This window comes from Pogonomyrmex barbatus, unplaced genomic scaffold (assembly GCF_055798465.1).
Source record: "Pogonomyrmex barbatus isolate J1 unplaced genomic scaffold, ASM5579846v1 scaffold1, whole genome shotgun sequence".
In the NCBI taxonomy this organism is placed as follows: Eukaryota; Metazoa; Arthropoda; class Insecta; order Hymenoptera; family Formicidae; genus Pogonomyrmex; species Pogonomyrmex barbatus.
In genome coordinates, this window is record NW_028297098.1 from 22,746,490 (window position 1) to 22,890,668 (window position 144,179).

Sequence of the window (144,179 nt, forward strand, 5' to 3'; positions counted from 1 at the left end):
TTCGTGGACCGTCAAGACCGCTACTCAGCTCGAGAATACTCAGCGCGATACGTCATCTTCGTTCTGCAAAGAAAGGCCGAAAGAATGTCATGACCGAGGACACGAGCCGATTCGACGACTGCAACTTGACCAACGTGAAACTCTATCTGAATGTTATACGTACGACGATATGAATCTCGATTTCGACAAAAACCGTGTTGTACGAAACGTACGCGCGTTTCTACAAGGGTTACTATGGACACGAATATCTCGAGCCGAGTCTCACCGTAATGTCTTTTCTACATAACGGTCCATTCGTAATCGATTGTTCTCGACAAACGAATCGGTCAAAAGCGCAACTGACTTGAGATTGGAATTTGAAACTAAGGAGAACGTATCGATGAATACCACCGCGTACTGTCTCATTATACATGATTGCGTGGTTTAGTACAATCCGTTGACCAATGTTGTACGCAAGATTACCTAAGAGCATCGTTGGCATATGAGAGAGACAATAAAATCTACGATACATCGAAATCGATGGCAGTCTCGAAAAATTGCTCGTCGTGGTCGTGCCAACGTTCGTAGACCTGCAAGGTTGGAGGACAGTTTGTCGTAAAGGAGTTTGCTGTTCTCAGAGAACGTACTCTCTCACTACATTTTTGCAAGCCCTATATCCGTAGCATTTCCTCACAAGTGCCGACAAGTCTCGCGCACGTCATCACCATAGACTGCGATGGGACGATGGAACGATTCCATGTAGCAAAGCTAAGAGTTTGATTTCAAAGGCTGTGCACATAACGAAAGAAGAAGACAACGATGCTGTTGTATATGTCAAGAGACACGAAAAATGACAATGGTTGTAGAATTTACTTCTAGACGATGAGCGAGAGCGCGTGTAGATCGAGACTCTGGATGCGAATAACGTAGATTCTTTGAACAATCTGGACGCTGATAATATTATGCGATGTGGATATCACTATACTAATTGCGCTTTACAAAATGTATTTAAATTGTTTAATTGGTCGGATAACCATGAATAAAATAAATATAATATACGAATTATGTTTTTTTTTCATTCTTTTTCATTGCATTGATAATATTTTTTTATTTATTTAACGATCGACGTATCGCTTCTTATCATATAACGTCGCGAAAAGTTTATCTTGTCGGGGTGACTCATCGCGCGTTGGGCAGGAATGTAGGTCAGTGTGTCAATCATGCAAATGTCAAAGAAATTGTATCATTTTAAACGTGAAACTTTTTTTATTCATATTTTTTTTACATGATACTTTACATTCTTTCATTCTACATTCTCGAAAAATCTGTACGCGAAAAATTGCCCGATGTATTAGACAATAATGAAGTATCCATAATACTTCCCGACGAGGATAATGGCGATGATGACGATAGTGATTTTGAAGAATTTTTTAACAATTTTGCGATCCAGGAACCTTTTGATTTTATACATATATGGATAAATATTATCCACACTGATTATAATGATGGTACTATAGCGGTTGTAGTGTGGGTGTTCCACTAGTATAGTAGTTGAGTATCTGTTGGGTGTTGACAATATTGCGGTGGTCGTTGCCAACATGGGTTGTTGTGAAGTAGTCGTGCTGTCGATTGGATTGGGTGAAACCAGCTCGCTGTCTGGTTCACGCTCAAGCAAAGCGGAAAGGGCGACAGGCGCGAGAGGGAAGGGAAGGTTTTCGTGCAGGTTCCCAGAATAAGGCAATCTTAAAAGTACATTATATATTTTTCATGGTACAAAAGACGACGAAAGTATCAAGAGCGTGGCGCGGGGGTTTGCGTTCCCCGCGTGTTCGGTGTGCGTCCGGTGGCTAGATCGTGAGGTTCCTCGCGGAAGCGCTGTGCTCGCCTCTCGCGAGCACCAGCCTCGCCGTGATGAGCGGTCCTGGCGCGGTTCGTCAGCACGTTTCCAGCGGGTGGAGAGGCCTCAGTCTGAGAAGCGGCGTGATAAGAAGCCTGTCGGTGGTCTCGACGGGGCGTTCCTCTGACGATGCTCCCTAAGTCTAGCGGAATGAGACGCCACGGATTTCTGGTGGGCTCAGGATGTTGTCCGGTAAAGCCTTGAGCAGGCGGGCAGTGATGCGCCGCAATCTGCGATGCGATCCTTGTCCGTTGCGGAGTAGATGGCTCGCTGCGTGGGCCCCTACGGGCCTGGAAGCTGATGTTACGGCCTGGCGTAGGCGGGCAAGTCCGAGGAGTTGCACTCGAGCGCAGTGGTGTCCGCGACGCTGGCCCGGACGCGTGGCTGTCAGCCGATGATGATGATGTCGAGAGGGCGCCGAACAACTCGACTAGCTGTTCTTGTCTGGAGGCCGTGGGGCGATGGTCGCCCCTTGTCGCGGGCGGCGCGGGCCCTGGCTCCCGCTCCCCCGCTCAGTGCTGGTCCTGGCGGCAGGGGTAGGCCTTCCCGCGGTGATGACTGCCAGCAGGCTGCTCGGGCACGGGCGGATGCGGCTGCGAGGTCGGCGGCGGTGAAGAGGCGGCTGCGACGTGGTGGCGGAGTTTAGGTCCCTGGGTGGCGTACTCCTGGTGTCGTTTCCGCGGCGTGGCTTTCCTCCGGTGTCGGAGGCAGTGGCTCGTTCGGTTGCCTCTCGGCAGGGGTGCCGGGAGTCTCGCTCAACGGCGTGTACGGCCGCTGAGGAGAACTCAGGCGAGAGGAAGCACGGCGTGCACGGCCGCGTCGGAGGGTTGAGGAGATCCTCTATGGCGTGAGCGGCCACTGACGGGGGAGTACGATCTATGAGTGGTCGGTAACGCCAGCCGCAAAAAAGGGCTGTATAATGACCGCAAGCGGTCAGACCTCAGCGCTACTTAAGCCGTGTGCGGGCCCCAGTGCGCACTGAGGGGTAGTGTCGATCGGTGGTGCTGGCCGCTCTTATATAGCGGTGATGTTGCTTTCCGCGCACGAGTAGATGATTGACCGGTTGGCCATCTCGTGGCGAGCGCGTGAATCACTCTCGTGCGCGGGCGGGCCCACGGTGTCGGAAATGCTTTCTGCGCACGAGTGGATGGTCGAACGGCTGGCCATCTCGTAGCGAGCGTGTGAGTCACTCCTGTGCGCAGACCCACGGTGTCGGCGCGTGGCAGCGCGGCGGCGCGCGCCGACGCGCTCGTCGCTGGGCCAGAGTGGCGGTGACCGTCACAGTACTTTCATGATAGATGCGGAGGAACAGTATATTTATTACGTTTCCTTACGTCGATATTGTGCAACTTGGTCATTAGAATTGTATGAACTTATCAGTTGACTTCGGCGGAGAATGAGGAGGAGGAAAATTATCTAGAAGATGAAGTTCCAACGGATAGTTTCGAAGATATGAATGAAGTCCTCCCTGCAGGATGTGGATGAAGTCCTCCTCCTGCGGGTAATCCGGAGGGGGATATAAAATTATTTTTTTTTCTTTTGTATTTTAAGTGATTTTTTTGGATTGTTAAACATTGTGTGTGTGTGTGTGTGTGTGTGCGTGCGTACGTGCGTGCGTGCGTGCGTGCGTGCGTGCGTGCGTGCGTGCGTGCGTGCGTGCGTGCGTGCGTGCGTGCGTGCGTGCGTGCGTGCGTGCGTGCGTGCGTGCGTGCGTGCGTGCGTGCGTGCGTGCGTGCGTGCGTGCGTGCGTGCGTGCGTGCGTGCGTGCGTGCGTGTTTTAAGTGACATTTTCTTGAATTATTGATATTTCTTTTGTATGCGTGTATTTTTAAATAACATTTTCTTGGATTATTCTTCTATAATCTCAACTAATGAGTCTTTTTTTATTTTTTTATTTTTTACTCGGCAAACGCGACGGCGGCGGACCCGGGCCACCCTTTGATGTCATGTCCACGCGCCTTGTCCATGCGCAATTTGCTTATCTTCAATTTGCTTATCATATATTTTCTTCGCCACCTTTATCTGTTTATCTATTTGTTTATATTACCTTGCTATTATCTTATCTACACCCCCCCCCCTTTCCCCGTAACGTCATGTCCTTTGAGATTTTCTACTTGTTTATCTATTTTGTTTATATCATCTTCATCGAATCCTACTATCTTATCTACCCTCCCCCCTCCCCGCGGCTCATTTCAAAGGACCGCTGCCCCTGACTTCCCCCTCCCCTCCTCCGCGCCCATCGTTCCCCCCCCGCACCCCCTTCGAAGCTCCTGCGTTAGAATCGATGTAGTATGCCTACTGATATCATAAATCAATATGCGGTGAGACAATCGAACCTTTTTAAGCACTTTTAAAAAATTGTTTTACGATATTATACATGATAAAATTTGAATAAATTTTTTTTATATATATTTATATATATATTTTATATATATTTATATATATATATTTTTATAATATATATATATATTTTTTATATATATTTATATATATATATTTTTTTATATATTTTTATATATATATATATATATACATAATATATATTATTTAGATAACAGGAGTTGGTTAGTGAGTATGTTAAAAAACGGATGTATGAGTGAGAAGCGTGTAGAATATCGACAGTTTTCTAAAAGATTAAAGCGAGTGGAAGAGAATGAATAGGGTACTTAGGTGATACAGGTGTACGAGGAAGCGATAGGAGTGTAGGAAAAGGTAGACGTAGTAGATTAGGAAATATAATGGGAATTTTACGGAGGAAGGATTATAGAGGTTATGGCGAGTAAGGACTCAGGAGGAAAAGATTAGAATATCTTTCAGTGAACAGGTGGAGATAGATGCGATTCAGAAAAAAATGTTAGAGGAAATAAAAAAGGAGATGAACTTATTAAGAGAAGAAATAAGAAAGGAACTAGATCTGTTGAGAGAAGAAAAGAGGAAAAATATGTTTAGAAGAGTTAAAAAGGAAAGAAGGAGAATGGACAGATAAGATAGAAAACATGGAAGAATGTGTGTTAGATTTGGATAAAAGATTAAAAGAGAAAGAGCAGAAGAAGATATAAGACTGAAATGGGAGCGAGGAAAACGGGCATTGGGAGGTAAAAAATAAGAATAGAAGCGTTAGAAGTGGAAGAAGCAATAGGTCGGGTAGCGTAAGAAGCATAGGATTAGGAATGAATGAGGGTGGATTAAGTGAAGGAATTAGGGGATTAGGGGAGGTGATAAGGATGAGACTGGTGAATGTAATGGACAGAGAGGAAAGAAAAAAACAACATTATTATTAGGGGAGTGATGATTCCGAGAGAAAAAGAGAGAGATAAGAATGGGTGCGCGGAGTAAGCAAAGAACTTGCTTAAGGAAAAGATTGGAGTGGATGGAGAGATAGTATCTCCCCATCCACTCCAGTAGAACGAATGGTACAGTATTAATGGTTAAACTAAGCAGCGAGGAATGTAAAAAAGAAGTCAAACAAATACAAATACAAATTAAGAGATGAGATGATATATATAAAAAATGATCTTAGCTGGGAAGAAAGGAGAATTCAAAAAAAAATAATGAATGAATATCGCGCATTCACACATTTGTTAAGCATATTGAAAACAACATCAGATTGTTGCGTATTGCCAAAATTCACTTGCTTACTCTTTGACAGATGAGTCCCTGATAAGGAGCCTTCGTTGATATACATATAGACTTGAATCGCACGACGTTAGTCGTGCTAGAGAAGGTCGATCTGACCTTGAGCCACGAAGGGCTCTCGATGTATGAAAGTTCTGCCAAAGGCATGAGCGTTCTAAAGCTCCTGATAGAATTTGGTGGACCCTACCTTGTGTCGCCCGCTACCTCGTTAGCGCTCTCGCTGTGACGAGCTAAACAGGACTCAGAGGTATTCTCTAATCCTGTTTAGCTCGTCACTTTCCTTCCTTCGGATTTTATCGGGCAAGATGAAAGGGCAATTGAAAGAAACTTAACTTGGTGCACTTACGCCGAAATGAGAGAGAATCCCAGAAACATGTCCTCACACGCTCGCCGCAGAATCGCAAAAGAGCCAACTCACCGTCGAGGGCACTACAACTCACTATTAACAATCGACGCGGGGTCAGTGCCGGTATCCTTAGCAACCGCGGAACTCGCGCTTTCCGAACACAAATTAAAAATTCTAAATGCCTGTACATTTAGAAACAGAGTGTTTCTCTTGCTAGCCGGTTTGAGCAACGCGGTCAAACAGAATGATATAATAGATACCACTTTATAGTGGTATCTATAATATCATGTTTGAGTAATACCAAAGCCTTCATCAAAAATAATCTAGAAGTGCTCTTCATACAACATGACAAGAGCAACACGATTGTTGCAATGCAAAAAATAGACTATATACAAAAAATGGCATATATGTTGAATGACAGTGAGACTCACACTCTGTTAAAACAAACTCCCACTAACAACTTAATATCAAAATTAAAACCTATGTTGAAGAGATAGAAAACAGCAGGATTTAATTTCGGAAGCAATATATAAAAAATTGAATGCAACAAATCTAATTTTATCGCGTGCATATGGTTTACTGAAAATTCACAAAGCGGGGAACCCGCTACGCATTATTATTATTTCGTCAATCGGCAGTCCGTTGCATAACTTAGCCGCATTTTTACATAAAATTATTCATTCCAACTTACCATCACCAGACAGATCTGTTAAAAGATTTCACTTAGTCTGTTAAAAGATTTCACTTGGTCAAGAATAAATCTGAGTTAAGAATTCAGGATGATTCTATCTTTGTCTTCCTGGATAATCTCACTATTTACAAATTCCGGTAGAGCTCGTCATTGAGAGTATTAAATGTTGATGGAATATGAAACAAAAACTCCATTGCCAAAATCTGAATTTATAGATGCAGTTAAACTCGTATTAAATTCTACCCTTTTTTATCTTTAACAACAAATATTATAAACAAACGTTTGGCGTTCCATGGGATCCCCTCTATCATCCACAGTAGCTGATTTGGTCTTGCAAGATCTAAAATCACATTCACTTCGTGAACGACGTTCTGCCATTTTCTTTGAATTTCTATTATAGATATGGACGACATAGTACTCTCCACCCTAAGATCAAGAATTGATAATATTAAATACTTTTAATGCATATCATCCGAAATTAAAATTTATTGTTGAGGTGGGAAGAGACAAGATAAATTTTCTAGATATCACTTTGATTAAAAAGTGAAACTATCTCATTTATAATCAGTACCAAAATCCTTTTTCAACGAAGTACTTGAATTATTATTCATGCCATTCTCATTGCCAAAAAATTGGCACAATAATTGATCTGATTAATAGAGTTCTATTATTATCTTATTCTGTTTTTCATTAGGAAAGTTTCAATAAAATTATTAACATACTTTTGGCCAATGGATATCCTTCGAAATTAATCTTTGATAATATAAAAAAAAAGATTGAAGCATAAATTCCGCAATATCAACCTTTTTAACAAATGACATTGATGAACAGAATAATGATAAATGATAAACCTTTATTTTTCACCACTCCGTTCTCCAAAAAAAAAGTCTCCAAGAAATTTAAGAAACTTTTTATATTAAAATAATCATGTAGTTAGAATGGCATACAAGGGTTTAAACAAGTTGAATAAATTCAGAGCTCAAAAAGACAAATTATCGTTAAGTTTATATTCTGATGTCGTTTATAAAATTAAATTGCGAGGCCTCGTCAGACAAACGGGGAGACTTCTAAAAATCAGGGTGTTGGAACATAAAAACCATATTAATAGAAATATCACACAACATTCGGTTATTACGGACTACAGGTTAACATGTCTCATGATTTTGATTGGGATGGTATAAAGGTATAAAGGTATTGGACACGGAAAATAATTTACAAAAAAGATTGATATGAAATGATTTTCATACACAAACAAAAACAGGCTTCGAATTTGCAAACGGACACCTACCTTCTCGATGCCCTCTATAGATTATTTACGAATTCTTGATGTTTCTATCTCTAGTTTTATTACATATTTGTTTCATCAGAAGTTCATTATACTGCGTACTATCTATGCGGTTTCTTTGTGTTGGTGCATCTATAAGTAAAATATCACCTTGTCATAATTTTACGTTAAAGCTTTATTAATCGACTTATACAATTCATTCTGCACGACATGGATTTATTTTAATTTTTCTAGTAATTTTAGCTGATACTCTTATTAATCTTAGACTATTATTTATTTATGTTTATTTATGTTTATTGTTATCCTTTATTAAATTATTTTTTAAATTATTTACATTATTTTCAGTTAACTTTTATATACTATGACGAATTTCTCTTATCTGACTATCTGGTTATTACTTTAGACTACTTTGCAACATCAATGGTTTATCTATTTAATTCATAACGACTTGGCGATGCAGGATGGACATACGTGATCCCGTTTCCTCTCGTAATTTTTATATTGCACTGAGGATGATCCTAAACAGAGGATCGAAACGTCTGTAAATTTATGTTTCATGTAATTATTTTTAACATTATTTTTAACATTTAATTTTTAACATTATTTTTAAACACGAAGACCCTGTGTTGACTTTGATTGGCATTTTCTTATACCTTTTCATGATAAATGAATGGATTAAAGTTTAAAAAGATAAAGGAATGGAAGTAAAAATGGGAGGGTAAGGGTATCTGAAGAGCTTGGACAGAAATTGAAAAAGAAGAAGAGTTAAAGAAGACTTAGAAGAAAAGTTAGTTAGAAAAGAGGGGTAGAAAAAGGGAGAGAAATAAACGAGGAAGATAAAGGAATGGAAGAGAGAGGAAAGAAGAAAGGAGAAGAGGAAAGGGAGAAGAAAGAAAGAATAGAGAAAAATTTTGGCTAAGCCAAAGAAGATTTAGAGATGGGACGAAGTTAAAGTATGGAGAGAGGGAGGGAAGAGGGAAGGGAGAATGGAAAGGGATAAGGAAATTTAGAAGTAAAGCGAGGAAAGGAGGGGATAAAAAGGATAAGATAGGATTGCTAAATAAGAAGAAAGATATAAAATGCAGTGGAATTAGGACTATGATTTTTTGGAATACAACAGGCATATATAATAAAGGTATAGATTTCTGAGACTACATAAAAGGGTTTAATTTCAGTTTGTGTGAGACATGATTAGAAGAAAAAAGCTGGGACAAAATTAAAGGAAAGTTACCGAGCTCGCACGAATGGGTAGCTATGCAGAAAAAGTGAAAGGAAAAGAGAGGGCAAAGAGTGGTTTGCTTTTTAATAGGTAAAAGGAAAGGCAGAAGGATTGAAACAAATGAAAAAGGAATAATTAGGTCAGTAATAGGGGAAAGAAAGGAAAAATAGAACATATATTCGATGTATGGGGGATTGGAAAAAAAAGAAGTGAATTTGAATAAAATAGATTAACTGAGGAGGAAGATGAATTAATGATAATAGAAGATTTTAATTTAAAGTTAGAGAAATAAGTTAGAAAAAAAGAGTATAGATAAAACTATAAGTAATGGAGGTGGAAAATTTGTAAAGTGGATACAAGAAAAAGAGTGGTATATATTGAATGGTATGTCTAAAAACGATTGGAAAGGTGAGTACACGTACGTAGGTGCTAGAAGTAATACAGTCAGATTATGCAATCGTGAATGAAAAAGCGAAAGATAAAATTGTAAAATTTAAAGTAGGTGACAGAGTAGACTTAGATCACCTGCCGTTGATCTTGGAGATAGAACTGGAAAGAAGAGAAGAAAGAAAGAAAAAGTACAGAATGAGGAAAGAGAGCTGGAGGTTATTATATGAAATAAGAAGGTTTCCCGAGCACCAAGAACGCAATTGCGCCCACCGCTGACGAAGCGGATTGCGGCAAGCGATACTTTATTATCCGACTATTATTACGTTTGTTAACCAATAGTGATTGCTAAATATAACTGTTTTGTATTTATTTTGTAACCGCCCCACTTAATCTTATGCTCTGAATAAATTAATTGTCAATCGGGTTGCGCAATCTTTACGCGAAAAGCTGCCGCGCGACCCAGAAATATACCGCGAACGCCGAACAATCATTTTGATTACGCCGCAAGGACCGGCCGCCTGAAACAGGATAAAAACGGGAGACCGATGCCAGGAGCGGGACTCATTGAGATTCTGTATTGCCGTCACATCTGTCGCGGTCTGAATTAATTAATGCAAAAGAATACAATTTAATAAATTTTATTGACAAAAACGACAAGTGTTCGTGTTTCCACAATTCTGAAGCCGACTTCCTAGCTGATCTTTCTCCGAAATGACCCATACAACAAAGGAAACGGAAGAGAGGTATAGATTGAAAAAAAAAAAGATAGGGGAGAATGCGGAAGAAAAGTGGATGATTTTAAAAGGTATTATTCAAGAGTCTATGGTGAAAAGGAAAATAAAGAGGAGAAGAAGAAAGATAGGTTTTAAGAACTGATGAGATGGGAATTGTACAATACAGAAAAGGAAAGAAAATATAAAAGCTGGAAGAAAAGAAATGGAAGTAAGAAAGATATTATATAAAGGAGAAGAGAAAATGGAGAGTTGTAGGAAAAGAAAAAGAAAAAAGAGAGGAAAAAGAGGTTGAACTAAAAAAAATAAGAAGAGAAAGGGAAGTATAGAAGTATATAAATAGGAAAAGAGAAAAAAACAATGGATAGATAATAATATTGATGGGGTAAATGGAGAATGCACTTCATGCAATTATTAGGAGGAAAAGAAGAGATGCTGGAAGAAGGGAAGGAGGAGAAGAGGATAAAGAAGTAGGAAAGGAGGAAGAAATAAGTGAAGAGGAAATAAGGAGGACAATTAGAAAAATGAAATAAAAAAAAAGCAGTAGAAGTAGACGGAATCCACATGGAAGCGTGGAAATTTGCAAGTAGGATGTTATAAGAAAAGATGAAGGAGTTGTTGAAATAGATATGCAAAAAAAAGACTACACCATATGATTGGAAGAGAAGTATATTAGTACCCCTATATAAGAGAGAGGAAATAAAAGAGATAGGAAATTATAGAGGAATTTTGTTGCTGTGCTTAGCGTACAAGATATGCAGAGATATTAAGGAATAGATTGGAAGAGAAAATAGAAGAAAAGAAGATAATATCAGAAAGTCAGGCAGGATTTTTAAAAAGGAAGATCAATTATAGACAATATATTTGTGTTAAATCATTTGATTCAGAGGAAAGGAGAAAAAGTCTATACATTTTTTGCGGAAAGGTATTTGATAATGTAGAGAGGTACTATGGGATATTATGAGAAAGAAGAATATAAAGGAAGGTCTGATCGAAAGAATAGAGAGATTTATGAAGAAACAGAGATGATAATAAGGATAGATACACGGAGGACTTCTGGACAAGAGAGATAAGAGTGCGATAGGAATGTGTTATGAGTCCACTTTTATTTAATGTATATATGGCAGAGATAGAAAAAATTTATAAGAATAGGAACATTGGAGGATTGAGGATATGTAACTTAAGAATGTAGAATCTCGCGTATACGGATATAATTTTAGTAGCAAAAAATAGGGAAGCGTTATTAGATATGATTCTTTTAAGAAGTTTTTGGAAAAAAGAAAATTGAAAAAAATAATGTACAGAAAAAGCAAAAGTGTTAGTTTTTAATAGGAAGAAAAGAGAAGGTAATGAAATTTGAAACTGGAAAGATAAAAAGATCGAAGAAGTACAGGAATTTAAATATTTAGGTTTCATTTTTAATAGGAAAGGCAATTATATAGACTACATTAAGGAATTGATTACGAAAAAAAGAATGGATAGCGAGAAAGGTATAGAGGAAAGAATTTGCAAAAACGATTTTATAAGAAGGTGGATATTATTTAGATATTTAGTGCAAAGTGTGATAGAATAGGGGGCGAGGTGGAAATATGGGGCTGGGAGGAAAAGATTGATTTAGAGAAAATTATGTTTTATTATGTTAGATGGATCTTTACGTTAGACTTTTACACGCCGAGATATGCGATTTCAAAGAAATTAAGGATAAATTGAGGATAGAATAGGGTTTAAGGGCAATGAAGTTCGAGGAGGAAATTCTAGGTTTGAGGGATGGTAATACATTAAAAGAAAAGGAGCTAAATAGATGGAATGATGGGTATGGAATGGAAAGAGAGAAATACTATAATAGAAATGGATTGGGGATAGGAGGGATAGTAATGAAAGGAGGAAACGGAAATGACATAGTAGGAATGCTTATAAATACAGAAAAAGATATACAGAATCAAGTAGAGGAGGAAAGGATAAGACAAGCGAAATATAACAAAAAGTACAAGGAGTTAAAGATTGAGTTAGAAGGCCCGATTTATTTAAGGAAAAGTCTGGAGAAAATAAGGAGTGGAGAAGGTATTAGAGCGTTAATAAAGTTGAGATGTAGAATTTAGAGAAAAACAAATATAGAGAAAAAGAAAAGGAGATGCGTATTTTGTAAGGAGAAAAATTATGTGGAGTATTATATCAAAAGATGTGAAGAAATAAAAGAATGGTTTGTAGGATTAGGATATAACGAGGGAGAGTTAAAAAAATTTATAATGATTATGAGGCTTTATAATGATCTGTTAGACGAGAAAAAAGAGAAAGTATTAAAAAAATTTGGAAAGCAAGAAATAAAAAGATGAAGGAGTTAAAAAATGATAGAAAGGATGGAGAAGAAGAAGTGGAAGGTGTTCAAAGAAGGAAAGAGATTGAAGTGGCAGAAGTGGTAGAATTCTAAAGTTAGAAGAAATTGAAAAGTGAATGAAAATTGATTAAGGCCTGAGAGATATAGAAATAGAACGTTTACAAAATAGATATATTGTATAAATGTGTTATATAGTTTGTACGTTTTGTAAATATTTATGTACATAAGTATTAACCTAAGAGAAGTGGATATAATATATAATATTTCTGTATATGTTCTGTATATAAACAGTAAAAGATAAAGAAATGAATATATAACAAAACGCTGAAGAAATTGTAAGGAGAAGTTGTGAAGAGAAATGTCATTTAAAGTGAAGGATAAGATAGAAAGTATATTATAGATAGGAGGTTAAAGAATATAAATACAACAGGTAGCAAAAAGAAGGGATGGATGAATACGGTTAAGATAAATTTTGTAAACCAAGTCCCTTCTTGGCTTCTGTATATGCTGAAGAATAAATATTCTATTTTAAATATTCTATTATTTAGATAACAAAGATAAATATTGTGACAAAAATATTTTTATTCATCGGCATACTTTCAATCCAGTGTTTCTTTTATTATTGTATATTCATTATTATGTATTCATCAATTATAACATAACATTTTTCTTCCAAATACTTGAAATTTTAAACATTAAAAACTATTATTTACAAGACGCATTGTACAAAAAATTTGAATGTGGATCTATTTATTTTTTATTTAAAATTTCTGACTAATCGCTGCGGCCATATTGGAATTATAACATAAGCAAGAAAAAACATCGAAATTTACTGCGTACTATTTGCAAATAAAGAGATATTTGGATATTTGGATAAGTAACTTTAATTGTCATCCATTTTTAGTAAATACGAGACAAATCACATGTGCACGATTAAGCACATAATAACAAAATAATGTACAATAAAAAATTTCATTATTAACACATCACTTTTTACACCTATTAATTCATACTTTTATTGTAGTAAAGAGTTGTAATATAATTTCTGCTTATTTCTGTTTCAACACATTTTCACAAGTGTCTTAAAGCAATCTCAAATTATTTTATTCAAATATCTTTTTATTTGCAAATAAACGCAAGAAATCTTTATATGCCTTCTCTCATTTATGACGTCATGATTCAATATGACTACGTGACTAATTAGAAGTCTTAAGTTCATAAAGAGATTAAAGTCAGAGACTTACTATATCTTTTCCTCGTAATGAGAATAGGGAATATAAAGACAAAATTTTGCCTTCTAATTTCAAATTGCAACTTCTATTTAATTTATTATTTGCTCAGTATATATAATATAATATATAGTATAATAGTTAAAACTATAAGTCAGAAGCCTTAAAAGATTTTATCTTTTATAATTTAATTTTATTATTTAATTATTCAAAATGTTTTATAAGTCATGAAACATTTAGAACTTTCACACTGTGAAAAGGATTTGAGTCCCGAATAAATTTATATCTTAAACACATGTATCTTTAAATAAGATAAAACTTTTTAGAACAATATTTTTGTATATTGTAAACATTTGATATATTTAATATTGCTTAGCGAAAGTTTACTAAGTTGTTGCAATAGTAGACATATATTCACTCTACACACACGTGCGCGCGCGGTAATTCAGAACAACCATTTGTCCTTAAAATGTCGTATTCCTGAATCGATTCTAAGACGATTTTTCCTCTATTACATTTTTGTCACAAGTTTACATTTTTATTATTATAAAGGAAAAGGGAATTGTAAGGGATAACAGTTTGCGAATTACGAGCCGCGTACAGAAGATAGGCTGCGACAACTGAGTACTAGAAAAATTGTCTTAGAATCAATTTAGGAATTAATTTTAAGCACAAATGATTATTTTGAATCACTCTGTATGTACACATAAATATTAATATATTTATATATTTATACTATATTCTCATAATGAAATACAGGGCAAGAAGATTTGGAAACTCTTTCTCTGGTGGGCAAAACTTACATGCATGGCATATCTTGGTGTACCTTTCCAATTACTGCGCTTCCAGGAAATTATACATTTTTACAAAAGTCTATTCTTCTCTGGACATATTCTTGGATTTGTAGCCTATCTGGTACTATGGATCTTAAAAGTCAATTTTCTTAAACAATCTCAAACGGAACACAAGAAAAAATGACTAATTCTTCCCTTAATTTTAAAACAGGAAATTCTATGTAAGATAACAAATGTCCTGATTTAGATATTTTTTTAAATCGTCGACTCATTGAATTGTGGACCAGAAAATAAATTTTCAATTATTTGATTTTATAATTGTTATATATTTTTCTTGTATAATCACTTACAAGAGGAACATCAGGTGACTGAGTATTTTGGTGCGTTTTATACAGGCTGTTCTTGGGCGAAAAAAAAAAAAAATGATACGTGTCCGGCCATTTTTGCCAATGGCCCACCATTTCGAAAAAATTGATTTTTAAAAAATGAGTTCAGTCGACCGAGATATAACGTCTGGGCGGGACACTTTATACGTTTGATCGTCGCTATTAAGCAAGAGCAGCGGTAGTATAGTTGGTAAGACATTGACTTTGTACGAGGTTGCGTGTTCAAATCCTGTCGCGTACACTTTTTTTATATTAAAAATGTGTTTGTATCTGTAATTATTTATATTATTGTACATGTTCGAAAAAAATTATTTAATTATATCTATATTTTTTTGTAAATAAAAATTTTAAGTAGTTATTGCAATTTGAAAAATCTGTATAAAGAAATATTACGATCTGTATAAGTTATACAGTTATACAGTTATACGAAATATTAATATCTGTATAAGTTTTAATTTCATGTTATTAATTTTTAATTTCATGTTATTAATTTTAATTACTTTCTGATAGAAATAAAATTTCATAAATTTATAAATAAATAATTAAATATTCATGTACGGAATAATTACTATTACCATCTTCAAAAAAGTTAATATTGTTACAGGTATTATCCGTGTCATTATACATTGTTGAATGCCAACGTTTTGAACATTGCAGTTCACTTCAGGGCGAGAAGCAGCCTGATACTACACAGTATCAGGCTACTCCTATCGACCAAAGACTTAGTTTTTCAAAATAAATTTCTTCGAAACTGTGGGCAAAAATGGCCGGACATGTATCGTTTTCTTTTCGCCCAAGAAAGCCTATATAAAGCGCATCAACATGCCTCGACCACCTGGTGTTCCCTTTGTTAGTAATTTTCGATTTTATAATTTTATGTAAAAATTTTAAAATGTAAAGTTATGTAACATCTAAAATTAAATTAATCTTTCTATGTGTTATACAAAAACTATATTTTGGAAATTGATATTTAAATATTTGATATTAAATCATAAAATTGCCAAGTCTGTTATATATAAACTTTTATATATACATATATATATATATATATATATATGTGTATAACCAATTATAATTGTGCATTCATAGATGCAGCAAGCACTAATATGAGATAATAATTATTATTAAATATATGAACATACATTGTGTGTGTATGCGCGCGCGCACAATGTTTTAATTAATGACTGATTAAGATTACTTTTGATGATTGAGACTACTTTTTATTTTTCTCACTTTCTGTTGCACAATTTTATAGAAACATGATTCTATACATTAGAATTGATGTTTTTCTTTATGAATCCGTTACTTAGATATACTATTTTCATCATGTAGAATATTCGAAATAAAAATTATAAAAATATTAAATAAAAAAATAATTTATATTGGAAAATTTTATATGAGAATGTTTTAAATAAAATACAGGGATCTCTATTTTAGAGTTTTGCAAGAATTGTTTTCAATTGGAAACGAATTTATTATTTTTCACATGCAAAGCTTTTATAAAGTGAAATCAAAATAGCAGTCATTAATACTTAATACTTTTTTACGTAATATGGATATCAATTATTGAAAGATATAAAGAAATTTAAGAGCCAATTGCTAATTGATATTCCACCACATCTCTCACATAAAATTTTCATATAGAAAGAAGAAAACATCATACACACACACACACACACACACACACACACACACACACACACACACACACACACACACACACACACACACACACACACACACATATATATAATTAGAATGTAAAAGAATTGAGAACAGTACTTGTAAATTATTGAAAAAAGCAATAAAAACTCTGTTTATTTGTAAATAAAATTTTATTGAATACTTCGTGTACATTCTTCCATATCTCCATAATCCACCATTGTATATGTATATCTCTATAAAATAAAACTTTGTCAGTTTTAAAAAAATTTTATGTAAAAATACTTACATTAATTTGTAACCTACTTATAGAGAGGTTACGTTTACATCTGAAAGAAATATTAGAGACGGAAATTCTCCAAGAATCTCCATTTTTTTCATTATTTTTGGCTGTGGCATTGCGGATATTAAACCTTTTAATTAAACGATACTGATTGTTCGAGACTGAAATAACAAATGCCTCGCTAATAAGGTTTTAAAATTATATAATTTGAACCAAATTAAACATTTTGAAAGTGTGTATGCTTATGCTTATGCGCGCGCGCGCGCGTGCGTGTGTGTATGTGTGCGTGCGTGCGTGCGTGTGTGCGTGTGTGTGTGTGCGCGCGCGCGCGCGCGCGCGTGCGTGCGTGCGTGCGCGCGCGCGCGTTAAATCTTTCTATTTAATATATACTTTTCTGTAATATATAAATTCAATGAGAAAAATTTAGTAATTGAAAGATTAGGAAATGTAAAACGAGACTTCTATAAGATATATGAAATAATGTATTTATTCTTAATCATTTGCAATTTTGTATTTATCGATACTATTTCAAAATATTTATTTCAAATAAAAGTTACTTAGTGCTAAACGAGATATACAATAAAAAAAATATGTAGAGTGAACGATATAAAATGTTACAAGCTATTTTTTCAGAATCTCTATTAATAAATAACAATAAAATATTTTTTGGATCTTTTAAAACTTACTAGCACCTTTTACTAATCTACATATACAGTAGAAGAAAACACTTCATTTTTTATTAAATACATTTCTATAAAAAATATAGTAAGTTGATATTCGCATCTCTCAGAGTTTATTATTGCTCCTTTTTTGATACCGATAGATTTTGTCACGTTTATTTCGTAAGCGACTATCGTTTATATCATCGCGAAGATAATTTAACAGTTGCATACACTGTATCAAAGATCAATAATGCAACATATTTATTTCTGCTGCTTCTATTTAAAGAAATAGATAATCCACGCGTCGAGCGCATTTATGTCTTTAATTAAAAAAAAAAAGATATATTGCATATGGCAAAACATATACTTTTTTAAAACTATGCGTTTTCTCCACATCCATGAATTTATTTCATTATTCTGTTTATAAAAGTATGAAAATTAAGGAAGAAAGTAAAACATGAATATTTTACAAGATATTTAAAAGTGAATTGCAAAATATAGCAGAATAAAATATAAAATAACTTCTAAATAATTTCTAAATATAATTTTGAATTCCTTTAAAAGGATATATATGTGCACTATAGTGCATTCCTTTAAAAAATTGCGTCGATTAATGTATTCAAAAACATATTTTGTTCAAAAACCAAAAATTAATCCTTTTCAAAAGGCAAATCCGATAATGATACTACAAATATTACATAAAAAATTCAATAAATCGTAAGATCTAAAAAAATTTTGTCATTTATTTATCTTTATATTCCGAGAAAATAGCTTGTAATACTTTTTGCATTGTATGGGACATCCGCACGCACGCACATATAATTTTATATATATATAATTATATATATATATATATATATATATATATATAATTATACGTTAAACAATATATCGAAATAAAATACAATACGTATTTTAAAATAAGATATAATACGTATTTTATTAGGAACTAAACTTATAGAAAGTAATCAATAAACTTGATTAGTCAATAAATCAACTAATCTGTAAATTTTACTGTCTTTTTCTATGGGCAAGCGTCGCAGTAAAAGAAAAAGAAAATTTTAAATGAATGAGAAATATATTTGACAATGTATGAGAAATACATAATTGGCAAATTGAATAAAAATTATTTTAAATGATTAGAATAAATGAAGCACTGCTTAAATAAGCTTTGTTTTCTTTGATAAATATGCCTAGATAATAAAATATTTGCTGATGGATTGAATTCAATTAGATTCCTACTGCAAATTTATAGCAATCAGTTCAGGATCCATTGACGAGTTTACTGCTGTGTCAGCAGATTAATAGCAGAAATCGAACAGAACCTTTTGACATGATCTGTTAGCAGATTAGCGAAACTGAGAATTGCTGGCAGAATCTGTTCCCAGAACTTGCCGAGATAGATGTCAGATAGACCGGCAGCAGAAATCGAGTAAATTCTCTTTAAATTAACTATTTAAATTGTGACATTAATACTAAGTCTTCGAAAAAGTCTTCGAAAATAATGCCTTTACTAATTTCTTTATTTTTTATTTTAAAAAATAATTTATTATTTTATTAATTATTTTATTAAGAAGAATTAATATTCTTTATAGAACAAATAAATTACGAAGCATTTTAAAATATAAAATATATTGTGGCCCTTGATTTTTATATACAGGATTATTCGAAACAACCTTTTGTCCTGACTTAATTCTAAGACAATTTTTCTTTTCTTAAAATTTTGTTCGAAGTTTAGTTTTTGAATTATTAAAAGATAAAATTATTGTATCACGGATCAGATGTAAAAAATGAACAAGGGGACACAACTCCAGTGCCGTGCGGGCGCTTATGCAGGACTCTTGCTATCAATCAATGACTATACATAATAGCAAATGCGCATACATTAGTATGCTTTTTGAGGAGGAAAATTCGTCTAAAAATTTGTTGAAACGCTTCGCATAAACACTCACATGGATGGTAAATTGCGCCCTTGCCATCTTTCATATCTGATCCGTGATACAATTTTATCTTTCAATAATTCAAAACCTAAGCTTCGAACAAAATTTTAAAAAAGAGAAAATCGTCTCAGAATTATCAGAAATATAATATTTTAAGGACAAGAGCTTATTTTGAATCACCTTACATACTAATAACTATTTTCCACATATTATAATCACATATTATAAATTAACTCTCCTGCAAAACACAATTATGTTTAGCACCAAGTGCATACATAAAAGATATACAAATAGCATTGTAATAGCATTTCTGAATTTTGATGTAATAAGTGTGATTGTATAGAGTCCAACAATTTTATATGTTATAGTCTTGCAATTATTGTATTTTGCTTGGTTTCTACTATCAATTTCTCGAACTGCATTATATATATCTTACTTGATTTCTGTCATTATGTTATGGCAGCAAACATTTTGTTCAGTTACTAATCTGCTAATGTAGCAAGTTTCATCATATCTCTAGCAGCAGTTTGCTGACATCATCAAATATTACAGATTCTGTAAAATTTGTCACCTTTCTGCCAGCAAATTAGTGATATACTTTGTTCAAAATCTATTTCTACAAATTCGGCTAACTAGAAAATAAAATGGAAGAGGAAAATGGATTACGAGTGATACGCGAATGAAGGCAACTTTATGACGAGGAAATTATATTAAAAATCAGTTACAGACAAATTTGCGGAAGTTTTACAAAATATTTTACTGGGATTTATATTTAGCAATATAGAGTAAAGCTCAGTAATTTTTCTTTCTATTGATGATGCTGTTATATTTAAGATATAATTCTAAGATAATGAAAAATTGATATATATTCTATTAAAAAGATGTATCGTAAAAAAAATTCAACAAAGGTTTCAAATACAGGGTATACAGAAATCGTCAAATATTGTTTAAAGACAGACATCTCCAATCTCCCGCTTTTTTTAAATAAAAATTTCAATTTCAGACAAAGCAATTAATAAAAAATATTTTTTGCGAAATAATCTTGAGGAATTTAAATAAATTATGGAAATATTTATCAATTAATATATTTTTCAATTAATGTCAAATCAGTTTCAAGAAATATTTAAAACTTTGTTATAAAAATATATTATACAAAAAATTAAAAAATTATAAGTATTGAATTATCTGGGAAATTTTATCAAAGAAAAATCGATACTAAAAAGCTATCATCCATTTCATATTGAATTTTAGACATTCTGCTTAATGCTTTGTAAGGATTCTGGAGCTAAAATATGGGATATAAATTATATGAATATAAATAGATATGTGGATATAAACTACAGAGTTCTCGATCATTCAAGTTATATCAGGATAGGCAAAATATTCTTCTTTAATTTTATTCGTTTCAGAATTGCTATACTTCAAACATAATATTATGTTCAACAGAAAAGTAACTTTGCAACTGTAAGATTTTTTAATATGATTGGTATATATATTTAGATCCAATAAAGAACTAGGGGCAAGATATATTCATCATATCAAAGAATCTCACAACAGTTATAAAATTTCTTTTTCTGTTGAATAATGTGTATTGTGATCTACTATAATTTAAGTAAGTATCATGACTCTGTTTACCAATGATTGATCGATGAATATGATGTTCTATGAATCAGTTGCCTCTTTCAGTTCGCGAAATCTGGTGATGGTCTGTCGCGCAATCTTAGAGTGTGATATTGCCTGATGACACCCGAGGAAATCAACAGTAGATTCGCGATGACTCTTGTAGATGAACTTTTTCTATTTCTATCACTCGATATCACTACCTTTCTCTCTTTCATCCTGATCTTTTACAAACTCGTCTTGAATAAATCACCAGACCATCGCATCGGCACCGGCATCGGCACCGTACCGTACCGTACCGCACCACACCACACCGCACCGCATCGCATCGTATGGCATCGCACCGTACCGTACCGTACCGTACCGTACCGTACCGTATCGTACCGTACCGTACCGTACCATACCGTACCGTACCGTACCGTACCGTACCGTACCGTACCGTACCGTACCGTACCGTATCGTACCGTACCGTACCGTACCGTACCGTACCGTATCGTACCGTACCGTACCGTACCGTACCGTACCGTGCCGTACCGTACCGTACCGTACCGTACCGTACCGTACCGTACCGTACCGTACCGTACTGCACCGTACCGCACCGCACCGCACCGCACCGCACCGGATCGCACCGCATCGTACCGCACCGCCAATACCGCTTTCTCTCGCTACTGCAAACTGCTTACAGCCCCCTGCTACTCCGCTCACGGCTTACTCTCAGCTACCCCATCATCGGCTACACCCGCGCCACTCCTTTCCACCGCCTGTGGCACCATAAAATCACAACTTAGTTATCATAAAAGAAGGATATTATATCCATATGTGAGAGTAATTTTCCCTACTTTTTATGAGGCTGCAATGATACAAGTGCAAATAGTTCGATAGGAAGAAGAGGGACATGTTACAATCAAAATGGATTAACATATTTAATTGTAATAGACATTTGATAGATAATTAGGTAGGTTTCATTGTTAATGTTTTATGTATTAATTTATAGTATGATATATTCACGCAGGCAAATCTATAGAACATAAATATTTCATGCATATGTGTATCCTGGCGAAAATAAAAATTGGAAAATAAGTCAAATGTAAAAAAACAAGAATAACAGAAGCTTAAATGACAGGAAGTATAGATTGAAACATGGAAAAGATGTTAAAAGAAGCGTTTTAAGAAATAAACACTTCTCTTACTTTGCTGTTCCAATTTATGCTTTATAGAATTTTCATTTATGTTCCTTTTACTTTCTTCTTACATCCGATTCATGTTCTAATCTTTATTTTCGCCTTATGTCTAATTTATGTTCTGGTCTTTATTTTCGCTAAGGCATATAATCCCTATATCAAATTTTCACTCCATAATAGTGCTTAGATATATAAATTATTTTTGTATATAAACTTTATCTTTTGCATTCAAAAATATTTTACATTTATATTTATTTAACATAAATATTAATTTAAATGTTACAAGTATTCATAACAGATTAAAGAAATACCAAATATGATAGCACTTTGCTTTCTATGTCGAAGAGTCAAACAACATGATTGTTTGTATGATTTTATTCATTATAAGAACATTACTCCAAAGATTATGAAAACAAGTTTTAATTTAATAAAATCGCTTTGAATTATAATGATGCACTTGTAATAAATCCGAGCATATTGTCAATTAAGTCTACTGAATTCTTGTAGTGATACTGAGTGTTATGATTCAAACAATAAAAACAGCACAATCGTGCTGCATAACAGTTAAACAGTTAATATTCAATATGTAAACTATTTCGTAAAATAATGTCTAACTATAGATTGTAAAACAATATCGTTTTGATTGCAACAATTATATAAAATACATATGATTAAATTCGTCGCGAATAATGAATTTAATACCTCACAGTAAACCATCTCTATCATCCAAGGAACAAGCTTCGTGTCTCCTAAATTTCCAAAAAGATATAATTTCAAGAGCTAGCTAATCACCAGTAGTATATAGGTTTATGTTTTTATTCTTACATTTAAAAGAAACTTAATGTAAACTAATATATTTTGTTATATATTTGTATGTATGCGTCATTGATTTTCTCGAGATGATTAGATAGAAGATGGCATAGAAAAAATTTCAATAAATTCTCTCTACAGGAAAAAAAAGTTCTACTATTGTTAGCAGAACTTTTTCTGCTATTATAACCTTATAACCTGTTGCAATGGATACAAAAAAAAATAACTGCATTTTTAATAGATAAAAATAAAAAGAAATAAATTAATTATCAAAATTAAAGGGATTTTACTTATAATATTTTAGTTTATTTTTAATTTCATTAAAAATGCAGTTACTGTCTTTTGCATTCATTGCAACAAAGTTTAACAACAATAGAAGTTTTTTCCCTTCTATAGAAAATGTTCATTGAAATTTTTATTTATAATAAAACCCCTCTAATTTTTTTTTAAATATACGTACAATCTGTCCAATTCATAGTTTAAGAAATTTTATAGAAAATTAACATTATTACATCATTCAAATTTCTACCGAACCATTTTTCTTTAATCATTCTTAAGAAAGTTTATGACTGCTTTAGAACATGATTCCTCTATTCCTATCTCCCTTCCCTCTTTTTCTCTTTCTCTCTTGGATAGTATAGATATAGTATACATATATATACACATTATATATATATATATATATATATATATATATATATATATATATATGTATATTATCCATATAGGAAAAAGTTGCAGAATTTTGCGCACACAATGTTCAACAGCTTTTTCCTAAATATCATCTCTTGCAGCCTTACAGTAGTACATATTAGATTATTAAACGTACTAAAGAAAAAAAAGTATTTTTCCTTTTCCTTTATCGTTTGATAAATTGTATCTAATATACAAAAAAATTATATTTATTTATTAAAAATATTTTATAACTAATTATAAAGACTAATAAAATAAAAATTTATCATTAAATTTATCATTATTTTCTTCCTTGCTAATAAAGCTAAATAAATAATGACTATTTCAATGTACACACGCACGCACGCAACACGTACGCAACGTCTGGAAAAGATTTACATTCTAGTAAAACCTACTGTATAGCACAATTTTGTTTATAATTATATTTTAATAAAGATATTATTTTGATGGAATTTAGATATTGAGCATTTATATATTAAAATCACAAAGAGGAAAAACAAGGGATACGTAGACAGTTCCATCTTCTCAGCAATTCACTGCGCTTTATTACAAATGAATCTACGATGTGCAGACTTACATGAACGATTGCCTATCAACGCAAAACTTACTTCTAGAAATGTATTATCGTATGAAAACAACCTAAAACTTTAAATTCATTCTTAGGTATTAAAAAGTTTCTTTGAATCTAGTACACATAATTAAAGATTATTTTTGACAAACATGATTTGCAAGATAGTTATCAAATGAGACAATTATAAAAATATTTTCCTAAATTTTTGATAATTTTGATGAAATTTTGACTTTAAAATTTTTAAAATATTTTAAAAATATATATATTATATCTTACAAGAAAATGTTATCTTATTTTTCATTGTATCAATTTCATATTAATGTCTTTTTATTTTTTTCTTACAATATACTGCAAAAGAAAATTATTACAAGAGCTATTATAAATACTTATTAAAAATTGTATTTGAAATTAACTGATATCTAGTTAAAGTAATGACAATTTTATGAACATTAAATTAGTGAAAATGTAAAATATTATTTTCATTGAATGTCAATTGTAAATTATGTAATATAAGTCTTAGGGCGATATTCATAGTCAACTCTTATATTTAAAATCGTTTTAAGATTACATCTCAATCAATAAGGTAATCGTATAAGTTTACTTAAGACGATCTTAAATATAAGAACAGACTATAAATCTGGCCTTACATTCATTTCTTAAGTTTTAAGCCTTATTTAGAAAGATTTGTTTATAAAATGTGTCTGTGTTATTTGTAGTGTTATAAGAATTTTCAAATAAATCTTATCTGCAAACAATGCTTGTCAATATTATCTAAAAGTGTATGTTACTAAGTTTTACCAGTGTAACACTGTAATATATTAGTGAAGAATAGTAATTTAGAAAATATTTAGAAGTATAAAATATTGTAAAGAGTTTTTTGCTATTATCTTGTAATATTGATCTTCGCCGATGAAAACTATAACGAATAATATATGTAGCTTTATAATTTTATGAAACATAATACATAATGTCTTATATCATAAAATTTACCAACTAAATTCCTTATTGAAATATGAAGAACAATCCAGAACTTGATCGTCACGCGAGCACAAATCTAATTAATCGATTTAGTTATGAACTGAAAGCGATGCTAAACGTTACACAACAAAACCGTGTATACAGCACGAATAAAGAAGCACATATAAGAAAAAAAAATATGTTATATAGAGAAACTAACCGCGTTTCCAAATTGATGAAATTACGTAATATCGATTCAAATAGATATATAACTGTTTAACATGTATATATTTAAATGATAGAAGAACATGAAGAAGCGTGCGAGTGTTGCTATAGAGGGTAATGGAATACCTTTTTCAATCTCAACATAGATTATTCGGCACTCGTTGGATAGGCGCATTCATTCTTATCCTTTCGCACACTTTTCGATTAGCTCAGTCCCTGAAAACATGCATAAAAAGCGATTAAAGAAAAATAACATAATTATTCAATATCATTAGAAATTTCATAGTTCTGTTGCCTGATAATAATTAGGATAATTCTAACCTGGATTTGGAACGACTATCTTTTTGTCTGTCTTGAGATTTGCTGCGCGAGCGTGATTTGCCGCGCGAGCTCTTACTGTCGGAACGAGAGCGGCTACGACTGCGGCTGTAGGAACGCCTACGATCTCTGTCGCGGCTACGCGATCTACTACGGGATCGAGATCGTGAACGCCTGCGATCTCTGCTTCTACTTCGTGATCTGTGAATATGTTCAGATAATAAAATTTTTCTTGTACATATGTACAACAGAAAATTGTAATTTATTCATTCCTTTCATTTATTTTTTAATTTTGTAATTTAAAATGAAAACAACGAAAATGCACCTTCCACGACGGCGACTTCCACGACTACGATGCGGAGATGTTGGACGTCCATATCGTGCCATTTGAACTCTAAGTTCCCTACCATCCAATAGTCTTCCATCCATAGCATCTAATGCATCTTCTGCATCACGCTTATCATAAAATCTGACAAGAAATATATATATATATATATATATATATATATGTGCTTAAAAGATATTTATGTTTCAATATTTCCAGCTTTTAATTAATAAATTATATATAAATATATAAATTATATATAAATTATATATTTTTTTATATCTACTATATTTTTCTGGTATAATTAATTATAGTCTAATATTTATCATCTAAAAATTTTTTAAACATGTTGGTTGATTATAGAAGTTTTCAAATTTTAAAGTTCAAAAATTTAATTTATAATCAATCAATATGTTGAGAAAATGTATCATATAACAAATGAAATATTAGCCTAATTTGTTAATTAATGCTTATATTCCATACAAGATAGGAACTGTCATATTAAACAAAATTTAAAATTGCTGAGTTTATATTAAAGGCTCGGCTCTCTTGCTGCAGCCATATTGAATTATGATGTCAGAAGCAAGAAATGACACGTAAAAAGTTTCTTGCCATATAACTTTATTTTGTACTTTATTTTGTTTCAAAAACACGATATTTTTATATTCTTAAAACTTGTAAAAAATACCAGAAAATAAGATATCTATCCAATAAAAGTATAAAAGTGTAAAATAATTTTTGAAATAATGGTACACTGCTTAGCTATCAGAAATCATTAGACTAGATTTAATTGTTTCTGATAGTTGAGCAGTAACAATTATTTCAAGAATTATTTTATACTTTTACATGATTTATTGGATACTTTACTGTCTGATATTTTTTATAAGTTTTAAGAAATATGAAAATGAAATATGAATATGAAAATATCTATATTATATTTTTAAGAGAAAAATACAAAATGAAGATATACAATGCAAGAAACTTTTTGCATGTCATTTTTCACCTCTGACATCAAACAACCCATGTCGTGTTGCGAGAGACTTAATGACTTTCTTATTTTATTAAAGTTTTAGCACTAATATAAATAAAAATCAAATAATAAATTAATAATATTTTTTACTATATATACATGAATATGCATATACCTATAATTTTCATTATTAATATAAATTAACATTTGCAGATTATTCTGACAGATCAATTATGATTATCTAACATAATTATTTTAATAAAATTCATTCATTTTTACATTTAAAAGCATAGAAATTAAATACAAATTATTATCTTTTCATTAGCTTATATAATTTAGCTTAATAAAGTTAATAATTTTATTTAAACAATATATAGTAATAAAATCTAAATATAATTATATATTATGATATATATATATATTGACACATGATATATATACACATTTTATAGCTTTAGATAAAAATAAAATCTATTTGAAAAAAACTATTGTTCTTCTTCAGAATCCTATTATTTTTATGACTGTATTTGGAAATAGTCATCTTGTTTTACTATTTACAAAATATTACTGAATAATATTATATTATTATATACAAATTATCACTGATTTTTGAGAATATGTATAAAATAATCTTTCTATTTCTTTTTATTTAAGAAAGTATCATATATTAAATTGTAGATTTCAAAGCAAGTTCTTTGTTACATGTTTATCAATGCTTATATAGAAGAGAATTTTTAATGTTAATTCTCGCTTTCTAATAGGGTTTTATAAAAACACAAGATAAGAAAGATTATCTTTTTTATACTAATTCCTATGTCTGATAATATGTAAATTTGTCAATATCATTTGTCAATGACTGTATATTAAATTTTTTTTTATCGTACATTAAATGTTTGAAGATGTATCAGGATAAGAAATATGTATCATTCAGCAGTTCAGCAAAAAAAATATTTGTAAATATATATAAATATATCGTATATGTGTGTGTATGGTATATGGTTGGTGTGTGTGTGTGTGTGTGTGTGTGTGTGTCCACACTTGCGAATTGGCGCATTCGAATCGTGACAGCATTGTTATTTATGTCGAATTAAGTTCGCTTGCAAGAGTGGTTAATTAAACCGTATTGCTGAGTGTGATTTATGATGCATCTTATGATAAAATACAATGGCTATCTAATTCATGTTTAATTGTAGCACTTACCTGACAAACGCAAAACCGCGACTCTCGCGCGTGAAGCGATCTCGGGGGATGTAAATATCGCCGACTTCACCGCATCGCTCGAACACGCGCCTCAGATCTTCTGGCGTCGTCCTGTATGTGAGATTATCAACTTTCAGGGAAACCATCCCGTCGATACGGGGCGGCGGTCTACCATAACTCATTTTTCTTCTTCGTATGTCACGTTCTCGAATCTTGTTTCCTGATAACACACGCGAAGTGATAAATTATCACCAAGCAAATCGATCTCTGTACAATTCAATCTATACGAAAACTTCGAAAGTGAATGAAAAAGGGAAAATGGCGGACAAGCTGAGTAACGGCAATGACAGAAAAGAAAATCCGGTCTACGTGACCAATATTAGAAGAGATTGTTAAGGATCGGCAGCAAATATCGTAGAGACCTCTCGTGACTGATCTACGCTGCAAACTACAGATCCGTTATTCCATTGGCTGCGTTCAGCAGAAAAGGTAACTTTACGACCGATATTCATAGGCTGCATTTCGATCACAGAACATATACTAAGAGAAATGAACGCTCTGTATATAAGATGGACAACAAAGATGAGACTGCCATCTGGTGGTGGAGTGCGAACTAAAATAAATTGTAGAGTTTCGTCTCATATATACATGTAATCTTTTCAATAGTTTGAAATTCACTTCTTTGAAATAGATATTAAATGATTAATTAGATGATTAAGTAGATATGTAAAATTAATAAAGACAAAGATAAACATTATATACAAAATAAACATATTTATTACAAAATAAACCGCACAAATACACTATGAAAATATTTATAAAGTATATCGAATATATCAATATATAAATATATTTTGTCAATATAAAATTCTATAACAATATATATATTACAACATGTATAAAATATCATACGCCTTTATAACGTTATGCTTTTGACAAGTACAAATATATGTAATTAATGTTTTATTTTATTTTTAATTTTTTAAACTAAAAATAAAATGAGAGACTAATTATGTTCGTTTTTTAACTAAAAATAAAATAATACAAAAAATAAAATAAAAAATAAAAATTAAATTAAAAGAGAACAAAAAATAAAATGAAAATAAAATTAAAAAATTTAAAAATAAAATAAAAATAGAAATAAAAATAAAATAAAAAGTAAGAAGTAAAAATAAAGAGCTGATATGACATTACATAAGAATATTATAATGACTTTGATTTACGTTTTTTATTTCATAGCAGACCATTTTTTTATTTTATTTAAATGTCCTTGTGAAATTGCTTTTCCTGGTTTATTATCTTTATTTATAAATAAAAAATGGCATACTTATTTAAGATCATGCATTCGCAATTATGCAATGAACATAACTGAATAAATATGTCAGAGTTTTCAAAATAAGTTTTAAAACGATCTTTTAAGAGAGAAGTATGCCTGTATTTCCAAAAATTCATACATACATTCATGTTTTTTATAAATTGTATCACATTCTCACTTGAATACGTTAATCGAGTAATATTATCATGCTCTTTGAAAGAAAGAAATACTTATTTTTCTGTAATTTCTAAAAATAAGCTATGTTAACAGGTCTCACAATTCTGTGGAATGTTTATTTTTTTTAATATATATCCTGCAAACATATGCCAATGCCTGACTATTTTCTATGAGTAATTCATCCTCATTATTTATTATTATATCATTTAGCATTAATGAAATATCATTCTCTTCTAAAGAGCAATCATTATTATTATTATCAGTATCAGTATCAGTTGTTGTCAATAACGTACATAAATTGTCTAATGGCAAACAGTTATCATCTTCGCAATTGCCATTATTTATCGATAAAACGAGATTATTTAATATAGATTATTTAATATAGACGTTTTTAAAGCTGCAATAAATTGATGGCACGTCGGGTTTGCATTTGATATACCATGTTGCCTGATCATGCAAAAAAGATTTTCTACAGAATCTTGGTTTAATGCTCGCAAAGAGAGGAAGTTAAACCCCAAATCGTATAAGAATTTCTATAGTTCTTTTATGGATTGGATTGTGATAATCCATTCATTAATAAATGAATATTGCTGTGTGACATCTTTACTGTTATGTTTGTCAATCAAACGTCAAATCATAGTTGCGATAGTTCTTCGAGTAGCATTGAATTCTATAAGGTGAAATGTGGAGAATTTTCAGATAAAGCACACGCGTATTTTTTATTCCGAGGTTTCAAACATGAACTGTTTAATGAATCGAACAAATCGTCAATTTTTTTGGACAAATTTGGCAGTGTATAAAGAAGCAGCTGGCATAGTTCCTGCCGAACAAAACTTTCGATTGCTGCAGCAACAGAACTGCTAAGATTCTAGTAGCTATCTTAACTTTCATTTTTACATATGAATCTTCAAATTTGAACTGTTCACTTTTAAATTTTGGTAATATCTTGAACATTCTTTTTTAGTCTAAATTAAAAGCAGTTTTTATGTAATCAAAATCAGCCTCTTTCAGAAAATTTACCCCGATAGCCAAACCTGAAAAGACAGATTATGCGCAAAGTCTGTTATAAATTTCTGCTGTTAGAAAGCCAACAGATTGCTAACAGATTCTGTAATATCTGACAATGTTAGCAAACTGCTGCCAGAAACCTGACAGAATCTGTTGATTTTGTGCCGGCAAATTGACAGCAGAAATCGAGCAGACCCTGCTGTAGTCTGCCGTCAGATTGGCAGCAGAAAGCGAGTAGGACGCGATACAATTTGATGGCAGGATCTGCTCAATTTCTGCTGCTAGTCTGCTGATACAGAACGTCAACAGGTTCTGTCAACAGAATGTAAGTAGAATGAGACTCAGATGAAGTCAGTTTGCTAACATTTTCTGATTAAATCTGTTGTCAGTTTGCCGACATTCTGCTAACATTTTGTTAATTAGATTACGAAGCATGGCATTTTTAGTGTTTTTTCAAAGATGACGAACATCAAAAATAATGAATATTTACTTCTTATTTACTAAAAAATAATTAGTGTTATATTGTTATATTAGTGGGGTATTCTCTCGATATTCTCACAATATAATTGAACTAATGCTGCTCGATTCGTGACACTTTGATTACAAATCATTGCCATTACATTAAATCTCTCTGTTTGTAAACGTTGATATTATTGTAACAATTATATCTTTCAAGACTATGATAGAGATTATACTTGCTGTAAAGTAATAGGCTATGACCTGTTTCCAAGACTTACGAATGTTCCTCAGCATTAGAACTAGTGCATGATTTGCTGTTTTAATTGTACGACCTAAGTGTCTTAAATCTTCAATTCCAGAAATATCTTGTTTATTAGTTTCGTGAAATCCACTACTTAATGACATCTCATCAAACATCAATACACAATAACGATTTAATGGGTGCTTTTTTTGTATCCTTATTCTTAAATTGTCTAAAATTGTTTCATTTAAATCAGTCTTAAAAGAGATCTTTGAAAGTATTTGTTTCAACAATCTGGTCAGAAGACAATTGAAAATGAATTGTTAAATATTTATATAACCGAGGACTGCGTTTATAAATAGAAAATGCTAAAATTTTATCTTGAATTGTCCATCTTCCAGCAGGCTTCCTATTAACGCATTTCTAGTTTGAGATTCTATGAAATGTTTTGTAACTGTGTTTAAAGAATCTTCAATAAATTGAAATTTCTTTCTGTCATACAAATCCTTTAAAGTTGCGACATACTGTCTTTCATTTTTTAAAAGTTTTTGTAATTTAGATATTTTACTAATTGTGAAACGATATATTTTATACATTTTTAGTTTTTCAGGCGACAATTGTTTTTGCGTAAACCGATGTCTTTCAAATATCCCTTCGGAGTCACAGTTTTATGCATTTCATTATTGAAATTGTACATTTTATCTGAAACAAGCATTTCTACATCATTTTTATGATAAGTTAAATGTATATTTTGTATAACTGAAGAAGAAGCAAAGTCAGAAATAAGTGCTGGATAACTATTAGATGATGCTTGAGAAGTATCAAGAAGTATCAGTATAAATTGTTGAAAGAGTAGTTTCATTGTAATTTATGTTATCAACACTCATCGGAGGGACCTCGCATTCAGTATTTTTATTTATATTCATCAAAGGAGTCATGAATCGAGTAGATTCATGTTCACTGGTTAAAGGAATTTCAGACTGTACATTTGGAGGTATACAACTTGCACTTTCAAGAAGAATTGCATTCCAATTCAATTTATGCTTTAATATATTCATAAAATGCTTAGGCTCGAAATGTTTTTCGCAGATGCAAAAATAAGATTTCACATCTTGATTAACATTGCAAATTCTTCTCGATTTATTTTTAAATTCAATATTTTTAAGAAATTTATAGAAATGCTTGTTTCGATAAGAATTATTTACTATGTCAGTGTAATATGCATTTGTACATTCTGGATATTTGCACCGATATTTACACGTACCTAATAGAGATGCCATGCTTCGTATGCTTATCACAAGAATATCACAGAAATTATTTTACATATATTATATTATATGTAGCATATCACTTGTTTAATATTATGTAGTTGAGTCTCTTATATTGAATGTTCCATATAAGTTCCATAGTGCATGTTCTGGAAAAATAAAATATAAAAAGTTATAACACAAGATTCGTCGATTAGAATATACAAATTTATAAATTTGTTTACTTTTTGCTTGTGTTTGCAAACATACGTTCTGTGTCCAATAATTTAGTATTGTTGGATCAGCGAAATCTGAAATAAATCTGAAATAAAATTTACATTAATATAGCTTTTTTTCTTTAAACTTTTGTTTAAAAAAATTAAAATTTAAAATTTTAAATTAAAATTTTAAAAAAATTAAAATTAAATAAAAAATTAATAATTTCTTTCGTCTTGACGATTAAAGAATAAAAAATGCAAATTTACGTTGAGATTATATTGCCACAAAGGCTTGAAAATTTGAATACAAATTAATAATAATATTAATATATAAATATAATAATATAATATAATAAATATAATAATTAGAATAAATTAGATCTAATTAGAAAAATATGTAATTAGATAAATTAGATCAGTTTATTGTATCTCTTATTTATTAAATTAATTAATTACTTAATTAATTATTGCGTTGATTATTGATTGATTAACTATTTAAATAATTATTACTTACATAAAATATTTAAAAGTTACCGAAACGATCGGAACTTCCGTAGTGGAGATCATGCTAGTGCCATAGCGTTTTCTAAGTGGTTATGTTAATCCCCACTTTCGAGTGCCCTCGTTTTTTCTATGTTACAGGAAACCATGACATAAGGTTCACTCTTATGGTGCCGATATTTACTGGCAGTATTGAATAATATAAATATAGTTCATAATATATATAGTTTAGGTCACATATGATCAGTACAGATAGTCAGTTCTTATATTTAAACGATATATATATATATACATATTATAGCGAATTCGATTGGGCGCACCATTGCGCGCTGAGTGTTGTCGGTCTCACTTTTATCAAGTCGATAGAAGTGAGAGAGAGAGAGAGAGAGAGAAAGAGAATGAGAGCGAGCGCACTCAGGCCGGTATTCATAGGCTCCGTTTCAATATTCACTGCCAGTACTGAAAATATATAGGCTGCATTCCGATATTCACTGCAAATACTGAAAATCTATAATACGTGACTTGAATTATATATTTTCAGTACTGACAGTGAATATCGGAACGCAGTCATAGTTCAGGTCACGTATACTATAGATTTTCAGTACTGACAGTGAATTTCGAAACGCAACCATTGTCAATTCTTATAATTGAGATTGTCTTAAGATAACATTTCAACCAATAGGATAACTGTATGAGCTTACTTAAGACAATCTTAAATATAAGAACGAACTATGAGTCTGCTCTTTTTAGTTGAACTGGCTGCACTAGTCCAAAGTTTATCCTTCTTCTTTCAGTGTAAGAAAGAAAGCTAAACTGTACAAGTTCAGTCAAAAATAACAGGCCTTATATTACTATCTATTATTAGTTTTCAAATTCGAGCACTTTTCGCATGAGTATGTGGTCACGGAGCATATGCATGTGACCACAGAGCATGCATATGCGGTCACAAAGCATAATGGATGCTTTCCATTTAGTGACACAAGTATCATTTTGTCCTTATTAATCATTGAAAGCCAAGAAAGATAGAACGATATTTGTGTCGACTTGTTTTATTAAATGGAAAGCACCCCATGTCGTTACACCTCGCATGCTAGCAAATCCACGATTGTAGCCACGCTGTTGCCATGGAGAGGATAGGCTGGCACATACACACTAACATACACTCTCGTCCGTGTTTGCTTCGCGCTTCGAGCGGTAAAGGAGGACAGAGATAACTGTCTGTCCTTTTCTTTTTCAAGTCGCTATACTCGCTATCAATATGATTTCAGATTTCGAGTTGATGCGACACGCAATATGAATTTATTTTTTATCAGTTTTCACACATTAATAATCGTATACAATTATTACAATATATATTTATTATATGTAAATAATATAAAAAGAAAATTTGCAAATATAATCCACTCCTGGCCAATATAGACGCTTCTTATTTACAAGATATCTCATGTTAAAAATAATTAATATTATTTTTAATGATATTTAAATATTAACTATTAAAAATATTATTCATTAATATTCTTTGTATTCCCATTAAATTTATTTTTCATTAATGTAAAACGTATATATTGTTATTCAACGGAATTCATTTTATTATCTTAATAATTATATTTGGTGATCTTAGTTTTATAAAAAGAGGATAAGAAGAGAGAGCGTGTGCCACGACGAGGCCTGATCACGAATCAGTCGTAAAAATCCGTAATTATTTTTGCGAAAAATACGTCAGCCAGGAATCGAACTTGGATCTCTTGCTTACCGGGCATCTTATTCTTTTGACTACAGAGGCATAATGATATTTATCGCAAAATAACGTGTTTAGAATAACACAATTCAATCAACAATTCAATAATACATTTATACATACTACAATATACATATATACAGATGAAATCGCGAGAAAGTGATGGTTTCTTCCGTCAAGAGGAAAATATCAAAAATTATTATTAATACATTTAAATTATTACACTAATAAATACAAAATAATTTAAATATTTAATTTATTGCAATATTAAAGAATCAATTTTTTAATCTTGCAAAAGATTAATTTTTTACATTTGATGTGTGTGTGTGTGTGTGTGTGTGTGTGTGTGTGTGTGTGTGTGTGTGTGTGTGTGTGTGTGTGTGTAGTCACACACATAGATATTATGAGCAACTTCTTTTATATTCTTATATCTTTTTTAAGTAAAATGCCATTTATAAAATTTATTATACGCTTGCTTATTCTCTGCAAGCGTGATGTCTTCTAAGGATAAGATTTTTTACATGCTTATTCTCTGTAAGAAGAAGTATTTTTATAATAAAGTTATTATGTTTATTGTACTCACATATCGTCTGACTGTCTTTGACTGGCACACTTGTTAAAATTTATTTGCGTTTTTTAAAATTTAATTGACGATTTAACTATTGGAACTTACACGTTGTCACCATGTACAGCTTAACTCTACTGTGAGAAGTTTAAAATGTTTCCCTCATACGACATGGCAATCGGAGTCGGTGACACATAATTTACCTTGCTATGTTAGAGTTCGGCTTCGATTAATTATTATCTTTACTAAAGATGACTCAATATTAGAGCCAAAACGTTTAAATAATGGATTTCTAATAAAGAAGAATTACAAATCTAATTGTGCACTGCTTACTGTGCGTTTCTTTTTGTCCTTTGCTTATCAAAATTAATAATAACATTATTAATTTATACATTTATATTTTTAACTTAATTTATAACTTTATTAATTTAACATTAATAACATAAACTTAAACTAATAATAATAATAATAATAATAATAATAATAATAATAATAATAATAATAACTTAAACTTTAATTTAACTTTATTAATTTAAATTATTTAAAATTATAATTTTTTTAATAATAACGCCTCTTTGATCTCTTCTCTACCCTACTCCTTGATCTCTGCCTCTTCTTCGGTTCTCTCCATTGGAATTTAGTAAGCCCTCCTCTCCCCCCCCCCCAGCTTGACTGGGAGCGCCTATCTCCATTTTTTCTATTAGAATTATAAAGAACTGAAAATAAAATATACAAAAATAAATAAATGTCAAAATATTTATATGTTTTATATATTAGGTGTACAAAAAAGTTCTGAGCTTTTTTTTGTAAAATTCAATCTTTATTCAAAAACAAACAAAAAAATATTAATCAACGAAATATTCCCCGTTTGCAACGACCTTTTGCCATCTTTCGGGTAGCTTGCGAATTCATTGACGATAGAAGCTCACCGGCTTCGAAGCGATAAAGTCATCAATGCATTTTCGTATCTCTTCAAATCTCACGAAATGTGTATCAGTCAAATGATGCTGCAGCGACCGGAATAGGTAGTAATCAGAAGGCGCCATGTCTGGGCTATACGCCGCGTGCGGGAGAAGTTCCCAGCCTAACGCAAAGATATGGTCCTGAGTCGCTTTCGCAATATGTGGTCGAGCATTGTCATGAAGCAAGATCACTTTACGACGTCCTTGGCCAGTAAATGGCCTCTTTTCTTCTAATGCATCACTCAAATTGGTCAATTATTGTTGGTAGCGGTCTGCCGTGATTGTTTCAATCCCGGTTGTAACTCGTAATACAACACACCTTTCCAATCCCACCAGATACAGAGCAAAACCTTCTTGGCGTGGATATTAGGCTTTGGCGTCGATGTCGAGGTTGACCAGGGTCAACCCATAATTTTCTACGTTTAGGGTTATCATAAAGAATCCACTTTTCATCGCCTGTAATGATTTTGTGCAGACAATCTTATTTCCGGAACTTTGAAAGCAAAATGAGTGCAGTGTCACGTCGACGATTTCTGTTGTCTTCGGACAATTCATGCGGAACTCATCTGCCTTCCTTCTGAATCTTTCCCATCGTATGTAAACGTACGGAAATGGTTTGCTGCGTAACGCCAAGCTGTTCTGCAAGCTCCTTTTCAGTTTGCGCAGAGTTTATATCCAGCAGTGCTTGCAATTCGTCCGTTTCAATCTTTTGAGGGCGTCCAGCATATGGTTCATCTTCAAGACTGAAATCTTGGCGAAATTTTTGATACCATCTTTTACATGTAGTATGACTTACAGCGTTCTCTCCATATGCAGCACAAATCATTGCAGTGGCTTCAGCAGCATTTTTCTTCAGATGAAACGCGAAGTGGAAAATCGAATATGCTCTTTTGTTATTGCCATCGTGAACACTACTGATTTTTGAGGTTATGTGCATCAAATGCCAAACCGTATGGCATTTTAGAAGGCCAAATGTCAACGCTTTAAAACCGCAAAAGGGCGGGAAGATATATAAAATTTAAATTGTTATTTCGGTTGTATGAAATCTAAAGCTCAGAACTTTTTTGTACATCTAATATAAATATGTATGTGTCAGTAGATAAACAAGGAGAGCCCTAAGCCTCCCGAGGCAAGAGGGGGAGTGGATGGGAGAGGGGGATCATAGGATGGGGGTGCACATCTAGGGGGAGAAGGTGGATTCCTTTAGCGGTCGCCGGAGTAAGTTTTTCCTCCTCGGTCGGTAAGGATGGTTTTCTTCTTTGGCGGTCGCGAGGTGATTTCCCCCCAGCGCTCGCGAGGAACGTCACGCGTCCCGTTGCCGCGGTTAGACGCACTTCCTGTGTCTAGACGTCTTCCGCGAGGTCTAGCGCGTCCTGTTTTGTTCGCGGGGACGGAAAGGCGCGCGTCCTATTTTTTTAGGATGCCGTGTGTTCTGTTTTTTGAGGATGTCGGTTAAATGGCGTCTTTTGCGAAGCTGGAAACGATGCCGTCTTTTCAGGAGGATGCCGCGGTTTGGTGCGTCTTCGACGCTACCTCGGAGTATATATTTAGTCACGAGAGACATTTTTTTCATTGTTAAGAACGTAGTATATAGAAGAAGTCGCGCTTAATTTTTAAGGTGGTTCGTCTTCGAGCGAGAGCACGTTCGATCATAACGTAACGCATCGATATCTCGATGGCGATATATCAATGGCGACGATCGTTGCGAGTCGGTTACCGAGAGTGACGATAGTTTAGAATGTCACGAGACTATCGCGTCTAGCAACGACGAGAAGTGGATCGCGATGAGAGAAGACGTTCGCTGGAACGTGATCACGTATCATCTGCGACGAGAAAACGATACGGAGAACCCGCGAGAGAAACTGTAGATCGAAACGTTGCTCGCTCTGAGCGACAGAGCGGTGATCTACGAGACAATAGCGAGATAGAGAGAATTTCGAGACATCAAATTCGTCGTTCCTACGGACGATAACTCCGTGTGGGAGTCGCAATATGGAGAAGAGTCGCGATCTTCTCGAGCGCGTGGCAGGAGTTGAAGGAATGTGCGCCTATCGCGTTTGGGAACGGGAGTGCGTCGAGTGTCTCGAGGTTTTGAGAGACAGGTGCGAGAATAGAGCCGACCCTACGATTACCGGAACGATAACTTCTCTGGTCTCTCGAGTAGCGCAGTTGGAGGGTGCGAGACTTGCTTTGAATCGACGTTCGGTTACTGGGGTACAGAGTACGAAGGGTTTCGAGTGGGTGGATATCGGCCTTCGCGAATCACGTACAAATGAGCGATGGTAAACATCGAGTATGTTGAACCCCGACAATTTCTCGAGGACGCGAGAGACATGTTCGAGCGAATGCGCGTTGATCTCGATACGCACGCGTGTTTGAAGGTCAACACCACGTTTCAGGGGAAGTTCGTTGCGAATAATAAGAGCGCTGCAATTAAGAGCATTCACACGAGGAATCGTCAGCTATTTGGTATGTCCGATCTACGAGAATGATATGACGGAGACGTTATGAATGTTATCCTGATGTCGCTGGAGGAATTTCAGGAACGCGAGCAGTTGGGCATTACTTCGGATATTAAATTTGATGATCAATGTGAACAAGTGTAATCCTATGCACGCTGGATGTTGGACATCACTTCCTCTGAAGATAAGATATAAGAGAGCCGTGATTAACGTATGTTCAAACGACAACGCGTGCTTCGCGTGGGCGGTGATGGCCGCTCTGTATCCCATCGATCTACACTCGGACAGATCTTCGTCGTATCCTCACTATTCGTTGGTGTTGAAGTTCGACAGTATCGACTTTCCTATGACGCTACGAAATATCGCTAGATTCGAAGATCTTAATGAGTTGTCTATCAACGTATTTGTCATTCGAGAGAAAAGGAAGAGGAACGGTATCATCAACGATCGTTCCCTTGTCGCTCACGGGGAACAAGAAGTCTACACGCCGCCTTCATTACCGAGTACGTTGAGTAGTGACGTATATCGTACCTGTCCGTAATCGCTTTTACGAGACATTGTAGAACTCCTTGCCCTTGTCCGTTTGTAGATTTCGCAGATGTCGAGCGTCGTCGCGAAATATCTTGGACAACGCCGCGGCTACCTCGCTTCCGCTCTCACTCTTCAGCGGTACCGCCCATGCGTACTTGCTCAACACGTCGATAATCGTCACGTAGTTGTCCTTTGTTTCGTCGCGCGTACGGACATATCTCGACGACATCGACCTGCCACAGATCGTCGTAACCACGACGCGACGGTATAGGAAGTTTTTTCGCGCGGGCGCGTGAAGCTCCTCGACGAATCTCCTCTTCTCGACGCTCATCGCTGATTTACGACGAGGCGCAATTCGCGCTAGTTTTATTCATGTTTGTCGCTTCGCGCGTTCGCTCTTGTCCCTCGTTCCAAACGTTAATCGCGTGTTTCGTGGTATTCGGAATATCCGTTTTTAGCGCGACTAGTATTCGTCTATCGTTTCTCATTATTTTATCCACGTTCAACGAGGCCAGCGTCTCTCTCGTTACCGCTTTGTCCGTCAGTTCTCTCGCGATCCTCGTCAAATCTATCATGCTATGCGCGAGATTCTCCACGTCCGTAGAGATCCTCTCGTAGCTCGTCGACGATGCGTCGAGCTCATTTCGCAGGAATGTCTCTAGATTTCGCAAGGATTCCTCTAGAGTTCGTAGTGATTCCTCTAGGTTTTGCGTTCGTTCCTGAGTATCACTGAGCGTCTCGACGATCCTTCAGATCTCGCTCGAGTCTCTAGCTTGCAGTTCGTTCTATTTCCAGAGCGCTCGTTCTATCGCACTGTGGATTCTGATCAGGTCTCTAACTCGTTGGTCGTCCCGTTTCTTGAGCTCTTGTTCCGTCGCGTCTCTTATCTCCCCTATTCGTTTATCGAGATCGATGATCAAAGTCTCCCTCTTCTTTTCGAAGTGTCGTAGAACGTTCACTTCGGTTCTTACATTGTAATACTGTAAAAAAATATTTCGAATCCGCTTGTTCATATCTTTCAGCTGTTTTCGTAGCTTGTTCGTTAGAGCTTTCGACTCCTCGCTCCTTACGCGAAGCGCGTCATCGACTTAACCCTTGATCGTCACATCGGCGTCATCGGCGCGTCCAGATGCCGTATCTTGCATCTGTTGACGTCGTAGTCGTCCGGATTCAGGCAGAGCGCGACGCACGTACGCTCGCAGGGATGCGATCGTCGAACGATCGTCGACAATTCGTCGCTGCCTCTTTAGAGACTTCCCGAATTTGTTCACGGACATCAAGCCTTCGCGGGTGACGAATCCACACACGACAATCTGCTCGTAATCTCGGCGATCTGCGTATCGTATTTTAGAAACAATCTGGCTACGCGCGCCATAAATTCCTCCAATACGCCGATCGATCTGGCCGTGCTCTCGTTCCTCTCTGACAGCAATGCTCGCCGAGAGTTCGCTCTCGGAGATCCGCGTCTCGAAACGCGCTGTCCACATAACTCTTCCTCGCGGCGGTATCAGTTCGGTATCAGTTCTCGATGCGGCTAAATGCCGTATGATTCTGTCTCTCACGTCCTAGTAATCGTCGTTCAGACAGAGCGCAGTGTTACGCACGTAGCGACGCAGGGACTCGATCGACGGTCGCGAGCGTGCCCTGTCACCTCCGTCGAACGATTCCAACGATCTTCCGAATTTGTTCACTAACATAACGGAAATACCGGTCGCCGCGAGCGTGCGCCGCTTTTTACTCGATCGCGTCGATCTCGCGAAGCTCTTCGATTATCGACAGAATCTCGTTGTCATGAGCGTCATTGCCCGCTCGTCGAGAGGCGTCGAGCAATCGAAGACGGTCGACTAGCTCGTTGGGATCGTCCCAGTGAACGTACTCGATTCTTTTGTCTCTCACTCGCGTAGCGGATGGAACAGAGTCGATCCCTCTTTTTCTCGCCTTACCAATACCAGTGCCAATTTTGTCTCTATCGGGCAATAGCGGCGCGATGATGTGCTTGTATTTGAAACCTTTGTTCCCTAGAATGGGCATAAGCGCGTTGTGATCACGCCGATGGGCGTTCGTAGTTAACAGTATATTCTTGTACGTTTGCTTGTCGTTCTCCGTATACGATGTCGTCGGGGAATCTCTTGAAGATCAACTCGTATAAGCCCGGGGTATTCGGATATCGCGCGTCGCCCACGATCACGTTGTCGGCGGCCAAGTCGAATCGCTTGTCGCCGAGCATCGAGCCGCCCACATCGAAGTACACCCCGTAAACGTAATCGATCTCGCTCTGTCTATCCCCGCTTTTGGTATTACGATGTAAGAAGCGTGCCCATATATTTGCGACCTAACGGTCTCCATTGCGCGATTGAGATCAATTCCTCCGATTCGTCTCTAATCGCGAGACTAGCCGTCGCGATCGAGGGCGATCTCGTCGAGAGGCATTTCTTCATCGGTCTCGACGGCGGCTCGTCGTCGAGAGGCGTCTCTTCGTCGGTCTCGTGTTTCCTCTTAGCGCCGACGAATGCGATCGGGTCGATTTCCTCGGTCGACTCGTCTCGCGCGGTGTTCTCGGCAATTCGTTTCAACGGCTGAACGATCGGTTTAAGTCGCTTCTCCAGCGCGATTTCCTCCTCTATCTTACTGATCTTTAACGTTCTGTGCTTTTTACGTATAGAATCCTGAGTCTTCGCGATCTCTCATGCCGTTTTTTCCCGTCGAGCGACCATACTCGCAGCAGCGTCGACGTTCATTCTCATCGCACAACTGATAACTCTACACCACGGCGAAATCGTTAAATCCTCGTTTGTATCTACCGTTCCTTAACGCGCTGTCCTTATCAATGATTACGAAACCGTACTTGCGTTTCCAACACGCGTGATACAAGGCGCAAAAATCCTCGTACATATCCGTGTTCACGTGCTCGTTGTAAACGTGCTTTAGGTTAGTGTCATCCTGCTTAAACAAAATCAAGAGATTCGCGTTGTCGCGTATCAGGTGTTTCGGAATTTTAGCGTATGTCTGACAGAGATAGAAACAATCGATATTCGAGTGTCGACCCATGGTGAAATATTCCCTGATCGCGTTCTGCTTGTCACAGGCCACGTCGAACACGAATATCGAATCGGGAAGCGCCTCACTCGGTGACTCGACATCGCTATTGTTCGAAAACGCCGATCTCGTCCATCGACTCGAGCAACTTCGCCAGGTATCGATACTTCGGTTGTTGCAGGGATTTCGAGTAGATGTACACGTTCTCGAAGCACGTGCCATGCGAGCTTTCGAGCATGCTTATCAACGTTCGTTTTACCACAGTTGAAGGGGCCGTAAATGATGCAATGTATCATGTTCGGTAATAGAGGGCCGTATCTGCGCCCTCCCGACCGCGTCGCCCGAGGTTCGTCGAGCCTTACGGTCGAGATTGGACACTCCTATAGCTGGCGACCGTCGAACGAATCGCATTTACGCGCGTGCGCTCGCTTCGAGAAGACGCGACCAATAACCGCTTATACTCCACTTATACTCGATTCGATCGCGCACAGTGATCGATATGTTTCCCCTATTGACGGACAAACGCGATTCTCAATCTATCCGCCGAACAGTTGCGAACTTATCCCGAAGATCGTTCTCGTGCGCGATTTCGACAGATACGTGGAGCTACTGTGGAACAGCCTACCCGAGACATCTGAGAGCGAATCCCGAGGTGCAACGTTGTCACGTGTGTCTGGAACATTACAATTGTCCCTGGCAATGATCGCACATAGACGATCCTGCGCCTCTTATCAAGAACTGTAGCGAATGCTCAGCGGCGCGGGATTACTCGATACAGCGATAAACGCGCTTCCCTTCGAACTATATATTCCCGGGTATCAATTTTGCGGGCCCGGCTCGCGAAGCGATTGGCGCGCGGCAATCGAGGCGTCACCCGTTGGACGCGACATGCCGCGAGCATGACATCACGAAACAAGGAACTCGCCGAGCGCCACGTTGCCGATCGAGCTCTCGCCGAGAAGACGCGCGAACGTATAACGGCCGGAGATTCCACCTTCGGCGAGAGGGCCGCCACGACCGCCGCATGGGCGGCTATGAAAGCAAAAACAAAGCTGGGCATGGGTTTGAGAAAGAAGAAGAGGAAGATGACGAGGAGGATATTTCCGACGGCGAAACGCGGAGGCTTGTTGCCCATTTTTCCGATACTAGGCGCGCTCGGTTGTTTGATCAGTGGCGCGGCGTCGCGAAAGCGGTGAACGCCAGTAAGGCCGCTCGCGTCAACTAGAGGAGTTGCAACGTCACAATCGGGCGATGGAGGGTCACGGATTGCACCTAGCGCCTTACAAACATGGTAGCGATGTGACGAGAAGAACGAAAAAAAAAAATCGTGGAAGGAAACATTAAGATCGCTCGAGTTATCGCTCTCCGGCATTACGACGAACGAGCAGCTGAGCTGCTCGGCGCATCGTCTGCGAGTACCCTTCTTCAGAGGAGTGTTTATGCGTAACGCATTACCGTCGAAAGCGCGACGCAACGAGAGCGGCATCGTGAATCTCGATGACTCGACGGGTACTCTACTAGGTCGCCGACGGATACTCTACTAGGTCGCCTACGCGAAGAGGGGCAACGACGCGGTTTACTTCGACGGTTTCGGCAATCTTCGACCGCCGAGGGAACTCGAGAGATATCTCGGCGGCGACGTAAATATAACGTACAATCGCGGATCAGACGTACGATCAGAACATCTGCGATCAGTTGTGCCTGCGATTTCTCTTGAGGATCGATGTCGCTGAGTCTTTCGTTCAACAGTAAGAGTAGCGTCCTTATGTGCTATTTTTCCGCCTTAGATCTGAACGACGACGATTACGAATTAGGTCTCACGAATTTTGAGATGTACAACACTATACCGAACGTCGATTCCACGAATAATAAGTTTTATTATGACGACGAAACGATTCTCGAGGGTTCGTACGAGTTGAACGCGATAGAGATATTTGATATTTGAACGCCGCTATCTCTAAGAGGCGAAGGATCGACGAGAATAAAAGGACGAGTGACGATGATGAGAGCGACGATGTCATCTATGATGAGAGCGACGAGGGCGAGAGGGACGTGCGGCCTCTGATCATCGTACCAACGAGAACACCATGAGAAGCGAAATCACGTGCGAGCATCGAGTCGACTTCGCGAAATCGAACAACATCGGTTCGTTCCTGGGATTCTCGTCGTCGCGCGTGTATGACCGCGCGTGTACGAACAAATGGCACATGTCCGACGGACCCGTGAATATCATGAGCGTGAACATTCATTCGGGTGGAGTGCAATATCACTGCGGGTGCGTACAGCAACGACGAACCTGTTCACACGATACACGAGTTTTCTCCGAACGTTCCTCCGGGATATAAACTGTCAAACGCTCCGACGTCGATCATTTACTTCCCGATCATCGCGCGAAACGTCCGATATTATGCTTCAAGTCGTGGATCAGGGGGTCGATCATGTAACTTTTCCCCTAAGGCGGAAACGTGAAAATGTGAAAATTTTCACGTGAACTTTTTCGCCATATACCTTAGTGGCGGAAAGGCGGAAATCTAGGGAATTAATAAATATGCTTCGGAATTAGAGAAGATTAGGGCTGCGTTAGGATTAAGTGTACGTAATACATATACAATTAATTATTAAAAGTGTATATAATACTGTACCAATAAAATAATTTTCATTAGCTATAAAACCTATGAAACTATGTTTCATAATTTCACTTTCCACGCATCCAAGCTATATATATAATTGCTATACGTGGAAAGTTTCACGTGAAATGTCAAGGTGTGAAAAATGAAAAATGAAAAGTAAAAAGTGAAAAATGAAAAGTGAAAAATTTTACGTAAAGTTACATGATTGACCCCCAGAAACGGGCGACCGATCAACTTTCACGGAGAGGAGATAACGGTGTGACTTCATGTGTGACGACGAAGGCAGTAGAGAGATACGCGAGAGCGAAAGATGCTCGTGCTGAACGAGTGGTACGTGAGAGGAAGAGACGCAAACGTTACATCCGCGATCCTACCGCAAAACGACGCGACGAGGAAGGTGCGCGAGGGAAGGGCGAACGAGTTGAACGCCGCGTTCTACCGCAAACGTCGTGTTCTTAAGATCTTTAGGTTTCGTCATGAGGAATCGATATGGCGAGCGACATTTTAAGTATCGGAGGTGACGATCTTTGACGATCGGATCGTGAGAATAGAGACCCACATTTACAATCCGTACGCTAACACCACGTTCGGATACAGCGAGATACGAATACCTATACAATAGCAGGATCTGTACACATTGCCGTGCGAAAATTTTCTGTATATCGAGGGAAAGTTCGCGACGAGAGAGAGCGCGAAAGAAGGCATGGCGAAGGAAGATACGGCGAAGAAAGTTACGAGAGCGAAGCTAATCAACAATTGCGTCGCATTTATGTTCAACGAGATTCAATACGAGCTCAATGGCATGGAGATCGATAAGAGCAGAAACGTCGGGATAATGACCTTGATGAAAAACTATGTATCGTTGAACTACGAGAGAGATAGAGCTTTACAGAACACCGGATGGAAGATACCGCCTATAGCGTTGGATGATTTCAACTTTTGCGTACCTCTCAACATACTCCTCGGTTTCTGCAAGGATTACAAGCGCATAGTGGTAAACGCGCGGCACGAACTCATTCTGATACGCGTTCGCAACGATAACAATTGCGTGGCGCATCCGGATCAGAGACCAAAAATCACGCTGCTGAAGATACAGTGGCGAATGCCGCACGTGATACTGAATGACGTCAACAAACTGTCGCTTCTGCGAACGTTGGACAACGGACGATATCTAAGCATCTGGGCTTTCGTTCGTGGGATCTGTACGAATTTCCGCTGTTGCAAAATATGACCAAGCATTCGTGGGCGGTAAAAGCGGCGACGCAATTGGAGAAACCGCGATACATAATCTTCGCACTACAGACCGGAAGGAAAAACATACCGTCGGAAGACGTTTCTAAATTCGACGATTGCAAGCTGACTAATGTAAAATTCTATTCGAATTCCGAGTTCTATCCCTACGACGATATGAATCTAGATTTCGAGCGTAACAAGTTCGCCATGCTGTACGATGTATCTGAAATTTCGAAAGATGTATTACGGGTGCGTGATCTGCGAATCGTTCATGACTATCACCAGATTTCTGCGGTCCGCTCGTGGTCATCGATCGCGTGCTCTTTGCGTCTCACAGCGTGATCTTTGGTCTCTGATCCGGATGCGCCACGCAATTGTTATCGTTGCGAACGCATATCAGAATGAGTTCGTGCCGCGCGTTTAATCACTATGCGCTTGTAATCCTCGCAGAAACCGAGGAGTACGTTGAGAGGTACGCTCCCGCCAAAACGAATCGATCAAGAGCGCCATCGTCGACGTTCGCGTAGAATTCGAATGCAAAGAGAACGTTCCGGCTAACACAACGGCTTATTGTCTCATCATTCACGATAGAGTGATAAAGTATAACCCGTTGACGAACGTCGTACGTAAACTCACATAAAAAACAAGAAACCGCGGTTTTCTCTATGCGATAACGAACGTATAAAGAAAAAGAGCGAAGCGCGAAAATCGAGTTTCCCCGTCTCGCGACGATGTCGAACGTACCGATCTTCGTCGATCTGCAAGGTTTTACCGTTCGAGAGAAATTTACGGTTAAAGAGGTGGCGATATTAAGAAACGGAAAGGAGCTGACTCATCGAGTGTTTCGAGAAGCGATACTCTGGAATCTTCTTACAAAGGAGAAATCTAGAGCGTGCTAGGTAACCGCCAATCATCACGGCCTGCAGTGGAGCGACGGTGACGTCGCCTACAGATTCTCGAAACTCGTGATTCGAAGCGGCGTGTGTGACCGATCGCGAGATGCGCCTAGACGAGTGTATGTCAAAGGCTTGGAGAAGCAGAAATAGTTGGAGGAGATTCTCGGCGGCGACGTCATCGCGGACCACGACGTGATCGTCGAGACTATCGACGCGGATTTTGAGGATATAAAGCGCCTGAACACCCTGGACGACGTTTGCGCCTTCCACTGCGAGCGTCATGCGAAGAATTGATCCATGGAGAACGTGTGCAAGCTGTACGACTGGTGGTCGAAATGACAGGAATGTATCACCGAACTGTAATGTCGCGTTAACGATTTATATCATATATCAAATTGTTTTAAACTATTATATCATATTATATTAGATGTACAAAAAAGTTCTGAGCTTTAAATTTCATACAACCGAAATAACAATTTAAATTTGATATATCTTCCCGCCCTTCTGCGGTTTTAAAGCGTTGACATTTGGCCTTCTAAAATGCCATGGTTTGGCGTTTGATGCACATAACCTCAAAAATCAGTAATGTTCACATAGCAATAACAAAAGAGCATATTCGATTTTCCATCCACTTCGCGTTTCATCTGAAGAAAAATGCTGCTGAAGTCACTGCAATGATTTGTGCTGCATATGGAGAGAACGCTGTAAGTCATACTACATGTAAAAGATGGTATAAAAATTTCGCCAAGGAGATTTCAATCTTGAAGGTGAACCGCACTGGATGCCCTCAAAAGATTGAAACGGACGAATTGCAAGCACTGCTAGATATAAACTTTGCGCAAACTGAAAAGGAGCTTGCAGAACAGTTTGGCGTTACGCAGCAAACCATTTCCGTACGTTTACATACGATGGGAAAGGTTCAGGAGGAAGACAGATGGGTTCCGCATCAATTGTCCGAAGACAACAAAAATTCTCGGCGTGATACTGCACTCACTTTGCTTTCAAAGTTCCGGAAAAAAGATTTTCTGCACAAAATCATTACAGGCGATGAAAAATGGATTCTTTGATAACCTAAACGTAGAAAATCATGGGTTGACCCTGGTCAACCTCGACATCGACGCCAAAGCCTAATATCCACGCCAAGAAGATTTTGCTCTGTATCTGGGATTGGAAAGGTGTGTTGTATTACGAGTTGTTACAACCGGGTGAAACAATCACGGCAGACCAACAATAATTGACCAATTTGAATGATGCATTAGAAGAAAAGAGGCCATTTACTGGCCAAGGACGTCGTAAAGTGATCTTGCTTCATGACAATGCTCGATCACATGTTGTGAAAGCGACTCAGGACCATATCTTTGCGTTAAGCTGGGAACTTCTCCCGCACGCGGCGTATAGCCCAGACATGGCACCTTCTGATTACTACCTCTCCGGTCGCTGCAGCATTATTTGACTGATACACATTTCGTGAGATTTGAAGAGATACGAAAATGCATTGATGACTTTATCGCTTCGAAGCCGGTGAGCTTCATCAAGGAATTCGCAAGCTATCTGAAAAATGGCAAAAGATCGTTGATGCAAACGGGGAATATTTCGCTGATTAATATTTTTTTGTTTGTTTTTGAATAAAGATTGAACTTTACAAAAAAAAGTTCAGAACTTTTTTGTACACCTAATATATCAAATTCATTACTTATATCATATTATAATCAGATTTTTTTAACTATTACTTATATCATATTATAATCAAATTCTTTTGTAATATTCTATCGCTTGTATTACTTACATAAATGCTTGGGAAAATACAAATAAAAAAACATTTTTTACGATCTCTCTCTCATTTTATTTCATCTCAATCTTACATCCCAAAGAACAGAGCTTCAAGTTCGTAATCAATAATGTCGTTACGATCGAAGGCATCGCCGAAAATTCCGTACTTCCTCCTCCGTCTTCTCTAAATCGTCCTCGATCGAAAATACGTTTCTCATCTGAGCGAGTCTTTTCAGAAGAGCGCGCAATTGTTTTAACAGTTCGTCCCTTGGACACACGATACCAAAAATCTCCACGTCGAATTTACCGGCCATAGTCACTTCTAGTAAACTCATTGTGCTTGAAGAATTGTCGTTTAATGATAAAGTACCGATGACAGATTATCGTTGATGTATCAAACGGCGGACGTTACGGCGGGTGGAATCTCCGGAAATATCGCGCGCAACGAGTTATGTCTGACAGTTATCATCGAGCAGTCGTTGATCTCGGTCACGATTTCGTCATTGTAAATCGCGAACGTTCGTTCCGCATTAGTATTAACTACAGTTAATTTTCGCGTTAGGAGGCAGATTCCTTAGTTTCCTAGATATCCTTCAGTTTCTTCGGCCAATCTGGTACCAACTCGAAACTCGGATATTCTGCCATGTAAACTGTATCGTCTACGAACGATATGAGTTGACCTGAAAGTCGTCGATACGCGCCCGCCAAACACGCAAAATTATCAGGAAGGAAATGCAGATAGTCCGTCATCCAACAACGATCTGCCGTAAGATTTTCCGTTTACATCGACCGACCATAAGTGGCGTCGATACGCCATTCTGTCTTTTAACACCAATACCGCATCGACGCGTCGCAATGTGCACAGATCCACGGAGTGGATCGTGGTCGTCGCTGGCATCGATCTCGAGACTTTGCTCTTATTTTTTAAACCATATAAATTCTGAATGGCAAGAAAATCCGCCTCGCGCACGGGAAAAGTCTTAGAGGGAACGAAGGCGTACATTATCGAATTCTTCTGAAGACTGTGATGTAATCCTAACGTATGACCGATCTCGTGCATCAACATATGTACATGAACCATATCGTTAGGATTAGCGGTCAGCTCGATGTGCCACTTCTCCGCGTTATCTACGTGCACACTCCGACACTTCGGACGATGATAAAAAAGCGTAAGCTAGCACGTTACCTAGTCCATCCAGCAACGACATATTCGATTACCGTGATGTCGAGGATTTACGAACATGTGAAAGCCCTCCCGAAACGATAGCACGATATCGGGATTCATCGAATCGCGCTTGAACGTCAACGACGAATTCGCCGCCTACATCTCGAACGCGATCTCGGTGACTCGTAGAACGCTCTCGCTCGCCAGGTGAAAGTTCCAAGCGAGGTGCGTCTTTGCCCATTTCTTCGGAAACTTGTCCAAGACAAAACTCATTATATCTTTGATGCCATATCGCGGTTTACGCATCTGTTCCAACATAGCGTCATTAAGAATCCCATTATCAAGTATACGGTAATATTTCTGGAAAAGCGCGATTGCGTGTCTCAGAGCCAACGTCGCGTTATCGGATGATCGTTTGCATGTTATCGCCGTCCAGGTATCCGTAGATTTGCAAAAACCGAATCACTTCTTCGTCGTTATCGGCGGCAGAGTCGCGAATCGCCACGATAACGGCTATCGCGCACGCGACTACGGCAATCCCGCGCGCAGCGGAAGTCGAATCGACACTGCGTGTCGCCGACCGAAATACGCGCAAGCCGCTCGATCGATGTCGCTATCGATTGTGAGGGGTGGAGGTCGACGCGAACCGCAATGAACTACTCTAACTTTTCATTGATCGTTTAAACATCTTATTTTTAGTTTTCATTTTTTGATCGCGCCTAACTCTACGCGAAGTCTTATTTTTTAGCTTTCGTTTAATCGCGAACGACTCATCGGAAATACAACCGCAACTTCGACAATACGATCTTTTCTCGCGCTTTGTTCTCGTTATCGAAAGACGAGACACATCCGTTGTCGCGACGAAACTTTACTCGCAAGCGAACCGGAAATTGTTAACCGCGAATGAGATAAAGTTTTAGCTTCTATTTTTTAATTTCTATTTTTCTTTTAGATTCTATTCCTTATTTGTTTTATCTATCGAGACCGTTTCTATTTGAAGAAAGATTGCTATTAAACATTAACACAAATATCGTTTTCACATTTGTTATTCTTTTCTTCGAATATAATAAAACTCACCTGAATACATCGGATATCATCTTTTTCGGGATCGTTCGACGAGAACGATCTTTCGCTATCGCGTACGTTTTCTCGTATTCGACGATTCGAAAGAACTGTCGAGGAAAAAAATCTTTCCTCGGGGATCGCGCGTTTTTCTAACCGCATCTAATACGCGCGATAAGAGCGTTTGTTATCATTTATGTGTCTCTCATATTAACATATTTAGAAAAAAAACATTGCTCGTCAGTATATCCTTAGACACATCCTTAAACCCAACGCCACGATGAATAAATACTCGTGCTGAAAGATGTTCTCCAAAATAAGAAGGTCAAAATGGTGGAGTTTACGGTGGAGTACCCGTTGTAACGGGTAAATATCGAATTACTTTTTTTATTTAAACGCATTGACTATACATTTCAGCGCGCTTTGCGATCATTTTTTATAAATTCAAGTTTTTATACAATCGAGACCGCGGAGCCAATGCGATGTTTTTTAATAATTAAATATTTTATAATGGATGACTATAGCAAACAGACGACATCGTGCAGGATGTTATAATCAAGATATCGTTTTATTTATCGATACGCGATAACAAAGTGCAAATAAGTATATGTTACGTCGTGACGACTGCACGATTCTTCTTTTTCGGGTATCAGTTATTAGAATTTAATTAAGCGAATAAACGGGTGACACATGTTTTGTTACGCTGTTAGATCGCGACGATTATGCAACTGATTTCTTCCGGGGATCGGTTACTAGAATTCGGATAATCCCTATTATTCTAATCGCGGAAGAACAACATGTGTACAGATGTTTTCCTCAACGAAATCACATATATAACACCCTTAAAGGCACGAAGGCACTACTGCTACTTCTTTTTTTCACTCGGCCAGAACAGTTTTCAGTCAATTTGTTAGTAATTCTATCAGTCGAAATATATTTTTTTTCACCATAAGTACAAGTGATCAAGTTTCCTGGTGACACCGCTTCCACCTTCATCACCTCGCAAGTCCCAAGTCTCCGGCATTCCAGCTAGAATAACAGTAAGTTTAACTACACATAGTTCTCTAATAATAACTCTTGGGTCTCTTCTCCTTATATTTTCTCATTTCTCCCTTACGTCCTTTTTATCCTCTGTCCTTTCTCCTTACATTTCTATTCCTCTTTTTTCTCTCTTTTTCTCTTTGTTTTGGCCGTCGGACCTCTCGAGCTCCCTATGCGTTGCGGAGTATTCAGCAGGTTCATGACCACCGAATAATTCGGAGAATCTACTCTTTCACAATTCTCACTTTCTCTTTTTCTCTTTGCTTTGGCCGTCGAACTTCTCGGGCTTCCTATGCGAGCACTCAGCAGGTTCATGGCCGCCGAATAATTCGGTAAAATCTGCTTTTTCTCTGTTTGCTTTGGCTGTCGGATTTCTCTGGCTCCCTATGCATTGTGAAGCACTCAGCAGATTTATAGCCACCGAATAATTCGATAAAATCTGCTTCTTCTCTCTCTGTTTGCTTCAGCCGTCGAATTTCTCTGGCTTCCTATGCGTTGTGGAGCATTCAGCAGGTTCATGACCGAATAATTCGGGAAATCTACTCTTTTACAATTTTCTCTTTCCCTTTTTCATTTCTCTCCTCCGTCGGACCTCTCGGCTTCTCGACATATTTCAGAGATAGCCTTAAGGTTTACGGCCAATGATATTTCTCTCATACTCCAACAATTACTCTCACTAATCCATTTCTTCCAGTGAAATTTACATCATCCTCTCTTTCCGACGCTCAGAGACGGAGACGAGCTCTGAAGAGGCTCCATTATCGTCGCAATAAGCGAGCTCGTCGACTAGCCAATTATCCCTCGGCAAGAACATCCAAGGTTTCTACACGAACTGACGAAACCACGAGTTGCTCCGGCATAAGACTTTATTCACCGGGTATTTCCTCTCCGTCCTACTCCCCGATTAGACTATCTGAGGCTGGGTCACACCCAGATTTCAGCGCACTCTTCCCGGAGCGTCATGATCCGGATTTCCAACATCCAAATTTCCTCACTAAGGAATCTTTGGACGAGTTCTGCAAACTCCAAACTCCTTCCCCTCCCCCTCTAGACCTCATCACCAGAAATCTGACTTTCTCCCCGAAACAACCACGCACACACAGATACCAAAATATAAATTTAAATATATAAAAAATCCAATAGTAGGATAAAAATAATTATAAAATGTGAACAAATATACAAATATAATTGAATTCTTACAAAAATCGAATAATGCATCCGTAAATTTTTTAGAATATTCAATCGTATGTATATTATATAAATCTCCGTTCCTTTACTCATCTCGAACACAAAAAAACATTTGTAACATTTTTTTTATCGATCAAATGTAAATATACCTTAAGCAAATGTACTTGAAAACAAGAAATAATGACGTAGGTCTTGTAGTTTTGTTAAATTTGTATTCATTTGTAACGGCAGGGCCGTTACTTGTAAAATATATATATATATATAAATAGATATACACTTGGCTTATTTATCCTGCGCTACCTATCCTGTTTGCACGCACACCGCTCGCGCTATCTCACTCGCTTGCCTGTACGCCGCACACGCCGTCTCGCTCACGCTATCTCTTATGGTGCCCCACGCGATACCGACTCTCATACATACTCTCCACCGCCAGACCGACGGCGCGCAGTGGGGAACGCCGACCGGGTATATAAGCTCGGCCGGCCGAGACATCAAGATCAGATCCCATCCTGCGATCCGACTCCTGACACCGACCTGACCAGTACCTACTATCTCTCGGGGCCGAGGTTTCGCTTGGCTCTGCCGAGTTTCACCGGTTTTCTCTACCTTCGGACTGAGATTTCGCTCAGCTCTATCGGGTTTCGCCGACTCCTGTCACCACTCCTCGGGCTGAGGTTTCGCTCAGCTCCATCGGGTTTCGCCGGTTTCCGTTGCGAAGGCAGGGCTTGACGTAACACTCGGCCCTGCCCGCAATACCTCGCCGTCCAACCTGACATTAGCTTGTAAGTGCATGCGATACAGATTAAGTCCGTTAGTTATAAGCCGGTAGCTCTAAGTTCTTTAGTTGTAACCGCGACGTCATAGTCACGTGTAAATAAACCGTTGTCGACAGCACGCCGCACCTGTCTTGCGCTTCTCGCCGCTAACCGCTTTGCGTCTCCGCTTTGCTACTAGCGACACTGCGACCTATTACCCGACCCTGCATTACTCTGTATCTATCTTTCTACCAATAAACGATCTTTTCGCTGCAACTTGTGTTCGCGAATGCTTGAGTCTCCCCTCTTCTCGAACCTGGCGAGCCGATCCGAGCATCGAGCGAGGTAACCGCGTTACATATTTAAAATTATCAATTATATGTAGAATTCAAATTATTTGACGTTTAGTTATTTCCTCCCTCTTTCGTTCCCCGCTATCCCAAAATTCGCACATGATCCTGTCCCTGGTAAAAGAGATTAAATTCTCTTGCCTAAATTACGGATTGACGGACGCATGTCACGCAGTCGAAGTCACAGCATCTTTCTCAAGACGTTAATTCGCACTCGTGGATCTGCACGGTGCGTTCATAGGAACGCCTCAACGCCCACCTGCGGTATTTGGAGCGTCCTTCCTAGCCTATCTATTTTCTCTTTAAAAATAATTACCTCGGACTGAACGTAACAAATAGCGGAAATTTGGGGGCTCGTTCGGGATGATAAGTGCGATCTTTGGAGACGGGAATGACTATGAGGTCTAAGGACGACAAGACTAAAATAGACGTTCTCTACAATCTTGGTCTAGAGAATGGCGGTAATCTTAAAATCCTAAATCAGAAACTATATACACTTCTACCCCAGTGAAAACTCCTGCTTCCAGATCGATTGTCTTTCCTTTAGAAGAGACTTCAATTGTTAAAGAATTAGAAACCATTTGCAAAGCATTCGAATCTAATACATTACGCCCCGAAAATTTAGCGGGCAAGTTTGACATTACTACGAACAGTCAGACGGAAAATTTAAGTAAATTAAGTATGGCGCAAAATAATCCTTTCGCCACATTAAAATACGCTATTGAGGCCATCCCTTTCTTTGACGGCCAGAACATCTAAGTTATTATCCCTCTAAGTTATTTTATCGAGGGATGTGAGGAAGCTAAACCATGTTACCAGATGAAGCCGAATCGCAATTCACTAAAGTTATAAGAACGCGAATAGTTGGGTAAGCCCGTCGCATCGTCGCAAGTCAGGACTTCAACAATGTTGTTCAACTTACAAATTTTTTAAAACAAATTTATGGTCATTGCAAAAACATATATCAATTACAAAATGAACTAGACTCTATTTATCAAAAGGGTAATGAAGGTAATGAAGACGTTGTAATTTACGCAAATCGGGTGAAGATTTTAGGGAAACAAATATTAGAGGCCAATCGAAATTCCGGAAATTCCCAGAACGTAGTATCATGGACTCGTTAGAAAAGGATATGTGTAAATGTTTTATTAAAGATCTGAATCCGGAAATTGAATAAAGAGTAGCCAGAAACCTCGACGTCAAGAGAACTGTATTACGTATAGAATGAGATGCATTACGTATAGAAAGAGAATTTCGGACTTGCGCCGTGGATTATGTACCACTTCAAAACAAATTAATATTATTGTACCGCGAGAAACCTGTCAAATTTGTTATAAAGACGGACATTCAGCTAATAGTTGTAGGAAGTTTAATCAAAATTCTTATCATATTATAATAGAACCGAAAATTTGGGAAATGAAATACTTGCCAGATTTGCAAGAAACGCGGACACACGCTAATACGTGTCGATTTCGCGACCCAGTCACGACGAACCGTTAACATACGCGAAAATACTATCATTGTCAATTATGTTTAAAATCGGGACATAATGCTAAGATTTGTCATACGAATAATAACAGCAATCAAAAGGCTTTCCTGATGCTGCTAATGGTGCGACAAACGGCATTCGACCAGTAATTGCTGGAAGAAACAAAATCGACCAGCAAACAGCGGGAAATAAATCGAAAATCTCTTGTCAAAATTGTAACAACTTTGGTCATACCGTTAAAGATTGTCTAAATTAACTAAAAAATCGGGTAGCTCTCCGTCGCTACTGCAAAGCACAGGGACATCTTTTAGAAAACTGCGAATTACGAATTTTAAACAATAATCGCAGAAAAACAAACAATTCGAAAAACTCCAATGGTCCACCCTAGTCGGGTGTGCAACGGGGGTGTGCAACCGAACAGGTTTCACACCCATCGACTTCAACACCCCGATAAAAAACATACCGAACCCGTGACAGTAAACCTCGACAAACATAGTCGCGTGTCTACTGTCCGGATAATCTTAGATAAGATAAATTCTCCTTTTCTCCCCTTAACTTTTATGTTAGATACTGATTCCGGACCGAATATAATCAAAGAAGATAAACTAAAAACATTGCTATTGATCACTCTTGCATTGATTACTCTTGCATATTAAAATTAAATAGAATAAATGAATACCCCGTTTATACTCTCGGTGAAATTACCTTAACTCTCTTTAAAATCTTGGTAAAATTCCACATAGTGTCTAACGATTTCCCTATTTCACAATCTGGTATACTCGGTAACGATTTCTTCAAACAAACCTTTTCAACGATAGATTATGCTCAGGAATATTTACACATATCTTGGAATTAATATACCATTCTCTTCTCCAGAAATCATCATCGTACCACTATGTTCAGAGTCGTTATTTTATGTGAGAATAGGTAATCCCGAAGTAAAGATCGGATACCTAAATTAAAAGTAGCACATGGAATTTATTCGAGAGATTCCATAATAGAAAATATTGCTGGAAAAGCATACATAAATATTATAAGTACGTTAGACGAAGAAACAGAAATACAAGTATCAATATTGCGACTTAAGACTCTCGACGAAATATTCAACGATCATGAAAAAAAATCTCGAGGCGCATATTTCAGAAATTCCAACGTATTCATTATCTCTGGACAGTACTGAAACTGTCAATGACAAGGTTAATACTCTTCATGGAAATAATACCAAAAAGGTTACCAATCCTAAGAATGAGAACGAACATGTTTACTTACTTGAAGACGGGAGTACAGATACAAACCAAGAGAGAAATAAGAATTCTATGAACCCTGAAAATGAAAATCAAATCCATTTCCGAGAAATCGGAAAATAAAGATAAAAATAAAAATGAAGGTTTTAATTTCAAAATCCTTGGAGGGGGAAATTTGCAAATCTCTCCTGAAAATCCTGAAATTGCAGAGGGAAGTTACCAAACCTCTGCTCAAATATCAATCCATCTCAAGATCCTTGGAGGGGGAAATTTCTAAACCTCTCCTGAGAATCTCCTAAAATTGCAGAGGGAAATTACCGAACCTCGTCCAAAAATTTAAATAGTCCTAAAAATCCTGAGAGTGGAAATAGCCAAACCACCTCAAAAGGAAATTCTGGAATTGCAGAGGAAAATTTCCACACTTCTTTAACAATTTCCAGCTCCGTCGGTTGCGAGAAGGGAAGTTACCAAACCTCATTGCGTAACTCAACACAACTCTATCCAAGAAAAGTTAAAAATAAGAATTTCCCGCTTCAACTAAAAAAATATTAAATTTCGAAAAATTGGGATGCTCTCGAAGGAAAAAAATAAAAGAACAAAAACGTCTCAAAATACTATCAAGGAGCTCATAGGAAGGACAAATTTAATTAATAACTGTAAAATGAAAGATAAAAAATGAAAAAAAGAATTTTTTCATCAAAATAAAATCAGTCTCAAGAAATATTTGATAAAAGTATACGCAAGCATAAATCAAAACATAAAGACAAATTCACACAAGGATTATCACTCATTATCTTAACTGATAATCCCCACGAATGCTTAATAATATCAAAAGAGGACAAAAGGGATCGGCTTACTGAAATTATGGAATTCTTGCAATTGGAACACTTAAACGAACAAGAAAAGGAAAAGGTAATAAAACTTATAAAAATCAGTCAGGACAGATTCCACATACCTGGCGAAAAATTAACTGCCACTCATGTATTGCATACCAAATATCAACCACAGATGACCTGCCAATAAATACACGACAGTACAGATTTCCACAAGTTCATAAAGAGGAGATAAACAAGCAGGTAGGAGAATTGTTAGAAGTTGGAATAGTAAAGCCATCTCAATCTCCATATAACACTCCTATATAGATAGTGCCTAAAAAAGAAGATTCAAAGGGAAACAAATGCTGGAGAATGGTTTTGGATTTCCGAGCATTGAACGAAAAGACCATTGGAGATGCCTACCCTTTACCGAACATTGTAGATATCATTGATCAATTGGGAGGAGCGCAATACTTCTCAGTTTGCGATTTCACCAGATCAAAATGGATTGTTCAGATAACAGCCAAAAAACAGCCTTTATCACTCCTTTCGGGCATTATAAATTCGATAGACTGCCCTTTGCACTAAAAAATGCACCTGCCACTTTCCAACGTCTAATGGATCTAGTGTTAACCGGATTACAAAGGAAAGAATTATTCGTCAATATGGACGATATCGTTATATATGTCTCCTCTAGAGGAACACGACTAGAGGAACACGAAAGGAAGTATAATAATTTAATAAACAGATTATACGAAGCAAACTTAAAATTATTAGGTGTACAAAAAAGTTCTGAGCTTTTTTTTTGTAAAATTCAATCTTTATTCAAAAACAAACAAAAAAATATTAATCAGCGAAATATTTCCCGTTTGCATCAACGACCTTTTGCCATCTTTCGAGTAGCTTGCGAATTCCTTGACGATAGAAGCTCATCGGCTTCGAAGCGATAAAGTCATCAATGCATTTTCGTATCTCTTCAAAATCTCACGAAATGTGTAAGCCAAATGATCAGCCAAATGATGCTGCAGCGACCGGAATAGATAGTAATCGGAAGGCGCCATGTCTGGGCTATACGCCGCGTGCGGGAGAAGTTCCCAGCTTAACGCAAAGATATGGTCCTGAGTCGCTTTCACAACATGTGATCGAGCATTGTCATGAAGCAAGATCACTTTACGACGTCCTTGGCCAGTTTTTGGCTTGTTTTCTTCTAATGCATCGCTCAAATTGGTCAATTGTTGTTGGTAGCGGTCTGCCGTGATTGTTTCATCCGGTTGTAACAACTCGTAATACAACGCATCTTTCCAATCCCACCAGATACAGAGCAAAACCTTCTTAGTGTGGATATTGGGCTTTGGCGTCGATATCGAAGGTTGACCAGGGTCAACCCATGATTTTCTTTTGTGAGTAAGAGTTATCATAAAGAATCCACTTTTCATTGCCTGTAATGATTTTATGCAGAAAATCTTTTTTCCGGAACTTTGAAAGCAAAGTGAGTGCAGTATCACGCCGAGAATTTTTGTTGTCTTCGGACAATTTATGCGGAATCCATCTGCCTTCCTTCTGAACCTTTCCCATCATATGTAAACGTACGGAAATGGTTTGCTGCGTAACGCCAAGCTATTCTGCAAGCTCCTTTTCAGTTTGTTCAGAGTTTATATCCAGCAGTGCTTGCAATTCGTCCGTTTCAATCTTTTGAGGGCGTCCAACACGCGGTTCATCTTCAAGACTGAAATCTCCTTGACGAAATTTTTGATACATCTTTTACATGTAGTATGACTTACAGCATTCTCTCCATATGCAGCACAAATCATTGTAGTGGCTTCAGCAGCATTTTTCTTCAGATGAAACGCGAAGTGGATGGAAAATCAAATATGCTCTTTTGTTATTGTCATCGTGAACACTACTGATTTTTGAGGTTATGTGCATCAAACGTCAAATCGTATGGCATTTTAGAAGACCAAATGTCAACGCTTTAAAACCGCAAAAGGGCGGAAAGATATATAAAATTTAAATTGTTATTTCGGTTGTATGAAATCTAAAGCTCAGAACTTTTTTGTACACCTAATATTATTAATCATTATTAATAATAATAATATTAATAATAATATTTATTATTATTAATAATTGTATTTAATGTAATTTAAATACTATTAAATATAATTATTTAAATTATTTGTTTAAATTTTTTTTTTTTACATATTTAAAAAATTTTTTTTAATATATTCTATGCCAAATATTCTTCTGTCATTGTACCTTAAAAATAAGAAAAAATCTTAACTTTTTATCTAAAATTTTTTATGAAAAACATCTGATTTACATTACATATAATTCATAAGTTAAATATAACCTATATCTATTTATTTATTTATTTTAATATCCTTAGATATTATAATCCAAAGAATATTATGACATCTTTTAGACCGATTTATGACGTCTTTGGGATGTCTTAAAGACATCTTATTTCTTAATAAATGACATTTTTTAGACATATTTCAGACGTCTTATTTGGAATTTTTGGACCTTCTATAATGGCATAAAAATTAATTATACGGAAATTATTGACAGGAAGAATATGATGCAGAATTTGGAATTACTTAATAAATTGGTACATCGTTGATATAATAATTACATAACTTTGATTTATCTATTGTAATTAGAAATAAATTTTGTCATTAGAAATGTTATGTAGATATTAAATCATTAATATACTGATTTATCAAATAATTCCGACTTCTGTCTTATATTCTTCCTCTTGTCAATATGTTTCCGAATAGTTTCATCTTAATTGCGTTCTTGTATATTATATTAATATAAAATATTAGAATACTAGATAAACTAACTGCCAATATTTTTATAGGTTACATTATATCAAAATTAATCATTTAGTCCAATCAAAAAATATGTAATCGCTTCTCAATAAATGTCACAGTCGGTAATGTAAATAATTATGTTTAGAACTGTTATTCAAAACTTTTAAAGGTTAGGTTATTATATTACAGATATTATTATATTACAGATTACATGACAGATTGAGGTTATGGAACATATGTCTTAGAAAAGATGTCTTTAAAACGTCAAAAATACGTCTTTCTGATAGTCTTAAAAATGTCTTTAAAAGGACATCTTTAAGACGTCTTTCTCAAGACATCTTTAAGTGTCGGTCCACAATAGATGATTTAAGCTTCAAGAAGTAAGAAATTGACCAATTATAATCGAATATGAAAAGAATAATCGATTATGATTGATCAATTTCTTACGATTTAAAGATTAAATACTTATTGTGGACCGAGACTAAGATATGTCCAAAAGACATATTTATGACTTCTTTTGGTAAAGTTTTAAAGATATCTCTTATAAGACATCTTTTAGACATCTTTTAGACTTGCGTGCTATCTGGGAACATTGATAATACATTGCTTTTAATTAAAATATTTTATTGTAATATTTTTGCGTACTTTTCTTAATATTTAATATGTTTAAAATAAGTTTATGATGTTCATATATTTAAATTATAAACTTATACTATTGTGGCGTTGGTGAGGAGCGTTGTCCACGATGTGCTGAATTTGATGGCGAAAAAGGACTGCCCCTTAGTGGACGAGCTCCGATTTTTCCTCTCTTTGATGTTTGCCCGTTACCTGGCGTGTTACTATCCAGGGAGATATGAAATGCGCGATATGAGGAAGGCACGTTGCCGCTGCGACTCTGTTGTGCGCTAGTTGCGCTAGCCGGTTTGAACATCTACAGTGAGATGTGTGAGCAAATCTTGAAAGTCGAGATGTCCAGTGATTGGCTGTCTTTATTGATTGGCGATGTTGGGCTGGTGGTATGAACATCGACAAGGGAGGTGTATGTGTGTGGTGTGTGTGTGTGTGTGGGGGGGGGTGCGCCTCGGCAAGTCGAGTGCGTCAGATGATTGGCCATGGAAAGTCGTCGAAAGCAGCAGGCTTTATATGGCCGTGTCTGTGTTTCAACGGGTGCACAGTTGAGAAAGTTGCGTTGCGTGTTCAAATCACGTCAGGATCATCACTTTGTGGCATTGGTGAGGAGCGTTGTCCACGATGTGCTGAATTTGATGGCGAAAAAGATGTTGGTCGGGATGAGATTCGAAATCCTCAAGTGTCCGAGGCGCGTTACCACTGCACTATGCAACCCATGGTTCTTTTCGTGGATGTTTTGCTAGGTATTAGTTGTGTGAGGACCGCCACAGTATACTTCCGTACTACTATTAGAGCCATTTCGGAACGTTGCTATTGATTGATATGTCTAGTTATGTGTCATTATGGCTTATCGAGGAGTCCGATACCCCTCGATATCTTAACAAGATTTGGTACTTTATCGATACTTTTAACGACATTTATCGTTAAATTACAGAATACCATTTTTCGTTATAGTGTCGTTAAATCTACGTAACGACATCTCTAGCTAGTGAAACTGTCGTTAAGAAAACTCGTTAGAGAATAGACCTACTGGACCGATTCTGTACTCGCTTACCGACAACTATCGATATTGTTAATTAACGATAGCCAATGGTCGCGCTTTTTTCCAAGATCATCCTTACCATTGGCTTAATTAACAACACCGACAGTTGTCGATGGACATGTACAGAATCCCGGCCTTGGAGCGAATTAAGATATCGGTGGAAACTAGACCATTGTTTCGCGCAAAACATATCGAAAACATAGCGTTGTTTTCTTGATGTTATTTGTAATGACAGTAAGTCGAATCATTATCCTATATAAATTTTTCTTTTTTTCTTTGTTTTTTTTTTTATCTGATTTGTATGCTTTTCTGTAAGAAAAAAAACTTGATGAGTAATTTGATAAGTAATTTTGAAATGAGTTTGATAAGTAATTTTGAGATATAACCTAACTTACTGAAATTTTAGTGTCTTTTTATTCGAACGACATGTGGTGTCTACGATACGAGATTCTTATTATAAATTTCACACTGCGAAATAGATACTTCGAGAGGAAGGAATGATATGTCGAATCATGTCACACGATTCAAGGTCAACCCGAAAGATTGCCAGATCCAACGTGGTATGTCATTTATTGTACTCACTGTGACATTTGATATTAGTAACTTACGTAGCATGTATTCTACGCTGACTTTTATAGGATATGGCTCTGGATCTCGTGATAAAGCGTAACGTGGAAAAAGGAAGACCGGGGAACGCGGAACGAGTCTCGAATGATTGTAAACTTACTCATAAGAGATTTCGAAGTGATCGAATGATTGAAACATCGGTTGTAGGATTTTCGAAAAGTTTAGTATTGTTGGAGATGCGATCTTATATATCTCGTCAAGACTGGAAGCACGCTTTACGTCTGTTTCCCAGACTTCTTGAATATCCCGTTGAATTGGAGCCTCTGATATGGAGATACGCATTTATAATTCTATTGCATACGAATGATCCGTCACACCTCTGTCGATTCTTCGAACGATGTATTGGTAACCTAAATTCAAGTAATAGCGCTTTGCTAAAGAAATTATTGTCTTTACCTTTAAAGGACCGTCCTTCGTTTTGAGACAATTTATCGCGTATTTTGTCAGTATATTTCCGTTAAATTAATATATGGTATCTATTAAATACAAACCTTTGTATGTATGATTATTTATATTGTCATACTACGTCTAATTATACTTATCACACTGTATTACATGTTCTTTAATAGTGTATTATTTTGTACATAATTATACATAAACATATACATTGAATAAAAAAAAGGGATTCATCAAATTATATACGAAGTATCGAACAATTGAATGTTTCCGTGACAACTGTTCGTATGCTTTCTACGTTAATTCTTCTTTCCCCTACCTCCTCCCTTTATCTGTAATTCGTCGATGTAATTATAATTCTATGAGAAAGACGAGTGATATTTACACTGTATCACGTCTGTTGCAACTCTACGACAATAGAGATACTATTTTACTATTTACAATTATTTTTTGATTATTCGTTCGAGTTGATATTGAAACATCTTTCAGGATGATTCGAGTGTTATTTTCGAAAGAAATTCACTTGAAATAATAATGATATATATTTCTGATGTTATTCGTTTAGTTTTTTTTTTTTGCTATATATCGATATACTGATTTAACTAAATCAAATCGGAATTACTTTAAAAAATACATCCATTGACGTAATAATGTGATAATCTTTTTTCTTAAATCTTTTTTCGTAAAATATTGATCGCTAAAATTAATCTTGATTCGACAAGTTGCATCGCTATATTTTAGCTTCTTTTTTCCCTTTTTATTTATTAAGTAACAAAAAAGATTATATGCTTCCTATAATAATCTTTTTTTAATCGATAATTTTAAATTATCGAGATATTATATTTTTCATCTGCTGAATTAATACCGTTCCAGCTTGATTTTGTTCGATCGATATTATCCAACTACATGCTTAACTCTATTATTGTTCCAGAATAACGATATTGGAACGTAAGGCGACAAAATCCATGTACCGATCGTTAACAAACTTATTATCACTCGATTACTTCGATATGTCGATATACGATATTTCTTTTTTCTCGTGATATAATGATTTGTTAACGCGCGAATGTTGAGGATGATCCAACTTATAACGTACGTGACGGGTTGATGCGATAACTGCGGCAATAAATAGATAGATGAAAAAGCGCTCGGTAGGATGAACGCTGGTCAGTCGAGAGGTAAATGAACGCGCGAATCGTTAGCTGCTAATTTAACGAGTGTCTTTTTTACCCTAAGAATAGGCAGTCTAGCAGCGGGTTTTCCATGCCAACATTCCCGCATTAGCTTTCCCATGCCAGCCAATGTCTGTAAAAGAAGCGATCGATTCGATTATTTACATGCTATGATGGCCAACGATCTACTTTCGCATCTTTGAGCTTGATAAAGACGATACCGAAAATATTATTTACCGGGTCAGAATGCCATCTATTAGGCAGCGGCGGCCTTCGCTGGTCCAATAAGACTAATTTACGCATTTCTTCTATAGAGGGCTCTTGATTGCTACTTGGCAACCATTCGCTGTACGGCATCGCGTATTCTAAGGCTACACCGTTACTTATACACCTGCGACAAACTTCCCACAGTATCAGTCCTAAACAATAGATATCAGCGCGTCTAAAACTCTCTAGACATTCAATGTTGACCCTGAAAATAGAGTAGATTGATCGTTGAGAGTTAGTCAACTTGTGTCGAAACAAATATATAGGAGAAAAAAAATTCACTGACGTTTGTTCAAGAAATTCGGGACTCATATAGCGTTTCGCTCCTTGTCGTAAGTCGATTATATCTGTCGAAAGACGATCTTGCGTGATTGCTAACGCAAAATCGGCGATTACACAACCACCGTTAGTTTTCACCAAGATATTCTTTGACTTGAGATTACGGTGAGCCATGGCTGGTTTTCCTTTAGTGCCGTGAATTTCCGTATGCAAATAGAGTAAGCCATTTGTGATACTCAGACAAATATTGAGCATTTGATGAGGTGTTAATGGATGTGGTGAACGATTAAGATGATCGAAGAGCGAACCGAGAGGATGATATTGCATCACCAACCACAGTTGAGTGCAACTGGCTCTACTGGTCATATCGCTACCGATATATCCTAGGATATTGTCGTGTCTGGATGGTAACAATTGAGAGTAAACCTCGGTTTCTCGAGCCCACGCAGCTTCGTCTCGCGAAAAATAAATTTTTACAGCGACATTCTCGCCGTGCCAGATTCCTTTCCACACTTCTCCACCGAATCCTCCGCTGCCACCATTACCCAGACACTCTACTAAGCTTATTTGCTTAGCTAAAGTTCTTTGTACTAACAAAGGTAATCCAGAACCAGAGCCACTAGTCAAACTTCGGCCATCCAAGTATTCCTATAAAATAGCCGCCATCGATTAATTGATATATTTGATATCGCTTATTGCGTGATAAATGTAAAAAAAAATAGTAATATATACTTTAAGTGTACTATCACCAGCGGCCGTTGCTCTAAGCTCATGTGAATGATAAGTGGCGGACGACGTGGGCGAGGAAAAGGAGAAATGTAACATGGAAGGCTCGACCTCGGAATCGAGAATAAGTTTATTCTGACGTGAGGCTGTCGATTCTTTTCGCGTTCGATGCATCAAAAAACAAAATAAAATCCCTGTGATGATGACCAGCCCAATCAGTGGTCCGAGAATCGAGAGTGTCAATCTTGTTACATAATATTCCTTGCTGGCATCTAAAAGCGATACACAGACGTAAAATTTATATTTGACGAATTCTATTGTTACTATTAATGAAATTCAATTTCATGTAATTTCATCTAAGTTTTTCATATATATATCACACATTTTTAATACTTCACTTTTTATCTCTTTTATAATTATTTACTAATTTTAGATTGTCTTACTGGATGAATAATTTTTCAACATGGGATATGGTCCAATGTTACAAAAGTCTGCTTGACAACATTCCACAGAAAATTGAACACCACTTGATAGCCCTCTAACATTTTTTTCTTTGTGTTGATTTGCACTTTGACTACTTTCTTTATTACACATCAATAATTTATGCTCTTCTGACTTATAGCAACCACGGCTAACGTACTCTGTACCATCAACTTCTCTCATTCTAGACTTCCAGCACTATGACATGAGACAAAAAAATTGGTTTGTATAAAAATAAATTTAAAAAACTAGATGATGTAAAAATATTTACAGTGATAGCATTGGTGCAAATATTAGATGGTGAACATTCAGTATCTTCACATATGTAGCATTTAAAAAGTCTCTGGCTAATTGTATTGACATTGAAATTATGGTCTAAAGGTTCAAGTGGGTCTGATTCCTCCTTATCGAAAGAAATATCTTGATCCTGTAAGGTAATTTCTCGTTTACCTAAAAAAAAGTTTAAAAATTAAATTATATATGAATAGAAATCATTGTAAAAAATAATTATAACAGAAATTATCGAAGAGAATTGCAACAGTTCCAAGATACACCCTATGTTACAAAGAGTTTGATTTTACACATTATGTATAAAAGAAAAAAAACTTTAATAATCTTATCTGTGATTAAATAGCATAAACAGGCAGGCGATTCCATACAGAATTAACTAGAATGGAAATATAAATATTTATATCCTATTTAAAATTATATGTTATGTGACAAATATCACTCATAAATTGCAACGATTTATCTTCGTACCTGAACATAATCCTAATGTCAATAAGAATATGAGATGCGTGATAAACATAGCAACCGCCATTTCTATGCACATCAAAACACTGCACTACCATCAACTACATTCGATTCAAAGTAAAAATTGCACTAAAATAAATCTCTTGTGATTTCGGTATCACATTTGACATCCTCGTACTCCTTTCTTTCAATTCGGTAGTATATTCAGGTGTAAAATTCGCATGAATTTCTCATTCGAATGACGAATGTTGATTTTATTTACGTCTGATGTAATGGAGCATCGTGAAACAACGGTGTATTCTCAGTTCTCGGTTATATCATCATGGTAGTAATAGAATCGCATTTTCATCTTCCAAGAAAAAATAGACTTAGCCAGCGTTTCATTTCATATCGTATAACTTGTTATTTATTTCCTTGAATTTCCTTGTATTTTAATCTCTCTCACACACATATATCGAACACAAATTACAATTAAGACACAGTTTTAAGTGACGAATATTTCGATATTTTAGATGCGACGCGTTGCGTGTAGACCAGACGTTTTAAGCCGACTTTACAATACGTATAGTAAGGCCGGTATTCACAGGTAGTTCTTATATTTAAAGCAGATTACTTGGTGCTACAAATGATTTGAAGTATTTTTTGATTGGTCAACTCAAAAAATAAACTAAACTAAAATTAATTAAATAACTAAAATTCTTTGTTTTGATTAATCAAATGCTTCTAAGATTTTGTAGCGCTAAATGGACCGTAGCCTAGGATCGTCTTAAGATAACATTTTAACCACCGACGAGATACTGGGTGTTTACGACAAATGATCAGATCTCTGATCGGGCAAAGCAGTGGCACTCAACCATAAATAGAAAAATAGATTCTCAAATAGATTCTCTAAATTTCTCTAGACTAATCCGGATCAGTGATTTCTGTCACAGCATTGATCGGATCAATCATCATGGACCAACGAAGCATAAAAGCATCTTTGTTGAAAGGTAATCCTCTCTTATTTTTTTAATATAAAACATTAAATAATTTTACGAAATATAAAATAAAGTTTATATAACAGTTTGTATACAATAAATTTGAATTTATTATAATATTGTAATATTTTTTGTAATAAACATTTTTTCCTGTGAAAATAATTTATTTCAAAGCTTGAAGTATATTGAAAAAGTGCAAAGTCACGCAAAGTTAATAAAAAATATCTTATTAAAATATTGTTAAATAAAAAAATTTTATAAAATATTAAAAAATAAAAAATTTTTTATTTAATAATTTTTTAATAAGATATTTTTTTATTAACTTTACGCGACTTTGCACTTTTTCAATATAACTTCAAGCTTTGAAATGAATTATTTTCACAGAAAGAAATATTTATTTCAAAAAATATTACATAAATTCAAATTTATTACAAATTTTATTTTCAGGGGGTCAATCATGTAACTTTTCCCCTAGGGCGGAAATGTGAAAAGTTTCACGTGAACTTATGATCATGTGTGATTTTGCGGGATCATGTAACTCTCTCAAACGTGAAAATGTAAAATTTTTCATGTGAAGTTTTTCGCCATGTACCTTGGTGGCGGAAAGGCAGAAATCTAAGGAATTAATAAATATCCTTCGGAATTAGAGAAGATTAGGGCTGCGTTAGGATTAAATGTACATAGTACATATACAATTGATTATTAAAAGATGTATAATACTGTACTAATAAAATAATTTTCATTAGCTATAAAACCAATGAAAACTATGTTTCATGATTTCACTTTCCACGCATCCAAGCTACATACATAATCGCTATACACATAATCGCTGTGAAAAGTTTCATGTGAAATGTCAAAATGTGAAAAATGAAAAGTAAAAAGTGATAAATGAAAAGTGAAAAATTTCACGTAAAGTTACATGATTGACCTCCAGAGATCTAATCATTTGTCGGAAATACCTACCTGTTAAAGACGGTCAGTCTTAGGGTGCGTCCCCAAGTGGACAAGAAAATAGCGGAACGGATTTATTATGGAATACATGAATTTAACCTGTTATCGGATACATCGTTGGACAGCCCGATGTAAAGCCACTTTAACCGTTCTCTTCACTCGAGAAGACATTCAAAAAAAGCAATTTTTGCACAATTTTTTGGTATATAATATTATTATATATTTGGTATATAATATTATATATATATATATATATATATATATATATATGATATTATAATGATATCATAATATTAAAGATTATGATATTAAAATATTTTATCTAAACTAAGACTTGGTTGCGCCAATGAAATTTTGGCTTTAATCGAGACGTAAAACTTTAAATTTATATATCAAAACAAAAGTGTAACTGAAAATGCTTTATATTAGGTGTACAAAAAAGTTCTGAGCTTTTTTTTTGTAAAATTCAATCTTTATTCAAAACAAACAAAAAAATATTAATCAGCGAAATATTCCCCATTTGCATCAACGACCTTTTGCCATCTTTCGGGTAGCTTGCGAATTCCTTAACGAAGCTCACCGGCTTCGAAGCGATAAAGTCATCAATGCATTTTCGTATCTCTTCAAATCTCACGAAATGTGTATCAGCCAAATAATGCTGCAGCGACCGGAGAGGTAGTAATCAGAAGATGCCATGTCTGGGCTATACGCCGCGTGCGGGAGAAGTTCCCAGCCTAACGCAAAGATATGATCCTGAGTTGCTTTCGCAACATGTGGTCGAGCATTGTCATGAAGCAAGATCACTTTATGATGTCCTTGGCCAGTAAATGGCCTCTTTTCTTCTAATGCATCACTCAAATTGGTCAATTATTGTTGGTAGCGGTCTGCCGTGATTGTTTCACCCGGTTGTAACAACTCATAATACAACACACCTTTCCAATCCCACCAGATACAGAGCAAAACCTTTTTGGCGTGGATATTAGGCTTTGGCGTCGATGTTGAAGGTTGACCAGGGTCAACCCATGATTTTCTACGTTTAGGGTTATCATAAAGAATCCACTTTTCATCGCCTGTAATGATTTTGTGCAGAAAATCTTTTTTCCGGAACTTTGAAAGCAAAGTGAGTGCAATGTCACGCCGAGAATTTTTGTTGTCTTCGGACAATTCATGCGGAATCCATCTGCCTTCCTTCTGAACCTTTCCCATCATATGTAAACGTACGGAAATGATTTGCTGCGTAACGTAAAGCTGTTCTGCAAGCTCCTTTTCAGTTTACGCAGAGTTTATATCCAGCAGTGCTTGCAATTCGTCCGTATCAATCTTTTGAGGGCGTCTAGCACGTGGTTCATCTTCAAGATTGAAATCTCCTTGGCGAAATTTTTGATACCATTTTTTACATGTAGTATGACTTACAGCGTTCTCTCCATATGCAGCACAAATCATTGCAGTGGCTTCAGCAGCATTTTTCTTCAGATGAAACGCGAAGTGGATGGAAAATCGAATATGCTCTTTTGTTATTGCCATCGTGAACACTACTGATTTTTGAGATTATGTGCATCAAACGCCAAACCGTATGGCATTTTAGAAGATCAAATGTCAACGCTTTAAAACCGCAAAAGGGCGGGAAGATATATAAAATTTAAATTGTTATTTCGGTTGTATGAAATCTAAAGCTCAGAACTTTTTTATACACCTAATACTAATCTTAATAAGGTAAACAAGTTAAAGTACTTTAAAGTGCTTTGGTACAATAAATTTAAAGTTTTACGTCTCGATTAGCCAAAATCACGTTGGTGGAACCGAGTCTTAATTCAAATAAAATATTTTAATATCATAATATTTAATATTATAATATTTCATATATATATATATATATATATATATATATAATAATATACCATATTGTGCAAAAATTGCTTTTTTGGATGTCTTCCCGGATGAAGAGAACGATTAAAGTGGCTTTACATCGGGCTGCCCAACGATGTATCCGATAACAGATTAAATTTACGTATTGTGTAATAAATCTGTTCCGTTAAATGTTTGCCATGGGGAATCCGGCCATGAAAAAACGGAACGGAATTATTCTGATTAGTCAGTCTCCCCCACCATGTTTTCTTCTCGTTACTATTTCCAGAGAGAAGCCTGAGAGTGATCATGAATGCGTTTTTAGCTATACCCTTATTCGCGTAAGTAATGTGCACGTTTTTGTGGTTCTCTTCCGTGCTAGACGCAAGAGTGATAAAGATGGACAGTCGTGTCCATATCGTTCGTCTTACTCTTGCGTCTAGCACAGAAGAGAACCACAAAATCATGCACATTACCTATACGAACAAGAGTACAGCTAAGATGCGTCCATGACCACTCTCAGGTTTCTCTCTGTTATTCCGTTCCGTTATTTTCTTCTTCACGCATCCTTACGGGAGTTAGCATCACCACCAAAGAGGCCCGGAGATAATTGAAGAACATTGATATTTGACTGTACTGAGGATAACGAAGGGAAGATAATGAAAATAAAAATTTATTTATTACTGTTATTATAACGAATTTAATTTTAAATTAATAGTTCCTTTTACGAACAATTAATTTAAAATTAAATCCGTTAAAATAACAGTAATAAACGTTATCCTCCTTTTGTTATCTTCAGTATAGTCAAAACGGTCGATAATATCAATGTTTTTCAATTATTTCCGGACTTCCGGGGCCTCTTTGGTGATGACAAACAATCAATCCATCCAACAACAATTTATCCACGATTGTCAATCTTTAATAGTATCTCGTCGGTGTTTCAAATAATAGGATAATATGAGTTTATTTAAGACAATCTTAAATATAAAAACTGACTATGAATACCAGCCATAGTCTTAATTTTTTAAGAAAAAGACGTGATGCACATACGCAATAAAAAGGGCGATAGGAAAAGAAAATGTCGGATGTAGATTTGATTGAATGTCTTCAACAATTTGATGTAACGTGAAATGAAAAAAATCCAAATTACAAAAATAAATTAAAAAGAGAAATGATCGTTTTTATATCTTTTTCCATTTATCGGCCAAACAGCATATTCTGTATTTTCCTTCTTTTTTGCTTTTGAAGTAATAAATGTGCTACATAAACACTTGATAATAAAAGTAATGCTCCAAACATTACTATTTTATGCCATTGATAATAATTCATTTTGCTTGCATTTATCTCATTTAATAATTACATCCGCAATTTTCTCGTCAGTTAGGCCTGTTCTACAATGCGTCGTGTGTCGCAAGCCGCAAGCCACAAGAATTGATCAATCACAGACAAACAGGGAAGAATATTTGATTGTGATTGATTCATTCTTACGGCTTACGACACACGACTGGGTGCTTTCCATTTAGTGACACAAGTCGACACAAGTATCATTTTGTCCTTGTTAATTATTGAAAGCCAAGAAAGATAAAACGATACTTGTGTCAACTTGTGTCACTAAATGGAAAGCACCTATTATAGAATAGGCACGTGCAGTTCGTGATTGTGTTCTCTTACATATGCGCATGCGCAACATGAATTTCCAGGGAAGAATAAACAAGTCTTTAACATTAAGTTAGGACTAATGTCAAGATTATGGACCGCAGCACACACTTTTGCATAAGGCATAATGCATAACGCATAAGAAAATAAACTAATCATAGTCCTCCATTTCTACCGTCATAATGGAAATAAAAGATTCTGATTGATTAATCTTTTTATGCGTTATTATGCGCAATTATTCTTTTCATATTCGATTATAATTGGTCAATTTCTTACGTCTTAAAACTTAAATCACCTATTGTGGACCGACACTTATGCATTATGCCTTATGCAGAAGTGTGTGCTGCGGCTCTAAGATTAAGGGTAGGAACACACACTTTTGCATAATGCATAATGTATTATGCATAAGAAAATAAACCAATCAGAATCTTTCATTTCCATTGTGGGAGTAGAAATGAAGGACTATAATTGGTTTATTTTCTTATGCGTTGTGCATTATGCGTTATGCAGAAATGTGTGCTCCGGCCCTAAGACCAAAGCCCTCAAAGGATTGATTATCGTCACGGGAATGAAACTAGTATCATGGTTTTCTGCAATATTGGAAAAACGGAGGCACTCGAAAGTAAGGGTTGACGTAATCAATCAGAAAACACCATGACACTAGCATGATTTCCACTGCAGGGGGTCAATCATATAACTTTAAATGAAATTTTTCACTTTTCATTTTTCACTTTTCACTTTTCATTTTTCACACCTTGACATTTCATGTGAAACTTTTCACGTACAGCGATTATGTATGTAGCTTGGATGCGTGGAAAGTGAAATCATGAAACATTTTTTATACAAGTTTTATAGCTAATGAAAATTATTTTATTAGTACTTAGTATTATATACATCTTTTAATAACCAATTGTATATGTATTACATACACTTAATCCTAACGTAGCTCTAATCTTCTCTAATTCCAAAGCATATTTATTAATTCCCTAGATTTCCGCCTTTCCATCACCAAGGTACATGGCGGAAAAGTTCACGTGAAAAATTTTACATTTTCACATTTGAGAGAGTTACATGATCCTGCAAAATCATACATGATCGTAAGTTCACGTGAAATTTTTCACTTTTCACGTTTCCGCCCTAGGAGAAAAGTTACATGATCGACCATCAGAAGTTCCAATCATTCCAGCAACTTTTATAAGTATTTTATTGTAAAATTTAAATAGTAATCAATGCAATAATTAATTAATTTAATAAATAAGAGGTACAACAAACTAACTTAATTTATAATCATAATTATTATATATTAATATTACTATTAATTTGTATTCAAATTTTCAAGCTTTTGGCAATATAATCTCAATATAAATTTGCATTTTTTATTCTTTATAATTGTTGAGATGAAAGAAATTAATAATTTTTTAAACAAAGTTTAAAGAAAGAAAAACTATATTAATGTTACGAGCTTGAGATAATTATATTTTTTTTTTTTTAAAGAGAAAATGAATGGGTTAGGAAGGACGCTCCAAATACCCTCTCGCAGGGGCGCGCTGAGGCGTTCCTACGAGTCGGACGCACTGTGCAAATCCACGAGTGCGAGTCAACATCTTGAAAAAGACGCTATGACTTCGACTGCGTGACGTACGTCCGTCGGTTTGTAATTTAAGCAAGAGAATTTAATCTCTTTTGCCAGGGACAGGATCATGTGCGAATCTTGGGATAGCGGGGAATGAAAGAGGGAGGAAATAACTAAATGATAAATAATTTGAATTTTACATATAATTGATAATTTTAAAACGATTACAAGTTTAACTAACTACAAGATCCGCGTCATTATTTCTTGTATTGAAGTACATTTGCTTAAGGTATATTTACATTTGATAAAAAAAAAAAAGAAAGGTGTTACAAATGTTTTTTTTTTATCTTCGAGATGAGTAAAGGAACGGAGATACATACGGAAATTCATATAATATACATTGAATGTTCTAGAAAATTTACGGATGTATTATTTAATTTTCGTGTACAAATTCGATTATATTTGTATGTTTGTCTACCATTCTAATTATTCTTATCTTACGTTGTTTAATATATTTAAATTTAATTTATATTTTGATATCCGTGTGTGATTGTTTCGGTGAGAAGGTCGGATTTCTGATAGTGAGGTCTAGGAGAGGAGAGGAAGGAGTCCGGAGTTCGCAGAACTCGTCCAATTCCTTAGTGAGGAAATCTGGATATTGGAAATTTGTGTCATAGCGCTCTGGGAAGAGTGCGCTGAAATTTGGGGGTGACCAGATTCGGATGGTCTAATCGGAGAATAGGACGGAGGAGACATGTACTGTGAATAAGGTCTGGTTCTAGAACAACTCGTTTCTTTAGCGCGTGTAGAAACCTCGGATGTCCTTGGCGAGAGGTAGTTGGCTGATCAACGAGCTCGCTTATTGCGACGATAACGGAGCCTCTTCAGGACTCGCCTCCGTCTCTGAGCGTCGGAAAGAGAGGATGATGTAGATCTCACTAGAAGAAATGGATTAGTTGGTATATAAAGGATATAAAGTATATAAAGGAAATGTCATTGGCCGTAAACCTTAAGGCTATCTCTGAAATATTTCAGGAAACCGAGAGATCCGACGGAGGAGAGAAATGAAGAAGGGAAAAAGAAAATTGTAAAAGAGAAAAAAAAGAATAGATTTCCCGAATTATTCGGCGACCATGAACCTGCTAAGTGCTTCGCAACGCATAGGGAGCCCGTGAGGCCCGACGGCCCAAGCAAAGAAAAAAAAGGGAAAAAGAAAAAGAAAAAGGGAGTAGAAGTGTAAGGAGAACGGTAGAGGATAGAAAGGATGTAAGGAAGAAATGAGAAAATAAGGAGAAGAGACCAAAAATTATTATTATTAGAGAATTTTACTATGTGTAGTCAAACTTACTGTTATTCTGGAATGCCGGAGACTTGGGACCTGCGAGATGATGAAGGTGGAAGCGGTGTCGCCAGGAAACTTGGTCACTTGTTCTTGGTGAAAGATATATTTCAACTGACTGATTGAATTACTGACAAACTGACGGACCGAAACTGTTCTGACCGCGTGAAAAAAAGAAGTAGTAGTGTGCCTCCGTACCTTTAAGGGCATTTTATATATATATATATATATATATATATATATATATATTAGGTGTACAAAAAAGTTCTGAGCTTTAGATTTCATACAACCGAAATAACAATTTAAATTTTATATATCTTTCCGCCCTTTTGCGATTTAAAGCGTTGACATTTGGCCTTCTAAAATGCCATACGATTTGGCGTTTGATGCACATAACCTCAAAAATTAGTAGTGTTCAACGATGACAATAACAAAAGAGCATATTCGATTTTCCATCCACTTCGCGTTTCATTTGAAGAAAAATGCAGCTGAAGCCACTGCAATGATTTGTGCTGCATATGGAGAGAATGCTGTAAGTCATACTACATGTAAAAGATGGTATCAAAAATTTCACCAAGGAGATTTCAGTCTTGAAGATGAACCGCGTGTTGGACGCCCTCAAAAGATTGAAACGGACGAATTGCAAGCACTGCTGGATATAAACTCTGAACAAACTGAAAAGGAGCTTGCAGAATAGCTTGGCGTTACGCAGCAAACCATTTCCGTACGTTTACATATGATGGGAAAGGTTCAGAAGGAAGGCAGATGGATTCCGCATAAATTGTCCGAAGACAACAAAAATTCTCGGCGTGATACTGCACTCACTTTGCTTTCAAAGTTCCGGAAAAAAGATTTTCTGCACAAAATCATTACAGGCGATGAAAAGTGGATTTTTTATGATAACCCTAAGAAAATCATGGGTTGACCCTGGTCAACCTTCGATATCGACGCCAAAGCCCAATATTCCATCACCAAGAAGGTTTTGCTCTGTATCTGATGGGATTGGAAAGATGCATTGTATTACGAGTTGTTACAACCGGGTGAAACAATCACGGCAGACCGCTACCAACAACAATTGATCAATTTGAGCGATGCATTAGAAGAAAAGAGGCCATTTACTAGCCAAGGACTTCGTAAAGTGATCTTGCTTCATGACAATGCTCGACCACATGTTGCGAAAGCGACTCAGGACCATATCTTTGCGTTAGGCTGGGAACTTCTCCCGCACGCGGCGTATAGCCCAGACATGGCTTCCGATTACTACCTATTCCGGTCGCTGCAGCATCATTTGGCTGATACATATTTCGAGATTTGAAGAGATACGAGATGCATTGATGACTTTATCGCTTCGAAGCCAGTGAGCTTCTATCGTCAAGGAATTCGCAAGCTATCCGAAAGATGGCAAAAGGTCGTTGATGTAAACGGGGAATATTTCGCTGATTAATATTTTTTGTTTGTTTTTAAATAAAGATTGAATTTTACAAAAAAAAAGCTCAGAACTTTTTTGTACACCTAATAATTAAATATTTTAATTTAGTATTTTACAAATATGGACAAGCTTTTATCTAAAACCAAACTAACATACAATTTGGAACTATAATATGAGCTGTAATACGCCGATTTTATTGAAACTCAGTACACATATTTATACAGCAATTAAATTATTCAATATTTATTATTAATATACTTAATGTAAAAAAATTATTATTTAATTTTGATTTAAATTTTTAATTTACAAATATTTAGGAATTAGTTTAATTTATCTAAAACCAAATTAGAGATAAATTACTATTAATAATTCAACTGAGATATAAAATTTCTAGAAATATATAAAATTAATCTATTAATAATATTATTAATACATTTATATATTTGTATTTTCATAATTTATTTAAAGATTATAATTTTAAGAATATAATTTTCTTAATATCGTCAATATTATGCTTTAAATTCTAATCTGTATTTACTCATAAGTTTGCTATAATAACTTTGAAGTAATTATAAATTATAAACAACGAAAAACATATAAATTTTAAAGTAATAAATTTTTGTAGTTCTCTTTACGCCATTTTAATTGAATTTTAATCACTTTTTACCAAACTATAAATATTTAACTCCAGTTGATTAATTGGTTGATAGATTCATAAGTGAACTAAATTTGAAATAATTTGTAGACATTAAAAGAATTTTCTAATTAATAAAATCTAATTAATAAAATCTAAATAATAAAATAATCTAATTAATAAAATTTAATTAATAAAAAGTACTTATTCTTTTAAAATTAAAGTTATTATTATCTTAACTTCAAAGGTTAAGAATATTAATATTAAGAAAAAGTATTCAATCTATAAGCTTCCACTCTAATTCTTAAAATTATTAAATTATAATAATTAAATTTAAAATTATTAAAAATAAATTTAAAAGGAAAAGTTTATCATTTGATCTTTCTTAAATTTCAAAAATTTATAATATTTTAAATATATGATTGTTATTGTCATCGTTTGTATGGGCTACGGTTGCAATTTGCTATTACGTGCCGATGGAGATTAAGCTCTTAGCGCGAAATATGAGTGTTATATAGTTTCGCGGTCATTCCGCAGTCTCTATTTTCTCTCTTCCTGCAACTTCTCCGGATATCACTGTATCTGTTCTGCAACTTTTCCGCATAGTTCTGCAATCATTTTGCAATCCTTCCGTAATTTTTCCGCATATTTCCATAATCTTTCTGCATATCATCGCAAAAATAAAAATAAAAATCAAAATAAATAAAAAAAATAAAAATAAAAAATTAAAATTTAATTAAAACTAATAAATACAAAATAAATTTTTAATGAAACATTTAAATTAGTTTATTTTAAATCGATTAATTTCATAATTTTGTTGATTTAGAATTAAATCGGAATTTAATGACAAAGGCAATTGGTCAATTCCAACGGAATTATTAGTCGGTTTGTTAATTGAGACAACTTAAAATAATAAAAGACATTACAATTTCATGTTTTTACAACAATTTGTAAAAATGATGTAAGTACATGATCGTGTTGTAAATTATAAAAAAATTCATGCGAATGAAAATTTAAAAAATGAATGAAAATGAAAATTTGAAAAATAAAAAAATAATCACATGATCCCCATTTTTAAGATATATAATATATAAATATATAAGATATATAATATATAAAATATTTATACATGTATATATAAATATATTATATGTATATATAAATATATGTATATTTTATTAAATTTAATATTAATATATATGATTTAATATGAGATCACAATTATTAATTTAAATAAAATATTTTAATATTATAAAAATTTAATTATAAATTATACATAAGAATTAAATTTTTAATGAAACATTTAAGTTAGTTTATTTTAAAATAATTTCCGTTATCGGTTAACTTAATGATTTTTTTATTCTAATGGAATTGATCAATCGCTCTTGTCGTTACATTTGTCGATAAATGCGATTAATCAATATAGTTCTAAAAAATTACTAGTAAATTACTAGTAATTTTTACTAGTAAAGTAAATCAATGAAAATTATTTTAAAATATTTATTTATAACTTTAATTTAAAATATTTATATTCATAACTATAATATCTTATGTTAAACTATATTATATAACTATTTTAATATTAATATTAATAATTAATGAAATATTTATATATATATATATATATATATATATATATATATATATATAAGAATTTTGTATATTTATAAAAATTATATTAATTTGCAATTTTTATTTTTTTTTAATGAACTTGTTAAAGTTTCATTATTTATTAGATAATATATTGTAAATAAAAAACATGTAATAATTCTAATATTTATAAAATAACGCTTCGCGTTAAAATTTATTAAATTAAACGAAAATAATAAAGAAATTAAATAATAAATTCTGCATTGTTCTTTTACTTATGCGTGTATTCTTTCATTGTTTATTTAGAAATCAATTCGAAAATTGTAAAAACATGAAATTATGATTTGTTTTTTAGAAAGGATTATTGTTATGTTTTATGTTAAAAACAATATTTTTTTTTTAAATATTCAGTTCTTATTTATGTTGCTGGAATACAAAATTTATGTTACTGATAAGATTAGTGTGATTCAAATACTTTTTAATGGAAAAAAAGTTTTTCAATTATGACACAAATTATATTTTCTTAAAAAAATAAAAATAAAATTCAAGATTCATATCTTTGCATCCGAGTACTTTTTATTTTTATAGTTGTACGTACAAGATTTATTATCATGTTATAGTCATGTGGCAAAAAATGGAAATATATATATTATTTATAAAATACTTAACGCAACAAAATAAATAATATCACAACAAACTTACTTTTTATAAAAAAGTAAAAAAGTTGCCAAGTGTACGCGCAGTTTGTATGTGAAAGGTTATTATATAAAAATGTTACTTTTTAAGGGAAAAAAAGTTTTTCAATTATTGACACAAATTATATCTACTTAAAAAAATAAAAATAAAACTCAAGATTCATATTTTTGCACCCAAGAACTTATTTTATTTAAATTTACAAAATTACGCAATCTTGTCTAATGTTCGAATAGTATATAATACTCAATTCTAATATTTGTATAAAAGATTCGACATCAAAGAAGTGATATTAAGTTATAGTTACATTATCTTGTTCAACATACAATTGCTTTTAAAATATAAAACTCGTGATAATCAATTAAAAGAATATCAATTAAAAACTTTTCCTTTCAACCCAAGTAATAACAGCTATTTTATTTTATTCTCTTTAAAAGTTATCAATTACTGGCGCCAGTTATATCTTCTTAAAAAAATAAACCATAATAAAAATAAAACTCAAGTATATATCTTTACATTTAAAAATATTTCTATTTCAATCCAAATATTACAAAATTACGTCATCTTATGTCATCTGATATTTAATGAATAATATATCTTAGTCACTTCTAATAACATGTATCATTTGTATAAAAGATTTGATATAAAAAAAGTGGCGCCAAGTTATAGTTACATTATCTGGAAAGTTCAATCTTTTTAATAAAATTCGACACATATCTTTCCAAAAATTTTTCTGTTTTAATTCAATATTATATTACAAAATTACGTAATCTTATGTATAATGTTCAACTTGAATAATTTGATGATAAGAAAAAAAAGCGACGTACAAAAACTTGGCGTACTTGGGTCGCATTAAAACTACTTTTAATAATCACATTGAACTATGACAGACAAATAGAAAATAATTTAAACTAAAATTTAATATATTTTAAGATTTTTTACTTATATTCTTAAAACTTCTTTCATTTTCAATATTAACTAAATAAAATTACTGAAATATAATTAATTATTAATTAATGAAACATTTTTTACATAAATAATGCAAGAAACTTAAGAGTTTATTAGGCTATTTTTATTTTATTAGACTATTATCTATAGTGAACACATGTTTTAGTATTTATTAATAAATTTTTTATATTTTATATTTAAATTTTTAATATTTATTAATAAATATTTATTAAACTTTTTTAATATTATATGTTTATATATAATGTTAAAGAAAATTATATAAATAGAAATTATATAAAAAATTTCATTTATAAATATTTTTAAAAGTAATATTTACATTATTAATATAAAAAGTGAACAGTAAGAATGCAATATAATACATAACTGTGTATGTACATGTTTTAATGCGACCCGGGCCAAATTTTTGTATGTCGTTTTTTTTTCTTATCATCAAATTATTCAAGTTGAACATTATACATAAGATTACATAATTTTGTAATATAATATTGAATTAAAGCAATATGTATCGCATGGGTTTTATTTTTTTATAAACAGTTTTTATAAACATATTGAACTTTTAAGATGATATGACTATAACTTGGCGCCATTTTTTGATATCAAATCTTTTATACAAATATGATACTTATTATTAGAGTTGTGTATTACATTATATATTATTTGAACATTACAAGATTACGTAATTTTGTAATATAATATTGAATTAAAACAGAAAAATTTTTGGAAAGATATGATAATTTTATTAAAGATTGAACTTTCCAGATAATGTAATTATAACTTGGCGCCACTTTTTTTATATATCAAATCTTTTATACAAATGATACATGTTATTAGAAATGACTAAGATATATTATATATTATCATTAAACATCAGACATAAAATGACGTAATTTTGTAATATTTGGATTGAAATAGAAATACTTCTAAATGTAAAGATATATACTTGAGTTTTATTTTTATTATGTTTTATTTTTTTAAGAAGATATAACTGGCGCCAGTAATTGATAACGTTTAAAGAGAATAAAATAAAATAGCTGTTATTACTTGGGTTGAAAGCCAAAGCTTTTAATTGATACTTATCACAGGTTTTATATTTTAAAAGCAATTGTATATTGAACAAGATAATGTAACTATAATTTAGTACCACTTCTTTGATATCGAATCTTTTATACAAATATTAGAATTGAGTATTATATACTATTCGAATATAAGATATTTGCGTCATATCAGTAATTGAAAAACTTTTTTTCCCTTAAAAAGTAACATTTTTATGTAATAACCTTTCACATACGAGGGTAGTCTGAAAAGTTTTGAGCCTAACATAGAAACAAGTATTTTTTCGGTCAAATATAGTTTTATTTTTCAACATAATTTCCTTTTAAGTCGATACACTTTTCCCATCCGATACTCTAACCTCTTTAACCCCTCCAAATAGTAGTTGGCGTCTTGCTCCGCAAAATAGGCGTTTACGTATGCGATGACCTCGTTCGATGAAAATCTCTGTCCTCCAAGCGAAATTTTAAACTTAGGAAACAGGAAAAAGTCGCTGGGGGCCAGATCTGGTGAATACGGTGGATGGTCAACTAATTCGAAGTGCAGTTCGTGAATTTTGATCATGGTGACCGCTGAAGTGTGAGCAGGTGCATTATTCTTGATGGAACAGCACTTTCTTCTTCTTCAAATGCGGCCGTTTTTTTGCAATTTCTGCCTTCAGCTTATCAAGTAATGATGCGTAATACGCTCCCATTATTATTTTACCTTTTTCAAGATAGTCGATACACACAATTCCGTGACTATCCCAAAAAACAGTCGCCATTACTTTCCTAGCTGATGGAACCGTCTTCACCTTTTTCGAAGCAGGTTCACCCTTTGCAGTTCACTATTTTGACTGTTCTTTTGTCTCTGGAGTGTAGTGGTAGATCCAAGTTTCATCTACAGTTATGAATCGACGCAAAAAATCTGACTCGTTTCGCTTGAACCGCTCCAACAGGGCCTTGGAAATGTTCATTCGAATTCATTTTTGGTCCAAAATGAGCAAGCGCGGCACCCAACGCGCGGATAGCTTGCGCATATCCAATTCTTCAGTCAATATATGACAAACGCGTTCTTTCGATATGCTTATAGCCTCTGCTATCTCTCTAACCTTGATTCAATGGTCGTCCAGTACCATTTGGTGAACATTTTCGATGTTGTCAGCGGTGGTCGCAGTTTTTGGCCGTCCCGAACGCTCATCATCAGCCAAGCTGATACGACCACGTTTAAATTCAGCTGCCCATCTTTTTACGGTAGCAAATGATGGGGCAGAGTCCCCATAAACAGCGTCCAACTCGATTTTAATTTGCGCAGGCGTATTGCCTTTCAAATGTAAGAATTTAATTACAGCACGATATTCAATTTTTTCCATTTTTACAAAAACACTGACATCGATTGATACAAACGACTGTCAAACAACTGAGCGTCCAAAATGACTGAAATTTTCACAAAAATCTTTCAAAGCATATACTATTATAGTACTAGAATGATTTTGACGAATAACATCATCTTCATGTTAAGGCTCAAAACTTTTCAGACTATCCTCGTACAAATTGCGCGTACATTTGGCGACTTTTTTACTTTTTATATCTTATCATAATATTACCGTAATATTGTTGAAAGATTGCGGTGAGATTTATCGCAATATTTCGAACATATTACAGTGCGATATACCACGCTGTAATATTCCCAAAATATTGCGATAATATTGCATTGTGATTTATCTCACTGTATATATCCGAATATGTCCGAAATATTGCAGCATTATTACATCGCGATAAATTTAACTGTAATAGACTGCTGAAATTCATTTATTAATCCGTATAGAAAATTTTACATTTAAGAAAATTTTTCATTTAAAGAAATTCCAATTGTATATGTAATAATAGACAAAGAATTTATCATTTTATTAATCAATATAGTGCAAAATATCGATTTGAGAAATGCATTTTATTATATCCAATCATCAAGGATCAGGAATGTTTTTAAAATCTTTTTAAATAATTGTTGATAATGAAAAAAATTTATGAAAAGGTTTTTTTCTTATATATATATATATATATATATATAAATAAGAATATTCTACACACGTGAAAGAAAGTTCCACAGAGAATATGTAGATATGTATTTATTTTGTAATAAATTTGCATGTAAAAAGATTTTTTAGTTTACACATAAATTAGAACACATAGGTTAGAAAAAAGTGCACGGAATGTTTCGTTCATGCGGTTTAATTTTAGTTATAGTTATAGTTAATTATTATATTCTGAATCGTCAATATCGTAATAATAATATATATATTAAAAATAAATAATAAATAAATAATATATATATATATATATATTAATAATATATATTAAAAATAACGCCAAGTTCACGCGCCCGTTTTCTTATTTATGTAAAAGAAAGAATTTTATACAAAAATTTCCATCTACAAAAGTCTTTTTAATAAATTTCATATTGGTACAAAGATGTGATATGAAGAACTGGCGCCAACTTCTAATTTAATAAAATAAAAAGAGCTTTACATTGAAATACATTTTATTTTGTAGTTTATTTTTATTTGAAAAATCGTTTCATTATTTCTACAAAAAACATGATATCAAAAATTGGCACAAACTTTTAATTATATAAAGTAGACAAGAAACTTTGCAAAGATGAAAAAAGATGTTATCGATCTAAAATTAATGTCAATTTGTAGTTGCTAAAAAAATTTTATTGAATTATTGTACTTGTGTTTATATAAAAATAAAATATAAAAGAAAATCTGATGTATAAGAAAAAAAACGACGTACAAAAACTTGTAACAAATATATAATTAATTATTAATAAATTAAAGTTCTTCATATTATATCTTTTGTACCAATATGAAATTCATTATTAAAAAGACTTATTAAAGACTTATTAAAAGACTTTTGTAGATTTTGGAAATTTGGAAATTTTTGTATAAAATTCTTTCTTTTACATAAATAAGAAAACAGGCACGTGAACTTGGCGTTATTTTTTACCTTTTTTAAAAGGTAATTTTACTAGGATATCACTCATTTTTTTAGTAACAAGTAGTATTTATTATTTAGCATATTTGAAACATTTTTTTACTTTATATATATTAGAAAAAACAATCAGTATTCAGTTATTTTTTAATAATCTTTTTAAAAATATATATATACACATTTTTTGCTCCTCTAGGCCATTTTTTTCTTGTTAATTTGCGCATCATTAATGTCTATTCATCCATTAGACGTTTCATCTCTACATATACTTGTATAATGACCATCTTCAATAGATGATTCATGATAAAAAATGGCATTATCTTATAAAATTATCCCCCTGATATTGTAGTTGTTGGTACTGCACGCAAATTAAATTGATCTATTTTTATTAATTTACTATTTTGTTCTGAAAATAATTGTAAATAAATGATAAGTATTTCTCGTGTTAATGTTAATTCTTTTTTAAATTTTGTATCTTTCCCTGTACAATTTTTACATAGATCATGAGAGTGGTACCACCTCGAAAAAGTAATATTTAATAAATCATTAAGATCGTAACTGTCTTTCTTTAAATTAGTAATGGGAATTGAAATAAGAATATTATCATTAGTAATAACAATTATATTATCACAAGTTTTGCACCGTATAGTGGAACGTATTTGATGCTTAATTAGATTTTTTATATAATCATATTTTTCACAGATAGCTATGAGAAATTCAGATGTGCGGAATTGAGACGCCGTTCGCTGGAACAACCTTCGACTGAGGATGGGTAATAGAATGACGAGAATTCTTGAGACAAATTACATTAATTTAGTAAGTCAGTTGTTGCCAGTGAAATATACAGAATATAAAGTCTGACGGTGGCGTACATGTTGATAAAATAGAATAGATGTTCGCTAGGCAGATTGCACGCACAGGGTTGAATAGTTCGCACGAATTGTGCGGTCACGTGATTGGAGAATGTCCGCAGCATGATAAGAGAATGATCGTAAGCTCTTTCTTGATCGAACTTAGCGAATGACGACGTGCTACTTCGTCAAGCGAAAATACGCGCACTGAGAATTCGCTCTTTGAGAATGCTCGCAGTAAATATTCTTGTCGAGTTCGAGGCACTAGAATCTCGATGTGACGAAAGAGAATGTGAACTAGAGATTCGCTACGATTCTAAATGCTTCGCCGAAAAGTCTCTCGCAACGATTTACGTAACGTTATTACGAGACGAGTGATATGACAAGTTTAACTTACGATACGAGCTGAACTTATGAGTACGATAAGAGCGACAGAGAACGACAAGAACACTCATTTGACGACATGGGCACGGTATACTTTCCAGTAGCAAGGATTATGATCGATTCTCAGAGAATTTTGGATAACGAGGGTTTTTCAAGAAACTTGCGAGATCATCCAACCAATTTCGTCCCATCGGCGATTGACACGACGAATTATGTGATTTTCGGCCAATCGATAACACACACACATACGTTTCGTCCATTGCGAAACAATGCCGCCTTGAAGGGTGGGTGATAAGCATAATTACTTCCGCGTGATAGATATCGATGGGCTATCTGGCGCCATTGATCGGATGATTTAGGGCAATCGATCGCCGCGGATCGTCACGTGCACTTGTCGTGTTCTGCGTTTCGCTTTCAGGCGCGATTTACTTCTAGCAATTTCGAACAAGATGCATCTTGTTTTATACAGTTAGAAAAATTACCTCGTAAATCTTGTCGTACTGTAAATGTATTCAAATCAGATATTCCGTTTTTATATTGATTCATTAATATATCTAAAACATTTAATTTATCACACTCAAAAATTTGTTTTCTAATAACATTTAAATGCAAAAAACATTGCAAAATTGCATTTGCGTAAAATGAAACTTTATTCTTATTTTGGAACCCATGTATTACTCAAACAGTATTTTTGTGAACCGTTTTATGTGATTCTTGAACAGAAGAAATAACTTTTCGTAATGTCCATAAAGTATTTTTTATTTTAGTATATTTTTGTTTTGAAATTTCTTCTTCTTATTCTTCTTATTTATACGTTTATTTTAATTGATTATATTCAATAATTGCATCTTCACTAGCTTTTATAGATGAGGGATCGTAATTAATTAAAACCTTCTCTAGATATTACTCGTGACAAAGCAATATAAACTTGTCTTGCATTAAATACAGGATTATCAATGTCCATAATAGCATTTTGTAAACTTAATCCTTGGCTTTTATGAATAGTGATTCCATAACTTAATGATAATGGAAATTTCTGATACGTAAGCTCTATCCATCATTTGAAATTTAACGTAAGCTCTATCCATCACTTGAAATTTAACGCTGACTCTTTCAATCAAGTATTCTGAACCTGTAGGTAATAAAAGTTTGATCTTTTCTACATATTCAGTATTTATATCTTGAACAATTGACATTACTATTACTCGCGATTGTACCATTTACCAGTTCCAAACTAGCATCAATATTACGTCTTATTATTACTTTTGCTCCAATCTTAATAATAATTTGTTTCGAAAGTCCAGCTAGTTCTAGTATCATCTTCATCACTTTTCGATAATACTTTCAATACTTTCTTTTTTATGTATGGAATACAATTTATCGTATCTTCAGCAATTAATATTATTTCTTTTGAATTAATATGATTCAACATTGCAGTGTTTAAAATATCACACATATGACAAGTAGGAAGTAAACACACAATGTCAACTGGTAAATTAATAATAAAATTACATATTTCATCCAATCTTGAATTAAAAGAAATATTCGTAAAGGATATTTTTCTATTTTGAAGAATCTCGTGATTTGAATTTGTCAATAAATCAATACGAATACGTGATAACAATTCATGATAAGCCATATCTCCTTGCTGTCGCATATTAATTGTCAATTCATCATATTCAAATAATGTAGTCTACAAATTAATGGTTCCTAAAGTGTCAATATATTTATCAATTTTTTTCTTTCAATAAATGACAACAAAAACAAAATCTTCGTGTACAGGAGGTAATTGAAGAAGATCTCCAAATAAAAGAATATGTTTTCTACCAAACCAGCCATCATTACATTCAGTAGTGTCATATATTTCGGATAATTGAAGATGTATATACATTAAAATTAAATTAGATATCATTGATATTTCATCTATTATAAAAAGTATAACATCATTTAAATTCGCTCATAGAACTTTTAATATATGATCAGATAATTGTTTATATTTAGGAATATGACCATGTTCAATAAATAATTGGAACAATCTGTGAATTGTCAAACCGTCTATATTAAATGCTGCAATATCTGTAGGTGCTGCTACAGCAGTTTCTTTATTAAGATTTTGTTTTATCCAACATTTAATAGTTTTAATTAGAAAACTTTTTCCAGTACCATCTTCACCGCTAACATATAATCGTAATACTGATTTATTTAATTTAATAGTGCTAATAACTCTATCAAATACTCTCTTTTGATCCATATTTAATTTTATTATCATTTCAGAAACATCCTATTCTTTAATTTTAGCTCCAAGATCTTTAAAGTTTTTTAAAGTTCTGCATAGCTTCACCCGCTTATATATTTTGCACACCTATTGCATTTTCTGGATCATCTTGAGATGTATCTTGTTGTTTTTGCAATTCATTATCTAGATATTTCTGAACTAACTGTTTTGCAATTTCAAATGCCGTTAACATATAACATAACATATAATTACAACATACAACATATAACATATTATTTATGTTGTTTTATGTTATGTTTGTAATTGTAATTATTATTACATTAAACATAAATTAATTAAACATAAATAACATAAAACATAAATTAATAATTTGTTAATAATTGTTAATAAATGTTAATAATTTGTTGTAAAAATCTAATACATGTGTTGTCAATAATCTAATAATATAATAAAAATCTAATAATTTAATTTGTTGTAAAAATCTAATTCTATTTCTATTTCTATTTCTTATTCTATTTCTTCAATGTATTATATATTATTACAATATTACTTACTATTATATGTGACACACGTTATATCTTCTTTTTTATTAATCAATACATACAACTTCACACGAAGGACATCTATCAAAGACATATCAAATAAAAAAAATGAGCGCTGCAAGAGCTGTCATATAGAGACGTTCATTAGCGCCTCTTGCAACAGAAAAAGGAAAGTTACGACGACGATCAGGACGTTTCTTAAATTTACCAATTTGAACTTTGCGTCACAATTGCGTCGCGATATCTTAGTTTGTAGAACACGGAGAAAAAAAATAAAAACACTTTTCTTATATAATTTGATACTCAGCTGTCGATTAAGCGTTATTAAAACTTAATCAATGCAATCATTGTTGAGATATGAAAATGTAGACCGAGTTCATCCCGGGGTCTCGCGTAAATAGAGCCACGGGCGTCTCGCCGCCGTTCTATACGAACTTCGCTGCGCGTGAACTTGGCATCGAGACATCACCCGTGTCTTTTGATCAATAATTTATAATTTATAATTTTTTCAGTGGCGTTGCTAATTTTTCAGTGTACGAATAAAAATTTGTTATACTGATTCGCGAGGAGTCAAGCTTGAGCAGAATATATATATATAGTTATATGAATATTATATATATATATATATATATATAATATTTATATAATAAGGTGCAAGCTTCCGCAAGCACACGAAGTAAACTTTTCATACTTTTTCTTCTATTGTGTGATCTTATATAGTCTCTACAGTGTCCAATCATAAAAATCAAAACTACTTGAGTAATATGTGGGTAGGCGTCAAAACAAACCCTCACCACTTTCTCACTGGCACCAGGGGCGTGGCCTCCCGCTGTCAAAAAACTGTCAGTCACGTGGAAATAGAGCGTTCTGATTGGCTGAAAAGCTGCCCGGCGTGTGATTGGCTCTGCCCATAGTGCCCCATGTATGTGATTGGTTGTCGAAATGCTAGACGAAAAAAAAGGGAAGAGGGAGAAAGTGTTTGGGACCATTCGGGGTCCGAAAACAAAATGACGTCCGCGAAAAAAAAGATGGCGGGTGTGTGAAGGGAATATACTTGACGAGAATGAAATGCGATTTTTATGACACGATGGATGGAGCGAGGAGAAGAAAATTAATTTTTTGTGGGTTTTCATTACATGTATATGGACTATGATGAATTACGTTTTCTTAGGACGGAAGATTTCTCGGCGCCTCATAGCTAACAAATTTAAATAAATTTCTTGAGTTGTTTGACATTTTTTGTATGGAGGAAATGAATAAACGTTTTGCAGACGAGAATTTTTCGGAGTATAATAACCGTTAGAGTTATTTACAGAATCGTATGGTATTTGGGGGAGGAAAACAGGAACGGACAGGTTCACACTAGAAGTTTCTGACGACGATGACGAATTTAGAGTTATACGAGGCTTTTATCTTATGACAAACACGCGCGCTGAAAAAATTTTTTTTCGACGCGATGATAACTTTGCAGGAATACTGAAGAGAGAGAGAGAGAGACGTGTGAATCAGGAAAACATAGAGATACTAGGAGACAATAGGAAAACACGTTCGTGCAGGTCCACGTAAATGGCTTTCAAAAAAGGAAAGGATGAGTTGTGAAAAATTTAGGATAAAGAGAAAGATAAAGAAGCGACGTAAATTTGAATTTATGTTATCAAGTATAAGTTATTTTTTAATTTATTATACATTTTTCATATATATATATATATATATATATATATATATATATCGAATCGCGACATGCAGCTGGACACGAGGAGGAGGATGTGAGTGGACACATTCAAAATCTCCTCTCGCATCCCATAATGATAAGCACCGCACTATTATTTCTATATATAAGTAATTCGAATAACAAACTCTTTAGCTAATTTTTAATAATAAATTGTAGAAGGAAATGTTCGTCAAAGGGTTACTGCGTTGGTGTATCCTCTCACGCAAATTCGGAGGTGATGCGCAGAGGAAGAGCCAGAAGCAGGAGCCAGCGCGTAAGTAATATCATTAAAAAACTAGACAGGAGAGGATTACAATATACATCCTTCGAAAGTATTACAATATACATATATACATGTATTCTTTCGAGGATTTTTAATATTAAAAATGTAATTTTTTACAATTTTCTAAGATTAAAATATTAAATGCTTTTAGGAAGGGCATGTGTTGAATTAACGCAGAAGGTGGAGACGTCTCCAGAAATTATTCAGCTCTCATCTGGTAGGTTTACATTTTCAAATAAATAATCTCTAAAACAAATAGTAAAAGATAAAAAATCTTAATACAACTTTGTTTTTCAGATACGGAAGTAAGTACTCCCGACCCACGTATGTTTTTGGTTGGTAAGTTGATAGAGAGAAAAAAATATTAATTAAAAGACGTAATAATTATATTAATTAAAGGCATAATATTAATATTGTGAATAAAAATTTATGATATACTTTTTTCCTAGAATACGATCATATGTATTCTCCCGTAATCCCGGAAGAGGAAGGGGATGAAGAACGAGAAGAAGAGCAGAAAGAGGAAGAAGAGGGGGAGGAAGAGAAAGAGGAGGAGGAGAAGAAAGAGGAGGAAGAACGCGAGAAAGAACGAGAAGCCGAAGAGGAAATTAGAGAAACACCTCCTGCTGATATCTTTTTTCTTAATTTCTCGATTTATTCGTATTTAATTTTAAATTGTCAAATTTTTTTAATAGGAATTCCTTTCAGCTCTATTCTTCATGTAAGAAGGAGACGGCAACGTTAAAAGACGGGTTAGCTCGGCGAAAAATATCATGTATGCACGTTTATTAAATTAAATACAGATATAATACTCGAAACATTATCGAAGTATTTTCTATAAAGTAAAATTCTAATTTTTGTGCAGAAGCGAACATCGAAGAACGCAGCGTGAAGGAGGCCGAATACTACTTCCTACTCAGGAGAATTTGGAAGAGGAAGAGAAGAAGGAGCAGGAGCAAGAGCAGGAAACAACTGACAAAGAAAGGGAGGAAGAGATGAGGAAGGAACAAGTGGAAGAGAAAACAGAGGAAGAGGAAGAGGAAAGGGAACAAGCACGAAGTAGAAATTTTAACCATTTATTATTAATCGGGGAAAATTCGTGCCGGTTTAGAAATTTTGAGATATTAGGAAGGGAGGCGATATTCCGTTTGCGTCCACTACCCGAGGGAGTTGAACTTTATAATTGGCTTGAAAACGCATTCGCTGAAATTCATGCCTATGCGTTGCATACCTCCGAACCGCATGATTACGTGGGATTTTCATTCGATTTGGAGGACGCACGGTCTGGTGGGATTATTGTTTCAACCGGCATGCGACTTAACTCATGAGGACATTTGGTGTCTTGTGAGTTTAGTAGCGCAAAGCGTCGGTGGTCTCGATATTGCACAGAATTTTAACGTACGCGTTTTCAATGTTACGGCACTCAAAGGTCGCGGGTGCGTTTCGAATAAACTTACACGGGAAGACGTTGCAAAACGTTCGATCTTAACAATCTCCAATTCAGATAATTTGTGTTTTCCTCGCTCTCTCGTAATCGCCCAAATTTATCATGAACGCGGAACGTTGCGAGCGGGGAAACTTCACGAGCGATGGAATACGGTAAAACATCAGAATTCCTCGTTATAATGCGATCTCGCGCTGGAAGAATTTAACGAGGAGGGTTAGCATCACCATGGTTAGGGTCACCATTTCACCGGAGGGTTGCGGGATTCGGGAAATAGAATGTTTCCAACGCTTTCTCGCCGCATGCGATTGTTGTTTGTAATTTTACCACTTTCGGACGCGGCGAGAGATCTTTATTTCGATGGAACCGCGGTACTCGTCTCTCTAGAACGCGAGCCCTTATAGCGATTAAATATTATATATTACGAACGTCAACATCATTATAACCCTATTTTAAATTCAAAAGCGGCCGCGGGAAGTAGAGGAGGTTATTGCATATCGGATAATGCAATATCGGATATCGCGAGGAAAGGGGTTATCACTGCTCAAATAAATGTTCTCCATGTAACAACATGCCACCGTGTGATCAGCGCGAAATCGTAACTTGTTAGGTGTGAGACTTGTAAACGTTCGTTTTTTGAAAACGCATGCTTCATCTAGCATCATCTCGCGACAAAATCGTATGACGAAAAAACTCCGGCGAGTGTCTGTAATACCATTCAATTTTGTAAAGGTTACAGACGGGTTATAAAAGCAAAAAAACACAAATGTGGCGGTTCTTTTTATAAAATTTGCAGTTCGCAAAAACCGCTAAATTATCTTTGCTAAATCATCTTTGCAATCTCTCTCTCGTGAAGACAGATCCTCCGCTGTTGAGTCCGACGGAGATTCTTCTGTAATTACAAGAGAGAGCGAGCAAAATAACGCGAATGAGTGGGAATGCGAAAAGGGATGAACGGCATTCATGTTTTATGATTTTGAGATGCATCAAGATCAATCGCTTGAGAGAATCGATATAAAAATTCACGTCCCGACTCTCTGCGTCGCACAACAGATTTGCGATTCGTGCGCGAGGATAGATAATTTGTCGGTGCGTTGCGACTGGTGTGGAATACGCGAATTTATTTTTCAGGAGGATCCTGTAAAACAATTTGTCGAATTTGTAACACGCCCTACGAAACATTTTACTCGGATCATTTGTATAGCGCATAACGCGAAATTGTTCGACACACAGTTTATCCTGCGGTACATTGTTGAAAATTACTCCGGATTAAAACCTCGTATAATTTTGAACGGTACAAAAATTATGGTTTTATCAGTAAATCGTACGAAATTTATCGATAGTATTAATTATATGCTGATGCGTTTGTCAGAATTACCGAAGGCCTTCGAGTTACCGGATACTTGTGACAAAGGTGTCTTTCCTCACTTATTTAATACTGTTGGTAATCAAACATATGTCGGGCCGCTATCGGATGTTCGTTATTACTAGCTCAAAACAATGCAAACAGAGGAACGCGAACGTTTTTTTGCGTGGGACGCAAAAATGACAGAAAAAAAATACCGTATTTGATTTTCAACGCGAAATACTCGAATATTATCACACTGATGTTGATATCCTTCGACGAGCATGCATGGCTTTCAGAAAAATATTCTTAGAGCGGGGAAACGTGTGTCCATTCGAGGAATGCAACTACCGCTTCAACATGCATGAGAGTTTTTCGGAAAAACTTTTTGCGCGAAGGAAAAATAGGAATCATTCTATCGGGTGGATACAGATTTAAAGATAACCAGTCGCGCAAAGCCGTGCAATGGCTAATTTTGAAGGAACGCGAGATCGGTCATCGAATAATTCACGTAGGACGCGGATGCGAGTATCGATTAGCGGAAGGCATGCTTGTCGATGGGTATTACAAATGCGAGAATGGGGGTGAGACACAACGTCATGTCTTACAATTTCACGGATGCTTTTTTTCATGGATGCCCATCTTGTTATCCAATAAATCGCGATAAAACGCTCGGGAATTTTAAAGATACGATTGACACGCGTTATGAACGAACGGTTGCAACGTCTTGGCGATTACGTCAGCAGGGATATATCCTAACGGAAAAATGGGAGTGCGTTTTTGACGAAGAAATGCGCGAGAATCGAGAGATACGAGAATTTCTTGAAAATCACCTTATGGTACAAATCCTCACATTTTTTGGCGGACGCACCGGCAATATCGTGACTCGATACGAGGTTTCAGGTACCGAGAAGATATGCTATGTAGACGTATGTTCTCTGTATCCGTACGTACTCAAGACTGGAGTTTTTCCAATCGGTCCATATATTTATGTAAGCGAGGAATGCAATAGTTTAATTGGAATTGCGCCAAATTTTAATTTCAATTCAGTCGAGGGTCTCGTATGTTGTCGAGTACTCCTACCACGTGATCTTTTCCATCCGGTACTGCCGTACCGCGTACGCGGTAAATTATTATTCGCTCTTTGTCGTACATGCTGTGAAACATTTTCTCGCGATGCGTGCACTCACGACAATCCTGCGGAGCGTGAGTTCGAGGGCACATGGATGTCCTGTGAATTACGCAAAGCAATCGAAAAAGGATATCTATCTCGTGACACGGATAGATGAGATTTGGCAATACAAATCCCCGCGATATAATCCCGAAACGCAACAGAGTGGATTGTTTGCCGGGTATATCAACACCTTTTTACAACTAAAGCAAGAAGCGAGTGGGTGGCTGAGCGAGTGCGAGAACGACGATGTTGCTAAAGAACGTTACCTGAGGGAGTACGAAGCAATCGAAGGTATCATTCTTGATAAAAACATCGTACGTAATTCCGGCTCCGTCGCCAAACTCTATCTCAATTCGTTTTGGGGAAAATTCGGCCAGCGAAGTAACTTGACGAATACGGAAATAATAAGAACTCCTCAACGTTTCGCCGAATTGTTGTCAAGCCCGGAACACGAGATAATCAGCATATTGCTCGTCAACGATGATGCAATATATGTTTCATGGCGATTAAAGAGCGAAGCGGTGGTACCTTTATCAATAACTAATGTGGTGATAGCGGCGTACACGATGGCACAAGCGTTTAAAATTATACGAATATTTGGAAAAATTAGACCGGCGCGTATTATATTAGGTGTATAAAAAAGTTTGAGCTCTTTTTTGTAAAATTCAATCTTTATTCAAAAACAAACAAAAAAATATTAATCAGCGAAATATTCCCCGTTTGCATCAACGACCTTTCGGGTAGCTTGCGAATTCCTTGACGATAGAAGCTCACCAGCTTTGAAGTATAAAGTCATCAATGCATTTTCGTATCTCTTCAAATCTCACGAAATGTGTATCAGCCAAATAATGCTGCAGCGACCGGAATATGTAGTAATCGGAAGGCGCCATGTCTGGGCTATACGCCGCGTACGGGAGAAGTTCCCAGCCTAATGCAAAGATATGGTCCTGAGTCGCTTTCGCAACATGTGGTCGAGCATTGTCATGAAGCAAGATCACTTTACGACGTCCTTGACCAGTAAATGGCCTCTTTTCTTTTAATGCATCGCTCAAATTGGTCAATTGTTGTTGGTAGCGATCTGCCGTGATTGTTTCACCCGGTTGTAATAATTCGTAATACAACACACCTTTCCAATCCCACCAGATACAGAGCAAAATCTTCTTGGCGTGGATTTTGGGCTTTGGCGTCGATGTCGAAGGTTGACCAGGGTCAACTCATGATTTTCTACGTTTAGGGTTGTCATAAAGAATTCACTTTTCATCGCCTGTAATGATTTTGTGCAGAAAATCTTTTTTCCGGAACTTTGAAAGCAAAGTGAGTGCAGTATCACGCCGAGGATTTTTGTTGTCTTCGGACAATTCATGCGGAACCCATCTGCCTTCCTTCTGAACCTTTCCCATCGTATGTAAACGTACGGAAATGGTTTGCTGCGTAACGCCAAGCTGTTCTGCAAGCTGTTCTCCTTTTCAGTTTGCGCAGAGTTTATATCCAGCAGTGCTTGCAATTCGTCCGTTTTAATCTTTTGAGGGCATCCAGCACGCGATTCATCTTCAACGCTGAAATCTCCTTGGCGAAATTTTTGATACCATCTTTTACATAGTAGTATGACTTACAGCATTCTTTCCATATGCAGCACAAATCAGTGGCTTTAGCAGCATTTTTCTTCAGATGAAACGCGAAGTGGGTGGAAAATCGAATATGCTCTTTTGTTATTGCCATCGTGAACACTACTGATTTTTGAGGTTATGTGCATCAAACGCCAAACCGTATGGCATTTTAGAAGGCCAAATGTCAACGCTTTAAAACCGCAAAAGGGCGGGAAGATATATAAAATTTAAATTGTTATTTCGGTTGTATGAAATCTAAAACTCAGAACTTTTTTGTACATCTAATATTATGATATAAATAAATTCTTGTATACACGAGCAGCAGTGATCCCAACGAGTACGAACCACGTACAGATAATTTTTTGGGTGATATGACTGACGAACTCGAGTGACAGAATGTGACAGCTTCATCGAGGCATTTGTATCTGGCGGACCGAAATTTTACGCGTACGTGGTACGTACATCGGACAGACGCAAATATGAAATATGTAAGATAAAGGGAATTAAATTAAATTTTGAAAACTCGCGGCTGCTTAATTTTAACAGTATTTATAATTTATTATTAAATAGGGAAAGAGAGGAGAGAGAAGAGATAAATCTGCGATTTAAAGCAATTCGTCGCACCGCGTTTCACGAGGCCGAAACGAAGTAAAAACATGTATTCCAGTTTTATTAAAACGTAGATTTATCGACAATTGCCTTTTTTATCCGTATGATTTTACGTGATATAATATTTACTTAAAATTAAGTTAGGTTAAGGCTCGGATTTTCCCCGTCCTCGTGCGAATGTAAATATGTATACCGAATAAATATGTTTGTAAAAATTAAATTTATTTTATTTTAGTTATTAAATTTAAGAGAAAAATGCAATTCGAAAAATATTTATTATTCGAAATTTCGATTAGAAAACGTTTTGTAAAATTAAAAATGTGAATTTGTGTTTATTTTTAGTTATTAAGAGAAAATGTAAAAATGTTTATTTTTCTAATTGTAAGAAAAAGTGTAATAAATCTTTTGTAAAATTAAATTTTTTAAACTCCCAATTTTTCCCCACATTACTATAACACATACTTTTTTTTAAAATTAATTTTTTATACAGAAAAAACTTTGAATTTTCGATGGAGAATAAAATACTTTGTAAAAGAAAAAAGTATAAATTTTTACGTCCGCAAGTAAGTATTCAATCACTTTTTCTGCGAGCAAGTTTCTTCGGCTTGAATTAGCATTCGAGGAGCACCGCGTGCAAGCTCGTTAGCGTCGATGCTCTCGCGGTGAACGCTCGCACAAGTGTACGAGCGAAGCTTGTCGCGGTCAAGTGTGAGCTCGTTACGCGAAGATGCTGGCAAGAGCACATCCCCGCCGCGGAGGGGCCCTTCCGCGAGTAAGTTAATCTCAAAAATCTCAAAAATCTCTGAGAAAAAAATCAAGAATCTCAAATGTCCCATCCCATTGTTTATTAAACGAAGTACGACGCGTTCATTTCGCGAAATGAATGTGCGCTGGAAACATCCATGGACGTCGATCGTGTGCGGACCGACGAGATGTGGGAAAACAATTTTTGTAAAGAGATTTCTTCGTCATTTATTCGTTATGTCAGATGTCTTTGAGAGAATTTTGTTTTATTACACCGAGTGGCAGGATGCTTATCAGCAGCTTCAATACGAAACTCGAGATTCCGCAATCGAATTTCACGAGGGATTACCACCGGAAGATTATTCTGACGATCCATCCCGTGCGAAATTGATAATAATTGACGATCTTATGAAGGAATCGTTCTCGAGCGAAATCTGTTTACCAAGAGAAGTCATAAGAATCTCAGCGTAATTCTCATCACGTAAAATCTCCTTCATCAGGGACGTGGACAACGCGATATATCTCTCAACGCGAATTACTTTGTGGTTTTCAAAAATCCACGAGATCGCGCGCAAATTCATCGCTTGTCAAGTCTATCCGAACGATCCAAAGTTTCTCGAGAAAGCGTATCACGACGCCACATCTCAATCTCTCGGATATTTATTGCTCGATCTGAAACAATCGACTCCCGACGAGTATCGTTTTCGTACGTGCATATTTATCGATGATACGACGAACTACGTTTACGTACCGCACAGATTCTTTTCCGGAAGTTTCATGTAAAAGTATCGTACTCGCATTCTCTCGCGACAGTCGCGCAACTTCCTCGCGATGAAGAAGAGAACATCTTCAGTTAATGCGAGAAAAACTGCAGAACATTCGATCGGTAAGAAAAATATTTGTTTTCTCAAAGCGCTGTATTATTTGAATAAAAATCAGCGCATCTCTTTCTTACGCCAGGCGGACGAAAAATTCATTTGTTGTATCTGTAAGTGCGTTTTCAATACTCTTAAGGATAACGTTCCGCTCGAACGCGCTGAAAAAAATTGTCTAAGCAAATATAAAACAACTTTGCGTCGCATAGCGAGAAAAGTCGGTAATTGGAAAAATAAGAAAAGGCTATTACTACAGCGAGGCGGATTTTTATCGTATCTCATCGGCCCTATACTATCGTTCCTATTTTCGAAAATTATCGGTGGGTAGTCAGAGAGAGAGAGAGAGAGAGAGAGAGAGAGAGAGAGAGAGAGAGAGAGAGAGAGAAACAGGTAAACTGAGTTATGGAAAAAGCAACGAAGATGATCTTGATTTTCACGGAAAATCTCGAAAGAATACAACACCGCCTCCAACAACATCAGCAATCGGTAATAGGCGCGAGAAAAAATTCCACGCGACAGACGATACATGGAGAAAATTTAAATTCCGTACAAACACCCGGAACAACTTTGTCACGACTCGATTCCGATATGAGCAGGATTCTTAATTCACTCACCCCGCGCGATGTAAGTGAGAAATGGAAATTGTATAAAGAAGTACTTTGGCGATATCTCCATTTTGATAAATCGCAAAAGGAAGATTCGACGCGTAATAAGAAGGGAGGGTATGCGTCACGGCGGCCCGACCACGAACCAATCGTGAAAACTCGTAATTATTTTGCGAAAAAATACCACTTCAGCCAGGAATCGAACCTGGGTCTCCTGCTTACCGGGCAGGCATCTTCCCTTCGACTACCGAGGCATGTGATGATATTTATCGCAAATAACGTGTTTAAAATGACACGTCAACAATACAATGATACATATATATACGTATATTACAATATACATATATTACAATATACATATATACATGTATTCTCTCGAATCCCCACGACCGGTACTCCAGAGAGATGATAGTCCTATTCTCTCGATGGATGCAGGTCGAACTGCAGCGGCGACATCCTCCAACGCCATTGACAAATATACAAATAATCCTCCTGGAGCACGACAGGAGAGATTGCATCAAGTATGGCTCGAGCCCCCTAACCATCGATGAGAACAATTCAGATGCACGGGAGGGAGACATAGTGGAACCGGCGCGCGAATCACAAATGTCAAGCAACCTTTCTCATTTTGACGAGTATGTAAGTAATATACTACGGACCGACTCTTTGCGTAAGCGCGAACAGCAAAGCGTCGAAAAAATATTAGAAAATGTGCCGAAAAGTTTTCGTGCCAAGGCGCGTTTACTTTTGAAACATTCAATTGATAAAGCAATACCTGCGAGAATTATTTGAGATGAAGAAGGAATCGTGACTATCGATGGTAACGTTATAAAAGATTCGAATATCACAGAACTGATAGACAATGCACGAGAGAAAAACCATGAAAGCAATAGGAAGAGGTCAGTTTGCGCGATTACTGCGTACGACAAACATTCCGGCTGTACTCGTAGGAAATAAGGAATTGTTAGCAACCACATTTGTCGAGATATTATCACCACTACGAGCGAGTTCCATTCCGAAAGTACCAAGAAAACTTTCGACAACAATGACGACGAGGAGGAGAGTACGACGCACGAGAAAGGGACAAAAACGCAAGACCGGTGAAGAAGAGCGAGCGAATTACGCATTGTTTCTTTCGCCTCGTTTTCGTAAAGCCGATACCCCTATAATGTTCATGAAAGATTCTCCACAGGCGAGAAAGAGACGCTTACTCGATTAGTGTGAATTGAAATAACCGGGCTTGAAAATTTGTACTACGATCGCATTATGCGGGATATTCGGCAACGGTAACCTGTCGCGGGCAGCTAAATCGAATTTTTCTCGTAAAGAAGTAGCTCGGTGACTCGAATCGCGTACACGCTGCACCGTCCGTCGAGACGAAAATTTCCACGATTGCATTACAATGTGACGAATATCGACGATCTGTGGGAGGTCGATTTGATCGAACTCCGTAATCTCAAAAGTTACAACGACGGATTTTCTTATCTGCTTGTGATTATCAATGTACTTAGTAAATTTGTCTGGGTAGAACCGTTGCGGGATAAAACGAATAATTGCATGACAAGGGCTTTCCAAAACATTCTCTCGAGAAGCGATGGTCGAGTACCCGTGTACTTACAAATCGACAAGGGCAAAGAATTTATCGCGTGACCGTTGCAAGATTTTTTGAAAGAAAGAGGCATACGTTCGCAATCCGGACATCAAAGCTGCCATCGTTGAACGCTTCAATAGAACGTTGAAGGAGCGAATGTGGCGCTATTTTACGCATAAAAATACGCGGCGTTACATCGAAGTGTTGCAAGATATCGTGCACGCTTACAATCACACTCGTCATTCGTCATTCTATCAGGATACAACAGGCGGCCGTTACGAGAGAAAATGCTCGCACACGAAAATATGGAGCGGCATAGGGGGAGAGAGAAAGGGGCGCCGAAAATAATAAGAACGAAAAGCTAAATTCAATGTTAACGATCTCGTTCGTGTCAGTAGCGCAAAAGCCACTTTCAAGAAAAGATACGAAACGCGGTGGAGCGAGGAGATATTTCGAGTTTGTCGCGTTCTCCATTGGCGAAGACCCCGTGTGTACGAATTGTATGATTTATCGGGAGAACAAATCGATGGGATTTTTTTATGAACACGAATTATAACGAGTCGATAAAAATTTGGCGGAAGAAGAGTTTATCGTCGAACGCGTGACAGAGAAGAGGACGCGGTGCTAATAAACAGCTGCTAGTTAGTTGGCGAGGATATCCCAGTAAATTCGACAATCGATTCCCGCTTCGAGTTTAACTTTTCTCTAAGATGGAAAAGGAGCAATTTTTCATAGTTCTTCCGAGCAATAGCAATAAGAAATATTTTCCAGGAAATACATACTCTTCTTTCACCACACAATTACCTCACAGTAAACATTTATTCGGAGAATGGGAAGTCGCGCTTAGCGAGATTTAATTTCTCTCCAGTCTTTTTCACGTACATCGAAACGATAATAAGATTAGATTCGCCAATTTGAAGAGCATAAAGGATGAGAAGAATGCTGATAAGTTTACAGTGAAAGAATTACACTTACCGGCCAGGTGTTTATGAAAATAAAGAGGATCTTATCTATGCGATTAATAGAGAGTGTAAATACACTGATTCGCATTTTACTTTCGAACTACAAAAAGGCTCTAGTGATAATGTCCTCATAAGCCTCGAATGTGACGAAAACTGCACTCTCGTTCATTATATAAATCTGTCATAATATTTTTCAAATATTGAGGAAAATCAACACCAATGATGCCAGCCTTTTTTACCATCACACATTACCTAATTCCAATGATTTAACTCTATTTTTCAAACTCGGTTTTATCGCCGCTGGTAAAGGACGCGTTATATCTTCCTGAACTATAGAACCTTGTAGTCTATGGCATGATATCCCTGGTAAAATGTACGTTTATTGCGATATTTGCAAGCCTTACATAACCGGTGATACGCGAAGTACGCTTCTTCGAATCGTTCCAGTTGAAATATTCGGCTGTAATTACACGTACGGGACGAATCTGGTAAAATATTTCTCCACTCTGCAATATACTCCACTGCGTCGATGAAATTCCGTAAAATTGAAATAGATATAAAAGATCATCGTGGAGAAAAAATATCATTCGTATCCGGAACGCTGATAGTGACATTACACTTTAGACGTGTCCGTTAATTATTATTTGCGGTGGAAAGTCTACGGAGCTTTGAGAAAAAATCCCGTATGGAATACGACGAGTATTACGAAATGCAGAACGGTGGAGAAGGAATTCCTCGAATTTTCGTCGGTTCAGCCTATCAGCGTGGGATCGGAAATTTCTTCAGAGGATTATTTAGAAGAGTACTTCCTTTTCTAAGCAGGGGAATGCGCGCAGTCGGGAAAGAAGCTTTACGCGCCGGAATTGGCATAATAGAGAATGTTGAAAACAACACTCCGTTCAAGGAAGCAATCAAAAACGTGATTCAAGAAATCGGGGGGGAAATCTCAAAAGAAAAGCCAAAAAAAATATAAGTAACTTGATGAAGGGGTCGGGGTATAAAACATCCGCGAAAATACGAGTCGCTCAGTTTTCCTTCGGAGGGCACGACGCACGCACCGGGTAAATCCGGGTTTATAAACGCAGACAAGTCGGTAAAAAAAAGAAATCATCGAAAATCGGCGTGAAAAAAACAATTAAAAAAAATCATCGAGGAGGAAAGCGGGGAAAAAATAAAAAAGCAACGAAATATCGACGAAATAGCGGGAAAAAGTGCACCGTATCCGATATATTCGCTTAATCGACATGAGTGCGATTCGTAAATTTGAAAGATATGTCCTTTCTTCATACTCACTCGAGTGAGTGTTTAAAGAGCGATTTTTTCAGTTTACCTCCTCAAACCAGTATCGAGAGTTCACAATGGATTTATTACAAACCGGTAACCTCACTCGCGGACGATGCACCTATAGAATTCATCGTACCCGGATACGACGAAGATTATCTAGATCTCACGCATATCATGCTAAGCCTTCGCCTACGAGTGGAAAGTTTACCCGGTCCTGAAACATCGGCAGGAGGAAGAAACAAAGTAGGTCCTGTGTCACCTACTACATTCAATGTTCAACCAGATCGACACTTCAATCAAAAACTCGTGTCACCCCCAAACAACGCCTACGCGTACATCAAAACATTGTTAAATTATTCTTCACCGGCGAAAACTTCCCATCTGACTTGTTGTCTTGTTGGGACACAGACGCACCCGGTTATATGGACGCGCTATTAGAATCGGACAACCTCAATCAAGCTCTCATGAGACGCGTACGATACATCCAAGAAGAATGTTCGCTAAATCTAATAGGCCATCTTCATTGCGACGTCTTTAATCAGGATAAATTTTTAATTAATGGAGTGGAGGTTAGAATGAGATTCGTTCGCTCGAGAGATGCGTTTTGTCTTATGGAAGACAACTCAATGTCGAAAATACGTATTCTAGATGCTAGTTTGCTCATAAGAAAAGCAAAAATAAGTCCTGCAATGTTATTCGAACATGCGAGAATGTTGAGTAAAACATCCGCCAAGTATCCCCTGACGCGAGTCGAAATTAAAACATTCACGATTCACACCGGAGAGGTAGGAGAATTGATTAATAATACTCGGGCAACTTCCGAAATGCCTAATAGTCGAATTCATCGATAATAATAGCGTTTAACACAGACAGAAAGCTAAATCCATTTAATTTCAAAAATTATAAATTTCTTCTCGTTATATGCCGATGGCAAATTCCAAGCAGACCACTGCAACCAAATTTTTCAAAAGACCACCCGCTCTACATCGAGGCTTATAACACTCTCTTCTCGGGAACGGGCATCCATTTTCTAAACGAGAGGAATTCTATAAGCAGAGAAGATTATGCCAAAGGTTTCACGCTTTTCGCTTTCGATCTCACTCCCGATTTATCGGCAAATTGCGCGGGACATTGAAATCTTATCAGACATGGAAGTTTACGATTAGAAGTGCGATTTGAAAAAGCTATTACCACAACAATTAATTGTATCGTTTAACGCAGAGTTCGATAACGTATTAGAAATCGATTCCTCGCGTCAAATTGTCGTTGATTTTAGTGGCTAAGATATACTCGAATTTCTCCCCCTCCCACCGCTATCTACTTTTCATTTCTATTTCTCCGAAAGCGTAACGAAAAATAGCCGCAGTTTTGTTTTAGACGCGAACGTCGTCACTTCGGGCAAAATAAATTGAAAATGCATTCTACGCATCATGGATATAGTTATCGATATACAAGGTTTCGCGACTCTGAGGGGAAGTTTATATCGAAGGAAGTGGCAGTTGTCGCCGTTAACGAAGCATTCATAAGCCACTGCATTATGTTGCCTCCATATCCATTTGTCGAATTACCCGAAAAATACAGATGAGAAAACAACTGGCTCTCTCAAAATCTTCCACGGAATCGAATGGTTTGATGGAACAACCAATTCCAAACATTTCATGGCGGAATTACGTGAAATTGTACGACAAGCGCGTTACATATACACCAAAGGCCGAGAGAAGGTACATTATTTGCAAAACACACTCGCGAGAAACGTATATAATCTAGAAGAAATCTCTCCCGCATTCAAAAACCTGTCGGAAGGGCATGAATTACGCTGCAGTCATTACGAGTTTCACCGAAATTCCGACAAATTTCATTGCGCGTTACGCAATACATGCAAATTGAGATACTGAATGCAATCATAAGAAAGGAACTGCGACATAAGCAACGATAATTCTTTTACCGATGAAAGCTCCGATGACAGCGATGCAGAAAGCGGGATTTTTACAATAAAACGAAATTTCCCGAATCTCATTACGTGGAGAAATAAGAGATTAGAAATAGAACAAGTGAGCAAATAAAAGCGGAAAAAGAAGATCTATCGCAGAAACTCACGCATGAAAAAAAGGAAGCTCCTACTGTACAATCCTCACAAGAAGATAAAAATATAACGATACCGACGAGCCAGGAAACAACTCAAACATCTTTGCGAAAGATGAATTCACTCGAAATCTTACGAGCGTTACATCATCTCAGTGTCGGACATGCGGATGTATATCCTGCCGACAGAATCCCGAGGGTGTGGACGAAGTCGACGGCCATCGTCGCGAACACCGATAACCACGATCGTCCTAGACAACTGGGTTGCTTTCTACATAGACAAGCATGGAGAAGGCACGTATTTCTATAGCTATGGACTACCGCCCTTGAATTCCAAATTCAATTTACGACTTCGACAAAACTCTACTACTCATAAATGGAACATCATGCGATTACAGGACACATTTTCTCAGACTTGCGGACAATATTGCTGCATATTGCTTTATAACGACACCCGACTCACCCCCCTCAATTACTAACAATTTAATATTATTTGAACAATGTTAACCGTCCCCGACCGATCAACCGTCGGGGCGCCGACACGGCGATCCTTCCGCGATCCCACCGTCGCGAAAAACCCGTCGAACAGTGGACGCGGCAAACCGGTGATCACGCGGCTTCACGTGCGCGCCGCGTGAGACAATAGACACACGGTAAGGCCACCACCGCCGGCCCCGCTACCGACCGCGCCACCGAACATCCTCGCGGAATTCCCGAGCGCGTTATCGCGGGCGAATTATCGCGGGGATTCCGACGAGACATCCCCCGGAAACTACCCCGACCCGAGTCCGGCCGACCCGTTCCCGACGACTCCCGACCGATGGCCGGCTCGGGTATATTAAGCGAGTCCGGGAGATAAACGAGACCGATTCCCAGCGAGACAGTTACCAGTCCGACACTGCTCTCGATATTCCGAATCCTCTCCAAAAAAAGCGATCTAGGGTGCTACCTATCGTGCCAGGAGCTTCTGGCCGATCGCTCCTCTAATATCCACCAACGCACAAGTACTCACAGGTTGAGGAGCTTCTCAACCTGGGCTCCACAAAGAAAGCCCTTGTGCACATATTCCTTTGACGATCGAGAAGCAGGGAGCTTCCTGCATTCGAGCCGTCATAAGCCTTACACACAGCTGATCCGTCATATCAACACTCGCAGATCCGTCAAAACAAGACGGCCGAGATCCCCGCGCACCGTCGCGCCCGCGCCGCGCCTATCGAGGAACGCGACGAAATTCGGAGAACCGACCGCGAGCAAAACGATTGTATATAATACGTGGAAACCGCGCGTCTTTTCGCCGTACCAACGGCGAAATACCTGTAAATACTGTAAATATAAAAACAGCCAGTCGGCATTGTAAATATAAACTTAGACATACCAAAAGACACGATATTTTATTTCTCGTACCGAATCCTGACAAAACCGATCGACGCTATCCTGCAAAACCGAGCGACGCGGAGATAGAGACGTTTTAGCTTTATTATTTATCTCGCGGTTATAAGCTTAAACAGTCTCAAAATATTCAACGGAGATTACAAAGATAATGATAGGCTAATCGTACAATTATTTCGTAAAATCTTTCTTCATGGAAAAAGGAAATGCGAAAAATTTCATGTAACGTGTTGTCATATATAAACTTGTACTTTTAAAAATAATTAAATATTAAAGAAACACTATTATGAATTGGTATAATATATATAATGATATAACAATAAACTTAATTTTTTTGTAACATAAATTCCAATCTTTGTCCATTTTACTTCCTTTCCCACTGATCTAAAATCAATTTTAGCCACATAACTCCAGACTAGAAATATCTAATCATTTCAAATATTTTTCGTTTGTTTGCCATAGAATTAAGGAAAATAATCTCGTTAATGTATAACTCTAAATGTTAAAAAAATCTAGAGTTTTATATCTAGAAAATTTTTTCAATCCACGTGTTTGTCATAGGATAAAAGCCTCGTATAACTCTAAATTCGTCGTCGTCGTCAGAAACTTCTAGTGTGAACCTGTCCGTTCCTGTTTTCCTCCCCCAAATACCATACAACTTGGTAAATAACTCTAACGGTTATTACACTCCGAAAATCTCTCGTCTTCAAAACGTTTATACATTTTCTCTATACAAAAATGTCAACAAGTTGAGAAATTTATTTAAATTCGTTAGCTATGAGGCGCCGAGAAATCTTCCATCTTAAGAAAACGCGATTTATCATAGCCTATATACACATAATAAAAACTCGTAATAAAAAATCAATTTTCTTCTCCTCGCTCCATCTCTCGTGTCATAAAAATCGCATTCCATTCTCGTCAAGTATTCCCTTTATCTTTCTTTTTTGCAGACGCCATTTTGTTTCGGACCGCGAACGGCCCCTGACACTTTCTCCCCCTTCCCCTTCTTTTTCGTCTGGCATTTCGACAACCAATCACACACATGGGGCACTATGGACAGAGCCAATCACGCGCCGGGCAACTTTTCAGTCAATCAGAACGCCCCCACTAATTACGTAATTATCACCTGCCACGCCTACCGACCAATTAGAACGCTCCATTTCCACATGACTGACAGTTTTTTGATAGCGGGAGGCCATGGCGCCAGTGAGAAAGTGATGGAAGTTTGTTTTGATAGGCCATAGCTATCCACATACTACTTATTTGTATTTTAAAGTAAAAAATTATTTTTTAAAAGATTTAGATAAATTATTGGCTCGAGACTATTGCCATTATAATCAAAATATTATGTAGAAAATGAATCAAACATAACTTTATATTTTGAGAAACGTGGGGCATGATATCATTAGTAATAAAGATTTTGAACAAAGCAGAACTGTCATGGCTTTCAATATTTGAACATTTATTTAATTTATTTAAGAAATGGCTTATAATTTAATATTACACTTATATAATATTAATATTGATTAATATATTAATTATATTTTATTTTTATATTTTATTATATATACTTTATTACACTTATAAATATCACCGAACTATAAAAAGAGTTGTCACTTGACGCGGAGTGCCTCATATATAACTGTAACGACACCCGAATCACCTCCGTTATTTAAACATAAAATTCATCCCCCGACCGACTATCCGTCGGAATACCAACACGATCCCCCCGTCGGGTAAATTCACGTCGAATACCAAACGTAGACAAACCGAAATCGCACGGCTTCACGTGAACAGAGCGTGAGTAAACAAGAGACCGCGCCAGTTGGGCTACCGCCGCCGGCTCCGTTACCGACCGCGCCACCGAGCATCTTCGCGAAATCGCCGAGCGCGTTTAACGAATTGTCTCGAATCTTCCGACGAGATCATCCCCAGAATTGCCCCAGATCCGAGTTCGGCCGACCTGTATCTGACTACTCCCGACCGACGGCCAACTCGGATATATTAAGCGACTCCGGTGGATGATCAGGATTATCACCGGCGAGACAGTAAGCGTCCAGTACTGCTCTCGACATTCCCATTCTTCTCCAAGAAAAACGATCTAGGGTGCCTCCTATCGAGCCAGGAGCTTCTGGCCGATCGCTCCTCTCACCAAAGCACACAAGCTTCTCCATAGGTTAAAGAGTTTCTTAACTTGGACTCTAAAGGCAAGCCCTTGTGTGCACCATCCTCCGCTGACGGTCAAGAAGCAGAGAGCTTCCTGCATCCCAGCCACAGCAAAATAGAACATCCCAATCTCAGCCCGACGAGAACTAAAAACTAAACGTACGAACAGCTGATCGACAATAACACCGAGATCCCTCGCATCGTTGCGCCCACGCGTGTCTATCACCGCGAACGCGCCGGATTCATGGAACAGACCGCGAGCGAATCTATTGTAACGATTCCCGGAATCCGCGACGCTTTCCGCGAAACAAGGTAAGACCAGATTCCGGGAAAAACACACTGTAAATATTGTATATAAAGAAAACCCAGTCACTAACTGTAAATAACTCAGATTACCTTTAAATACTTTACCTTTAGATACTTGTATATAACAAATTAGTTTCTCGATATTTTATTTCTCTCCGAATAATCCTGACCACCCGAATACCCGACCGACGCTATCCCGCGAAACACGCCGATTCAGGAGCCGCGAGGAAGTGGAAACGTTTTACAATATACATATACATATATGAATTATACATTTCACTATTTCTTTCAGAACTAAGCAGGAAAAGAAAATCCGAGACGCGCGCACCAGAAACGATGAGGAGCAGGAGAGCTGCTAATTTGTATTTCATTTTTCTCTTTATAATATATATTATTATACATTTTATAATAATTAAAATTTATACTTTTGATAAATAAAATTATGAAGTAAAAGAAAGTTACAGTAGCTTTCTCTCTCTCTCTCTCTCTCTCTCTCTCTCTTTCTCTCTCTCTCTCTCTCTCTGTTTTATCCTATAAAAAGATGGACCGTGATTTTCGCGGAAAAACTATTATGTTACTACAGTATATATCTAGCAAACACAAAGTAACAATTATATAAATAGTAAATTATAATTTCCCTTTCAATAATGTAACTCTTATGTACAAGGCATGGAGTTGAAATTATTGTTGAAATTATAATTCATTATTATGTTACTGTTACTTTGTGTTTGCTAAGTATATATAATTTATTGCTACGTAATATTACTCCAGTATTGTAATATTGCAGCAATATTGCTGCAATATATTATGTCCGCGAACATCGATCATAGTAGTATTAGTGGGATATCACTGAAATATTACTAATATTTCCGAAAATTTGTTAACTACATTTGTAAGATATTACTATGATATTGCAATAATATTACTGCAATATATATTCGCGGACTTTATATATTGCAACAATATTACTGCAATATCCCTACGTAATATTACGCCAATATTGCAATATTACTGCAATATTGCAGCAATATTACATGCTGTGCGCAAAAAAATACGTTTCAAAGAAAGAGAAATTGAAGCTATTTAGAATTTGCTAAAGCTTTAAAAAAATGCATAATAATTTTAAGTTAATTTATCTAGTTAAGTTTCAGTTAGTCTAGTTAAGTTTATCTAGTTAAATTTCAGTTAGTTAAGAATAAATATTTTTCTTGTATTTATGCAATATTATATATTTTTCTTTTATAGATATAATAAAAGATAAAGTTTAATTTTGAAACAAGATTTAAAATATGAATAATCCCTAACAGCACGCGTATGTTCTGAGTATGTTCTGAGAAGATCGCAATGCGTATATTGCGATCATCTCAGAATATTCTCATACGTACTGCGATCGACTAAATACTATTTCTAAGTACGTTCCTATGTTCGGGATAACACCTTCTATGAAATTTCGCCACGAATATTCACAGCGAATGATGACAGTATTAGGAAAGGATAAAAACAGGAAGTTTTCAGTAGATTATGGCGTTCCGATATTGCTAGCACTGAAAATCTATAATATACGTGACACCCCTTACGGAAAATAAGTGAAAAAAATAAAAAAAAAATAAAAATGATGAAACATCTTTTATCTTAATACTATCATGTTTCTAAAACAACCACCCATCTAATTTGGGATCCTGGCTCGATGCTGCTTCACTTCTATGTTGGGAAAACCTGCTATTGAAATGATGATATAAGTGAATACAGAATTTTGGCATAAAATATGACAGATCTGGTTAATGAATTTGATTAATGTTACTATAAACAGTCGTATAAACAGTCAAATGTTTATATTGTCGTATAAACAGTATCAATTTTAAAATCTTGATTGCTTATGTAATTCTTGTAAATAATTTAATTACATATATAAAGCCGTGAATATATTATGTTTAATGAGAATCATTTTTCTTGAAAATATAAATTGTTATATATATTTTGTTTATTTGTTTATGAATTTGTTAATAATTGTATTAAATATGCGAAATATTTTTTTTATTTATATATTATAGTTAATTAGTTAATTAAAAAAAGATAATAATTAATAATGTTATTTTATTATTTATTTATTAAAAATGGCTTAAAAATAACGATTAATGATATATTTATGATGATAATATTTTGTGACAAATGTTACGTCTATAGAATATACGCGCGATAGAAAGGCGTACGTATCATTTCCGCACCTCTGAGTATAACCTGAGAAATACGCGTGCGATGAAAAACCGAATGATACTGTCAATGATCTTCTAGCGTGCATCTCAGTACATTACAGATAGTCATAGTACAAGTAGTATGAAAATGAGATAATTTGCAGTATGTCGCGTGCTGTTAAAGATACAGTTAAAATAATTTTTTATTTTTATTTTTTTATAAATAAACAAAATGTAAGACTTTATTATACACAATGAATACATATGATAAACAAAAATTATCGATAATTAATAATTATCGATAATATGAAAAATAGTTAATATTTTTTTATTAACATAAATTTGTATTTATTGTAAAACGGTTATTTTCTATATTATTTATTTTCTATATTTCTATATTTTTTCTTTATTTCTTTATTTTTTTCTTTCTTAGAATTATTAAAGATTGAATATGTTTAAAATAAGTTTCAAATATAATTTAAAAATAATTGTTCTTAATATATTATTAAAATTAAAATTTTGTTTTTAAGAAATAATTAATATATTTATATAAAATATATATATGTAAAATAAATTAAACAATTTAAAACATTTAATTTTGAAATGAGAATAAGCAATAAGAGTACAAAATAAAATAAAAATGTATGAATAATAAAAGAATGTATTATAAATATGTTATTTTAATGATTGCATTATTTTATTTCTCATTATTAATGCATTTAATGATGCATTTTCAGTGCAATTAAAATTATCATTAGTAAATCATCATCAATTTCTTCTATATTAATACCATTCTTGGATTCTATATTAACATCATCTTTTATATTATTATACTATACTAATGTTATGTAATATGCAACACGTTAAAATAATAGGGTGAGGTCCAATCGGATCCATTGCCGATTGATCGATTAAATAAAAAAATTTTTGATAGGTAGCTCACTAGAAAATTCCTAGGCATCGGCTGATGTGAGTGGTATGTGTGCGTGCGCGCGCGCGCGTGTGTGTGTGTGTGTGTGTGTGTGTGGTGATTGAAAATGTGCGCATCTGGAACGCTCCTAAATAATATATTTAGTATACTCTAAAGTTCCTTACATGATGCGAGGAAATAGCGATAGCAATAGAAATAACACAGGCAATAAGCATAAGAACAGAAGAATCCAACAGAAATGCATATGACAATGCAGAACATGGCAATAGCGATAAAATTTCCGACGAGTTGGAATTCTGTGTCGCCTTATAGCCTATGAATCACAGCGTTTGGGTTTTTCTGTTTAGATTATAGACATTAGGTTATAGACATTATATACTAGATTGCTAACTATTTATATACTAGATTGCTAACTTACGTCAAATACATGGCCCCGAAAAACATATACAAAAACACATGCGCATGCGTATGAAGTAAAGGGAACACGCGCATGCGTATGAAAGTCCCATATGTGCTATATATACCGACACACGAAATTTATTTTATACTATATTTATTTTGAATAATAAATATTTCTAACAAATATGTAATGTTTTTTTATTCTTTCCGATAATTGTTATAGCTTTTATTCTCTTCTTGAAGAAAAAAGTTTTTTTAACAAAAAGTTGTTACACTTTTTACAAATATATTAAGTGTACAAAAAAGTTCTGAGCTTTAGATTTCATACAACCGAAATAACAATTTAAATTTTAAACATCTTCTCGCCCTTTTGCGATTTTAAAGCGTTGACATTTGGCCTTCTAAAATGCCATACGGTTTGGCGTTTGATGCACATAACCTCAAAAATCAGTAGTGTTCACGATGACAATAACAAAAGAGCATATTCGATTTTCCATCCACTTCGCGTTTCATCTGAAGAAAAATGCTGCTGAAGCCACTGCAATGATTTGTGCTGCATATGGAGAGAACGCTGTAAGTCATACTACATGTAAAAGATGGTATCAAAAATTTCGCCAAGGAGATTTCAGTCTTGAAGATGAACCGTATGCTGGAAGCCCTCAAAAGATTGAAATAGACGAATTGCAAGCACTGCTGGATATAAACTCTGCGCAAACTGAAAAGGAGCTTGCAGAACAGCTTGGCGTTACACAGCAAACCATTTCCGTTATTATATACGTTATATATTATATACGTTTACATACGATGGGAAAGGTTCAGAAGGAAAGGAGATGGGTTTCGCATGAATTGTCTGAAGACAACAAAAATCGTCAGCGTGACACTGCATTCACTTTGCTTTCCGGAAAAAAGATTTTCCGCACAAAATCATTATCATTACAGGCGATGAAAAGTGAATTCTTTATGATAACCCTAAACGTAAAAAATCTTGGGTTGATCCTGGTCAACTTTCGACATTGACGCCAAAGCCCAATATCCACGCCAAGAAGATTTTGCTCTGTATTTGGTGGGATTGGAAAGGTGTGTTGTATTACGAGTTACAACCGGGATTGAAATAATCACAGCAGACGGCTACCAACAACAATTGATCAATTTGAGCGATGCATTAGAAGAAAAGAGGCCATTTATTGGTCAAGGACGTCGTAAAGTGATCTTGCTTCATGACAATGCTCGACCATATGTTACGAAAGCGACTCAGGATCATATCTTTGCGTTAGGCTGGGAACTTCTCCCGCACGCGGCGTATAGCCCAGACATGGCGCCTTCCGATTACTACCTATTCCGGTCGCTGTAGCATCATTTGGCTGATACACATTTCATGAGATTTGAAGAGATACGAGATGCATTAATGACTATCGCTTCGAAGCCAGTGAGCTTCTATCGACAAAGAATTCGCAAGCTACCCGAAAGATGGCAAAAGGTCGTTGATGCAAACGGGGAATATTTCGCTGATTAATATTTTTTTGTTTGTTTTTGAATAAAGATTGAATTTTACAAAAAAAGGCTCAAACTTTTTTGTACATCTAATATAATTAATATATAATTAATAATTGTATACATACACACACACACACACACACACACACACACACACACACACACACATATATATATATATATATATATATATATATATATATAATATTAGATTTAGATAAAAAAATTTATTTAATAAAAAAATTAAAAAATTTCTAAAGCAGAAGTTAAGATAAAAATTAAAATATATAAAATAATGTTTTAAAAATTAATATACAAATATTTATTTCATAATTTATTATGTTATAAAATAATACAAAAATGAAATAATTTTTGGATCTAACTCATACAGCACATTAACATTGAATCAACGTTTTAGAAACGTTGAATTGCAACTATGCTGATATTGAATCAATGTTGATCAACACTGAATCAATGTTGCATAAACGTTGTTGCAATATAAAAATGTCCGCGAATGTTGATTTATATTTGTAATGTTTACATCTGATGGACATTGACACAAAATTGTTTCAATGTTATATCTATGTTGATAGAACATTGAGAGCATACCGATATGACATAGATTTTAGGTTTTTGCTCTTTCATTTTATTTTTACGTATATTTCACTTTTATAATGCAATTTTAAATTGCCTATTATTATTAATTTATATATGAAATTATGATATAATATAGCAAAATAAAACATAATTTAATACAAATGAGAAAAATAAAAGGCATATAAGCCAAGTCGAATTGTCTTGCTTGAAAAATTTTTGTTTATTGAATTGTAATAACATTAAACATTTTGATCTGTATTAAGTTATCTTCAGTAACATTTGAGGGAAAACATAGAATATATAAATCTTAAAACAAATTTGTGTTATATTAAAATAAGATATTGCTATTGGACTTACATAGAATCAATCAAAAAGACAAATAAAAAAGTCTCCAGTCACTTGCTCCCAACATGAACAGGTAGAAACATGACAAAGATCAGGTCACAAATGCCCAAAGATATTCTTAGTGGTATCTAAATTATATAAAAACCAATTAAAGTGCTAAATCACACAAACCATCAAAACGTATTAAAATTAGTCAGATAAAAAGAAAATCACAAATAGTCAAAAACTAAAAAGTCGGAGGTCGGGAAAATAAAAGAATAAAAATAAAAATAAATAAGAAATAAATATTAAAGAAATAAATTAAAAAAATTATTTTAAAGAAATAAATAAATAAATAAGAAATAAATAAATAAAAAATAAAAATTATTATGTTGAATTGTAAAATTATAAAGTCATTATGTCCATAAAAATAAATAAATAAATATCCATGAGTGAAAAATCGAGTAGTCTATATCAAATAATAATCATTACTGTTGTCAAAAAGACGTGTAAAACAAACCGATACAGGATTGAAGGAAGGAAACAAGAAAAGGAATAAGAGAAGGGGAAAGAGAAAAAATGTTTGTGGTGGAGACGAAGCAATAGGAAGAGGAGGAAAAAAGGAGTTAAATCGGGGATAATTGATTAAGGACAGGCAGATATTGTCAGATAAAAGATCTGTCGCTCTGTCTATGAGACCGTGTTGTTTTTGATGTAAAAAAATTTCAATGAAAATTTAATAAATTGGCGACCTTTCTTGTCTAATTTCAGAAAAAAATTTTAATGAATATTTATGTATATACATACATATATGCATATTCAATGTTGTAGCAACATTTTACAATCAATGTTGAAAAGCCAACACAGATTAGATGTAAAAAAAACATCCGCACATCTATATGAAACATTATAACGTCTCATCAACATTTTTTGAATGTTATGTACTGTCTGGGTAATTATTATATTATATTTTAAATTTTACATGTTCAAATAATATTTTATAACAAAAATAGATTTTATTATTAATTAATAGGAAAATAAAATAAAAAGCGGTTTCAATAAAAAAAATATATTTTTTATCAAAATAAAAAATATTTTATTATATGACTTTATTATATTATTCTCTGTAAAACAATATTTGTTTGTTTAACTGAAATCTTTTTCTATAAAGTTTTAAAATCTCTTGTAAATAAAATTTTGAATATGAATGTAATCTTATCTTAATATAGCGAGAAATTATCATAATAATCCGAATTTTATGTGGTATATCCGAAACACTTACATTATCACAGTTTAAGTTTGGGAATATCGACGGATCGAGTGCAAAATTATTCTTAACTCTAATTACAACTTTTATATCTAAATTTTTTAATTTTATAGATAAATTTGTATAATATCCAACTGTTTTTCAGTTTCCATACAAATTTTACATACGCAATTAGATGGAATGAAATAATTCCAAAAATCCCAGTTAATGCAATCTCTTACTTCTTTATAATTTTTTTTTATTATTATAATGTTATAAAACATTAAACTGTCGCTTCAAGTGTTAAAAAGAACAAAATTTTATAATTACAATTATGTTATTAAAATGTATATGATAGACATATATATTTTAAAATAAATTATATATCATATATATTTTTAATCTTTATATTCTCTATTATTTTAATATAATGACACAAGTTAATAGATACAAATTTATTATTAAATATATTTATTTTAGTTTATATTTTAGTTTATATTTAGTTTATATAGTTTTATTAGTAAGCTGTAAACTATGACTGTGTTTCTGATATACACTATCAATATACTGAAAAACTATATAATATACATTACATAAAATATAGGTTTTCAATATTGGCAGTATATATTAGAAAACAGCCTACATAATATTTAAAAATAAAATTAAGACAATTGTAAATATACATTCGGATTATAAATATTTTTTAATGAAAATATTATTGGCTTAAATAATATTATGAGATTATTATGAGATTATGAAATATAATGCACATTATTTTTTCATTCAATCACTCAATCATTTAATGCATAACAAGCAAAACAATGTGTCATGTACATACAAACAATAGCATATACTATATAGCATATAGTTTAATACAAATAAAAAAATCAAAACACTAACAATGCATACAAAAATTCAAAATAAATAATGAGTAGAAAATAAAAGTATTAGAAATAATTCATGCTAATTTTTATTGTAAATATTATTATTATTGTTGAACACAATTTATAACATTAATATTATAAAATATTTTGTTGAGAAAATATTTAATTCAAGCGAGGAAATATTCATTTCATAAATAGCAAACTATAAAGAAGTAACGTCCCAAATTAGTATAAGCAATGCTAGTTTAATATTTACTGTAATTTTGTAAATAAGGATAATATATTTAAATATTTACAATATTTCACAAGTAAGCATTTGATTTATATTAAGAAAATTTTTAATATCAATATTAGTAATATTAAAACCAATGATACATGGGATTTTTTGTATTAATTACATGTAACAAATTATTACAGCAATTTATTAAATTACATATATAAAAATAAGAAGGGAGGGTGTGCGTCACGACGGGGCCCGACCACGAACCAGTCGTGAAAACTCGTAATTATTTTGCGAAAAAATATCACCTCAGCCAGGAATCGAACCTGGATCTCCTGCTTACCGGGCAAGCATCTTATCCTTTCGACTACCGAGGCATGTGATATTTATCGCAAATAACGTGTTTAGAATAACACGTCAACAATACAATGATACATACATATATATATATATATATATATATATATATATATATTACAATATACATATATACATGTATTCTTTCGAATCCCCACGACCGGTACTGTATACATTTACATTTATTAAATACATTATGGGTTGTGTGTCACCAATGTGGCGTGTGTCGCCTATGCGGGTTGTTGTGATGATAGTTGTGATGTCTGAACGGATTTGACGAAACCAACTCGTTGTACCTCCCTGCACGCCCCAGTCCACGCTCAGGCGAAGCGGAAAATGGCGGCAGGTTCGAGAGGGAAATGAAAGGTCGTGCAGGTTCCCAAAATTTAAATGAGGCGATCTTTAAATACTCATTATATATTTTCTACGTATAACTACAAAAAAGAGAATGGATATATCACGGGCGTGACGCGGGGGTTTGCGTGCCCCGTATGGTTGGCGTGCGGCCTGGTGTGGCGGAATTGCGCGGTTCTTCGCGGAAGCGCTGTGCTCGCCTCTCGCGAGCACCAGCCCCGCCGTGGTGCATGGTCCTGGCGCAAGTCGTCAGCAAGCCTCCGGCGTGCTGCGGGGCCTCCGTCTGCGAGGCGACGTAGGCTTTGGCCGGCGCGAAGTCGCCGATGATCCGGGATGAGTTGATGCCGGGGTGTCTCGCAGTCCTCCTAGCCGGTGAGAAGTCCGCTCGGCGCTTGTCCTGGCGACAGCGGGGGTAGGTCTCCCCGCGGTGATGGCTGCCAGCAGGTTGCTCGGGCACGGGCGGATGCAGCTACGAGGTCGGCGGCGGTGAAGAGGCGGTCCCGACATGGTGACGGTGTCCTGGTCCCGGGGCGGCGTACTCCGGTGGCGTCTCCGCGGTGTGGCTCTCCTCCGGTAGCGGAGAAAGCGGCGCGATCGGCTGCCTCTCGGCGGGTGTGCCAAGAGTCTCGTCCAACGGCGTGTACGGCCGCGTCGGAGGGTAGAGGAAATCCTCGATGGCGTGCGCGGCCACTGAGGGGGAAATACTACCAATAGTGGTCGGTAACGCCGGCCGTGTAAAAAGGGCCGTATAATGACCACAAGCGGTCAGTCCTCAGTGCTAGCTTAAGCCGTGCGCGGGCTCCAGTGCGCACTAAGGGGATAGTGCCAAACGGCGGTGCTGGCAGCTCTTATATAGCGCCAAAGACGGTTTCCGCGCACGAGTGGATGATCAAACGGTTGGCCATCTCGTGGCGAGCGCGTGGATCCCGTGCGCGGGCCGACAGTGTCGGCGCGCGGCAGCGCGCGCCGACGCGCTTGTCGATGAGCCAGAGAGGCGGTGACCGCCACAACATATTATAAGTACAAGATATATAATACATATATGATCTAATTATTTTCTGTTTTAAAAAAATTTATATATATCTCTTGAGTTCGCATAATTTTCATTTTGTTCTTCGGTTATTTCGTTTTCCATAATAATATCATTAACTGAGTTACCTGCAATAAATACTTCTTTTATTTTATCTGATATTGTATTTTATATATATATATATATATATATATATATATATATACACATAAAATACAAGAACAGAATACTAGAACATATATATATATATATATATATCATGATAACAAAGGAATTGAATGAATATCAAATATACTGACGTTCACTAATTTTAGTCGTATCTTGCTGTAATATGTGTAAAATATTTGTATGTACATGTTGTGTTGATATAACATTTCGTTTTAAATATCGTTTTCGATTACTGTTAATATCATTGTAGTAATCGTTATTTGTAAAATGTAAACTGCATATTCGAGCATCTGAATACGAACCCAATTATCTCGTCCTGTAGCCGCAATACAATATTTTATAATTTCTTTATTTTTAAATGGAAATCTAAAAAATTGATTTAAAATATATAATATATATAATAAATATATAATATAAATATATAATATAAAATATATAATATGATAATCAAAGAAAATAGATTTCTATTTCTTCTAAATGTTTCGCCGATTAAATAAAAATAAAAATTATATAATAAGGCTTCTATTCTAATTTATCGACAGTGTCAGTATTGTTATATTGTTGTTGCGCAAGTATTATATGTGATAAAAAATTGCGCAACGACAACATAATGATATTACAAAATTACAGAATAAGATCCCAAGAAACATTATATGAGTTAATTGTATAAAAACTTGTTATTATTTCCATTTGATTTCACACCTGTGAACAATTATTCAGATTTTTTTGTAATATTTTATGATTTTTGAAAGTAAATTATGCAAAATATTATTATTCGTAAACTAAACTTTTATAATACTGTACATTTAAAATGGACTTTGCTTTATTTTAACAATTATAGAAAAATTGATAAACTAAAGTAAATGTTTGGTTAGCTTTGTAATATTATATCTATATATAATATTACATCTAATATTACATCTAATAATATTACATCTATTATAAAAATTACAATGAAATACTTACTTATGAAATGTTATTTCTAAATTCTTATTCCGTTTAGAATTTTTATACTTTTTGATACAGCAAGAAATCGACATCTTTAAAAAATTTAGAGATATTTAAAATCTTTAATAAAAATGTCTGTCTCGTGTAATGCTCGTGGTGCATCAGTCATATTACCTTCACGTAACCACGTGACATCATTTGTCCCTTTTACGCCCCCTTTACATTATGTAATAAAATAAGTTTTGGGATCAACTTTCAGACTCAGTAAATAGAGGAGTTAGCGATCTAGTGTATAGTATAAATGTATATATAAATGTGTAATGTATAAACATCTATGGCCTGGTAGTAAATACACACAGGAGCACAGCCATAACCTTTTTACGGAGTATATAGGAGATAGTTTTGAAACTTGTTGGATTAACAAAAAAATGGAACATTCTTATTGCAATAACTTTCCGGACAATGGATTATTATCCGATACACAAGACACATTTGATGGCAATGATGTTTAAAACGGTCTCGCTTTCCCGCGCGGAGAGCGGTCAGTCGGTTGCCAGGAGGGGAAGCGAGGACGTTGGAGACAGAAAGTTGTTGATAAATTGTTAGGCGATAATTATAACAAATAACGATGCTTTATTTAACTAACAGTGGTGCGATGGAATGCACCGAATCTTCGCGTTAATGTTCGTGGCCGTGGACGGGCGAGACGGCGATCGGCGCGCAGATACAAAATAAAATATGGCTCGGGCGGTCGGCGCGATACTGATCGCGGTGCGCAGTTCGGTGGCGCGGGGCGCGCGCGGCGGTGGCGGTGTCGCACGTGTTCGTCGCGGGCCTTTAAATCGGCGTTGATTTAAACGTGCACGCGTGTCGCGGGTGTTGTCGCGAGGGTGGATATTTCGCGAGGTCGTCGGATCGTTTAGATCGGAGAACGGGTGTGCCCGTTCCCTGCCGAGAGGGCTCGGCTGACGGGGGTGCGCCCCTCGTCTGTCTGCGTGAATACCGAGTGAACTCGGCCAGCCGGGGAGGGCCCCAGTTGTGTGCGGAGAAGAAAGTGGCGGTGCCGAGTGTACTCGGCCGACCAGGGTGTACCCTGATGCTCGGAGAGGTAGTATCGGGGAGAATCCCGATACCCGGCGGAGAAATCTCGGAAACGGCGAAGTCGGATCGAGCGAACTCGACGCGCTGGGGAGACCCCAGCAACTCTCGGCTTGCCGTGCGAGATACGGAGACGGCTTTCGGCCAGGTCAAGCGAACTTGGCGCGTTGGGGAGAGCCCCAACAAAACTCAGGCTTGTTACCGGTTTCGGATGCTCGCTTCCTTGAGACGGGCTCTCGGAAAACGAGCTAGGAACAGGAATCAACGAGGAGTGCTTTCCTGTGGAGAGCGATGCCTTTTCATACCCGAGATCGACCTCCGTATTTTCGGTCGGATCGGTCGGATTGGTCGATCTCGAGGTTAGCATCCCTCTCCCCAGGAGCGAAAAAAAGGATCGGGTATAATTGGTTTTTTGGGGATTAGACGGAATAGGAGCGGGGGATGATTAAAGGTAGAGAAGGAATTCGGTGGGAAGGTAACGGTGCGGGGGTGGTTACGCGCTTGTGGACGCGGTCGTGGCGCGGTGCGGGACGCTCGCTCGTTTGCGTGGCGCGGCGTCGGTGCGGCGCGAGACGCGTTCACGCTCGGTGGTACGGTGCGTGGCGCGGTGCGGAGTGCGTTAGCGCTTGTTGGCGCGACGCTTGGTGCGGTGCGGGGAAATACCACGAAAACATACATGTTTTCGTGGTATTCTCCGACGCTTTGGAATTCGCGTATGGATATATTAAAAAAGGAGGCATTACTGCTTCTTTGCGGCCACTGCCGCACCGCCTGATGTTCGGCGGTCCCCGACCGATGGTCGGTCGGGGGAAATTCGGAGGAGGAATGGAGCGGAGGGATGCGCTCCGTTACATGTTAGTACAGCTATTTGCATTGTACATATAATATAATCATCAAATCATCTTTCATCTTATCTAAATATAATTTGCGTGAAAATATAATATGTAAAATAATGATACGATATGAATGATATGAATACGTTTCAGAAATTTTTCTGTAATATTCCAGTTCAAATATTATGAAACTTATCAAAATTTATCGACAAAAACCTGCTGAAAAAGTTAATCGAAAATAAGATGATGTTGATATAATATCGTAAATCATTTAATAAACTTTGTCCTTTTGACATTTTTAGGTTACGTTTACCTGAAGCAAACGAAAGAATAGACTCTTCACACGCGATCTGATTGGTTGACTTTTATTTCTTTCACGGCATTGTGCAATGCGAGGTGATCGCTTATTTCTATATTATTCTTATCGTTGTTCTTATCGTTATTCCCTCGCATTGTGCAAAGCGAATCCCCTTAACTCTAGACATTTAAAAATTTTAATCGTCTATATAAACATTTCAAATGGCCAAAAGTTTGTTCAATAATGACTCTAGTACTACACAATCTTTTATTAAATTTATTTTGTGTATGTGTTAAGTGACCGTTATCTTTAAAAGCAACCATAATGAAAATTTGTAAAGGATATGAGTCTTTCAAAAGATATGTATTTGGAGGAAGCATTTGTTTATGATTTTTATTTAATTTTTGATATTTGATTGAATTTTGCCACATCTTTGCATTATGTGTTGACCCCGGCCATCTACAATAAACATTAATAAATTCTTTTTTAGCATACCCAGATATCCTGTAATTATACAGAATAAAAGCCTTTCCTATTCTAATAGGAATTGTCTTTCATAGGTCCAGGTACTAAAATATGTGCTCCTACTGTCTACATCCAAAAACATTAGAAAAACTTGCATATCCTCTTAAGCAATTAAATTTTTCTATATTTTTGTATGCAGCTCTTCCTGTAGGCCAAACTATATATTTTTATATCTTTTTACTTAGTAATTTACACGTTCTCATAAAGACAGTATGAGCATTTCCTTTGCTTAAATCGAAACGATCTACAATTGAGCGAATAGATTCTTGATTTGCAACAATCCATATAAAATAACTAATAAGTTAATAGCTAGTTAATAAAATAGCTTTTTTAATTGAAATTGGTGTACATTCTTTCCCTATTTGTGATTCTTGTACACTTAAATCTTGAATAAGAGTCTGAGAATGTAAAATAATGTTAGAGATTATTAATATTTTATTAATTTATTTATAATCTGTATTTTTTTAATTTATAATTAAAGTATATGTTTAGTATGCACCTCAACTGACATTCTAGATAATCGAAAATGTACTTTAAAATCAATGTTGAATATAATGGTACTATTTTGGAGAAAAAGTTATAAATTTTTATGTATTTCACATGAATACCTTTGATTAATAATAAATCCATATCATTATCACTATCGCTGCTTAACAACGAATCAGAAGATTCATCTTTACATATTTTTTTTATTAAACTATACAGTGAAATGCTTTCATGTCAAATTATACATATAACCAATAATGTTAGATATATAGATACGTATATATGTCTTAATAAATATGTCAAAATGGTGAGGATTTTAGATTAGTAAATATATTCCCACCACATTAAATCAAGAATTCCATCTGTCCATCGATAAAATGAGTCAATAGATCTGATAGATATGTGATGACTTCAGCGCTGTAAATAGAAACGCATTAAGATATTTCATCGATGAATAAAAGAATTCTTTGATACATTTACGCTTCATACGATTGATTAATCGATGAATTAAAAAACTTGCTCATATACTATGGAACTTACATATTGACCATTGAGCTATATAGGGTGCTTTCTATTTAGTGACACAAGTTGACACAAGTATCGTTCTATCTTTCTTGGCTTTCAATGATTAACAAAGACAAAATGATACTTGTGTCGACTTGTGTCACTAATGTAAGAATTAGACGACCGTAAGCGGTCATGAAAGAGATTCGGAATATAAACAGCTAACAGAGAGGAGCCGTCGTGGTCGTGCAGACTAAGTGTCGGATTGGTAGACGAGAGATCCCGAGTTCAAATCCAGTCGGTCTCCGTTAATTTTTTCCGAATCTAATAGATATCTTTCAATCTCAGAAGTGGGATTCAGCCTATGTTACCTCAGAGAAGATTCAGCCTATATTACCTGACAAGTCGATCGTTCAAAAGTGAACGGAAAAAGTCGGGGGTAGTACTCCAAAGTCGTGTCGGTCGTTCAAGAGAAATGAACGGGAAAAAAGTCGCGGAGTAGTACTCCAAAGGAGTCGTGTCGGTCGTTCAAGAAAGTGATCGAAAGTCGGGAGCAGAAGCTCCAAGTTTCGGATAAAAATCCGATAGAGGAAGACTCGGTACATTCGGGACGAATGTAATACCAGAATGGTCGAACTGTAAGAATTAGACGACCGTAAGCGGTCATGAAAGAGATTCGGAATATAAACAGCTAACAGAGAGGAGCCGTCGTGGTCGTGCAGACTAAGTATCGGATTGGTAGACGAAGGATCCCGAGTTCAAATCCAGTCGGTCTCCGTTAATTTTTTCCGAATCTAATAGATATCTTTCACTAAATGGAAAGTACCCATAGTATACTGAAGTAAGTCTTCAAGGAGTGGGGATGTCTCACTTACTAAAAAAAGATAACGTGCAAGTTGGAATCACTCTCTTTATTAAGAGATTCCCTGATTGGTTATTCTCGAACCATAAGGTAATACACTATAGAAAAGAGATAAAGATTTCAACTTGCCCATCCTTTTCTCTGCCACGGTTTTCTATAGTTTAGTATAGGAATAGTTCCAGTATACTATAGAAATGTTACAATCAGAGACTGGCTACGACTGATCCGCCATGTTTTGGCTAAATCTTACAAGAGAGAAAGAAATATACATCATCTCACTCTAACCTACAATAATATAACGTGTTTTGGTAAACAATATCTTTTACTTTGCGTTTCGATATTCACTGCCAATACTGAAAATATATAATTCAGATCACATATATTATAGATTTTCAGTACTAACAATGGGGGTATTAAAACTGAAACCTCAGTTTTCAGCTTGTACGCCCTGGAGGGGGGGAGGGGTTAATCATGTAACTTTACATGAAATTGAAAAAGTGAAATTTTTCACTTTTCATTTTTCACTTTTTATTTTTCATTTTTCATACCTTGACATTTCACGTACAGCGATTATGTATGTAGCTGAATGTAGAAAATCATGAAACATAGTTTCATAGGTTTTATAGCTAATGAAAATTATTTTATTGATACAGTATTATATACATCTTTTAATAACCAATTATATAAGTGTACTACGTATACTTAATCCTAACCTAATCTTCTCTAATTCCAAAGCATATTTATTAATTCTCTAAATTTCCGCCTTTCCGCCATCAAGGTACATGGCGAAAAAATTCACGTAAAAAATTTCACATTTTCATGTTTGAGAGAGTTACATGATCCCGCAAAATCATACATGATCGTAAGTTCACGTGAAACTTTTCACTTTTCACGTTTCCGTCCTAGGGGAAAAGTTACATGATCGACCCCCTGCTTCAAACGCACGTTCGGGTCGGTTCGTGGGGCAAAGCGACACTTTTTTCTGCCAAATTCCTTCGTTTTATGCAAAAACGCGTCAAATGAGTCTAAATTCATCAAAATCGAAGTAGAGGCCGCTAAACTAAATAATTACCATCAAATAATATAGAGATAGTAAAATTACAAAATATATTGATAAATTAATTAATTGTGATTAATCAATTGAAAGATATTTATTAGATTCGGAAAAATAAACGGAGATCGACTGGATTTGAACTCGAGATCCTTCGTCTACTACCGAGACACTTAGTCTGCGACGACTTCTCTTTGTTAGCTATTTATATTCCAAATCTCTTTCATGATCGCTTACGACCATTTAATTCTTACACAATATAATAAAATGGGTGAATGTTCAGCATCATTTTGCAATAATTCATCGACAAAAGATTATATTATAAAAATTTTTCTAAGAGATTCTAAATATCGAGCTTTATATGATTGCAAAATGTAAAGAAATAAATACGAATTATATATTAACTTGTAACAATTTGTTTTTTTAAAATTGTAAAAAATACATTGTTTTTAGGTTAAGAATTTTTTATAAAAAAGATAAAAACAATAATGTCAATACACATAAAATATATAACGGTAAATCTGGCGATGCATTTTGCATTTAAATAATATTTTTTGTAATAAAATCTTTAGATTTTTAAAGGAACAAACCTTAAGAATGTCTATGAAAAATTCTTATTTTTTTTCTTTCATTAATTTTTAATTTTTGAGAGTTTCATTATTTTATATTAATTTTATATTTTTATTTATTTTTTTATTTAAATTTTATTTTATATTGCAATAAAAAGGTTGTTTATAATAATAATAAATAAGTAATGTTAATATAATATTTTAATTACTGTGAGATGGTATTAACTATTACTTTAATAAAGAGAATTATTTTTCTTTCATGTTTTGTTTTATTTATTTTACTTTATTTGTATTATTTTATTTAATTATAATAAATATATTATAATTAACATTAAAAATAAACAATAAATAAATTGTAATAAATTTAAAATTGTTAAAATTAAAAAAATATATTAATAAATTGATAATATAATTATCAATTATGTAAAATAAATATATACATTTTATTATATATAAATATATACGTTTTATAATATATATATACATACATTATATATAATATATATATATATATTTTATTACCTTGCTTATTTTTTTTTAATTATAATATTACAATTTAAGATTAATATAGTTAATGATTTGAAAATAAGTGGGAATAGCCAAAAGATGGCGGACCAATAAAAAATGGCTTTTTTGTGACCTGTTTCTGATTGTAGTGTCTCTAGATTGTGCGAATCGAAAGCGCTATTAGTAGCTTCCAGCCTTGAATAAAACATCTGATTCGAGATAACGAGTGTACTTAATTTGACTTAATTGACGAGACGACGTACGTCTTGATGTACTTCGAATATTAACGGAATCTGCCTTTTTATGGAACTAATGATATTAGCACATGGTATAGTTATGAAGCCGTTGTACTCGTAATCGATCACGTATGCGCTCGCTGAGATACATCGTCGATCCGTGTCTGATAATTGTAACCTTGAATATATTCGCGGGAAGCAGTATCGAAAATAAAGACGGAAAGTTTCGACGTCGATCTACCGATTCGATTCGATCCGCAGATCTTAGATCGCGCACGGGAGGAGCGCGCGAGGTGTTGGGAAGAAGTTGGTGCTAACCTAAGATGCAAACATCCGTGAACATTGACGCGCTTATATTACTAATTCATCTGTCGTACTGGTCCTTCGGCACGGTAACAGCTAGCGGTGGGGCTCTTGATTCTACTCCGACCTTCCAAACTAGTGCCTCGAGCACTCCACATTCCAAAATAACGGCCTTCTCTGCCACTCTTACCGATGGATTGGCCCAAGCAGTGGCTCAGGAACCTAGTAAGTTGTCAAATAACAAGTCGTCGTACCAAGTTTGACAAGCATGACGAATTACACAGAGTATTTTGGATGTTCGATTAACTTGTTCCAGCTATAGATACCTGTAACGATGACTTAGCTTGCATCACTATGGCTTCTCATGATCGATTAGGTTTAGAAGCTATAAAATCTCTCCATAGCCAATTGGATGACGATGCGAATGGAAATGTTGATTTATCTGAATCAGATGATGTAAGGATATTTATATTGCTTAAAGAAATCTGTTTTATATTTAAGATCATACATAATATATATGCATTTATATATATATATATATATATATATATATATATGTGTGTGTGTGTGTGTGTGTATTATCTTCTAACTCTGATAGTTTTTGAGAGAAGAACTGCAATATGAGGCTGGTTATGAACGAAGACAAAGGGCTTTCCACCACAATGACGATATGCATATTAGTGTACGAGAACTCTGGGAAGCTTGGTTGCGATCAGAAGTAATATAATGATGTCTTTTTATGTCAACTTTACATATATAGTAAAAAAATGTCTTTCATTAACACTTTGTATTATAAATATTATGTATAAAATATCATCAAATTTTATTTTTTATAACATTTTCTATGTATCAGGTTCATAATTGGACTATAGAACAAACATCGGAATGGTTAACTTCCAATGTTGAGCTTCCTCAATATGTTCCTACTTTTATACAGCATCGTGTAACTGGTGCTACACTTCCTCGGTGAGTTATTATAATGAAATTAATCGCATGAATAATGATGTATGTGCTTTTATTATTTTATAATTAAAATATGTATATATTGTTGCACATAAAATTCTGTAAAAATTATATTTTTAGATTAGCTGTGAACAATATGCATTATCTTAGCAATGTTTTGGGTATTAAAGATCCTATTCACAAACAAAAAATTGCCTTAAAAGCAATGGATGTTGTTCTTTTTGGTCCTCCCAAAGGTAATATTTCTTATTATGCTATAGTATAATACACTTATACTATACTCATACACTTATACACTTATACTCTCTGTAGATTGAAACTAATAATAAATATAAATAATAATTAATAGATACTGGACACAACATCAAAGATTTAGTATTGGTAACATTATTATTTGGAGCACTTATTGGATGCTGGTATGTCTATCAACAAAAGAAAAATTCACAAAAGCATCTTCATAGAATGATGAAGGATATGGAAAGTTTGCATAATGCGGAACTCGCACTGGAAAATTTGCAGGTATCTTTTTTTTAAAGATTTGTCTTATTAAAAACTAATTTTAATAAGATTAAAAAAAATAAATTTCATTATCTAAAAAATTTTATTAAGATTACATGAAATCTATTGCAGAAAGAATTAGAGAGAGCAAGAATGGAACAAGAAAGTGCAACTACTGAAAAACAGAATTTAGAGAAACGTTTGCAAGATGAAAGCTTAGGATTACATACTTCATATTCAGATCTCGAAGTATCGCAATTGAAAGCGGAAATTGAAGTTAATATTGTTCTTTGTCTATTTTATCTGCACATACATGCGCAAATTGATATATTTGTTCTTATCAATTTACATACTTTGTAGATGTTGAAATTAGAGTTACAACGTGCTGAAGGTGAACTTGAAGACAGATGCTGGTCACCACCAGCTGGACTGCAGCATTGGCTACAATTGACTCATGAAATTGAAAACAAAGCGTATACAAATAAAAAGATAGCAGCTGAAAAGCAACTTCAACAAGCACGAGAAGCGGTAAAAGAAATAGTTTTTTTTTAAATTATTTAATACAAATCTTTGATTCGATACTTGTATCGCATCATCTAAATTAGTTTGACAATTTATATCAAGAAAATAAGTATATTAAAAGTAAAATTTGTTGCAGTGCGAAAAATTGCGAAAGAAACGTTCTAGCCTGGTAGGTGCCTTTGTTTCTACTCATGGAAAATCTATCGATGAGGTCGATAAAAGCATTGTTGAAGCAAGAACTGCATTAAATGAAGTAACAAATGAATTGAAAGAAAGAGTACATCGTTGGAAGCAAATTGAATTGCTTTGCGGTTTTAATATCATTAACAATAATGGCTTAAATTATTTAGAGGCAGTTTTATACAGAGGAACACCTAATGGTAGAGGTCTTGGACTCAGAGGTATTTAATTTTAAATTAAAGCAAAGTGTATAATATAATAAGTGTGTCGATGCTTACTAAGATTATAATCCACAAATAAAAATAAATAATATTTGTATACTTTTAAGAATAAGGATTTGTGATGATTTTATGATTTAAATTTTTAAATTATTTGTATGTAATATTATAGGACGACTCAGTAGCCAAGATGATTTAGATGATGAGGCAAGTTCAGTGTATGCACCATCAGCGGTCAATACAATCACTGCAGGTAAGCTGGATACGGATTCCAATGAGTACTTAGATTGATATACACCAATGCTCATTTTATTATTACTGTGGCCTATTTATCGCGTGTGCGCATAAACATACACACACACACACACACACATACACACACACACAGATATTGGCCACAGAATGTTGAACTTGTGACGATAATTTACTAATAAGTTTCCGAGTTTAATAATATAATAGAAAAAATATTTTTTGTAGTATGATAACTTTATACCAGTAAAAGATGTATGACATTAAAATTTCTATAATTTGTTAATATTGAAATACGCCATGTGCCTTAGATATACGTCATAACTATTGTATATAATAATATAGCTAACAAATACTAGAAAGAACATATTAGAAATGCAAAATGCAATCCAATTTTATATATGTTATCTGATGAGTAAGGGATCACACATAAAGTAATAAATGATGCCATTATCGTGCCAATACATGCCAATGTATCAAAATATTTTGGATATGTAATATGTGAAATAGAAAGTAAAAATTAATTTTATGAATCGGTTAAAGTAAATCAACTAAGAAAAATGATATATTAAAACACTACTATTATAAATAATGTTAAATTTATACAAAAATTTATGCAAAAAATATAAAAGTTACAAAAGCTACTATATTTATATATGTATGTTGTCTTATATAAAAATAACTGTTTTAAAACTTTTTAGAAAATCTATTTTTTTTTTTAAATTTTTGAAATCTTGATTTGATTTAATAAATTTAATAATAAGTGATAAAGTGACATATCTTATATAAATACACACGTAATATTTTTATTACAATATTATTAATACTGCAAAGAAAATTATTAATCATAGAAATATACTTATGCGAAAGAATAAATGGTAAATATGAATTGGCTTTAAAATATTTAATTACAATTCCAATTATTTGTTTTTTAGCATTATAACATTAATATTAGATCTGATTGCAACACATACATAATAATAACTCAAGCATTATTGATTAAAAGAATTGCTACTTAAAATTTTATTTATACACATATGACATACAAAATAAAATATAAAATTGCATAATAAGACAACATGTGGTTTTAGAAATGTACATAGGTACAGATCTTACAATAATATACATACACATAGGACAAAGTTTTATATGTATGTATATATACATATATATAGAGGAAAATTATGATAAATTGTGATGTGACAAATCAAGATATTTGTTTATGAACTTTAATTTTGAATTCTTGTAAATCTTGATATAGGATCATAAAACTGTTTATAATGTGTTATGGGCATTATACTTATAAATAAAATATGTGTACATATATAATATTGTTAGGATTGATTTATTAATAATAGCCGAATTGTGTGTATATTTAAAAATCTTTTTGTATCTTGAAATCTTTCGAGTGTATCTTGTTACACGTGCTTATAACATTTTGTTGTTTTCAATGAATCGAAAAATGTCTAATTATAAACGATTATCAATTAGGATTGAAATTGTTGCCCTTGAAATAAATTTGTAAACCATTTATTATTCTATAGTTACATCTGTTAAAGAAACGATGCCTTAAAATATATGTATATTAGAGGGAGTTTATGAGTGATCTTTTTGTTTTATAAAGATTACGTAACACAATAGCGTTATTTTTCTGTATGAAATTTTTAGTAATCATTATTAATAAATTTAAACAAGCTTGGAAAAACAAGAACTGGGCTTGTTAATATGACCTGTATCGAATTTTACTACTTATTGCATGCTCTTTATTCTAAAGCCTAATGTTTAACATTTAAATTATTAATATAGTGTTAAACAATGAATAGTCAAATATACACTTGTACATAATATTTAAAGCTGTAATTCATCAATTTTTTAACTATGCTATTTCTGGTAATTATAACTCATTACAAGTATAATAAAGATTATTCTTTTAGATTATAGCTTTTAATTACTAGTTTAAAATAGCAATTTTAACTTAACCAACGTGAAAAATAAATCGATTAAACGATTGTCTCGTAAGGATAAGTCTTACGAGATAAGGGCAAGTTGAAATTTTATATATTGATGACTAATAATATGAGAGATAATCCTGAATGCAACTGAATGGTGACTCACACTTTGCTAATGCAAATTTGTACAGTATACGACGTACATGTATTTTAATAATGCTAATTTTTACATTTTTTTTTATGTAGAACTATTATATGTATAGAAGAAGAATTTCCACAATTCTCGAAAATATCATCTTGTGATATTTTCAACGTCAAATCGATGCACGAAAGAATAAATTCTCCCACTATCTAGAATGCAAATCAAAGCTTTGCGCAACTTGTCATAGTTCTCATTAATACCATTATTTCCTTAATAACGATAAAGAAAGGAATTTGCATTTTAGACATCATACACTTGGCATATTCGTAGGTATTTTGGAGAACTCGACATGGAAAGAGTCATCGGTATCGCCCGGTGGTCGATTTGGAAACGAACTCTCCGACTCCTCGAGCAGTGAAGCGGAGAAAGAACCACACGGGGTTGTCCACTTCGTGTTAGGTGACGGATCGGAGGAGTCCGCTGGAGCTTCCGAAAAGATCGTATCGTGCAAAGAAAAGTCAGGCATTGTACGTTCTTATAGCCAGGATACAAATATACTGCTCAACGAAGACAAGACATCGTTCCTGCCGAAAACATCGTATTCGGAAAATTCGCTCGATGTTTCGAATAGACCCAGTTGTCGTCCCATAACATTAACGACTACGATGACAACGGCGATAATGACAACAACGACAACTACAACAAGCATCAAGAAACCGTTACGAGAATTATCTACGGTAATGTCGGTCGACGATGAGACTCTCTCTACTGATTCCAATTCTACCGCCGACAATGACGAGCTTAAGCGGAGACGTAGGAAGCTACATTTTCCAGCCTTTAGGAAGAACAAAACTAAAATTACGTGATGCTCGCTAGTCACATAACATTATTTGTTACTTAACTACTATCAGTTTCATTTCGCGACGTGCACTTAAGAATTATTTTATCAGTAATTATTAATTATTAGCTACTATTATTCACATGACATATACACACATATACACAGACAGTATTCCCTTTCTTATTCTTTATCTCCTTTTCCGTATGTCTTTTTTTCTTTTCCTTTGCGCATGTATAAATTTATGAAAATGTAATGATTGTTTTAGAATAGTGTTTAGTGTCCCAATATTCTCTGCTTGCCAAACTTACATATGTGCAAAATAATAAAGAAACGTGAGTCAGCGGATACATCACGGAAAGACATCCGACCTAGGTAGAGAAGTTTTAGAATTGCAATATTATGGAAAGTTTTAATGTTATGGCAATATATATATATATATATATATAAAAATACATATCGAAAAAAAAATATATATATATATATATATATATATATATATATATATATATATAATTTTTTTTTCGATATGTACTTTTTAGGAGAGACTAAATGTTCTCCAAACCGCAAACTTTTATGAAATAAGAATTTTTCACGATGAGACATTAGTAGTAATAATTATCGTTAATATAATCTTTTCTCGCGATATAATTCTGTAGTTTTCGTCTCGATACTGGGCTGGTCACAAATTCAATGTTGGGAGCATTCTTGTCTACATGTCATTTTCCTCTACGTATCGTAATGATACATGAAGTTACATCGTAAGAATATCTTCGAAAAAATAATTCAAGTTATTAAAATTATCATTAACTCGTATCGTCCACATATACTGGCAATATATGTGATATTTACTTTGGCACTTCAGCAAAAACATTATAATATGAATTTTATATACATCTGTACTCGTAAATCGATTATAAGATACTATGTAAAATTTTATTGGAAACGCACGCTTAAGACAACTGTTTATATTGCGAAAAGACTCTACAAAGGCTCTCGTATAAACATATCCTAACAAACAACATTGGGACTTCTGTTTGAATCCGTATAATCTTTTTTTACCCAAATTGCATTAAACTTTACGTCTTTAAATTTAACTGCAGGAAACTGCTTTACGCGAGGACGTAAAATGTATGCTAAAGAATTAACTACACAGAAGCGCAATCATATAAATAAACGCGTATATAAATGCGTCCTCCAATCCTTCGTGAATTTTGATTGTTTTAGAGTGAGCAATTTCAAGTGAGCCGTTTCTCTCTGTATGTTTTTGCTTCGAGTCTTGATGCCGCTGAAATGTGATCATATTATTGTACATAGTCATATAATTGATATATTGTACATGATTATATATTGAAATATATATATATATATATATATATATATATATATATATATATCTGTCTTCATTTATGCACTGAAAATCAAATGGCTCACAGGATTACATCATAGCGAGATTGAGACTCTGTAATTTTAATAATTTGTTAAATGATTGTCATCGTTATTTTATGCTCCCGAACGCGTAAATACAATTATATAACAGTTTCTTAACATACCAGATTCATTTCCAGATGATGTTTTGCCACGTTAGTTTATTTAAATCGTGTTGAATTTATTCCTTTGTGGTATGCTCAAGTATATTAGTCGCTCGTATGTTTCCATCTTTATAACAAAATTTTTGAGTGATTTTGATAAACAAAATCTATAATATTGTGATCAGACTGACACGTTTCAATTTCAGTGCAAAAAGAGACATTTCAAATTATGAGGAATAGAGATGCCTTTGCGCATTCTAAAGACAATGGTACATCTGTAATATATGTTATTATATACTACTAATATATGTTACTATATAACATATTGTAAATATATACATACAAGTGAAAAGATATGAGACTGAAATGTGTCACCATTGTCACAATATTTAGCCATGGTTGACTAAAAATAGTCTCTAGTTCTCCTACAAAATATTTTTCCATAGAGGACTGAAGTAGTGAATTTATATTTATAAAGGACAGTTTTTAAGGTTATGTACAGCTTTATATATTATTCTTTAAATGAATGATAGATCTGATTACATCTTAAGCAGCATGAGTAAAATTTATGAAGATTTGATCCGTAATCTTCTGCATTAATCTTTGTGCATTAAAATTGAATATATAGAAATAAGGAAAGGTCATTTATATAAATGTATCTGTATTTAAATTTTATTCTTGATATTACGATGTCGCTTGCAAATGCAGCGCGTCTTCCTTAAAAACGCGGAAATGACATTTTACAAAATAAATGAATTAAAAATTTTTTAAATGTCAAATGAATAATGTGTACATATACGCAACATTTAAAATAAATGAATTACATTAAAGAATTATATTCTTCTTGTATATATGAATTTGAAAATTCTTTTACATACATATAATTTATTTAAATTATATGAATTTTATTTTAATTATTTTAAATTAGAATAACTAGCTATTGTTGCAAAAAAAACTTATTAATAATCGGTTAATTTAAAAAATTTGTAAGAATTAGACGACCGTAAGCGGTCATGAAAGAGATTCGGAATATAAACACTAACAGAGAGGAGGTCGTGCAGACTAAGTGTCGGATTGGTAGACGAGGGATCCCGAGTTCAAATCCAGTCGGTCTCCGTTAATTTTTTCCGAATCTAATAGATCTTTCAAATTTTTGTTTACATTTCTTTAAATATGACATATGTTATCTTCAACTATTCTTAATAAATCACTCAAGAAAATTCATATTATATTATCGCTTAACAATAAGTATATTATTGGTTTTCGATATTATTAATTGAATTCTTATAGTTTTATTTTGAAGTATAAATGAAGTGGCCTAAATGTAGAGTTTGCATTTGCCAGCGGCAAACTCAATATGCCGTCCATACGGAAAAATATAATCTGCTATATAAAAGTAAGCATATCCTATTATCAATGTTAATCAGACACTGCGCAAGAGATAAAAATTGCAATTTAGCTCAAAATTTTACATTTAAAACGATAAAACTTCGTTGTAATAATATTTACATGGACTTATCTACTACATTACGCAAATGTATATAAGTACCCCGATAACAAAACCTGCAGAAACAAATTTTGAGCAGAGGTTGCTACCAATATTTGATGACAAAAAGGCAATAAATTGCACACAGAGTCTGTAATATCTGACGATGTGAGCAAACTGTCCTAAAGAATATGACAAAACTTGCTGACATGCTATGCCAGCAGATTGCTAGCGAAAACCGAGCAAAGCCTGCCGACATGCTATGCCAACAGATTGACAGCAAAAACCGAGCAGAGCCTGTCATTATGCATATTTAAACACAATAATTGGAAAACTACCGCTAGATGACCTTCGTTTCTCGCATGCAAAATTTATCAAACTTTCTATATAAGCGAAATCGTAATGGAAATTTAAATATGCATTTATTATTTACATATTTTATGTATATGTTTGATACAAGACGTAATCGTCCAATAAGGAAGTTAGGGCAAACTCCGTTCAATTTATTCGCATAGTAGGTCAACAAGCTCTGCTCGGTTTCTAGCGCCAATGTGTTCGCATAGCATGTCAACAGATTCTACTCGGTTTCTGGCGCCAATCTGTTCGCATAGCATGTCGGCAAGTTCTGCTCGGTTTCTGTCGCCAATCTATTCGCATAGTATGTTAGCAGCTTTGTCGACAAATCCTGAGCCTAATGGGGGACATAGATGACTATGCATCTGCAATCAATATCTGATCGAATTTGTTGCCAATCTGCTAGCAAATTGCTAGCATTTTGCTTGCTGGATAGTTGTGTATGTGGCGCACGCACGCGCGCATGCGTATTATACAGTTATATATATTATTTAAAATTCAAAGTGTAACAGTCATCAAATGAGACTAATTAAAATTCTGATAATCGATGTGATCATATAGAGTTAAAAAAATTTCCCATAATCAGTTTTATAACATAAAAATATACATATGCAAACACATGCACATACACGCGCGCGCTCGCACACATGCATGCACGCACGCACGCACGCACGCACACACACATACACACACGGATCACTTTCTTAGACATATATGCAATTAACCAACATGATTGGGAATCGATTTAATGTTTAACAAATCCGATCCGTTTTGTCATAAGAACGATTGTATTTATTATACAATATTATTAATAACATCTAGACATATATTCATTGACATACCGTTAAAAAAAAACATATCTTGTTAAAAATTTTGTTAAAATGTACAAATTATAAGGAAATGACAACATAGGACAAAAAATGAGAAAGGCATGTAAAATTGCGCACGCGAGCGCAGTAGTGTCTATGTGTGTGTGTGTGTGTGTGTGTGTGTGTGTGTGTGTGTGTGTGTGTGTGTGTGTGTGTGAGGGGGGGGGGCATATGTGCACGCACGCACGCACGCACGCACGCACGCGCGCGCACACACACACACACACACACACACACAATATTCTAATATAATGAATGAAAAATATAATATATATTTTTCATGTAACATCATCTAGCATATTCGCTATTTCACGTTTAGGCGACGGTTCTAAAGATGTATAAAATACCATAAATACAAATATACATACGTACATATAACTAGAAATTGCAGGTATATCAGCCAAGATTGTTAATACTGACTTTGAAGAATTCGACAAGACTATACTTGGAAAATATGACGCGCATATTACACACGCACGCGCACGCGCGCGCGCCCACACGCACGCACGCACGCACGCACGCACGCACGCACGCACGCACGCACGCACGCACGCACGCACGCACGCACGCACGCACGCACGCACGCACGCACGCACGCACGCACGCACGCACGCACGCACGCACGCACGCACGCACGCACGCACGCACGCACGCACGCACGCACGCATATAATTAGAGATAGAAATATTTAATTTGCCAGTATGCTCTCGTCATCTTGTTGATCACTAGTTTCAGCCGCGGAAGGTATCGTGGCGAGTAATCTAACGGCCAATCTTCCTGGGGATCCTGGAGGTTCCGGCTCCTGAATGGCGAGTTGACGAGTTAACCGCGGCTTCGGTCTGATTGGTCTCGGTGTATTACGCGCACTAATTTCTAGAGAGGCACTAGATCTCGAGATGCGCCAAGTACTGGTGCTGGCAGTAGTCGCGGAACCAGAAGAATCGTTACGCGAGGAGCTTAAATTCGAATCCTGCGAGGGTTTCCTAGTAATCAACCAAGAGGAAGTCTTCCGCTTCGAATCTAGTAGTCTGAGTGGAATACCACAATGATGCGTTTGCCGCCAAGAATCCGATCTAGATGAGGAAAAGTTTTCACTAGACGATACCGAGGACGCCCGTTTATGCTGTTTCTGCTGGATCTGAGCGATCTGATAAGCATACTGATCGTTACGCGCATGCCGTGATCGAGAGTCGCGTGTACACGGCCAGAATATCCCACTGCTCCACCAACGGTAAAATAAACGACGGCTTCCAGTTTCCAAAAGTTTTGAATTACAAGCACACGGTGTTTCAAATCCTTGATTCTCTCGCGACGACCGATCCATGAGGCTGTTCGTGTTGGCGGGCGTTTGCCGATTACTAAAATTCGAACTATGTCGACATCTACCGATACCTCGAGTTACGCGTGACTCCTCGATCGCTTTACATATCAATACGCAATCCTTCTTAAATTGTTTTGTAAGGATCGCATATAGAAAAGGATTGCAACAAGAGTTAAGTGGTAGCACGAATACCGCGAAAATTTTAGCTTGCTCTAGAGATACCAATTGCAATCCAAAGGTCGCTGTGAGAGAGAAAAAGGCTATCGGCGACCAACAGAGAAAATCAGTAAAAACGAGCAGAGCCATTCTCTTCGCTATGCGAGAGTCATTTGAATTCCATGCTTGGGAGCCTCGTATCGCACAATACATCTTCAAGTAGCATCCCATTAGTATCAGAAAAGCTACTCCATTAATGAGCATGAGGAACACCACGTATGCGAGTGCCGCACTGCCATTAGTTTCGAACGGTAAACAAATAGCAAATTTTCTATAGTCTGAAACTCCCAACAATGGTAAGCTTGCCATAATTAGAGCGAAACACCAGCCTATCATCATGATATAGCCCGCATGTTTCAATGAGAGCCGTTTGTTTAAATGCATCGCGTGCGTTATCGCATAATTTCTCTCTAAAGTAATCACAGCGAGTGTGTATACGCTCAATTCAGAACTAAGAACGCCCAAAAAGCCAGCCAGCTGACATCCGACTGACATTTGCCATGGTATCGCATACATTCGAAATTCTCCTAATGTCGATGCGTCAACAACGGCCAATAACCCTAAAACAAATTGAAATAAAAATCTCCCTAAGGAAAAAAATAATATCCAATAATAACTATTTTCATTAATATCCAATAATCCAATAATAACTATTTTCATTAATATTGTGTATTGTGTATATGTAAATGCACATGCAATGTAAATGCAAATGCAAATATAAAAATGCAAAATATAGAACGAATAATATCCAAATCGACATAAAAGAAATACATAAAGACATTACCTAGGTAAACACCCATAAAAAAATCGGCAGCGGCCAAGTTGCAGACTAAAAATCGTGGCACATCCATTTTACTTCTTGAAAATATTAAAACAAATACCACAATGCCATTTCCAAGCATGGCGAGAAGAAAGACTATCCATACACCGCAACGTAAAGTCCACCAATCGAATAAATCTTGGCATGGTAGGAAAGGACCTGAAAAAATTTCACATATGCATATAAATTAATTAAATAGATAAAGTGTATCGTCATCATACATTCGACGCATTTCGAAACTATCATCATCGAATTATCCGACATACCGGGTTGTGGCAAGCACTGGATGCGAGAGGATACGAGAGTCCGAGTTGCCGACGTCGTTCGATCGTCTAGATTCTCAAAATAATCCTCTACGTAGGAAGGCAGATTTCCCGGATAAGTAAAATCTGAACCAAAGTTGGCCCGAAGTTCATTTATCTGCGATCCAAATTTGTCAGTCAAGTTATCTAAAAGAAAAAAAAATCGTTATCACTTCGGAAAGATCAGTGATGAAATATGATACGATGATACAAAAATGTTTGTTCTTTTCACACATATTCGTTATTCTTGTAGACTATGCAATATTTGATGATTGAGTTTACAGTGAATATTTTGCGATTGAGTGTTAAATACGACATTGATAAGTACAAAACATAAAAAGTGAAAACAATAAACGAAGAAATATATATAAAGAAAAGTTACTTACCTAATTGTGGCCAGATATCGCTGAATGTAGAATTCCACAAGCTAGTATCGAAATCGTCGGTGGGAAATAAAATCGACTCCTGGACCGGTGTCTTTGTGACGGATTCCCCTTCGAGCGGAAGAAACGAGCAGCAATGATAAGCGTATGACAATAACATTGTTTGTACTCGCGGAAATCTTTCAGGAGGTGGAAATTCTCGCAATGCGGGATTATTAAATGTCTTGAGATGTAATAATCCTGCGAGACCTCTTATTGGCAGTGTAGGGAAGACATTATTTCCTAAATTTCTACAAATAAATACCTATATCTTAATTGCATATAAAAATTAATTTGTGAAAAAGTATTCTTTTATGAAAATTTCTTTACAAAACATGCGCGAATTATGCAGACGCACTTACAAATCTTGCAACCGTTTTGTTTCTCTAAACGCGTCAGGATGTATGTATTCGATATAATTATTTTCCAAATCTCTAAAATATAAAGTGGAATATAAAAATATTAATTAAATATCAAATTAAATTAAATTAGATATAAATTATTAGAGAAATATATAAAATATGAGTAATATAGTTAAATGCGTCTTACTACACTTACAGAACTTGGAGTCTAGATAATCCAATAAACACATCACTGGAAATGCTTCGCAAATTATTGTTGGATAAAAGGAGATCATGCAACATATTTAAACCTTTAAAAGCGTCATCGGGTAATATGGATATCATATTACTAGCTAAATCTCTAAAACAGCAAGATTTGCACCACTTACACCATCTTGGATATTCAATATACTTTACACGTGCTATAATATAGTTATTAATATAGTGTATTACATTACAAAATTGCATATTACTTACAAAACACGGAGTTTATTACAATTTCGTAAATTTGGTATTTCTGTCAAAAAATTGGATTTCACATTGCTGAAAACAAAAACAAAATGTATATGGGAAATGATTATTGTTAAAACAAGAGCTATAATATGAATATGTATGAATTATAAGATGATACTACAAACAGATTACTAGGCAAAAGTAATTTTGATTAAATTTAGCATTAAACTTACAAACTTTTTAGTTTCGGACATTGATGACAAAGATTGGGAGGAATCTCCTTCAACTGAGAACGATCTAATCTTAATACTTCCAAAGACGTTGCTCCATTTAAATCAGGAAAAAGTTTCAATTCCTTCAAATTCGACAATATCCTATAATTGATAAAAAAATATGATGTTATTTCTAATATAGTATAATTGTTTATACCAATTAAATTATTTATATCATATTTATATCATATTATTATATCTGCTAAAAACTGGAATAAAATTCAAAATAAAATTACTTACAACTTACGAAGTTTACCAAGATTCTGGAAGGTTTGATCATGTATCTCTTTGATAGGATTTCCGCGTAAATCAAGCGATATCAAATTGTTGACATGGCATAACGCATCTCTCGTGAGTTGCTCTATTTTATTATTCGATATAGATCTACAGAAATAGAATAAAAAAATTCATAAACGTATGTATATCGCACTCACATTACATTGAGGAAATTAACATGCTCATGTATGAGCAAGCAGATGGAAAAATATTTCAAAATTATTGGATAAAAATGTGAACAAAAGGCACTTACAATTCTTCAAGCTTAGGTATATTTAGAAGAGCAGCCGGTATCTTTGTTAAATAATTTTCATCGAGTTCCCTGAAAATAGGACAGATGAAAGATCATAGATTGCAGATAGATTATGATTTATTCTTCTTAAATACTTACAATATACGAAGATTCGCTAAATTTATAAACGCGTCATCATGAATGGCACGTAAACGATTACGTCGAAAAAATCTAAAAAATAAAATATATATATATGTATGCGTGCGTGCGTGCCTGCGTGCGTGTGCACACGCGCGCATGTATGTAGTCATGTCGTGTAGATATACAGCATCACTATTCTCCTTTAGATTTTATATTTTCTTTCCTTATATCTAACAATTATTATTACGTGTGTATATACTTACAAAATTTCGAGATTAGAAAATCGATGGAAAGCATGTATTGGAATGTCTGTTATATTATTGTTGGTCAAATCACTGAAACAGTAAAATTAGGAAAAAATTTTAGAAAAACGTATATATTACAACAAATAAGAAAATTCGCAGCTAAAATATAATACCAATGAAATATGTATCATGTTGTGTGTTTACGTTATTGCAATACGTTATATCACACTCCTAATACAAAAAGAGATCACTCATAAGCTTATATTTCTATATGATATATAATAAAATTCGAAGAAGAGAAGCGGAATGAATGTTATCGAGCATAAAGTCATCGAGCGATATCTTCTAAAAATAATTCTTTTACGAAAGATGACTATGAAAAATTATTGCACTCGTAGAGGATTGTATTTGTGTTCTAAAGCAAGAAAAGAGAATTACATTCGCAGTAAAATTAGAGTAATAGATATTAAAGAGCAAATAATATTTTTGTATATATTTTTGTAAGATCGACGACTAAAGTGATATTCAATCGTTAGACAATCGTCGTCGCACTAAGTTATTTCTTTTTTTTCTCAGCAATATTATATAAAAATTATTCCAGACTTGATTTATAATTAAAGCTACCTACGTTTTAGCCAATAATATCGAAATGAGTAACTTATAGAAATCAAGGGACATCACAGGAAATGATTAAAAAATATATTTTTACAAGCTTAAATCATAGAGAATAAAAAAAATAAGACGATATTTTAGAAAATTAACGAATCGACATTTTTACTTTTGCGTTGCGTGAGTGTGAATCGAGAAAAGCGGACCGAAGGTTGCGCAGATTTTGGTCCATTTTTATGAGTCCTTTGACCTCATTTGCTCAGAATGGATCGATGTTTGTTTATCGGTTTACCGAATGAAGAGACAGCGCGGCATTCTATACAATACGATAAGAGAGAAAAGTTCATTGCCACGATGCAAAACATTGGCAATAAATAATTAATAAAATAAAAAAATATATATATTATATATCAAGACCATTAGCAGTCTACGTCTATTAACGAGATAAAATGTTATGATGAAATAAATCCATAACATGAAAATCTATATCAATATTCGTAGATTATCATCACAAAGCGAATAGCTAACGAATAGATATGTTTGCCCGATGCGACAATTTTGCTCACATGCGATCACTACCCACGAATGTGCATAATTATTGTAGATATCATGTAATGCTTTTTTTATTTATTATTTTTAATCAATGTTATTCAATGTGTTTTTTCAAAAAAGTTTCAAAAACATGTATTAAAATGTTTTGTTTAATACTTGTTTCTTATGTGTCCATTTTTTAATAAGTTGGCGACTATTTAACTCGAGTTTACGAGATACAAATCTGAAGAAATCAGGAGAGTCCTCCTGTCGCTCACGATGCATATGTTGTGTCAGTG

At 35.0% G+C, this 144,179-nt stretch overlaps 7 protein-coding genes, 6 long non-coding RNA genes and 1 pseudogene across 31 annotated transcripts in view; 6 read left to right on the plus strand and 8 right to left on the minus strand.

The window, feature by feature from the left end:
* Positions 1-1,225: 1,225 nt before the first annotated feature.
* SC35 (SR family splicing factor SC35) lies at positions 1,226-28,749 on the minus strand. 3 transcript variants are annotated; one of them, XR_016140376.1, is made up of 5 exons: positions 28,336-28,749; positions 26,166-26,309; positions 25,844-26,041; positions 25,649-25,738; positions 1,226-3,371 (listed from the first exon to the last, which is right to left on the minus strand). XR_016140376.1 is itself a non-coding variant. In XM_089081599.1 (4 exons), the coding sequence occupies exons 1-4, from the start codon at positions 28,515-28,517 to the stop codon at positions 25,732-25,734; spliced, it is 531 nt and encodes a 176-aa protein (XP_088937725.1). In that variant the 5' UTR covers positions 28,518-28,748; the 3' UTR covers positions 24,292-25,731. The 3 variants fall into 3 exon arrangements, 1 of the variants encoding a protein (XP_088937725.1); XR_016140375.1 differs by lacking the exon at positions 1,226-3,371 and adding an exon at positions 16,735-21,846; XM_089081599.1 differs by lacking the exon at positions 1,226-3,371 and having other exon boundaries at positions 24,292-25,738; positions 28,336-28,748.
* Positions 28,750-30,707: 1,958 nt separating this feature from the next.
* On the minus strand, positions 30,708-32,250 carry LOC148938255 (uncharacterized; annotated as a pseudogene).
* On the minus strand, positions 30,708-34,026 carry LOC105422405 (uncharacterized). Of its 5 annotated transcripts, none has more exons than XR_016140399.1 (4): positions 33,515-34,026; positions 33,053-33,104; positions 32,918-32,952; positions 30,708-30,861 (listed from the first exon to the last, which is right to left on the minus strand). It is a non-coding gene; the product is annotated as an uncharacterized LOC105422405 (long non-coding RNA). The 5 variants fall into 5 exon arrangements; XR_016140400.1 differs by having other exon boundaries at positions 32,859-32,952; XR_016140398.1 differs by having other exon boundaries at positions 33,028-33,104; positions 33,515-33,819.
* Positions 34,027-46,128: 12,102 nt separating this feature from the next.
* Positions 46,129-47,216, plus strand: LOC148938256 (uncharacterized). The gene is made up of 3 exons (XM_089076228.1): positions 46,129-46,614; positions 46,728-46,907; positions 47,109-47,216. Exons 1-3 carry the CDS (start codon positions 46,129-46,131, stop codon positions 47,214-47,216), a joined length of 774 nt encoding a protein of 257 aa, XP_088932354.1.
* Positions 47,217-62,349: 15,133 nt separating this feature from the next.
* LOC105422400 (uncharacterized) lies at positions 62,350-64,179 on the plus strand. Of its 9 annotated transcripts, XM_089081610.1 has the most exons (4): positions 62,475-62,616; positions 62,828-63,149; positions 63,395-63,475; positions 63,554-64,179. In XM_089081610.1, the coding sequence occupies exons 2-4, from the start codon at positions 63,132-63,134 to the stop codon at positions 63,962-63,964; spliced, it is 510 nt and encodes a 169-aa protein (XP_088937736.1). In that variant the 5' UTR covers positions 62,475-62,616; positions 62,828-63,131; the 3' UTR covers positions 63,965-64,179. The 9 variants fall into 9 exon arrangements, with proteins under 9 accessions (XP_088937772.1, XP_088937736.1, XP_011630059.2 ...); XM_089081646.1 differs by lacking the exon at positions 62,828-63,149 and having other exon boundaries at positions 62,350-62,475; positions 63,322-63,475; XM_011631757.3 differs by lacking the exon at positions 62,828-63,149 and having other exon boundaries at positions 63,322-63,475.
* On the minus strand, positions 64,094-68,161 carry sax (type I BMP receptor saxophone). 3 transcript variants are annotated; one of them, XM_089081588.1, is made up of 7 exons: positions 67,622-68,161; positions 67,134-67,312; positions 66,826-67,060; positions 66,389-66,654; positions 65,664-66,304; positions 65,332-65,582; positions 64,094-65,243 (listed from the first exon to the last, which is right to left on the minus strand). In XM_089081588.1, the coding sequence occupies exons 1-7, from the start codon at positions 67,692-67,694 to the stop codon at positions 65,185-65,187; spliced, it is 1,704 nt and encodes a 567-aa protein (XP_088937714.1). In that variant the 5' UTR covers positions 67,695-68,161; the 3' UTR covers positions 64,094-65,184. The 3 variants fall into 3 exon arrangements, with proteins under 3 accessions (XP_088937714.1, XP_011630056.2, XP_088937721.1); XM_011631754.3 differs by having other exon boundaries at positions 65,348-65,582; positions 67,622-68,160; XM_089081595.1 differs by having other exon boundaries at positions 65,348-65,582; positions 67,134-67,529; positions 67,622-68,159.
* A 6,644-nt stretch (positions 68,162-74,805) lies between these two features.
* LOC148938257 (uncharacterized) lies at positions 74,806-76,840 on the minus strand. Its single transcript, XR_016139544.1, has 2 exons — positions 75,966-76,840; positions 74,806-75,555 (listed from the first exon to the last, which is right to left on the minus strand). It is a non-coding gene; the product is annotated as an uncharacterized LOC148938257 (long non-coding RNA).
* On the plus strand, positions 75,436-75,702 carry LOC148938258 (uncharacterized). Its single transcript, XR_016139543.1, has 2 exons — positions 75,436-75,576; positions 75,653-75,702. It is a non-coding gene; the product is annotated as an uncharacterized LOC148938258 (long non-coding RNA).
* An 8,412-nt stretch (positions 76,841-85,252) lies between the features above and the next one.
* LOC148938259 (uncharacterized) lies at positions 85,253-97,897 on the plus strand. 3 transcript variants are annotated; one of them, XM_089073570.1, is made up of 6 exons: positions 85,253-86,812; positions 91,195-91,291; positions 91,452-91,517; positions 91,598-91,639; positions 91,750-92,075; positions 92,166-97,897. In XM_089073570.1, the coding sequence occupies exons 2-5, from the start codon at positions 91,201-91,203 to the stop codon at positions 92,043-92,045; spliced, it is 495 nt and encodes a 164-aa protein (XP_088929696.1). In that variant the 5' UTR covers positions 85,253-86,812; positions 91,195-91,200; the 3' UTR covers positions 92,046-92,075; positions 92,166-97,897. The 3 variants fall into 3 exon arrangements, with proteins under 3 accessions (XP_088929696.1, XP_088929687.1, XP_088929682.1); XM_089073561.1 differs by having other exon boundaries at positions 85,258-86,812; positions 90,778-91,291; XM_089073556.1 differs by having other exon boundaries at positions 85,258-91,291.
* Positions 97,898-119,796: 21,899 nt separating this feature from the next.
* Positions 119,797-121,189, minus strand: LOC148938260 (uncharacterized). Its single transcript, XR_016138163.1, has 3 exons — positions 120,802-121,189; positions 120,646-120,719; positions 119,797-120,045 (listed from the first exon to the last, which is right to left on the minus strand). It is a non-coding gene; the product is annotated as an uncharacterized LOC148938260 (long non-coding RNA).
* Positions 121,190-121,595: 406 nt separating this feature from the next.
* Positions 121,596-124,181, plus strand: LOC105423937 (uncharacterized). The gene is made up of 2 exons (XR_967458.2): positions 121,596-122,579; positions 122,861-124,181. It is a non-coding gene; the product is annotated as an uncharacterized LOC105423937 (long non-coding RNA).
* A 2,738-nt stretch (positions 124,182-126,919) lies between these two features.
* LOC148938261 (uncharacterized) lies at positions 126,920-128,350 on the minus strand. Its single transcript, XR_016138162.1, has 2 exons — positions 128,226-128,350; positions 126,920-128,121 (listed from the first exon to the last, which is right to left on the minus strand). It is a non-coding gene; the product is annotated as an uncharacterized LOC148938261 (long non-coding RNA).
* Positions 127,920-133,630, plus strand: Stim (stromal interaction molecule). Its single transcript, XM_011633944.3, has 11 exons — positions 127,920-128,124; positions 128,216-128,355; positions 128,498-128,617; positions 128,753-128,865; positions 128,983-129,098; positions 129,212-129,381; positions 129,493-129,636; positions 129,721-129,888; positions 130,019-130,283; positions 130,453-130,533; positions 132,951-133,630. Exons 1-11 carry the CDS (start codon positions 127,920-127,922, stop codon positions 133,484-133,486), a joined length of 2,058 nt encoding a protein of 685 aa, XP_011632246.2. The 3' UTR covers positions 133,487-133,630.
* A 3,965-nt stretch (positions 133,631-137,595) lies between these two features.
* rk (G-protein coupled receptor rickets) overlaps positions 137,596-144,179 on the minus strand; it is an 8,719-nt gene continuing 2,135 nt past the window's right edge. The window contains exons 2-13 of the mRNA XM_011633946.2: positions 142,759-142,830; positions 142,514-142,585; positions 142,376-142,444; positions 142,087-142,230; positions 141,808-141,948; positions 141,599-141,664; positions 141,339-141,482; positions 141,143-141,214; positions 140,745-141,031; positions 140,323-140,505; positions 140,021-140,215; positions 137,596-139,796 (exon numbers count right to left, since the gene is read on the minus strand). Coding sequence (XP_011632248.2) covers positions 138,388-139,796; positions 140,021-140,215; positions 140,323-140,505; positions 140,745-141,031; positions 141,143-141,214; positions 141,339-141,482; positions 141,599-141,664; positions 141,808-141,948; positions 142,087-142,230; positions 142,376-142,444; positions 142,514-142,585; positions 142,759-142,830 — 2,854 coding nt within the window. The 3' untranslated portion in view covers positions 137,596-138,387. The remainder of the gene's footprint in view (positions 139,797-140,020; positions 140,216-140,322; positions 140,506-140,744; positions 141,032-141,142; positions 141,215-141,338; positions 141,483-141,598; positions 141,665-141,807; positions 141,949-142,086; positions 142,231-142,375; positions 142,445-142,513; positions 142,586-142,758; positions 142,831-144,179) is intronic.

What these genes read in the sequence shown, in the direction of transcription:
- LOC148938259 (XM_089073570.1), top strand. Translation starts at nt 91,201, where the DNA reads ATGTTCGTCAAAGGGTTACTGCGTTGGTGTATCCTCTCACGCAAATTC. An exon ending in AATTATTCAGCTCTCATCTG is followed by an intron (nt 91,518 to 91,597) that starts GTAGGTTTACAT and finishes TTTGTTTTTCAG; the next exon opens with ATACGGAAGTAAGTACTCCC. An exon ending in CCCACGTATGTTTTTGGTTG is followed by an intron (nt 91,640 to 91,749) that starts GTAAGTTGATAG and finishes CTTTTTTCCTAG; the next exon opens with AATACGATCATATGTATTCT.
- LOC105422400 (XM_089081610.1), top strand. An exon ending in AGATTGCCAGATCCAACGTG is followed by an intron (nt 63,476 to 63,553) that starts GTATGTCATTTA and finishes TGACTTTTATAG; the next exon opens with GATATGGCTCTGGATCTCGT.
- SC35 (XM_089081599.1), bottom strand. Translation starts at nt 28,517, where the DNA reads ATGAGTTATGGTAGACCGCCGCCCCGTATCGACGGGATGGTTTCCCTG. An exon ending in CGCGGTTTTGCGTTTGTCAG is followed by an intron (nt 26,310 to 28,335) that starts GTAAGTGCTACA and finishes ATTTCTTGTCAG; the next exon opens with ATTTTATGATAAGCGTGATG. An exon ending in GGAAGTCGCCGTCGTGGAAG is followed by an intron (nt 26,042 to 26,165) that starts GTGCATTTTCGT and finishes ACATATTCACAG; the next exon opens with ATCACGAAGTAGAAGCAGAG.
- LOC148938256 (XM_089076228.1), top strand. Translation starts at nt 46,129, where the DNA reads ATGGCGAAGGAAGATACGGCGAAGAAAGTTACGAGAGCGAAGCTAATC. An exon ending in ATCTAAGCATCTGGGCTTTC is followed by an intron (nt 46,615 to 46,727) that starts GTTCGTGGGATC and finishes TTCGCACTACAG; the next exon opens with ACCGGAAGGAAAAACATACC. An exon ending in TTTCGAAAGATGTATTACGG is followed by an intron (nt 46,908 to 47,108) that starts GTGCGTGATCTG and finishes TAATCCTCGCAG; the next exon opens with AAACCGAGGAGTACGTTGAG.
- Stim (XM_011633944.3), top strand. Translation starts at nt 127,920, where the DNA reads ATGCAAACATCCGTGAACATTGACGCGCTTATATTACTAATTCATCTG. An exon ending in ACTGGTGCTACACTTCCTCG is followed by an intron (nt 128,866 to 128,982) that starts GTGAGTTATTAT and finishes TTATATTTTTAG; the next exon opens with ATTAGCTGTGAACAATATGC. An exon ending in TAGAGGTCTTGGACTCAGAG is followed by an intron (nt 130,284 to 130,452) that starts GTATTTAATTTT and finishes GTAATATTATAG; the next exon opens with GACGACTCAGTAGCCAAGAT.
- sax (XM_011631754.3), bottom strand. Translation starts at nt 67,694, where the DNA reads ATGTGCATAGAAATGGCGGTTGCTATGTTTATCACGCATCTCATATTC. An exon ending in GACATTAGGATTATGTTCAG is followed by an intron (nt 67,313 to 67,621) that starts GTACGAAGATAA and finishes ACTTTTTTTTAG; the next exon opens with GTAAACGAGAAATTACCTTA. An exon ending in CCCGAATTTCTTGAACAAAC is followed by an intron (nt 65,583 to 65,663) that starts GTCAGTGAATTT and finishes CTCTATTTTCAG; the next exon opens with GGTCAACATTGAATGTCTAG.